At 47.3% G+C, this 142934-nt stretch overlaps 2 protein-coding genes and 1 pseudogene across 4 annotated transcripts; 2 read left to right on the top strand and 1 right to left on the bottom strand.

Moving 5' to 3' along the window:
* Window positions 1-20339: 20339 nt before the first annotated feature.
* Rnf185 (ring finger protein 185) lies at window positions 20340-59488 on the top strand. The gene is made up of 7 exons (XM_075944064.1): window positions 20340-20512; window positions 42429-42649; window positions 45530-45548; window positions 47988-48100; window positions 49513-49567; window positions 54875-54992; window positions 57287-59488. Exons 2-7 carry the CDS (start codon window positions 42474-42476, stop codon window positions 57382-57384), a joined length of 579 nt encoding a protein of 192 aa, XP_075800179.1. The 5' UTR covers window positions 20340-20512; window positions 42429-42473; the 3' UTR covers window positions 57385-59488.
* LOC142832644 (small nuclear ribonucleoprotein Sm D2-like) lies at window positions 38402-39188 on the bottom strand (annotated as a pseudogene).
* A 9299-nt stretch (window positions 59489-68787) lies between the features above and the next one.
* Limk2 (LIM domain kinase 2) lies at window positions 68788-142482 on the top strand. 3 transcript variants are annotated; one of them, XM_075944062.1, is made up of 17 exons: window positions 108367-108905; window positions 119980-120115; window positions 121496-121605; window positions 122144-122332; window positions 124419-124524; window positions 124855-125051; window positions 128200-128386; window positions 128964-128977; window positions 129417-129420; window positions 132840-132926; window positions 134573-134704; window positions 134908-134964; window positions 137045-137110; window positions 138066-138240; window positions 138817-138872; window positions 139481-139638; window positions 140905-142482. In XM_075944062.1, the coding sequence occupies exons 1-17, from the start codon at window positions 108853-108855 to the stop codon at window positions 141047-141049; spliced, it is 1872 nt and encodes a 623-aa protein (XP_075800177.1). In that variant the 5' UTR covers window positions 108367-108852; the 3' UTR covers window positions 141050-142482. The 3 variants fall into 3 exon arrangements, with proteins under 3 accessions (XP_075800175.1, XP_075800176.1, XP_075800177.1); XM_075944060.1 differs by lacking the exons at window positions 108367-108905; window positions 128964-128977; window positions 129417-129420 and adding exons at window positions 68788-69009; window positions 88156-88255 and having other exon boundaries at window positions 140905-142480; XM_075944061.1 differs by lacking the exons at window positions 128964-128977; window positions 129417-129420 and having other exon boundaries at window positions 108355-108905; window positions 140905-142480.
* Window positions 142483-142934: the final 452 nt, after the last annotated feature.

Here is a 142934-nt window from a genome sequence, read left to right as displayed (position 1 = left end):
TTGATTATAAATGTTGCTGGATTAATCCAACATATATATTTTGAAAATGCCTTGACTTCAAAATTTAAGTCAAAATGTATGTTACTTTGGAGAAGAGGTTTTGCTTTTGTTTTCACAGGAAATGAGAAGTTGTGGATTTGTTCTGGGTTAAGAAAAGTCAGGTTTGATCAAGGAAGGCCCCCTGAGAAATCTCCAATAGGAGCAGATAGCCAGATGTCTGAGTTCTAGATCCAGAACAGCCTCAAGACTGCTGCCTGAGATGATCAAGCTGCACAAGATACTCCAGTCAGGACTTGATCATAATTCTAAATTTTCTTTAGGTTCCCATAAGATTATCAGTGCCCCCAATCAGCAAGAAGTAGCCTGGAAAACTACGCCTGCATTCCTAAAATATGTATTATGAATGTTTGTCTTTGTTTAGAGTGTTGATTACAAGTTGTATGGCTAATGGTCAGGAAGAAAGCTAAACAAGGGAGATTCAATTCAGAGTTCTTGTTTTATTTACAGAGGCTGGTAGTCAAAGATGGGTAAGATCTTTTTTACACCTCCCCATCACCCACTCCCACCCCCGGCAATCTAAGACAGGAAGTACATGATGGAATATATGTACCCATGATGAGTAAGTGTAACATGAGGGCTGGGCTCGTTGGGGTTTTTGTCCCGCCCAGTTCCCCAGTCATTTAGGTCCCAAAGAAAATCACACAGAGATATCCATAAGATTATAAACTGATTGGCCCATTAGCTCAGGCTTCTTATTAGCTCTTGTAACTTATATTAACCCATTATTCTTATCTATGTTAGCCACATGGCTCGGTACCTTTCTCAGCGGGGCAGGGTGGTCACATCCTGATTCTTTGGTGATCCGGGGAGGACTGGCAAAGGAGCTTCCTTCTTCCCAGAATTCTCCTGTTCTCATCACCCCGCCTATACTTCCTGTCTGGTTGACCCGCCTATACTTCCTGCCTGGCCAATCAGCGTTTATTTAAAATATGATTGACAGAATACAGACAATTCTCCTACACCAGGTAAGTCTGGAAAGTGGAAGAAGACTTTGAAGCACAGGCTTTATTAAATAATATAAAAAGGAAAGAATTATCAGGCCCCACAGATGCAAGTCTGTTCTGTCATGACTAAAGGTCAGAGAGTTTGAGCTTATTTTATTTTTGCTCTTTCAAAGTTGTTCACAACAGGTGTGGCTACAAACAAGAGATCCTGATCTAGGGTGTGGTTAATTAGTATTTTGAGTATAGAGGTGAATCCGCTCCACCTTGCTATTCCTGCTCCTTCAAAAGAGATTGGCAGGAGGTTCCAGGGAGTAGCTGCCTACATGATACTTGGTCTATTCCTTATATCATGTTAATTAAGTCTGTTTTGCTCCCCCTCCCCTTTTGGACTGAAATATATAAGCATGTGGAAAATAAATGCGGGCAGTTCAGTAATCACTGAATTTCCCTCCTGGCACTGTTCTGTGTTTCTGTCTTTTATTTCTCTCTTATCTCTGTTCCTTTTGCTTAATAATTTTAATCCTCACACTCCTACCCAGGAACGTATGAATTTCATTAAGGCTTGTCCCTGATAAGAGTGTATGGGTTTGGGGGCTGGAGAGATGGCTCAGTGGTTAAGAGCATTGCCTGCTCTTCCAAAGGTCCTGAGTTCAATTCCCAGCAACCACATGGTGGCTCACAACCATCTGCAGTGAAGTCTGGTGCCCTCTGCTGGCCTGCAGACATACACACAGACAGAATATTGTATACATAATAAATAAATATTTAAAAAAAGAGTGTATGGGTTTGGCACTGTGGGTAGATGGTTTCGGCCCTCTTATTTACTTACCTCAGGTCTTGAATGAGTCTACAATCAGAGGCCCTAGGTTTCTTCACAGGCAGGAGAGAGATATTTCAGGGTGACTGGCAGGGTACCAGGATGCCTGTCTTTGGAAGCCTGGCAATATGGACTGCAATTCCCCTTTTTGCTTCCAATGTCTTTGGGTATTGTTTAATCTGGATAGGGATAGCTGAACTGGTTATGTGAACAATTATAGGGACTTGGTGTCGGCCAGTTCCAAGAAGTTGCTTTTCTGCCCACACCCCAAGGAATCTTTGTTGTAAATCTGAGAGATAACCTAACTGTATCTTTTGATTGGGGTCAGGACTTTCAGCTAAGAGATAGTCTTCTGACAGAGAGCAACACACAAAATTTTGCTGGCTAGCTCAAGTCTAACTGCATCTCATTATCAGAGAAGGACTGTGGCTTTCAGCTTATGCAAAAAGTCTCATCTCAGTAGTGGGTAGAGGCAATCACACATGACCAAGAATGAGTGGGTTACTGTCCTCTTTCCAAGGTCTATGGAATGGGTTAGTGGTCCAGGGCTAGCAGGCCATTTTTCATGTTGGTTCTTGTACAATCTTTTGATCAGTCAATTGGCCTAGGGACTTCTTTTTCATTTTTTGTTTGTTTGGTTGGTTTTGGGGTTTTTTTTTTGTTTTGTTTTGTTTTTTGATTTTCGAGGCAGGGTTTCTCCATAGCTTTTGGTTCCTGTCCTGGAACTAGCTCTTGTAGACCAGGCTGGCCTCGAACTCACAGAGATCCACCTGCCTCTGCCTCCCGAGTGCTGGGATTAAAGGTGTGCGCTACCACCGCCTGGCTGGTTTTTGTTTTTTAAGACAAGGTTTCTCTGCAGCTTTCAAGCCTGTCCTGGACCTCATTCTGTAGGTCACGCTGGTCTCGAACTCACAGAGATCTGCCTGTCTCTGTCTCCTGAGTGCTGGGATTAAAGACATGTGTCACCACTGCCTGGGTAGCCTAGGGGCTTCTTAAGGACTAAATATATCATCCCAATGTCTACTAGGAAGCCAGTTGCTTTGCTCCCAATTTGAAATGTTACCCTAGGGCTTAAAGTGTAGGAGCCTTGTGCCCTGTCACTTTTCTGACTGTAGTACTCGCAGGCCTTCTTCTTCCAATAGGGCACTCATTTCCCCATGTCTTTTCTCCTTGCCATAGGTACATTGGTCTTTCTCTAATGGTAGTTTACTTATCTCCTGGCCTCCTTCTTGCCTATTGCACCAGACTGGTTTATTATCTGAGTTTTCTTATAAGGCCACACTATGTCCCTTATACTTCTGACTTGCTTTTGTTTCTGTGTTGTTAAACACCCTTTGAGCTACCTCCAGCAAGTAGGACCTATTCATATCTTCAATCCCTCTAAACTTAATAAATTATAATACCTGGGACTAACTGGGTAACAAAGACAGTGTTGATCACTTGCCTGTTCTCTGGTTCTTCTGGGTCTATGGGCATATAAGTACAGGAAACCTTTAGAAGGTACTCTAGGAACCCAGTGGGACCTCACTTACCTCTGACAGGTTTGTGGGCTTCTGTGCCACTGCTTGGAGCTAAGCCAGTAAACTCTGAGGTAGGTGTCTAGTACTCCTTTACCTTGGTCAGTGTTAAGATCCCAGTGGGGTTGATTGAACATAAATATACCTTTGATGCCGTAAGTGTTACTAGCCAGAGATTCCCCCATACAGAACCAGGACAGCTTTCTTAGCTTCTAACTTTTTGCAGTCCCTTTCTTCTGTCATAAATAGGGTTGCTAGTGGCCATGTCAGAGGAGCAGCCGGTGGCGATTGAGGTCCAGGGTATCAGCCCACTAGGAGACAACCCCCTCGGATGGATAATTCTTGGTTAGGCAGGACCACTGAGATCACAAACCCCAGAATATCTTTTGCTTCTGCTGTGCCTTTACATGTTTGCTGTTTCTGTCTTTCTCTGATGTCTGACATGGTTGAATTGGGATATTTCCCATTGCTTCTAATGTATTTATCTCATGGAAACATCCTGTTCTAATGAGCATCTGTACCTGTGGATTACTATGAAGATGACTTCTTCTTAAACTGTGCTATCTAATTGATAATAAAAATGCTAGCTTATACAGAGTTTTGATGAATAAAAGCAAACACAAGAAAATGTTACAAAGCAGGGGCCTATGAGTTTCACTTAAGGACCTGCCTAGATCATAGCTCAAGTTAATGACTAAGAGAAGCAGCTGAGTCCCAGGAACCAGGCTGGCTCCAATTCCTTTAATCTTAATGCTGAAAGACACGAATGCTGAAAGATACAGTCCCAGGTTTTAGTGTGCATCCTGAGCTGAAACAAAGCATTTTTACCTGTGCTCTGTAGGAATTCAGCGGAATCACTGGACGGGGTAGACATTAGAATGAGCAGCTGCTTTCGGCAGTGTCTTGATCTTGAAGAATCCTTAAGGAAAACAGTGACTGTTTTGCCAAGAGGGTCCTGTGGCCATCCCATTACTTTGATCACAAGACATCTCAGATACACCTGGGGTTCTTGTACTATTGTGTATTGCACACAATGCATAGTAAAGGATTACAGTCATGGAGGAATGGGGTGCTCCTCTTCAGTAAGACATGTAAATTATGGTTAGAAACTGTGGTATGTGCAAACGGAGACTGCTTGTTCCTTTTCCTGTCTCCCAGACCCGAATAATCACACAGAAACTATATTGACTGCAACATTGTTTGGCCAATAGCTTAAGTGTATTCCTAGCTAACTCTTACATCTTAAATGAACTCATTTCTATTATTTTATATTTTACTGCGAGGCTCGTGGTTTGTTACCTCTTGCTTCTTGGGCAGCTACATGGCATCTGCCTCCTTTAGCAGCTATATGGCATCTCTATGACTCTGCCTACTCTCTATATATAGTACTTCCAGCCTGGCTATATTCTGCTAAGCCTTTGACTGAAACAGCTTTATTATTAACCAATGGTAATAAAACATATTCACAGCATACAGAGGGAAATCCCACATCAGGTATGAGGAAATGCTCTATGTACCAATCTATAATATGCCTTTGTAGGGCTGTTCAGGGTCAAGTCTAGTCCAAGCCCAGCCCAGTCCAGTTCAGTCCATCAGAAGAGGCTGGACTTTCCTGCTGTCACATAGACCTTAAAGAATATGGAAGGAAGCCATCAAGAGTGTGTGAGTGTCTTTTCCCCTAACCTCCTCAGAAAGAAAAGTCTGAGCTTGTGCTGACACTGTAGATTCCTTTCAAACCCAGAGCTGTCTGAAGACTGCCCGCCAGGTGGCAATACAGGGTGTCCAGTAACTGTTGGCAATCATCCCAGGTGAGGTATAGTCTCGTCGGGCGGTGGTGGCACGTGCCTTTAATCCCAGCATATGGGAGGCAGAGGCAGATGGATCTCTGTAAGTTTGAGGACAGCCTGGTCTACAGAATGAGTTCCAGGACAATTAGGACTGCTACACAGAGAAAACTTGTCTCAAAAAAAAAAAAGAAGGAAAAAGAAAAGAAAGAAAAGAAAAGAAAAAACAGTCTCTAGAGAGGGATGAGTACCTGAAGCTTCTTAGAAGGTTTCTAGGACTTGCTGTTGTACACATAACACAACTGGGCATAGGGGCTTCTCACTCAGATTCTCTGGCTCAGAGAGAATGAGTCTAGGGGCTTGCCAGAAGGAAAGAATGGCAGAAACTGCTGGGTCTGGGTCAAATCTAGGGAGTCCAGAGAATCAAGATGGTAACTGAGATATCTGCTGGATTCAGATAGGAAGCATAATTGGAGCCACTGCAGGTCTGCAGGGAAGACGTAGATCAGGGCAGGTCTTTGTAGAACAAGAATGGGAGTGGGCCTATGGGACTGAGACCTGGAATGGGGGTCACTTTTGTCCAGGGACATTGGGTGAGAGTATTCTTCCTCCTCTGGGTTGCTCAATATAATTCTTGATGCTTTTCCCCTCTGGGGCTTAGCTACCAGAATTTTGCTATCAACTTTAAGGGAACAAACAGATCCTGAGCCATGGAAGAAATTTTGTAACAGACTTAGCCAAGTATCTATGTAAGGAACTGATCAGGGTGACCAGGATTGCCTGTGATTGCCAGTCATACTGTTCAGGTCATGTGACTATTGTATGTACCTGCAAACAGACATTCAACAGCAAAAGAGGGCCACTCTACAGAGAGTCCAGAGGTGTCCTTTCAAAAGACGGACCCCTTAGTCTATCTCCCTGAAAGTCATGGAATAAACAATTCAAAGGAGTGAGTTGCTTGGAAGCAAAACTGCCCTTGGTTTGATTTACCAGATCTCATTTCATAATGGCAAATAACAGACCAACCAGAAGAGACAGAGACAGACAAAAGAGGAACAAACAATGACAATAATGAGACAAAGTAGGGGTGGCCACCACCCACTCATATGGGTGGGGCAGAAATCTGGTGCATCTCACATGGATTTCAGATCCTGGGCTCCTGTCCAACAGCTCTTATGTGTCCACACAGACGTGTCTTGACCAGACTCACCTCCAGAGGTGACAGAATAGATGACTCTCACTGAAGGAAACTTAGAGATAAGTGTCAGAGGGGCCTAACTGTTCCAAATGCCAAGACTTTCTCTCCAAGAACCCTGGAATAACTCAGGTTGTGCTCTTCCTAGGAGGAAGTCCACAACACCAGGGTCTGTGGCTGGCTCCTGCTGAAACCTGCGGGTGGGTCAAATCGGCAGGAGTCTTGAAAGAATCTCTCTGGGACCTCCAAATGTTGCAAGGTAGAGACTCAAAGTCTGAATTGAGGGTCTGTATTAAGTCACAGCAACTGCCTGAAGAGAAGCACTTCTCCCGGAACAGCCTTGGAAGCATTTACAGGAGCTTTTAAGGGGAAAAAAAATCACAGAAAAACTACATCTTTGTTGGAAGTTGCAGGGGGCATTGAAGCAAGCAGGACATTTAGTAGAAGCCAAGATCATAAAATTATCTGGGGTATTTTTGACTCTGGATTTCTAGAACATGGTTGGGAAATTTCCCATGAGACTTTTCATGGTAGGAGTAGCAAAGGGAGTTGGGGGTCAGTTTCAGATTAAACCAAAGATGGCTCCAGTTGAGACAAGAGGGAGGAACCTTTGACCTGGATCAGTTAAGTGCCTTCGTGTGATGAAGCAAAGACATTGTTTGATTTACTTATCCATCTAACTGTTTTTAGGAGTGCAATAGTATGTGTATGTAAGTGCAGTGCCTTGTGAGGCCAGAGGAGGACATCTGATTCCTTGGGGCTGGAGCTACAGGCAGTTTTGTGTCACCCGACATGGGTGCTGGCAGTCACGCTCTGATCATCTGTGAGAACAAGATGCACCCTTAATCACTGAGTTATCCATCCAGACCTGCCTGGTTTATTTTTGAAGCTAAAGTGATTCCAAACTTCACAGTTCCAATTCCTGGGGACGATTTTAATAACAAGAACATGATGAAATGGAAAATGCTATTTCCTCAGTGTTAAAATTTCAGGAACCTAATTGTTGCTTCCTAGATAAGACCCTGAGAATTACCCATTTTCCAACAAAGAAGGTAGATTTCTTTTCAAACAAAGTCTCACTGTGTAGCCCTGGCTGTCCTGGAACTCACTCTGTAGACCAGGCTGGCCTTCTACTCACAGCGATCCTCCTGATTCTGCCTCCCAAAAGCTGGGATTAAAGGCGTGCAGCACTATGCCCAGCAAAAACGTCAATTCGTGAGTGTTAGCCTGTGGTAGGGCGTTTGCACACCGTGTACTAGACCCTGGGTTCTGTCCACAGCACCACACACACTAGGTTGTACTAGACCCTGGGTTCTGTCCACAGCACCACACACCGTGTACTAGACCCTGGGTTCTGTCCACAGCACCACACACACTAGGTTGTACTAGACCCTGGGTTCTGTCCACAGCACCACACACACTAGGTTGTACTAGACCCTGGGTTCCGTCCACAGCACCACACACCGTGTACTAGACCCTGGGTTCTGTCCACAGCACCACACACACTAGGTTGTACTAGACCCTGGGTTCTGTCCACAGCACCACACACACCGTGTACTAGACCCTGGGTTCTGTCCACAGCACCACACACCGTGTACTAGACCCTGGGTTCTGTCCACAGCACCACACACACTAGGTTGTACTAGACCCTGGGTTCTGTTCACAGCACCACACACACTAGGTTGTACTAGACCCTGGGTTCTGTCCCTAGCACCACACACACCATGTTGACCTCTCTCCTTCAGTCCGCATTAGAAATTCAACGACAATTAACAGGAGTATAAAATTCAGGCTGAATGGGACTGGAGAGGTTAAGAGCACTGGCTGCTCTTCCGGAGAACCCATGTTCAATTCCCAGCTCCCACATAATGACCCACAACTATCTGTTACTGCAGTTTCAGGGGATCCAGCACCATCTTCTGACCTTCGTAGGCACCAGACACACATGTGGTGCATAGATACATACAGGCCAACACTCATATACATAAAATAAAAAATAATCCCAGCACTTGAAAGACAGAGGCAGGTAGATCTCTGTTAGTTCAAAGCCAGCCTGGTCTACAGAGTAAGTTCCAGGGTAGCCAAGGCTATATAGAGAGACTGTCTCAGGGGTAATTAATTGATTAATTAATTACATTTTTAAAAATAAAAATTTCAAGCTGAGATTAAGTCAGTATATTTTCAAACATTTTTCAATATTTTCATAATGGTTATGCTCTGTGATCTTTCTAAAAAGGCAATACTAGCTAAAGCAAGATCTCTCTCTCCCTCCTCCCCTCCCTCCCCTGTTTCCCTCTGTCTCTGTTGTTGATACTGCTTTGTTTGTTCAGAAATTTTGTTTTGTTTTGTTGGGAGAGTGTGGACTTCACCATCCCCCGCCTCACTTTCCTCTGGCTGTGATTACAGGTGTGAGGCACATGCCTGGCTCAAGCAGGCACTTTTAATTTTCAAAGCTGTCATACTTGCGTATAGTGTACCGATTACATTCACCTCCCATACCCTGTCCCACGCCCCGGCACTCCTGCCCACCCTCTTCTTCACAGCTGGACCCCACCACCTTCCAGTCCCTCCTCACTTCTTTCTTCAGACCCCATGTAGACAGTCACCTCTGCTGAGTGTTCATGATTGCCATGTCCATATTATGTAAGAAGATAACAGCCATGCTGTGGTCTCCCCATCCTTTTAGTTCCCACGACACTCATCCTCTCTTTTGCGATGTTTTCTAAGCCTCAGAGCAGGTGATACCGATGTCCTGCTTGGGCCAAGCACTCAGCAGTCACTCTTTCTCAGCACGTTAACTAGGCCTGAGTTCCCACTGTGACCATTGCCCACTGCCAAGAGAGGCTTCGCTGACTGCGGTTAAAGCTGCCCTGTTGTGGGGTATTCACCAGAGACGACTGCTCAGACGCCAGTGTAAGTCAATACAAAGTCTTTATCAGCCAAACAGCAACTACACTGGGTTTTTAGGATTCCATTTTAGGCCCAAGCCTTTCTTAGGGTGAGCTTATAAACACACACACACACACAGACACGCACACACACACACACACAAGCATGTTCTGGATAGACATACTTCAGTTAATAAGAACAGTTAGCCAGAGTTAGAACTATAGAAGCCAAAAAGCAAGATTAGTACATTTAGAGCCTTTCTCAGAACTACAGACGTTGATAGATTAGGTCTTTGTTTTAGTTTTGGAGGTGGTGCTGTCTACTTGCTGAGTTTTACAGCAAGTAAAGGGACTGGATAGCACTTCCATCACGGAGTCAGTTGGGCTAACGTCTGGGGCCTGTAACATTCCCCACTGTCTTAGTGAATGAGTCAAACCATGAACTCCTTCTGTTTTAGTTTAAGGGGCAGGTTCTCACTGTTAATCCAATCAGAATGAGAAAGGCCCAACCAGTGCTGATGGCAGAGTAGTTAGCCAGGGAACCAAGAGAACAGACTGGTGTCAATTATCTCATTTATGTCTTCGTTTTTTTTTTTTTGTTTCATCTTTTTTTCTTTTTGAGTTTCTTTTTCAGCCATGGCAAGATTTTTTTTTAATTATTCCAAATCAATTAGCATAGAAACACCAGGTTTTTTTCTCAAAAATAGTTTCTTCCATATCCTAATTTTTGCCTGGGAATGATTAATTCCATCCCCAGGGTCCCTTCCTGTGACATAGAGACTCTTTCCCCAGGATTTTCCTGTTTCCCAAAGGCCAGAATCTTTTTAAAGAGATTTTTCAGGAAGCCTCAGTTTTTGCAATAGAAACTCCCTTGTTTCTGGCAACTAGAGGGCCCAGTCACGGGGCATGCATAAAATTACAAACTCTGTATTTTTATCTCAAAAGATGAATTCCCTTATATTTCTTTTTTCCATCAAACTAGACGCTTGAAGTGGGCATCAGCAAGTAAAGGTCAAGATGGGATATGGGTCGCTGGTCTGTAGTCACACCAGCTAATACACTCTGTATCTGTCTTCCTCAGTCTCCAGTCCAGGCCTGAGGGTGGCGGGGTTGACCTCCATGTGAATATACGACCCTGTATGTATACCCACAGTGCAAAGCACAACTCTGGAGAAGGCAGAGGGGCAGGGAATGGAAGAGCCCTGGGCCCAATGAAACATTAATTTTAACAGGTCCACAGTCCAGAGACAGTCATTTGGCGGCATCTGTTGCTTCTCTTCTCTTCTCTTCTCTTCTCTTCTCTTCTCTTCTCTTCTCTTCTCTTCTCTTCTGTTCTCTTTTCTTTTTAACCGTTTCCCCTATGTATTGCTTCTGTTTTCTTGACCTGGGTGTGGTGGATCCATGGGGTGTTGTAGCCGCATTTGTCACCATAGGAGTGGAGAGAATCACTTTGTTGGTTCCTTTCCACCTTTCCAGGTTAGTTTCAGTGCCCCCTTGGCTATCCGCGCGACCTGGATGGAATCACTGGATTCAAACAAAGAAAACTGGTGGTGGACTCAGGTCAGCTGGGTCCCTCAGAGAGTTTAATGTGGAGAACTGGGGAGCCTGTAGTGACTTAAGAAAGAAACGGTTAGAGAGTTCAGCCAGCTGCTGATCTCCGAGCCTGGGAATCAGTAGGGGAGGGCTTCCAAATATAATCTCATAGGGGTAAATCCCTCCTATAAGGGATGCAGGGTGCTGAAGCAAAACAGACTATCTATCCTTTATTGAACTCTAATGAGAGTTTTGTTAGAGTTGTTTTGTTTGTTTGTTTGTTTTTGCTTTTTTATGTCCTGTTGTCTTGGTTTGGTTTAGTTTTTGAGACAGCGTTTCTCTGTGTAACAATTCTGCCTGTCCTGGAACTCACTTTGTAGACCAGGTCAGCCTTGAACTTGCAGAGATCTGCCTGCCTCTGCCTCCCAAGTGCTGGGATTAAAGCTGCTAACTGCTGGTCTCTGAGCCTAGGAAGCAGTGAGGAGGTCTTCGATCTAGAGTTAACTTGTTTGCTTTCATTTAGTAAACTAGTAGCAGTGGCCACTGCTCTTGGACAGGTGGGCCATCCTGTGACTACAGGGTTCAATTGTTTGGACAGGTGTTGGAATAAGCTTTTCGTACACTGTGTAAAGATGTGCCTCTGTTTAACCTCACCTGTCTAAGGCACCTTCTGATTGGTTTCATAAAGAGCCGAATGGCCAATAGCTAGGCAGGAGAAGATAGGCGGAACTTCCCGACAGAGATAGGAACTCTGGGTAAGAATCTGAGGCAGGAGATTTGCCAGCCAGACTCAGAAGAGGTTGAATGTACATTTCTGAAGAACAGTAATGAGCCATGTGACAGAATGTAGATTAATATAAACAGGTTAAGTTTTAAATGCTACTTGGGAACAAGCCTAAGCTAAGGCCAAGCTTTCATAACTAATAAAAAATCTTTAAGTCATTATCGAGAACTAATAGTTCAAAGAAAGACCTGTTATGGACAGGTGTGTCATAGGGCATTTTCATGACTCCAAAGTTTGGGTTAAAATCCCTTTCATAATATCTTTTGTTTAGTCTCAGTCACGATTAGGGGCTCTCTGCCCCACTTTGTGCTCCTGCATCTTCACAAATTCTGGTGTCCAGAGGCAACAAAACCCAGCTGTACCTGGGAACTCTTGAACTAGTCTGTGCCTTAGTCTTTGGAGTTGGGCTCTGAAGGATGGCCGCAATCCTACTCAGAGATAGGCTCGTTTTGCCTCCCCTCAGCTGGCAGACAGGACAGGTAGCTTTCTACAAATTGGACTTTCTTAGCCCGCATTCTGTGGCTTAAGGTTTGTAACTCTCGTAGCAGTTCCTCAGGGACCCTTTTATAGCCTGTTTACCCAGGACACCTCTGATGGAAGGACAGGAGGTCAGCACTTAGTGTCTTATTAAACAGGGTTGGCTAATTTTCAAGTCTTTGGGGCAACCTGGTCCATGTAAGTCTCTCTCTCTCTGTAACCTCCCGCTGATCTGTCCATTTAAAAGCATAGACCATGTGGTGGTTTGAATAGGAATGGACCCCATTGCCTCATGTGTTTGAATGATTGGCCCATAGGGAGTGTCACTTTTAGGAAGTGTGGCCTTGTTGGAGGAAGTGTGTCCCTGTGGAGGCAAGCTTTGAGGACTCCTTCTGTTTCCTGTAGATCAAGATGTAGAATTCTCAGCTCCTTCTCCAGCACCATGTTTGCCATGTTTCCCACCATGAAGATAATGGACTAAATCTCTGAAACTATAAGCTAGCCACGATGAAATGTTTTCCTTTATAAGAGTTGCTGTGGTCATGGTGTCTCTTTGCAGCAATAAAACCCTAACTAAGACAGGTGGGTTGACTCACCTCTGCCGATTGGAGACTGAAGAGTGCATCTTTTAGGTAAAGACAGTATACACCTGTTTGTCTGGAAGAATCAGACGCATGAGAATCAGAGGTCCCAGGTTTCTTCACAGGCAGGAGAGGCGTGTTCCAGGATGCCAGGCAGGGCACTAGGATGCCTGTCTCTTTAAGCCAAGCCATATGGACTGCATTTCCCCCTTTTGTTTCCAGAGTCATTGGGTATTGTCTAGACAAAGGTAGCGGAACTGGTTAGTTGAACTATTATAGGAGCTTGGTGTTGGGCCAGCCCTTGGGGGAGGTTTCTTCCGACAGAAGATAAGACACCAAAATTTGCTGGGTAAAATTTGTAAGTCTAACTGCATTTCCTTATCAGAGCAGGTGACAGTGGTTTCCAATTTATGCAATATGTCTTGTCGAAATCAGTTCCCTGTTGTCCAACACCCTCTGATCCACCGCCAGCAACTGGGACCTACTTTATCTTCACAGTTCTAACTTTCATAACTTTATTTTTAATATTTGGGGCCAACTGGTAACAAAGGACATCTTTTTAGCAGTTGTCTCTAAGCTTTCTTAAAAGGACCTAGTGAAATCGTTTAAAGTCTCCCTGGTCAGTGTTGGACAGAGGGAAAACCTGTTCTGTACAGGCTGTGTAGCTTGGCAACAATTCCCCTGCCCAGCCCTAGGGCAGTTCTTCTACAGGGGGAGGGGGATCTTCAGAGAATGGCTGGTTTTTGAGTTTTCCAATTATACAGATTACTGACTAATTACAACATGAAAGAGAAAGGAGGCAACTTTCTCTTTTCCTTTGGGTTTAGCTCAGGAGAACTTCCTCTTCCCTGGGGTTGCTTAGAGCAGGCACAGGCCAGAGAGAATGCTCACCTAGGGAACTATTTCTCCCTCCTTGTATACACTCGGCTTAGATGGCAGGGGACCTGGATAAGTGGCCCAGCTCCTCCTCCCCTTCCACAGGAACCAACCCTGGCCATGAGCAGAAATCAAGCAAGTGTGGTGGCACACACCATTAAATCTCAGCACTCAGGAGGCTGAGGCAGGTGGATCTCTGGGAGTTCGAGGCCTGCCTGGTCTACAGAGCGAGTTCCTGGATAGTCAAAGCTCACAGAGAAACCCTGTCTCAAAAAATCCAAAAAACAAAACAAAACAAAAACAAAAAAACCAAACAAGTGTTCCTGCTCCTGGGGTGGGACAGGTGGGTGACTTGGCAGAGCCCAAAGGATTCAGGTCTCCAACAGGAGGGAGCACAGGTCTTAAATGGAGCAAGGTCGGGGTGGGGTAGTCTCACACCAGAGAAAGCCACTGGTCAATACAAAGAAACAAAACTGACAGAAACATATAGAAAGACACACAGACACATACACAGTAAAAAGGACCAGGGATGGGTACCATACATTCATATATCTGAATGACAGAGGGATCTAGTGATGTTTTACATGGATCCTGGATCAGCAGCTGCACAACCTCTCCTATGTGTCCAAACAGAAGGAGCCTTAACCAGACTAAACATCCAGAAGTGACAGACCAGGTGACTTAATTAGTTTCCTTGTGGGGTGGAGGTGTCAGACCCCTCTGAAGCATTAGGCAGAGATTGATCAAAGGGGGTCCTGGGTACCTGGAACGTCTCAGATTACACACCCCCTAGGAGTCCCCTGACCACATAGTCTTCCTCCTTCCAAGGGACCCTGAGACCCCAGTGTCTCAAGGTCTGGTCTCTGGGGATCTCAGTGAGAAATGTTGTGGTGTATTCACCAGAGAAGATTGATTTTAAGACTGGGTTTAAGCCAATAGAAAGTTTTTAGTAGCTGACTGGGTGGTTAGGATCCTAGTGGAGCCCTAAGCCTTTCTCGGGGTGATCTTTTATGCACAAAAACTATGTTCTGGGTTGACATACTTCAATTAACAAGAACAGTTAGCCAGAAGCAGAATTACCGAAGCCAAAAGGCAAGGTTAGTACATTTAAAGACTTTCCCAGAACTATGAACTTTGATAGATTAGGACTTTGCTTTCATTTTTGGCAGGTGGTGATGTCTGCTTGCTGAGTTTTACATCCTGGATCGCAATTCCATCATGGAGTTAGTTGTGCTAAGATCTGAGGGCCTGCTAAGGTCTGGGGCCCTGTTATAGTACTCATCTATGGCTTGAATACACAGAACACACACATGCACACTCATATGTGATAAATATATAAGAGAACAATTGAACTACATATCCATTTAGCAAAACATTAATAGTAGGTGTTCCCAGAGGACCTTGGACTTTCCTGACCAAAGGCTTTTAGCCAATTCTACCGTGCCAGGCATATACTCCTGTTTCAAGGTTTCCACACTTAAGGACTTTCTCAGAACTGTAAACTTTGATGGGTTAGGACAGTGGTTCTCAACCTTCCTACTGCCGTGACCCTTTAATACAGTCCCTCATGTTCTGGTGACCCCCCCCAAACATAGAATTATTTTTGTTGTTACTTCATAACTGTAATTTTGCTACTGTTGTGAATTGTAATGTAAATATCTGTGTTTTCTGATGATCTTAGGGGTCACGATCCACAGGTTGAGAACTGGATCAGGACTTTGTTCTGGTTTTGGCAGGTTGTGCTGCCTACATGCTGGGCAGCCAGAATGGCATTTCCATCATGGCGTCAGCTGTGCTATGGTCTGCGTGCCCGTTTCACTCTCTTCCAATCAGGATCTTTCACAAGATCCAATCAGGAAGTGATTGGGTATCACCAGGATATCCACGCCACCACTGTCCTGGTAGGCTGTGCCCTGCCGGGCATTGGAGCATGCCAAGTCTACATCTGTATGTGATTGTTGGTGATTTTTCTCCCCTAATACGAAGGGGTGTAGCTATTCTGTGAAATCCTGTACTTGAGCCTGTTTTCAAATCCATGTCATTTCATTTGCAGTGTGGGGTCCTCATCTATGATTCTCTTTCCTCCATCACACCCACTCTCTACTCAGACCCAGTCACTGACAATCCCTTTATTTGTCCCGATACTGTTCATTAAGGCTGTTCTACTGCAATCCTCAGTCCAGGAGACAGTGTAGCCCCACTGGCCTTGGACTCACTTCTCTTGTCTCAGTTTCCCATGTCCTCAGATTATAGCCACCATAGTTTACTCACGTCTGTGTTTGTGTGTGTGTTTGTATTATATGAGTGTGTGTTCATGTGGGTGTGGTGGCGTGTACACTAGAACATGTGTTCATGTAACCAGAGGTTAACCTCAGGTTTCTTCAGAAGACATTCATCTTATTATTTTTTTTAAAGATTTATTTATTATATTCATGCATAGAGTATTCTGCCTGCATATATGCCTGCAGGCCAGAAGAGGGCACCAGATATCATTTCAGATGGTTGTGAGCCACCATGTGGTTGCTGGGAATTGAACTCAGAACCTCTGGAAGAGCAGTCCATGATCTTAACCTCTGAGCCACCTCTCCACCTTTTTATTTTTAATTAGGGGAATCAAGATGACTTTTAGCAGTTCTCTCCTTCCACCATGAGTTCCAGACATCAAATTCAGTTCTTCAGGTTGTTTAGCAAATGCTTTTGCTGGTTGCACCATCTCACCAGCTCTTATTCTCAGTGAGAGCACACCAGCTAGCCAGAAACCCCCAGAGATCAGCCTTTCTTTGCTTCCTTAGTGCTGGTATTACAAGCAAGAGCCACTATCCTTGGCTTTTTACATGGCTGCTGAAGGCTGAAGTCACTATTGATGAGGCATTTCCTTGGCCCCTTTATTTGCTTCTCTGTTTGACTAAAAATTAATGGATTCTCTTGCTGGTCTCTGGCCACTGGAAAGTAAGCTGTTCTGTTCCACAATACCCTTCCTGCCTCTGAACAGACTGGAACCTCCGAAACAAAAATTAGGAGATTTACTGTCCTACTGGGAGGAAAAGAAGATGTAACCGATGTGTCAACCACAGAGCCGGAGCGAGAAGGGACTATCCTGAAGCAGGGGATCGTGGTAGGAAAGAAGAGGGTGCTGGAGAGACAGCTCAGTGGGTAAGAGCACTGTCAGCTCTCCCTGAAAGCTTGGGTTCAACTCCCAGCACCTACTCTACAGCTCACAACCCCTGTAACTCTAGTTCCAGGAATCGGATGCCCTCTTCTGGCCTCCATGGGAACTGCATGTAAGTGATGCACAGATAAACATGCAGGCAAACACCCATACCCATAAAATAAGATAAAATTTTTGGTGTTTTGCTTTGTTTTTCAACAGGGTTTCACTGTGTAGTCCTGGCTGTCCCAGAACTCAATCTGTGACCATGATGGCCTGGAACTAAGAGACCTGTCTGCCTCTGCCTCCCAAGTGCTGGGATTAAAGGTGTGCACCACAACTGCTTGGGATAAGATAAATTTTGAGAGAAAGAAAGAAATAGGAAGAACAAACTGCCTTAGCTGCCAGCAATGTATTGAAGCAGACCTTTGCCATGGCATAGTCAGGAGTGTATGTGGGGGTGAGAACAGACTTGTCTCTGAACAAAACAATGGCCACCATTGTTCACATGTGCTAGGAATCTGGACGAATGACAACATTCAAATGAGGCATGGGGGAAATCCCCAACAAGTCAGCCGATGCAGGGAGAGACCCACTCTCCCTGCTGTTTTGACTGTTGAGACACAAGGTGTTTCATGGAGAAGGTGTCTACACTATGGTAGTGCTCTAATGGCAGCTGGGATGAGACAGCTCCCTGTGCAGCTGAGAAGATCACATCCCCTCCATGAGACCTCCTGGCCAAATGGGCAGTGGGAGGAGAAAATAAACCACCATACGGAAGTGAAGCTAGAGCTGGCGGCTGCAAGAATGGTCCAGGACACTAGCTTGACAGAAGTGCAGAAGCCTGAGCTGCAGATTTCTGCTCATGTCATGACTTCATGTCATAAAACGCTGATCGGGAACAGGCTCAGAGTCAGATTCTAAAATAGAACAAAAGGTCGCCTCCTTGGTATGCTCTGAGACAGGACATCTGAGGGCCAGGCCACTGCTGGCCTCATACTGGGAGCAAATGGGCCACGTACTTCAAGATTAATGCACTAAAACACGCGTTACTCAGTAGGGGGAGTCCAGGAGCCAGGCTCTAGCAGCTGGACTATCAACAGAGCGTAAGCATCTCAGCACAGCCCCAAGAAATAGCGGGCTTCGGTACTCTCGCTACCTGGAGTACTTCAGTGATTAGGATGACCAGAGGTTCCCTGAAGACTTCGGAGGAGTTTGAGCATCTCTACCAAGCCAGTCCCCTGTGCCCTAGGGTCTTTGTCTAGCACAGCTATCCAGGGACAAGCAGGCGTTCTCAGATCCTGTCTGGACTCAGCATGTTACACTGTTCTGAGATTAAGGGCTCCCACAATAATGTGACAGGAGAGAAAGAACAACAGCAAAAGCTACGTCAAGACTAACCTGGGAAGGAAGCCTGTGTGTAGACAAAGGCCCAAAGCCCTTCCTTCCTGTGGCATCGTGAACAGAGCCTGAAGGAAACAAAGCCCTTAAGAGACAAGCAGGGGGAGTGGTCTGTAAGAGCCCTGCACTCCAGACGCTTCTTAGGTTCTCTGCTCAGCGCATTAGACTGCTTCCATTCTTAGGGGTGTTTTTCTTCCTTCCTTCCTTATTCTTTTTTAAAATTTATATATATATATATATATATATATATATATATATATATATAGTATGACTGCTCTATCAGCATGTATGCCTGCATGCCAGAAGAAGGCATCAGATACCATTATAGAAGATTGTGAGCTGTACCATGTGATTGTGGGGAACTAAACTCAGGACTTCTGGAAGAGCAGCCTGTGTTCTTAATCTCGGAACCATCTCTCCTAACCTCTGAACCATCTCTCCAGACCGGTTTTTCTCTCTTAATTTTTTTTAATGTTATGTGTATGGGTGTTTTGGCTGTAAGCATATCTAGGCACCAAATTCATGGAGCATCTAGAGATACCAGAAGAGAGCACCAGAGCCCCTGAAACTGAAGTTGGAGAAGGTTAGGAGCAGTATGGCTGCTGGGAATCAACCCTGTGTTTTCTGGTCCAGTGCTCTTAACAGCTGAGCCATCTCTCCACCTCCAGTTTTCCCCTTTCTTCCCTTTTTTTCCTTTTTTCTTCTTTTCTTTTTCCTTTGGAGTGGGGGTTGAGACAGGGTTTCCCTGTATAGTCCTGGCTGTCTTGGAGCTAGTGCTGTAGACCAGGCTGACCTTGAATTCTGCCTCTTGAGTGCTGGGATTAAAGGCAGGTGCCACAACTGCCAGGCCAGTTTTCCTCTTTCTCGATAAGCTCCATTATTCTATTCCAAGCCTAGTCTAAAAGACACGACTTTCCCCCATTTTCTGGCAGCTGCTCGGATTTTCAGTTGTACTGCTTTTCTCCCAGACTCTAACAAAACTGCCCCTGCACTTTCTGTGAGTCTACTCCTAAATTCTTTTATTAATGAGACTACCCCCCCCCCAAAAAAAAGAATTGTAGTTTTCCCAAGAACAAAACGAGAGGAGTATTCTGGTAGTTTCCTTAGGTCCTCCACAGGTGGAGCTACAGCTAGAGACTGACAAGGGAGGAACTCTGGGAACGTGCAGTCTCAGCCGTCAGGTGGAGTTCGGGCTCTCAAGACGCCAAGCAGAAGCTGAAAACCGTCCAGTGCAGGATACTTCAAGGTCGGTGTGCCAGCCCCACCTCAGCTTGCACTTGTGGAAGGTACTGCTCCTGCTTGTCCAAGGCCAGGATGGAGGTCCCATCCTGTTTCCTGAATGAGGTGCCTGCTCTCTGCCCACCCTGTGCAGCATCACAGCTTTGGAGGGGCTGCATGGCAGTCACTCATCCACACTGAACACTGCCGCACTGGAATAACAGCTGAAAGTTAAGACCTTGATTTTTCTATTCACTTATTTTTATAGATAATAAGTGTACTTCCCACAATCCCTCATTGGTCACCAGTTCATCTAATTAATTATACTCCTTTTTTTTTCCTTTTGTGGATTTTTCGAGACAGGGTTTCTCCGTAGCTTTTTTTGGTTCCTGTCCTGGAACTAGCTCTTGTAGACCAGGCTGGCCTCGAACTCACAGAGATCCGCCTGCCTCTGCCTCCCGAGTGCTGGGATTAAAGGCATGCGCCACCACCGCCCGGCTTAATTATACTTTTAAAATAAAAAGTTAACATGAATTAATTGTGTCTGTATACAAGGGAAGGTCACAGGACAACTGTGAGTCCCTGGGATTGAACTAGGGTTGACAGGCTTGGCAGCAAGTATCCTTACCCACTGAGCCATCTTGATACAGAAATTTCACAGATTTGGTTAGAAGAGCCTCAAAGGTAGCGCCAGTGTCATTTACACATTCCCATCCGTCACCATCATCCTTACAGTCTAGTACAAGGAGTGGTATCTCTAGAACTGGCTTTTCATCAAGGCAGACCTCCCCCCCCCCCATACTTTTTTGCTACCGTTGTTTAGCAACACAGTTTGCATCCCAAGTTTGCTTCGAAAACAACACTGGAATTCTGGTCCACCACTCGAGTGAATGCTGAGATTACTGCCGGGCACAGACACGTTTTACAGCTGTTGGGACTCGAACCCAAGACCTCAAGAAGGCGAAGCAAGCACTCCACCCACTGAACTCCCTTCTCCTCCCCACGGTCGAGGAAACACTATCCAAAGGCCGGACGTCCTCCGCTTCCGGCCCCAGGGCGGAACTTACGAGCCCCGCATCTGGCCGGAGCTCGGCACTGCACACACCAGCCTTTTCCGGCCGTAACCGGAAGTCGCGCTGACAGAGGCGGCTCCGCGTCAGGTGACTGAAGTCCGGGTGGGAGGGGACGGAGGTTCAATCCTTCCGACTGACGAGTCTCTGAGACTGGCTTGTCCACCGTGGGATCGACAGGGACTGGTGGCGTCGCCGGCGCTCGCTCTGCCGCGGCAGGTACGTGACGAGCTGGGGCGGCGGGCCCGGGAGGCGCGGGACCCCTTCCGGGGCTCAGGGACTGAGGGGCCCGGAGACAGCCTGTCTGAGTCCCGCCGGGTCCCAGAAGGAAGGTCAAGCCGGCGACCTTGGGTACAGATTGGGCAAACTGAGGCCCCGGAAAAGGGAAGGGCCAGCAGCAGCTCCCCTTCCAGACGGGCTCACCCGGACTCCCTGACTCCCTCGGATGCGGGGCTGTCTCCCCCGTAGGGAGAGCTTCGGCCGGGTGGGGAGCTGCGGAGGGTGGTGGACAGATGTGGGGGGAAGCGTGGGAGACCTGGATCCGAGGTCGCCGCCTCCCACACTTGTAAAACCCGCCCGCCCTGAGGTCCGCTGGGGTGCCGCTCCCCAGCCCCGGCCGGACTCCCCCGACAGCTTGTTTCGAATCTGGGTTTGGAACCTAGGAAACCTTCTTTTGAACGTTCTCCTCGGGACTCCTGTGCCCACCGCTGTTTGAAGCCTGGTCATGTGGGGCGCTCTCCCGCTGTGGATGCGAGGTTCGCTGGGAGGCAGCCGGGGCCCGTCCGTCTCTTTGAAACAGCCGTCTAGCTTAGGAGAACCCACCGGAGGAGAGTAACTGGCCGGGGGCGTGGCACACGTAGGTTATGGCAACGAGGACTCCCACCTAAACTTTGGGGCTGAAAGACGTACAACGAGGATTAATAGGTGGGTTTTACGGGAAGACAAATGTGTGCTTACCATTAAGAATTTAACGGAAGAATCTTAAGAAGTGACTACTGACTGGCTGTCTTGTTATGGAAGAAGATATACAGGTTTTAGAGGGAGGGCCCTTCCAACTTGGAAGTCTCTTATTCTAACTTGCCCTCAGAGTGTATGTGACATTTCCTTTGTCATTTGAGATAGGATCTCATGCTGTCTTCAAACTCCTTTTGTAGTTTAGGTTGGTCTTGAACTCCTGATCCTCCTGCCTCAGTCTCAGTGCTGGGATTCCTCATTACTTAGTATTATGCCAGTTGAATTTGAAATTTCTTAGTCTTCCTTTCTTCTCTTGAGCCCTCCTTCTAGCCTACATCTCCTGTAAATCAGACCAGCACACACTTGCCTTATGTAATCTTTTCCGAGTCGTCGAGTTCACCATCCTTCTTTTCAAGGACTTTGGAACCACCCGGTATCTGATGAAGGTGCCGGAAGTGTTTGTTGTATTGAGAAACAGTGATCCATTCCATTGGTTAGTAATTTTTTTTGTTTTGATTTTTTTTTTTTTTTTGGTTTTTCGAGACAGGGTTTCTCAGTAGCTTTGGAGCCTGTCCTGGAACTCCCTTGGTAGACCAGGCTGGCCTCGAACTCACAGAGATCCGCCTGTCTCTGCCTCCCAAGTGCTGGGATTACAGGCGTGCGCCACCACCGCCCGGCTTCTGATTTTGATTTTTTTTAATTCATTTTATTAGGCAGGGCCTCACTATAGCCCACACTTGTGCCTCAGGCTCCCCAGTGCTAGGCTATATCTGACATTAGTAATTTGTTTTCTAAGAATAATTTAGAAAGCCTCTGAACACTGTGAACTAACACTCTGTCTGTCTGTCTCTCTCTCTCTTCCGGAGTATTATGTCGCCCAGGCTGACTTCAGACTCAGGGTCTTGCTGCCTCAGCCTCCAAATGCTAAGATTGCTTATGTTCCCCCCAAGGCTCTACTTGCCAGTGAACTGTGGATCACAGAAAGGAGGACTGGTTGCAGGTGTTTGGGTCAGTCTTCTCCCTAGCTTATAAACTGAGCCTTAATCTTTCCCCCTCTCCTGCTCAGACTGGTCTCAAATTTTGGTGGCCCTCTTGTCCAGGTGCTGAGATGTGTCATTGTACTTGTATGGCTTTAAATCCTTGTGCTTAGAGCTGTGTGTGTGTGTGTGTGTGTGTGTGTGTGTGTGTGCGCGCAAGTACTTCTTTGCTTTCTGATTGATTTATTTACTTACTTACTTATCATCTACTTTTTTATTTTGTACAGAATCTCTGGTTTAAACCTAGAGCTAAGTTGGCTGGCTGGCAAGCTCCCAGGATCTGCCTGTGTCTTTTCCCAGCCCTTAGTGCCAAGGTTACATATATATATATGTTACAGTGCCCAGCTTTCATGTGTGTGCTAGGAATCTGAACTCTGATCCTAATCATTGTGCAGCAGCACTTACCAACCGAGCCATCTCCCTAGTCCAGCTTTTATATTTCTAAAGCATAATCCCAGCACTTGAGGTGAGGTAGGTGGATCTCTGTGAGTACAAAGCCAGTTAATCTTTTGAGTTTCAGGACAGCCAGAACTACATAGTAAAGCCCTGTCTCAAAATGACAAAATCAGTCAACTAAACAAAATACACATATATATGTACACACCCTCCCAGGTATGAAGGGTCATCTCATTATGTTATTGATTTACATTTTCCTCATACTGATAGTATTAAACATATTTGCATGTGCTTACTATCATTTATATACCTTGTAGGGTTTTTACATTTTATTTATTCATTTGTGTCTCTCTGTGTGTATACCTGCATGTGCCACGATGGATGTGTGAAGGTCAGAAGATAACTTGCAGGAATCAGTTTTCTCCTACCATTTGGGTTTGTGGGGATTGAAATAAAGTTCTCAGGCTTGACAGCAAGCACCCTTACCTACTAAGCTCTTGCCAACCCATTCATCTGTACGTCTTATTGGGAGAAATTTCATTCAGTTCCTTTATCCATTCTGTAATTGGATTATTTGTCCACATGTACAATTTTGGTTATAAATATTCAGAGTGTTTAATTAATCTCTGACAGCCCTGGGAGTAACTCAGAATGAGCTTAATGGCACAATGAGAACTTGCCAGTAACTTCCTTATCTGAAGGAAGTTGAATTTAGACATTCTATAGGCTTTTATTTTAATCTTTTGTTATTATTTTTTTTTTCAGTCAGGTTTTCTTTGTTTAACAGTCCTGGCTGATCTGAAACTCATTTTGTAGACCAGGCTGGCCTTGAACTCACAGATCCACCTGCCTCTCCCTCCTAGTGCTAGGATTAAAGGTGTATGCCACCACTGCCCGGTGATTTGGACATTCTAAAGCACAGAGTAAGTTGTCCATTTTAGACTGCTGATTATGCAAAACTTGGCACAGCCCCAATAATTGCTGATCTAAGCAGCCATGTTCCTGTGCAAGGTATACTATTTGTGCCCAGAAAGCACGGCATCATCCAAAATGTGGTAAGAACATGTGGAGACCCTGTGTCTGTCACAGGCAGAGAGGCCAGGGGTGCATGATACTGTGGAGTACTCAGGGTGAATGTAGTCTTAGGGTTCCGGAACTGCTGGCTCACCGTGCTGATTCTGACTCCACAGTCTTTGGCCCTAACCACACCATCATGAATATTAAAACAAACACCCCCGTCGTTTAAATTGTTAAAGATTACTTACTTTGGGAAATTTAGAAAAGTATCCCTCTTACCTGCCTTGTCATCCGTGTATCATCTAAAGAGAACCTTTGCTGCAGTTGGTCTCAGTTCCTTGTTTCTTGTCACTGGGTACAGCGCAGGTGGGTGTGGGTGTGGGGGCGGGCAGAGAGGAAGAGGGAGGGTCAGTGTGCATGCCAAGTGTGCATGTGGACATCAGAGGACAATCTCAAGTGTCAGTCCTCTCCTCAAACACCTTGTTTGAGGCAGAGTTTTTTTTTTTTGTTTTCCACTGTCAGGCTAGGTGACCCATAAATTTTCAGAAATTCTCCTGACTTTGCTTTTTAAGGGCGCTAGGATTATGGGCACTTTCATTACAGTGTCTGGTCTTCCATGATTTCTGGGGAGTCAAACATGTTTACATAGCAAAGACTTTTATCATTTAGCCATCTCCCTGGCTCACCACTGAGTACATTTTTATAGTTGAATCAGTTGCCTTACATAGTTCTTGTATTCCACTTTTTTCCAGTTACCATCATTTGAGATCGGCTCTTATTGGGTTGCCTAGGCTAGTCTCAAACTCCTGACCTCAGTTGGTCCTTCTGCTTCAGTCTCCCAAGTACCTGGGACTACTGGTCCAACCATTAGCAGGTAGCCTGTTAACATCTTAATGTTAACACCATCCGGCTACCCAGTTTGTTTTGTTTTGTTATCATACTAAAATACATAGAATAAAATGACCATGCTAGCCATCTTTAAGAAAATTGATACTGTAGAAGCATCATCGCTGTTTCTCTCCAGAACTTTTCACTTTCCAAGTGGAGCCTGCTTTTGCTGTTTCACCTCAGCTGGATTAGACATTTTGTTTGTGTACACACAGTTGAATGTGGAGCCCTTGACCTCCAGGTGACCGTGGGGGACATACTGAAGCTTCATTTCTGTGGTTACTAATCTGAGCTGGCTGTTCTGTTCTAAGACTAGTTGCCAGGTTGACCCCTGGGTGGTCTTTGTAACACCTGACAAACTAGTTCCCACTCTACCAGCTGTTCCTCAGAAGTACCTGGTGATGTGGGCATGGTGGGTTTGTAAAGAAAGACAGCTCTTTGAATATGAAAGTGGATCCAAGATAGTGGATCCAAGATATGGTGCAGTGTGTGGAAATTTGTTACTGTTACATAAAAGTTAAATTCCGACTTGGCCCTAGACTCCTTGGGGCCAGGGAACAGATCTTGTCAGGCTTATTTTTTATCTTTGAGCCTAGTTGGCGTTTTCTAAATGGCAGTAAGCACAGCTGCTAGAGGAAGCGTTAGGGTGCAAGCGTGATTCGTAAAAGCTGATGTTACAGACTTTCCAAGTGATACCTGGCTTTATGTTGTGTGTGTGTGTGTGTGTGTGTGTGTGTCTGTATGCCTGTGTGCACAGGTGCCTCATGAACACATGCACTTGAAGGCCAGAAGGCAACTTCAGGCACCATCCTCTTCAGGCACCATCCTCTTCAGGCACCATCCTCTTCAGGCACCATCCTCTTCAGGCACCATCCTCATGTGCCATCTACTTTTGTTTTCTTTGAGACAGGGTCTCACTTACCTGTGACTTACCAAGTAGGCAAAGCTGGGGAGCCAGTGTTCCCTGGGATTTGTCTTCCTTTCCTCCGTATGGTATCATGCCCAGCTTGTTGTGTGTGTGTCAGATGAGGGTGGGGTTCTGGGGATTTAACCTGAGTCCTCATACTCACAAAGCAAGCTCTTTACCAACTGATCTGTTCCTCATCCCTGGCTTTATTGTTTATGATCACAGATCCTCTTTGAGAACTATTAGAAACCAAAAAGAGATCATTATTTTGTCAGGTATTTGCTGTTTGGTATTAAACTCTTAGAAAGTTTTCTCCTTAATATCTCCCCTATTTATTCTCCTTTAATAGTTTGGAGTATTTTAGAGGCGTTTAGCTCAACCCCAGGGAAAACCTGAATTAATGATGTTCTACTGACTTGAATGACAGTAGAAGCAAGCACTCCCTTATTTTATGAACTCTTCTTATAGCAAAAAAGAAAGCAGGAGCAGTTATCACTGTTTACAGATGAGGGATACTGGTGAGTGAGAGGCAAAGATAAGCTTCATTTCATGTCCTCTGGCTCTAAATACTTTTTTAAAAATCATGTTTTACTAGAAAGTGATAGTCCTTAACTGGGATCTTTTCCAATCTGGAGAGCTTTTTCCTAGTGCAGCATTGCCCACCTATATTGATTTGAGTTAAAATTGCCAAATTCCTACTCATTTACGTACCTTATTTGATGTCCTCTCCCTGTCAGGTGTGCTGTTGAACTAGCAGTTGGGTCTTATAAGAGTGCACAGCAAACTGCCTAGTTAGTCTACAGTATGACCTCACACGCATGCACATGACACGCACACAATAAACTGCATGGTCAGTCTACCGTATGGATGCACACACGCGCACGTACACACACATCCCAGTCACGAATGCCAACCCAGATAACCTAGACTGTTTTCTGGTTGTATCCATGAAATCCCTGTGGTCTGTCCCCTGTACTCACCCCTTTCTATTTCCAAGTCTGTACCAAGACTGGGAGTGTGGCTAGTGGGAGTACTTGCCTACTTTTGCAAGGCCCTGGCATCCATCCCTAGTACCTCCCACTCCTTCCAAAAAAGTTTAGAGCAACAGTTGAAAAACAAGGAGTGAGTCAGCTCTGTAATACAGTTCTAGGTCTCTAAACAACCACTGCTCCTGTAGGCACTGACTCTCTAAAACTTGAATGGAGTATGTTGACTAGTATTGAGTTGTGCTGGTTGTGTGCTCTTGGGCATCAGCTTTGACACACCATCCACCTTTATGAGGTGCTCCTTAGGTGCCAAACCTTGTGCTGAGTAATGCATCTGGAAGCTGGGACAGACATGAGGAAACACCCAAGCACAAGTCACTGAGGTACCATCTGCTACATGCATGACTTATGGTTGGGAAGCTTTGCTGCTGACTGGCTCTGTGATCAACCAAATGACCTAAACTATTCTGGGTCTAATTTAACATCCCAGGAATACTAACATTGTTGTAGTAGTGTTTGCCTCAAGGCAGGCTGTAAAGATTAAATGAAATAACTCACACAGACAATTTTAGTGTGGAGTTAGTGAAAGTTACAGTAAGAAGTGCAAATGCCCCTGACCTCAACACTTCAGGTAGAAATCTTATTTCTTTGGATCAAACTGTGTCCCATACTGGATTTCTGTCAACGCATGGACAGTTACCCAGTCTGCCTTCAAGGAACAGTGTTCTTTGAGAAAGGGAAATTGTGACTCATTTGGCTGCTTTCGTTGCTCTGTGGGAAGTGTAAACAGTACTGTTCCCTGAACTCAGAGTCCTTACCTGGATGGAGTCCCGTACAGTTTTCTCTGTGACAAGCACAGAGAGGAGATAACTTGTGTAAAGCTACAGAATAAGTGGGAACTAAAATTCGTACTCAGAGCCATCAAAGCTCTGTGGCATGATTTTAATGAAATTGTATTTATTTATTTATTTTTACAATACTAGGGATTGAACACAAGACCTCTCTCTCTAATGCTGTGCAAACTTTCTACCATCGAATTATTCTCCAGCCATTTTTTTTCCTTTCAATTAAAAAAAATGTTTTGGGGCCTGGAGAGATGGCTTGGCAGTTAAGAAAAGCACTTGATCTTGCAGAGAACCTGGGTTTGATTCCCAGAACTTACACGGTGGCTCACAACTCTAGTCCTAGGGGATCCAACACCCTCTTTTGACCTCCTTGGACCCCAGACATACATGTGGTACAAGGACATTGTAGGAGGAAAGGCCTGCTTGTTCGTCCCAGCTGCCAAGCTAGCTTAGCCCTGAAATAACCACACAGAAACCGTATTAATTAAATCAGTGTTTGGCCCATTAGTTCTAATTTCTTATTGGCTAATTTTTACATCTTAATTTAACCCGTTTCCATTAATATGTGTATCACCATGTGGCAGTGGCTTACCGTGTAAAATTCCCAGCATCTATCTATGGTGGATCCATGGCATTTCTCTGACTCTCCCAGCATTCAGTTCTGTCTTCCCCACCTACCTAAGTTCTGCCCTATCAACAGGCCCAAAGCAGTTTCTTTATTAACCAATGAAAGCAACACAAAGACAGAAGGACCTCCTACACCATTTCCCCCTTTCTATTTAAACAAAAGGGAAGGCTTTAACTTTAACATAGTAAAATTACATATAACAAAACAGTTATCAAGCAAGAATTAGTTATAATATTTATATCTACTTTATCTTTTATCATGACTAAGGAAAACTATAACTATAAATTCTTCAACTCCATCAAAAACTCCAGAAGGATATAATATTACCTAAATAAACAGGAAGTGCATTGTAAGCAACTTCCAAAACTCTAGAATTGACAGAGACATCTCGCTGCCTGGACAGTCACTCAAAGTTTTTCTGTACTGTTGGGGCATCCATCTTCAGCCTACAGGCCCATAGTATCCAGGAGACTTTTCCATGAAGCAGGAAATTTTAAAGACAGTTCTGCCTATATTGGCAGTTTGTCAGTCACTTTCTTCTGTGTCCTGCAGAATATCTGGCAGACTCTTTCATGAAGTAGAAACTCCAAAGGATCATTTCACCTTTAGGCAAGTTCAGTGGTCATTTTTCTGCAGCTGTTGCCTGTCCAGTTTAGCAGGTCGGGCAAGAGCAGTTGTTGTAAGGAGAGGGCTGCTTGTTCATCCTGGCCACCTGGCTAGCTTAGCCTTGAAACAACTACACAGAAATTGTATTAATTAAATCACTGCTTGTCCCATTAGCTCTAGCCTCTTATTGGCTAACTCACATTTTGATTTAATACATTTTTATTAATCTTTATATATTGCCACCTGGCAGTGGCTTACCAGCATGATTCTAACCCACTTCCATCTCAGGCAGAGGATCCATGGCATCTCTCTCTGACTCTGCCTCCTTTCTCCCAGCATGCCCTTTAGTTTTCCCTGCCTACTTAAGTTCTGCCCTATCAACAGGCCCAAAGCAGTTTCTTTATTAACCAATGAAAGCAACACAAAGACAAAAGGACCTCCTACACTGGGATGTATGTGCAGACAAAACACTCATGAAATAAATCTTTAACAAAAATGTATGGGTATTGGATTATTTAGGGTTTCTATGATAAAGGACCACAACCAAAAGCAATTTGGGGAGGGAAGGGTTTGTTTCAGCTTTCAACTCTCAGTCACTCCATCACTGGGGGGAGCGAGGCAGGAGCTCAAGCAGGGCAGGAACCAGGAGTTAGGAACTGAAGTAGGGGCCATGGTGGAATACTGCTTACAGGCTTGTCCAGCCTGCTTTCTTACGCCATCCAGGACCACCTGCCCAGGAGTAGCACTGCCCCCAGTAGGTGGGTCACCCCACACCAATCATTATTCAAGAAATGTCCCACAAACTTGACTACAGGCCAATCTAGTTAGGGACGTCTTTTAAATTGAGGTTCTCTCTCTCTCTCTCTGGTCTTTTGAGACACGTTTTCTCTGTGTAGCCCTTACCTTCCTGGAACTCTCTCTGGAGACCAGACTGGGACTAAAGGAGGTGGGAAGAGGGTGTTGGATCCCCTGGAATTGGAGTTACAGATGGCTGTTAGCTGCTGTATGGGTACTGGTATCTAGACCCAAGTTCTCTTGAAGAGCAACCAGTGCTCTTAGCCACTGAGCCATCTCTCCAGCCCCTTTTTTCACCTTTATTGTTTGTTTGCTTCTTTGTTTTTCAAGACAAGGTTTCTGTGTGTAGCCCTGGCTGTCCTAGAACTCACTCTGTAGACCAGGCTGGCCTCAAACCCACAAAGATTCACCTGCCTCTGCCTCTTGAGTCCTGAGATTAAAGACATGCGTCACCACTGCCTAGCTCACTCTTTTTTTTGAAACAGAGCCTCACCGAGAGAAACACCATTTGAATTGATAATATTGGAAGAAAATATGAAAAGGCTGTCCCTGGAATTCCCCTATCAACTTTGACTTGTACTTGGAAAATTGATGTGTTTCTTGTGTCTGCCATAGTACATGGACCAATATAGGTCCTGATAACTAATTAGTGAAGGAAACAGTGAATTTTACTTTAAACCTTTCTAAACTAAAAAGTACTCTACTTTCCATTTGAAAGTATGCATTCTCTTTTGAAAACCAAAGCCTTAATATTGTCAAGGACTTGCATATTTATCAGGAATACAGACTAGTACATTATTTCTAGAGGGTGTTTGTTAAAATGACACACACACCCTTTGGCTCTAGTTCTACTGCTAAGGTTTGCCCTAAAGACATGATCTAGTTCTGTTGGTCTCCAGATCAGACAACAGGGTGATTGAGCTCCAGGGCTGGGAGAGTCTTTTCTTTTTGAGCATCTGAAGGTATTAGCAATACATAATTAAGGGACTGGAACACTAGCTGCTTTTCCAGAGGACCTGAGTTCAATTCCCAGCACTCACATGCTGGCTAACAACCATCTGTAACTTCAGTTCCAGAGGGATCTGGCTCCCTCTTGTGGTCTCTTCGGACACTGCCTCTTCATGGTGCACAGACACACAAACAAAACAACCACATATAAAATAAAATATTTTTTAAAAAATGAAAACTAAATAAAAATTGAAAATGAGCTAACTCTGGTAACACAGACCTGTGATCCTAGCTACTGGGGAAATGGAGTGAGGACGATCTCAAGTTTAAGGTCTGTCTGGGCTACAGAGTGAGTTCAAGATCAGTCTGTAAAATTTAGACTGACTCTGTCTCAGAAAATAAAATAACTGTGTGCATGGTAGCCTAAGTCTGTAGTTCCAGCATTTGGGAGAAACTCACAAAGAGCTCTAGGACAATACAGGTTATAAAGAGACTCTGTCTCTCAAGAGTGAACTAAATGTTAAAAAGGATAAGTTTATGTGAGAGTGGTAGAGCACTTTCTTGGTGTGTGAGGCCCTAGGTTTATTCCCGATATGACGGGTGTGTGTGTGTGTGTGTGTGTGTGATGTGCTAAAATGTCACCAGATGTAGTAGCTCATGCCTTTAATCCTAGCAAGCAGATCTCTATGAGAGATCTATGTCATGAGTTCCAGGACAGCCAGAGATGAATAGTGAGGCCTGTCTCAAAAATAACAACAACAAAAACCTAAAATTTCTAAGAAAAGTGTACTAAAACTCATTAACAATTTCATGTGAATGAATCTTAGTCTGCTTGTTTTCCTTCTTGTCCTCTGTTGAAATATAAAGGTATAGGATTTTGAACAAATTCCTTATTTTTGAATATGTGGACTGTCAAGATGGATCAGTGGGTAAAGGTGCCTGCTGCCAAGCCTGATGACCTGTATTCAATCCTCAGATCCCATATGATGGAAGGAGAAAATACTGACCTACACAAGTCACTTGTGGCAGGTATACACACACCCAAAATATAATAAAACATTTAAATATAGTATTTATTGTGGGCAAAGCAGAAAGTACAAGTGGGGAGGGGAGTGGACTACAACCCTGTGGCTGTCATGATCACTCAGCTGGTAAAGGCGTCTGTCACCAAGCCTGATGACCTGAGTCCTATCCCCAGCATCCATATGGTGAAAGAACTGACTCCTAAAAGTTGTCTTCTGACTTCCCCGCCTGCCATTGCATGGACTCGCTTACATACGTAATAAATAAAAGTAATTTTTAAAAAATTTAATTGGCTGTGGTGGTGCACTTCTTTCATTCTAGCCTCATTGGGAGGCAGAGGTAGGTGGGTCTCTGAGTTCAAGACCTTGTTTCAATTTTTTTTGAGATTTTATTTTTATTTTATGTGTATGAATATTTTCCTAAATGTATGTATGTCTGTGCACCACGTGTGTGCAATGCCTTCAGAGGCCAGGGAAAAAAGCACTGGGTCTCTTGTGTGCTGGTACATGAACCTGGGTCCTCTGACCTCTAGCCTCCCCCCGCAAAAATTTTTAAGCTTAAGAATTTTGACCATAATTCTTCTTTTCAGAATTATTCATAAATATTTTACATTTTTTCCTTACATGGTTTTTACCTCTTGTAGTCATATATAGAATATGTTCAACTTTATATACAAGGTTCTTTGGGATTTTATTTTGAGACAGGGTCTCATGTAGGAAGCATCTGGGCTCAAACTTTGTAGTTGAAACTAATCTTGGAAAAAAAATTTATAATGCTTCCACCTTCTAGGAGCTGTAAGGTTACAGGTATATGGCACCGTGTTTGACTTTGTATACAGTTTTGTTTTATGAGAAACAGTTTTGTCCAGTCTGGCTTCAAACTCATGCTCCTGCCTCCCAAGTGCTGATCTCATAGGCTTGCACTTTCTCATCATCTCTTTGTATACAGTTTTGTATATTGCTTTTTCACTTAACGTTATGTCATGTAGGTAAAATTCTCATATAAGTAAAGTCTCTGTGGAAGTATAATATAATCTCTGTGCAACAAACTGGGATAATATAAGGAAGGGCTGGGAGTTCAACTCAGTGACTAAGTACTTTTTTCCACATGTAAGGCCCTAGCTTAGGTCAGTGACCCTGGGTGAAGCCCAGTGTTACATAATAAGATAGTGTGTGTATGTGTTCGTGGATTGTGCAGGCTTCTGTGCTTGCATATAGAGGCCAGAGAACAACCTTGGGTGCCATTCTTAGGAATACTGTCTCCTCCTGAAAGCCTCAGGGATTCTTCTACTTTGACGTTCTTGGTGCAGGGATTATATGTGTGTAATACCATTATACCCAGCATTTTTATGTGGTCTTCAGGAATAAAACTAAAGTCCTTATATTTGTGAAACAAATACTCTATCAATTGAGATATCTGTCCCATACACCCCTCACCTCCATTTAAAAAGAAAAAAAGTATGGTGGGCTGACTGTCTCTGGTGGCACATGTTTATATCCTAGTACTCAAGAGACAAGGGCAGGAGCTTCACTGCAAGTTCCAGATCAGCCAGGGTGACATAGCAAGACCTTATCTCAAACAAAGCAAAATAAAATAAAAGATAATATAATAGTGTTGCGTCACATAGTATAATCTATGTTTACCCAAATCCACCATTTGGATGTAGATGTCAGTCTACTTAGCTAAGGAGTTGGAGTGAGCCGGATAGGGAGAGCATCATTAAAATCATAGGGCATTTTGGGAGGTTGGATGGGGGATTCAGGTTATGGACCCAAGTTTGGAATATGAGCAAGCAGGCCAAGGCTGAAGGGCTCTGGGTAATCTACAGACTTCCTCCCTGCTCTTTCCTAGCTTTTGCTGCCTTCTTTACCATTCCCTGGGCTCCTCTACACTGAATTTGGCAAAGTGAATTGTCCACCTGTCTGTTGTACTGTGTCTGTATCCTCTGCCCTTACACACTCTGTACACCTGTGAATGCCAAGCAGACTGGGCGTCTTGTTGGTTTACTTGTCATTGTCACCCTTAGACTGAAACTTTTATCTCTGTATACTGAATGCCTAGCAAATAATGAGGTCTTTTAAAATAAATCTGAGAAGGTAGGGGAGGTTACAAGGTACCAAAGACTAGGACCAGTGCAGTCCCCAAAAAAGGAAGCCATCCACTCAGACTTCTCTCTCCTCCTGGACCTAAGATCATTCATGTCTTTGGTCCTGTATTTAGGGTTAGGTCTCTTGAGGGATAGCCTTGGGACTTAAACACCACTTAGACTCTTAGATTTTTACAGCTGGTTAATGTGTGTCCCAGGTTCCACTCAACCTACTTATTTCTTCCCACTACAGCCTTCCGTGAGTGTGACGTAGACATTCTTGGAATGTGAGTCTCATCTGTCTCCATGTCAGCAACCTAAGCATCAATATAGTCAGGCTCAGACCTCACAGGAAGCTCCCATGTGAACAAGTACATGCCACAGGACAAGCCTTTTGCTGGGAGCTTGCCCAGATTTGTAATTTTCATAATGAAGATTGGTGTCTTTTTGATATCTCTGTACACCTTGGCCTGGAATTTTTAGGGTTAAAAAGGGGTATAGATACAGCTCAATAAAAACATTAAAAAAAAAGGGGGGTATAGGAGCTGGAATATAGTCAGTTGTAGAGTACTTGCCTGGCATGCCTAAGACCTGGGTTTTGTCCTCAGAAACTGTGGGGGTGGGACATTAAAAAGAAACACATAGCCGGGCAGTGGTGGCACTTGGGAGGCAGAGGCAGACTGATCCCTGAGTACAAGGCCAACCTAGTCTTTAGACTGAATTCCAGGACAGAACTACACAGAGAAACCCTGTCTTGGGATTGGGGGGGCAGGGAAGGAACCCATAAGACAGCTGATGAATTCCAAAATGCCTACAGTTTCCAGAGCCTAAGAACTGAGCACAAGAATAGGAGTCAGTTCATTGATGAATGCTGTAAGGAGAGTCAACTCTGTTTTTGTTTTTGTTTTTCGAGACAGGGGTTTCTCTGTGTAGCTTTATAGCCTAATTGGGGAGGTTTATTTTGCTTACATTTCCATATCACAGTTCATCATCAAAGTTAAGTCAAGGCAGGAACCTGGAGGCAGGAACTAGAAGCAGAGACCATGGAGCTTGCTCTATTAAAGGTAGAGATTGTTCGAGTAAAGGCTACTACCACTACCTGGGGTCTGCCTGCTTTCTCATAGGACCCAGGACCTCCTGCTTAGGGGTGGCACCAGCCACCAATGGTGACTTGACCTATACACATTCATCACTAATTAAGAAAATGCCCTGCAGGCTTGCCCACAGCCTATAATGAAGGCACTTTCTCAATTTAGGTTCTCTCTAATTAGATGACTCTAGCTTTTACCAAATTAACACAAAAATAGCAAGCACAGAGGTGCTGGTTTTTTGTTTTATTTTTTTTTTTTTGGAAAAATAACACAACTCAGGTGATTTTTGATGGAGTCCTTATTAAGGATTCTTATGCCTTTTAGCTCTTCTGCTAAACTCCAGAGCCTCAACTTGGTACTGCTCTTCTTTGTGAAGCTTCCACGTGGTAGCAGCAATCTGGCATGTAGTTGGCAGTGAAGAATTGTTAGCTGCATGCATGGGTGGATGGATGATGAATTTGCTCTGTATTTCATTCAGAAAGCCAAAAGTTATAGCAGGAGTTTGAGGACAACAAAGAATGTGCATTTCATCTCATAAAGCTATGTGTTTATGAGGTAGCATATAAGAAGATAGTTGACACCAGGCTGGTCTCCATAGTAAGTTCCAGGCCAACCAGTGTTGACAGAGGTTTCAGTCCCAAAGAAGCACAGAGAGATCTACATTAATTATAACCTGGTTGGCCTATTAGCTTGGTCTTCTTATTAACTCTTACATCTTAAATTATCCCATAATTCTTGTCTGTGTTAGCCACGTGGCTTGGTACCTTTTATCAGTAAGGCATTCTCATCTTGCTTCCTCTGTGTATGGGTGACAACGGTAGACTGAGTCTTTCCTGTTCCCAGAATTCTCCTGTTCTGGTTGCTCTGCCTATACTTCCTGCCTGGCTACTGGCCAATCAGCATTTTATTCAACAAGTACAAGAGATAAATATTTACAGGGTACAAGACCATTGTCCCACAGCAAACCAGGACTACAAAATGAGATCCTGTCTCAAAGAATGTAGAGTGGTGGGGCTGGAGAGTTGAGTGGTTAAGAGGATTGACCTCTCTTCCAGAGGATCGGATCTAGGTTTGATTCCTTACCACGCAAATGGCAATTCATGCTCTCTTCTGTCCTGTGTAGGCAGGTACCAGGCATACATGTGTGCACAGATATACATGAAAGGCACAATAATCACATGCATAAAATAAAATTTAAATGTAGAGTGGGGCTGGAGAGATGGCTACATAGTTATGAGTACTTGCTGTTCTTTCCTGAAAACCCAGGTTCGGTTCCCAACATCTATACTTATTGTTTATAAGAATGCAGAGTGTGCTCATAATTGTGTTGGAAAATCTGAATTTGGCACTGGATGGTGGCCTGGCCCTAGGCAAGTTCTTTAACCTCCCTGACTTGATGTTTTTAACTGTAAAATGGAGTAAGGATCAGAAGCAGTAATAGATTTACAGCTGGAATATGCTTCAGGTGAAGAGTAATGAATGGCTGGGTACAATGGCACATGCCTTTAGTCCCAGCACAGAGGCAGTTGAAGTAGGAGGATCACTTAAGCTCAGAAGTTCAAGACCAGCCCCAGTGAGGTTGCTGTGTTGGTGAGGTCAAAGTGTGTAGGTTCTGTAGGGACCAAGATTGATTTTATAAGCTCAGCAATGCCTAGGCCCTGTTTCCTTCTTAGTTGATCTGCTGACTAGCCAAAGAGAACCTGCATTATCTGGCCACTGACCCAATCCTACAGGACCCTTGAGTCTGTGGCCACATTCTTTTGTTCTGTGGGTGCTCGGTAGATAGCCCCAAAAGAATGCTATCAAAAGGAGGTAGAGGAGAGGGTTTGGAGATGAGTATGTGACTTTGGAACCCAGAATTGCAGAGGGGTTTGTAAGCAACCAGCCTGGCAGTTGACCAGAACCAGTCATGCATGCTTGCATCCACTCACTCAACAGTTATCTGAGTGTCTACTAGGATGAGACCCAGGGAAGGGCATTAGAATAAGAGTGATGTGATTTGTTTAGAGTTGGCATGTATCGGTATCTGACCTGCTACATGGCTGCTACACCCTGCAAACTCTGAACTGACCTGTTGCTGTCTCCTGACTATTCCCACCCGAACATCTATCTTTACCTGTTTTTCCCGTATACCTGTGAGCAGTAGATTAAGCCATGAAGAACCTTGTTGGATCCTGGTGTCCATCCTAAGTGGTACATATGTGGCATTAGCCACTCCCACTTTGTTTCCTCTTCCAGATCACTCATCTTGGTAGATTACTTGGTACTTACTTTTCAGGGGACAAAAGAAATTAATTTATTTATTGAGATAAGATCTTTTTAACCCTCAATTAATAACCTAAAGTTTACCTCAAATTTATTGTGTAGCCAAGAATGACCTTAAACTTCTGATCTAGCTGTCTCTACCTTCCAAGTTCTGAGATTATAGGTGTGTGCCACTATGCCTGATTTTGCTGGAAATCAACCAAGTGTTTCATGTATCTAGGCAGACACTCTGCCAACTGGGCTACACCCCAGCTCTAGAGAAAAGAAATTTAAACCATAGCAAGTCAGTAGTATAGTCAGATCTTGAATTTAGAGCTTTTCAGGATCGGGGAAGTGTTGACATTATGGGTACTGCTATATTGGTCTGATTTCAAAAGTAATGTATTAAAAATATGATACAGCTGGGCATTGTGGCACACACCTTTAATCTCAGGCCTCAGGAAGCAGAGGCAGGTGGATCTCTCTAAGTTCAAGACCAGCCTTGTCTACAGAGCTAGTTCCAGGACATCCAGGACTACACAACAAAACCCTGTCTTGGAAAAAAAATGAAAATAAAGATTAAAAAAATTTTAAAGACACTTCCTAAAATTTATAATTTATGCAACAAACGTAATATACACACATTCACTCTCTTTTATAAAAGTTATTTTAAAAGTAATAATAGGCTTGTTATAAAGCCTTAAAATAGAATAAGAATATAAAAGTTCAAAGTTCCTAATCCTCATAATACCAGAAGTAATTAATAGATCAGTATTGCCTTCTAGACATTGTGTGTGTGTGTGTGTGTGTGTGTGTGTTTGCATGTATAAATTTTAACTCAAAAGAAGTTTATAAATATACATACCTTTTGGCAACTTTTTAAATTTTTTCTTTTATTATGAAAAGTTTCAAAATATACATAAAAATAAAATGCTACATAATCCTAACACATCCTTTCTTTTCTCTTAGGTGGGGGAGTTTTGAGACAGGGTTTCTCTGTGTAGTCCTGGCTGTCCTGGAACTTGCTCTGTAGACCAGGCTGGCCTTGAACTAACAGATATCCGCCTGCCTTTGTCTCCCAAGTGCTGGGATTTAAGGCATGCACTACCACCACCCAGCATATCATTTATTTCTAAGAGCCAACTTATTTGTTCTTGTTTCATCTTTTATCACCACCACCGTGTGTGTGTGTGTGTGTGTGTGTGTGTGTGTGTGTGTGTGTGTGTGTATACCTATATACACATTGCAGATGTGTGGAGGCTAGTGTTGAATGTCAGGTGCCTTCCTCAGTCATTGTCCACTTCATTTTTTTGAGGTAAAGTCTCTCACTGAACCTGGAACACACAGATTCAGTTAGACTGGTCTGGTCCGTGAGCTCTAGGAATCTGTCTCCATACATGCCCCTAGCTCTGGGGTTACTGACATGCACCATCCCACCTGGCTTTCTCTCTCTCTCTCTCTCTCTCTCTCTCTCTCTCTCTCTCTCTCTCTCTCTCTCTCTCTCTCTGTCTGTCTCTTCCTCCCTCCCTCCCTCCCTCCCTCCCTCCCTCCCTCCCTTCCTTTCTTTTCTTTTTCCAACAAAAAAACACAGAGTTTTATTTCCATGCCATTGGGAAGGGCTGGGAGCAGGCTCCCACAGAGGAAAGAGACCCCTACTCTACTTGCCTGCGGTGAGCAGGTTCCACAGCACCAGGATGACTGAGTCCCCATGCAGGAACATCTTGGAGATTTAGCCGTCCTTGTTGACAGGCTTGAACTTCTTCTTGCCCTTGCTGCTCTTGGGGACCTCAGTCCACATCTCCTTCATATTCTTCAGCACCATGTTGAAGTGCCTGTCAAAGGCCTCACCTGTCCGAGGAACTTCTTGTTGTTACAACAGTTAATGAGCACATGCATGTTGTTCTTGACTGACTGTGGGCTCCAAGAGGGGGCCTGTGTTGAATTCTTCCTTCCCTCGCTTCTGCAGCTCCTCTGCGGTCATCTCATGTAGTAATAGGAGCGGCGAGGCTGCGTCCCCAGCACCTCGGCCGCCTGGCTAGTTTATGCCCCGAAATAACAACACACAAACTGTGTTCATTTAAACACTGCTTGGCCCATTTCTATCTAGCCTCTTCTAGGCTAATTCTCATATTCCGAGCAACCCATCTCTTACTTGTGTAGCATCAGTCTTACCGGGAAGATTCTAGCGTACGTCCATCCTGGGTCGGAGCTTCATCATGTGCGTCTGCCCAGGAGAGGGGAGCATGACATCTCTCTGAGGCGTCTGCCCCCGAGAGGAGAGCTGTCGAGTCTGAGCTCACTTCCTCTTCCTCCCAGCATTCTGTTCTGTTTTCTCCACCCACCTGTGTTCTAACCTATGAGGGCCAGCCAAGCAGTTTCTTTATTTTTTTAACCAATGACCTTCCTCCATGAATCTCACTCTTGGGTTTATTGAGGAGACTCATGGTGGAGGTTTTGCCTGCAGACCACTCCCATGGTTGCTCCAGTCTCTGGAGTAGAGCGAGAGGAGGCTTTTTATGTGAGTGTTGGGGACCCAAGCTTAGGTCTTCAAATTTGAGCAAGACTTTATTGACTGAACTATCTCCCCAGCCTCATTTTTGGAATATTATAAAGTAAATCCCAAATATCCTATTCTTTAATAAATATTTTGTATGTATCTCTAGCAGATGGTGTGTGTGTATATTGTGTGTGTGTGTGTGTGTGTGTGTGTGTGTGTGTGTGTGTGTGTATGCATATATATTTGCATGTTCTTCCTCAGGAGCTGCCTTAGTTTTTGGCTAAGGGTTTCTCATAGGTTGGCCCAGAGTTGGCCTGATTAGGCTAGGTTGGCTGGCTAGCAAGCCCCACGAATCCCTTCCAGCATTGGGATTACAGTCGTATCTCCTTATACCTGACGATTTTAGGTGGGTTCTATGGATCAAACTTGGGCATTAGTGCTTGCATAGCAAACACTTTACTGACTGAGAAATCTCTCCAGGCCAGATGGTAATTTTTTTTAAAGTTACATAGTGCAGCCATACCCAACAAAATTAACAGTAATTCTGCCAAGAAAAACAAAACAGATGAGCATTTGTTTGAGACACAAAATGGAACAAGCAGTCCATTCTTCAGACCTTAGGCATATTCCCAGCTAAGCCTTTGGATCAGGCTAGACAGGCACCCCAGACGGTAGCTGACCTTGGAACATTGTTAACCTCTGCTGAACTGCTCAGAAACTGAAACTGTATTCAGTCGATTTTTTCTTTTTTAATTTTAAACTACACTTGCTTGTTTATTGTATATGGTGTACATGTGTGGAGACCATGAAGTCAGAGGCCAGCTTGCTGGAGTTGGTTTACCATGTAGGTCCAGGGATCAAACTCAGGTTGTCAGGCTTAGCAGCAAGTGCCTTTACCACCTGAGTGGTAAATCAGTTTCAAGACATACTTCCTGAAAAGCAATGAAATCTCTGATCCTTTAGCAGTTTAAAGATACAATTTTCTAAGACCTCAGAATACTTTTTTTTTCTTTTCCCCCCGAGACAGGGTTTCTCTGTGTAGAGGTTCTAGCTGTCCTAGAACTCGCTTTGTAGACCAGGCTGGCCTCGAATTCACAGAAATCCACCAGTCTCCGCCTCCTGGGTGCTAGGATTAAAAGTATGCCACCACCACCTGACCTCAGAACACACTTTTAAGACTGCTTAAATATATTTTTCCTGGGTTATAGTCCTAATTAGTGGACTGAGTGTTGCGGTCATACCTTTAATCCCAGCACTCAGGAGGCAGGAATCCCTGTGAGTTCCAGGTCAGTCTGGGCTACACAGAGAGGCCCTTCTCAAAAGCAAAACCATTTCTTTGTTTGTTAACTTGGCTGATTTTTTTTCTCAGTTGACAATTTCCTAAATGTCCAGAGTATTAACTGAGTATAACTGTGTCACCATACCCAGCTAATTCTTAATTTTAAAAGATTTTTTTTTCCAAACAAGGAGGTGATTGGGTAGATGGCTTAGTGGTTAAGAGCACTTGTTGCTCTTGCACAGAACCTGGGTTCTGTTCCCAGCACCCATATGGTAGCTCACAACCATCCATAACACCAGTTCCAGGGGCTCTAGTTTCTTCTTCTGACCTCCTTGGGCAACAGGTGCACATGTGGCACACATAAATACCTGCAGACAAAACAGTCATACACATAAAATGAAATAAATCTCAAAAAGATTTTTTTTCAACAAAGAAACACTGAGGTTTGGGGATATTTATAGCTCAGTGGTGGAGTGCTTAGTGTCTAGCAAGCATGTGTGAGGGCCTACATTTATTCCCCAGTATACCACACATGCACACACACAGTTATAAAAGAGGAGGAAGCTTTCCACCATGGAGAAGGTCTTGAAACTGAAGCTAACAAGACACTGCTACTGTCAGCAGCCAGCTGCCCTTCTGGGACATCATGTAAAATGATGTAACTGAGTGAAAAAGTGGTGGAGAGCCGGCCTCTTTCCTGCTCAAGTCGCTAAGCTGCTGCTGTAGTGAGAGGTGTTCATGAGCCCTAAGCTCTAAGTCTGCCCTGGGAAGAAGCAGTAGAAAGAAGGCTTCTTGGTCAGAGAAAACCAGCTTTGGGGATTTTATCTTTTCTTACTTTGGAAGCTGAAATCAAGGTGGTCTTCAGGTACCCTGTGGTGAGTTCTCATTTTACATATGAGAAAAGCATAGCAGGATAAAGTGTAGTTCCTAGCAAGCTGGAGGCTGGACTGATTCTAAGCTTCAGTTCTCTGAGCATGGTATTTCCTGCTTCTAATTTCTGAGATAATGAGAGCAACCAGATGAGGCTCCTGACAGGTTCTTAATGTGCTCTCAAAGTCCCTGGGTATCCCTTGTATGGATCTCATTGTCTTTCCTTGTTTTTTGTTTTTTTTTTTATTTGGAATTGGTCAACTGTGATATGTTTCCTTGGGCTATTGGTGACCAGCCTTATCTATAGCAATGTGGTGGTTTGAATACAAATAGTGTGCCATGAATCCTAGTCTCAAACCCACCTTAGTCAGCTGGCCAGATAATTTAGTCTGCTGTTTCCTGAAGTGATCAGGATTGCCCAGATCATGGATTTGCCAGATGACCTTGGGTGGTATGGGATAGATAACTTTTCCTTCACTGATACAACTACCTCTTTAAGGGTGTTGATAAATCTAGACAAAATACGGTAAGTGGTATTCCATCTGGCAGGAAGTATCAGAGACCATCATCTGGCTGCTCCAAGCTTCCTAATCTTCGACAGTCACAGGAATTTCTTTATTCTGCCATATACCAATTACAGTCTTGAGTAGAGTCTGTTCTCCTAGTCAATATAAAAGTTGTCCAAAATTAAAGGATAGCTTGACAGTTCAACTTAATGTTTAGCGGAGCATATATTTATCGACTGGTATGGTTAATACAGAATATAAATATAAATGGGGGAGCTTTGTTGAGAACCTTTTAGAGGCTGCTCAGTATTTTTCTGTTTGTGTTTTATGAGATGTGTTTTGGGCCATGTTTATGAGCAACTCATGAGAAAGGCATAGCCCCACAGATACTGTCCCTGCAGCCCTCTGGGAAATCTGCTACCAAATTCAATCGTAATTATTGTGTGGAGCTGAAAGAAGATGGAAACATTGACATGGACATTGTAGGAAGTGGGCTGTGGCAATGAACAATCAAGTACTTTCTGCCTTCCAGGATTGTCTGAAGAATCTTCACGGAAATCTTTGCTGGCAGTCAGCGATGGCGAGTAAGGGGCCCTCGGCCTCTGCATCCACTGAGAATTCCAGTGCAGGGGGGCCCAGTGGCAGCAGCAATGGCACTGGTGAGAGTGGAGGGCAGGATAGTACCTTCGAGTGCAACATATGCCTGGATACAGCCAAGGACGCTGTCATCAGCCTGTGTGGCCACCTCTTCTGGTGAGTTCCCTCCTTTCATCTCTGTGGACACCCTACCAAGTCCTAGGCAGATGTCTCACTATGTACAGAAGATGTTTGGAGCAGATGTCTCACTCATACTGAGCCCTGATACACTCAGACCCAAGGGACAAGAAGCCTCAGTTTTCATCCCATCTCTACTGCTGAAGTTCTGGGTAACCTAGGGCAAATCCTGTTCCCATCCTAGTTGTCTGCCTATCTCTCCAGCAGTAACCCCATTTAGTGAGCATTACTGCCGCTTGCTGTGATGCGCCTGTAGACAGCATTGCATAGTGGTTTTGAGCAAGGACTGTGTTCCCGTCTTCTGTCTTGACTCTGCCACTTCCCTAAGGGGTGACCTTAGACAGGGTGCTTTCATGCACTCTGCCTCATTTTACAGGCTTATTTATGAATATTGAGTGAGTGAACCAAAACTAGTAAACATGTTAAAAGAGCACATAGCGTGTGTGCTATGATTGTAATTGTTCTATATATAATATGTATGTTGTGAAATGAAGCAGCAAGGTCTATGTCCTTCTGGTTTCCATGCTTAAAGAAATCCCTGCTGTCTCTGAGAACTTCGGTGAATGTTGAGAAGTGGTTGTTTTTTCTACTGAGATGTTGAGCTAGACTTTGAAGCCTATGGAGAAGCCTTGAAAGCTGAGGGGAAATAATGGTAAATAAGATGAAGGGTATGTGCCGTTCCTAGATGTGGATCTGTGCACTGTTGGGTCTTCTGAGTCCCTGAGCTATCGTCCTCCTCTCAGCAGAACCCTGGATGGGGATTGGAGATGTTAGGAAATAAGAATGGCTGTGGAGGGCTCAACCAGATTACCAAACCTAGAGGTATAGAGCGGTTTAATGTTTTTGTGCAAGAAAATGGTGACAAAAGTTTAAATTCTCAGCAATATAAAAGGTAAACTTATTGGTGAGTTAGTAAAATGGAGCAGAGGTTTTTCTTTTTTGTTTTAAATTTTTTGTTTTGACTTAATTGTTTTTATAGATAGACCAAAATGACAGAATTAAGAGGCAGAGTACCATTAAAAAGAACAGATTTGAAGAAGCAATTTCACCCAGACTGTAGTGTCTTCTCTGCGCATCAGGGGTTCTCTTTTCTGTAAAGTAGGAATGGTTTTATCTCCTGGTGATCATCCAATGACAAAATAAAAATCAGCTCAGCCACTCTCTTGACACACAGTAGTTGCTTCATAAATGGGAGAAATCTTCATCGTTAGTTTTGTTTGTTTGGGTTTTGAGACAGAGTTGACAGGTAAACCAGACTGACCTTGAAATTCTAGCCCTCTCTTTGCCTCTGGAATCGCACCTTTAGTACAGCCTAAGCTTTGCTCTTCTCCTCATAATACTAAAGGGAGCTCTAATGGAGCCCTGCTCTGATTTGTAGAGGCTCGTGTCACCATAAGCTCAGTGTTGGGTTCAGATTAAGTCACAGTTTTTATTCATCTAGAAAAGGCACATGATGTGTGAGACACACCATGGCTGCCACATAGTAAGTTGTAGTAGATACTTGTTGACTTACTTTATTAATAAGAAAAGAAATACTAAAAATCTGGAATTGAGTAATTGTTCCTCAATATTATAATGTCATTTTTTTTTTATGTAGTGCTAGGTATTGAAAAGGCAGTAGAGAGTTTGTAGTCCTAATGTAAGTTACATGTTCGGCACCTTGGCTTCCTCCTTTTAAAAAGTGAGATACTAGAACCAGGGATATGGTACACATCTGTAATCCTAGCGCCCTGAAGAGAGCTGAGGAAGTGACTCGGTGGTTAAGAACACAAGATGCTCTTCCAGCAGACCCAAGTTTGATTCTCAGAAGCCACATGATAGCTAACAACCATTTGTTACTTCAGTTCCAGGGGAATAACCTATGGCTTCTGTGGTTTCTGGTATACACATGTAGTCCACAAACATGCATGTAAGCAAACACTCATACACATAAAAATAAAATCAAGTAAACCTAGTACCCTGAAGTCGGCAGCAGAGGATCATGACTCTGAAGCCAGTCTGGGCTACATGGTGAGACCCTGCATTTAAATAAATAAAATAAATAAATAAAAAGCAATGTTAGGCAGCAGCTCTGTAAGATGGAGGTAGTGACCCTTTTTTCTGAGTAGCCTCTCCATCCTTTCCATTTCAAAGATGCTTTGAATAGGCCTGGACTTTAAACAGCTTCCTGCCAGAAACACAGTTTGTTAAAATGGATATGAAATAACAGAGAATCCATATACCACTTATGAGCAGAGGAGGCTGTGAACCCGCTGACATTGGTGCAAATTGCGAGTGTGCGTGTGTGTTCATATTGTTGTTGCTTTAACTGTGCCTGCAGAGACTACCTGGCTTTTATTGGATTTCTTCAGAGCCTGTAATCTCTCCAAGACTAACCCGTGGGTAAATTGTGCCTGGATTGTCTGGGCCAAGGGAGTCAGCTTTTGTAGTGATGTTTGAGCTAGAGACTGGAGTCTTAACTCTTTACTCTCTCATTTTTTTCCTGTGAGTTTAGCCTTTTCTTATCTGTTTTGTTCTTTTCATTTTGTTTTTGTTTTAAGACAGAATCTCCTATAGCCTAGGCTGTACCCATTCTTACTAAGTAGCAGATGATGACCTTGAACTCCTGATCCTTCCTTATCCCTACCTTCTACGAGCTGGAATTACAGATGTATGCCTCTATATCCAGTTTAGCCTTCCCTTCCTTTTTCTATCTGTGATGCCAGGAATCCCTGTGAAGAAGGCTCACTGGGGTTACAGCACCCCAGGCACCCCATTCTGATGTCTTCCCTACTCATGGAGTGTTTTTGCTAATGAAAGCATTTTTCTCCTTCTTCCTGCTTCCCTTCCTGATGATTGGCTGCCCTGGGGACTCTCTAGTTGGCCGTGTTTGCATCAGGTAAGATGTACTTCATTTTACTTTGTCTTTCATCAGCTATAGTTGCACAAGACATCCCTCGTCTCAAGGGACTACTGCCAGAAGCTGCAATCTCCCTTGCTTCTGGGCTCAGTTGCCCTTTTTATACACCTGCCCACTGACAGGTATTTGATGTAATAAGAAGTCATTTCATACCTGATTCTGCCAACAATAGAATAACCCTTATGGCCTTGGCTGACTGCCACTTTCTGTGTCTCAATGGCTCATTTGAAAATAGGTTGAGTTTGATAATGTTAGAGCCTTTTTGTTTGTTTGTTTTGAAACCACCTGTGTCCCAAACTTACTGAGGATAACCTTGAAATCTTCCTGCCTCAGAGGGCTGAAATTAGGTGCGCACCACAGTGCCCACTTCACATGGTGCTGGGAACCCAGGATGTCTTGATCTGCTAACTAAGCCACATCCTCAGTTATTAGATTATTTTTAGTTTCTGAATTTATATATTTATTTATAAAGGATAACTTCTAAAAGATAACTTCTGGCCTGGAGAGACAGCTCAGTGGTTGGGAATGTTTGCTGCTCTTGCAGAGACTCAATTTCATTTCCCAGTATCTGTAACTCCAGCTTCAGGGGCTCCAGCACCTCTATGGTATACACACACACACTCTTGCACACATACCAGCACATACATACTGAGATAAAAATAAATTTTGAAGAAGTAGAAAGGTAACTCCTTTCATATCAGTATACCTCACTTTCCTGAAAAATCTTGAAATCATTGAGAAGAGGTAAATGTTTTGGTAACCATAGATAGCTTTTGCAGAAGAGGAAAGTTTGTCTCCTTTGTTTTAATTTATTATGAAAACCTGTTAGTGTTCACTAAGAACTGGATTTGGCATTGGCAACTGGATATGAACAATCACAGCCAGATATCTATCTCCATGGGTGTCAGAAGTTCAGCAGCACACTCCTTGGTGGCTTAGAGGGTGTAGATGGTGGACAGGGACTTGACTGATCCTCATAGGTAGAAAAAGGGGGGAACTAGGGATGAGCATTCTGACCTAAACCAATCTGAAAGAATAAACGTGGCAGAACATGTGGCATGAGTTCTGAGAGACCATCAACAGGTGGGAATGTAGTATATAAAATCATGAGATGCTGTTATTTCCGTATCCCTGAGTCTTTGGCTCATATTCATATGGTGAACTTTATATCTCCATGTCTAGAGGTGCAGTTTATGTCCTAAAATAATATTGAGGAGCTGGGACATAATTCATCCATGGTGTGTATACTCATTATGTGCAAGGCTCTGAGTTTAATCCCTAGTGCTAAAAGTAAGTAAAGATTGGGAAAATATGCATGAGAAACCATCCAGTGCCCAGAAAGAGATCACTAGTTAGGTGTGGTGACATACTCCTATATCCCAGGCCTTGGAAGCTAAAGGCGTGATGGTAAGAATTCAGTATCAACTTCAAATGAATGAGACTCTGCCTTAAAAAAAAGGGAAAACACAAGTATAACATTTTAAAATAATCTTTTGTTCCTTTTTAAGAAAATAAAATACAACCAGGCGGTGGTGGCGCACGCCTTTAATCCCAGCACTTGGGAGGCAGAGGCAGGCGGATCTCTGTGAGTTCGAGACCAGCCTGGTCTACAAGAGCTAGTTCCAGGACAGGCTCCAAAGCTACAGAGAAACCCTGTCTCGAAAAAAAAAAAGAAAGAAAAGAAAAGAAAATGCAAATGTTTTAGTGTAAAACATTGATAAAGTTTAGATAATAAGCGGAATCTATCTAATACTAAGCGACCCAGAAGTGGTAACACATCCATGTGCTGATGTCAGGTTACACCATCGGGGAAAGGCTGTAAGATGAGAAATTGGAGCTGGAGAGGTGGCTCAGGAGGTAGAGCACTTACTGCTTTTCCCGAGAGCCAAGTGCAGTTCCTAGTTCCCATACTCTCAGCCACCTGGAATTCCAGCTTCAGCTTCCTCCTCAGGCCTCCAAGGGCACACATATTTATTTGCACATACCCCTGGCCTCCGCTGACATGTACATAATTAAAAATGGGGTAATATTTTTTAAGAAAAATGAGAAATCACAGAAAGAAAAACAAGGTAATGACAATATGATTGATCCTGAATGTAAGCTCTGTTCACCCCAGGAGCCTGCCTGAAGACCTCAGGCTTGCAGCTCCTCCTTCTGCACTACTCACAGTCCAGAGAGTAAGAGACAGAGAAGGAGCTTGTTTAGTTACTGGTATTTAAAGGCAGTTTTGGTTTTAATCCCAGTAAGAATTTTTCAATACTAGGAACAGAAATCAGAACTTTGGTTCCTGAAGTTTCCCAACTCAGGCTACTCCAGCTGGTGTTTCCCATTTTCGGACTCTGGCTCCATGTTCCCACACTGTACTAACTGAAGACGGGACAGCTTTGGACCATTCTTGCATTTTTCTCTCACTTGCAGTGGTTGGAGACTAGACCTAATAGACAAGTGTGTCCAGTTTGCAAAGCTGGAATCAGCCGAGACAAGGTCATCCCACTCTATGGCAGGGGCAGCACCGGGCAGCAGGATCCCAGGTAAAGACTTGATTGATACCTACTTCCTACTTGGACATGAATTCACATCCATTTAGCACTCTAACCCTTGGCTGCTTGATTTTGAGGCATTTCGGTCAAGAGGAAAGTCACATGGGAACAATGGGGCTTGAGAGAGGAGAGGAGCCAGTGTTCGGTAGCTGCTCAGTGTCATCTCCAGTAGGTACCCAGTTAGCGGGTAGCCTGCAGTGTTTGAGACATCGTAACAGCAAGTGTGCAGAGTATTGTGAAAGCGCTCCCTCCCTGGGAAACAGGAACCTGACTAAAGAGTGGGGTTGCAGCACCGGTGAATGTGAATCTGGGGAGACAGGGACCAGGAAGTCTGGATGACTTTTGGGGGTGGCCCTTTTGATCTGGCATCTATACCTTTTCAGAAGACTATCTTAATTTTTCTAGCACTTCTCCCGACTCCCATCTCCTGTCCACGAGACATCCTGAACTTCTCTTAAAGGGCTGTCCTATTACGTTTGTCACGCTTGGATTTGCTGTGTCTTCTATGCTCTCTGCTCCTACCTACTCAAACTACCACCCGACTTCCTGCAGCCTTTTCTTGATTCCTGCCCATATTTTAGGAAAGCCCTCAAGTTCTCTCCTTCAAGTGATCTTCTCCATATGAGTTGCCCTCACCTGTATTCCTGCCTCACACACTAATGCTCCCCCATTATGTTGTGTTGATTGTATCTCAAGGTGGGATCTGTCACCTGTTAGCATTGGTTGCATCCTGCCTCGTGCCTACTTGTGCCATAAACTCTCAGTCAAGCTATTTAGATGAGAGTCTGCAAACTAGAGGCAAAAGTAAGATAGCGTGAGGTACTAGCCCAAGAGTAACAGAGGCCAAACAGAAGTTAATAGAGGCAGATCAGAAAGACCTTGAACCCTAACCCTCTCAGCTGACAATCTACCTTTTGTTTTAGTCTAGCTTGGGATCTCTGGCACCCATGAGCTCATATCAAGCAATCCCAGGGAAGGCAACTGGCCATTTTTTCATAACCATCCTTGGGTCAAGATCTCTGTTGCAAGGATAGGTTGTGTAAACTGGTGGCTCTCTCAGAACAAGCTGGTTTTCCTGGTTTGAGGTAGAATGGAGTTAAGCCAGCATTTGCTTAAGCCAGAGCAGTTTTTTGTGTGTTTATTTGGTTGGTTTTTTGAGACAGGGTTTCTGTGTTACTCTGGCTGTCCTGGAACTCTGTAAACCAGGCTGGCCTTAAACTCAAAGCCTGCCTTCTGTCTACTGTCTACTGAGTACTGGGATTACAGACTGTGCCACTACCGCCTGGCCCAACAGTTTTATTTGTTGAAACAAGAGAGCCACCCAAACCCTGTGGGTCAGTCTTCACAGAGAGCAGCTCACAATATTTTGTGATGGCCTTACTTTGTACAATTTTTTTTTTCAGAGAGAAGACTCCTCCTCGTCCTCAAGGCCAGAGGCCGGAGCCCGAAAATAGAGGGGTGAGGACCATTCTAGGAGAAGCTTCCAGAAGTGTGCTTGTGGCTTTTGAAACTTTCCTGTTGACCTTGCAGTTTTTCTTCTTCTTTTAAAACATTGAGAAAGGTTGTAGAGGAAAATTTATAAAGTACAGGAAGACAAGCAGGGGGAAATCCTAGAACCACTCATCCAGAGAGAGCCACTGGGAGAGAGAGAGAGAGAGAGAGAGAGAGAGAGAGAGAGAGAGAGAGAGAGAGAGAGAGAGAGAGAGATTATTAATTTATACATGTATTTATTGATTGTACATTTACATATTTATTTCATAGGTATTTTTAAATTTAACTTTTACTGTATTATTTGCGTGTATCTGGTGGGGGTCATATGTATAGAGGTGAGAGGACAACTTTGGGTAATTGATTCCCTCCTTCAGTCATGAGCCCTGGAGATGGAACTTAGATTATCAGGCAAGCCCCTTTACCACTAGATTGTCTTATCAGCCTATTTCTTGGCTTTTTGAGGTAGGGTTTCACTGTGTAGCCGAGGCTCACCTGAGCGCATGATATTCCTGCCTCCGTCTCCCAGTGCTAGTGTTATAGACATAGGCCACTGTGCCTGACATACTTTTATTGTTTTTTTGTTGTTTTTTGCTTTTTTTAATATATATACATACTTCAGTTATTTCTTTATTTATTTTTATTTTATGTGCAGGTGTTTTGCCTACATGTACATCTATGTGAAGGTGCCAGATTCTCTGGAACTGGAATTACAGTCAGTTGTGAGCTGCCATGTGGGTGCTGGGAATTGAACCCAAGTCCTCTGGAAGAAAAGACAGTGCTCTTAACCACTGAGCCATCTCTCCAGCCCCGATTTTTTGATTTTTTACAATATGTGGCTCTTATTTTGTAATTCTTAAAATTTCATCTATTCTACAGATACTACGTACCTTAATGTGCTCTGGTCACAATTTTGGCAGTGGTAATTTATCAACAAAACTTGCAAGTGATCTCTGCCCTCATGAAATGTACCCATGAGAATTGGAATTTCAGCAGTGCAGTTTAAAATGTTACTGAGACCCATAGCAACAACATTTGACAGCTGATGTATAGACCTAATGTAATGGCATGCATTGTATTATGGGACACTTACCTGCTACCTCTGCTATCTTAAACATGCTCAAATGAAATTACAAAGTTTTATACAGAACCACCATTATTTTATTATGGTAAGTTCATAGAATTACTGGCTCAAAATATGTACACATTTAAATAAAATGTTAGTCTTTTTTTCAAACAGTAGTTTCTTGTTAAAATATTAATGAGGCCTGGGAATGTAGCTTATGGCCAGGAGCATAGTAGCAGCTAGGCAGGCAGGGCACTGGGCAATACCTTTGAGCTCACATCCTTACCTATAAGCAGGGAAGCAGAGAGAGCTAACTGGAAATGCCTTAAGTCTTTTGAAACCTCAAAGTCCACCCCAAGTGACACACCTCTTCCAACAATACTACACCTCCTGATCCTTTACAAACAGTTCCACCAACTAGGGACCAAACCATTGAAATATGAACCTATGGGGGCCATTCTCATTCAGACCACTACAGCTACCTAGTGAGTTCATGACTAGTCAGGGCTATATGAAACTGTCTTAGAAAATCAATTAAAAAACCATGGAGCCACCTCTCCAACCCCTAGCCCAGTCTTTCTATTTTTGAGAAAGCATCTCCATATATAGCCATATACAGCTGGCCTTGAACTCAGCCTTTCAAGTGCTTGGGTTATAGATATATGCCACCCTCAGTTTCTTTTTTAATGCTGGTTTTTTTTAATTTTCTTTTATCTTATTTTGTACTTTTTGAGGCAGAGTCTCACATATCTCAGACAGTTCTAGAACTTGATATGTAATAGAGAATAACCTTGAATTTGTGATTCCCTCTGCCTGCACTTCTCCAATGCTAGGGTCAAACCCAGAGCTTGGTGTATGCTAGGCAGCTCTATTCATCCGGACTATTCTTCTAACCCTCTGGGTCCCCTTTATTAAAGGCTGCCATCTACCAGTGGGGTGTGTGTGTGTGTGTGTGTGTGTGTGTGTGTGTGTGTGTGTGTGTGTGTGTAGGAATGTTCTGGATATTAAATCAAGGTGTTAAGTATGCTAGGTAACACTGTACCACTGAGCTATATCACTACCCTTCCACTGAATTTTGATTCAGTATAATTTCAGTTCATTATTGAAGGGCCTTAGAATTGCTCACAGATTTCGCTGTTTAAATAATACTATGATAATCTTTATACACATCCTTTTTCAGTTGAGTTGGTGCATTTCTTCTTGCTCTCTCTTTTTTCTTTCTTTTTTTTAATTTTTATTTATTTAATTTTTTTTTTTTTGAGACAGGGTTTTTCTGTGTAGCCCTGGCTGTTCCGAAACTCGCTCTGTAGCCCAGGCTGACTTCAAACTCAGAGATCCACCTGCCTCTGCCTCCCAAGTTCTGGAATTAAAGGTGTGCATCACCACCACCTGACTTCACTGGTACATTTCTTTAGGAATCCCAGTATTATAAGGTCAAGGTCTAATGGAAATTGAGGGTCTTTTCTCCTATATTAAGAGTTTTGCTGGGCTGGAGAGATGGCTCAGTGGTTAAGAGCATTGCCTGTTCTTCCAAAGGTCATGAGTTCAATTCCCAGCAACCACATGGTGGCTCACAACCATCTGTAATGAGGTTTGGTGCCTTCTTCTGGCCTGCAGACATACACACAGACAGAATATTGTATACATAATAAATAAATAAATAAATATAAAAAAAAGAGTTTTCCTGGGTGGTGGTAGTGTTACCTTTAATCCCAGAACTTGGGAGGCAGAGATAGCAGATTTCTGAGTTTGAGGCCTTCCTCGTCAACATAATGAATTCTAGGACAGCCAGGATTACACAGAGAAACCTTGTCTCGAAAAAACTTTAGAAACAATAGTTTTGTATGCATGATCTCATTTAAGCCTCATAAACTTTCCATATAAAGGGGATAACTGAGGGACAGATATATGTAGTGTGCCTGTTTAGGGGCACAGAGCCAAAACCCGACCTGGGTGCTACCGATGTCCCTGCTCTCCACTGCTAGATAGCAGCCCTTTGCGTTCTCAGGCTCTGCTTGCTCTAACAGCATTTGCAGCCAACAGAAATCAGAGACTTTAGCCCTGATGGCCGAAGGCAGACCTCTAGTGTCATAAGCACCTGCAGCTGCTAGTAGTCTAGTCTGTCTGTCTGTCTTTCTTTCTTTCTTTCTTTCTTTCTTTCTTTCTTTCTTTCTTTCTTTCTTTCTTTCTTTCTTTCTTTCTTTTAGATCTCTTTTAAGCCCTGTCGTTCCTAGCTAGAGCTCATTGTGTAGTTCAGGCTGGCCTTGAACTCACAGAGAATCCTGCTGCCTCTGCCTCCCAAATGCTGAGATTAAAGGTGTGTGCCACAATGTCTGCTCCCCAATTCCAGTCTTTCTATTATTTCATCATTTGTTCTAAAGAGCTCACCAACGGTATAGAGGAAGGAAAAGAATTTGTAAATTGTGCACAGTGATAAAGTTGGCTCTGTGGGTAAAGGTTCTTGTTATGCAAGCTCAGTGCAGTGACCTTTGTTCAGTCCCCGGAAATCACATAAATTAAAAGAGAGAGAGAGAACTGACTCCACAGAGTGTCCTCTGACAACTCATGTGCACCATGACACATAGGAACACTATACACAATAGCACATTTTTTAAAGTTTGAATTTTTAGATCAAACTGGCATACTTAGTCTTCTGTAAAATGCTAATGCAAGAATTAAACATAAGCTACTGCCCTTGGAGGTACTCATCTGTAATTCCAGCACTCAGAATGCTGAGGCAGGAGCATTGCAGATGTTAGGCCCGCCCAAGCAACCTGTGAGATCCTGTCAGAGTAGGGAGAAGGGAAGGGAGAGGTTGGATTTGTGTGTGCTGTGCCAGGAGTCCTTGCACTCAGACAGAGGCACCACTTACTAGCAGAGCTGTTGGTATTCTACTGAGTCCATCCTTGGAAAAGACCATATGTGATAAATGTGTTTGGGGAAGAAACCAAGGCTCATATACAAACTGCTGACAGTGGCTATTTAGGAAGATCTCTGACTTACTTTCTTATGACAAGTACATATTCTTCTCTCTCCCCCCCCATCCCCATTTCCCATGAGCTAGGACCACAATACCACACCCAGGTTTCTACATTAATTAGAAAAACTTAAATTGTTCTAAATGTTTAATATTTTGTGACATGAAAAATTTCTTTATTTTGTATTTTGTTTCTGGTTTTTTTTTTTTTAATGGAGGGGATCTTGTTATATAGACCATGCTGAAAAGGAACTAATTATCCAACTACTATCCCTTAGCTTAGAATAATTTTTTAAGACAAGGTCCTGTCATGTATCCCAGACTGGCTTTGAACTCAGTATGTAGCTGAGGATGACCTGAACTTCTGATCCTCCTATGCCTACTTCGTGAGTGCTATGATTATAGGTGTGTGCCACCAAGCCTGACTTAAGCAATGCTTTGGATCAAACCCAGTGCTTCACAATCAGCTACATCCACAGCCCCTGCAGGCTTCAGGGGAAATACTTACCCATATCTTGACAACACACTTATATTGTCATGTGTGGGTGTTTAAGCAGTTTGACAGTTTAAGTCATAAGAAGGTTTTCTGTTGCCAGGCGGTGGTAGTGTACACCTTTAATCCCAGCACTCTGAGTTCGAGGCCAGCCTGGTCTACAGAGTGAGTTCCAGGACAGGCTCTAAAGCTACAGAGAAACCCTGTCTCAAAAAAACCAAAAAAGAGGTTTTCTGTCTTGATTCATAAATGAGCACCAGGGTCCTTAAAGAACATATTACAATATTTTGTTTGACTGATACTATTGACCAATTAGAGCTTTGTCTTTTTTGTTATATGACTTACAGTATGTAGTTTGTGATGCTCCTTTGCATTTGGGTGTGGGACTAATTGCAATAGTGTATTATAAATAGCATGTAGGAAATTTTACTGGAACCCTGGAAAATGGTCTAGATCTGTATAAATGATCTAAACATGCTGACCACAGTGGGTTTCACATCTGATCAGAGTGAGCCCTTTTTGCACCATATAGCTCCTTAAATCGAAGCTAAGAGTAGAAGGTCAGAGGTGACTCTAGAGTTCCTTTACTTTGGGGCCTGGGTAGGAGGAAGAGCTGAGGCCCTGTTTGTGGCAGAGAAATAAGAAGAAACATGGGTACCACATGTACTATGATGTAAGACATTGTTCGAGAAATGTGGGATGAATCTGATTATTTTTCTTAATTGCCTTTCTTCTCCAAAGGGATTTCAAGGATTTGGATTTGGAGATGGTGGCTTTCAGATGTCTTTTGGAATCGGAGCATTTCCATTTGGGATATTTGCCACAGCATTTAACATAAATGACGGACGGCCTCCTCCAGGTAAGCCCCATTTCTTTAAGAAAAGAAAATCAGGAACATATCGTGCTTGAAAACCCCTTGGAATGCAGCAGTATAAAAGTTACAGATAATTGTCAGTACATGCAATCAGACTTTCCAAAATCCCTCAGATTCTTTGCAGATTGCCAAACTCATCTAGTGGTCGTTACAATCTGCATTCCAGATACTTATACAGTTAGCTGCTTTATAGATCAGAAAATTCTCAGTAATGATTCCAAGACACAGCCCATGACCATTACACTGAAAATTCTAAACGATACCTAAAATGAAAAGCTTAATTCTACACATATGGAGTAGTGCCCAGTATTTTGTGGGGTTGCATGCCATTCCCTCAAAGTTGGTTGCTCTGATAAACCCATGCAGGCAGACAACCAAGAGATTCATCACCTACTATGTCCAAGGAATCAGATGAAGCAGGGAACAGCTCTGATAATTTCTGAGTAGGTGATCATATTCAGATCACCCCCGCCTCCCTCTCCCTCTCCTCCTCTCCTTTTCCCTCTCCCTCTCTCTCTCACCCTCTCTCCCTCTCCTCCTCCCCTCCCCCTCCCTCTCTCGTTGACCCTTTGGGGCCAAGAAGAAGTGAAATGTTAGGGCAGCCTGTTCCCTGACGTCTCTGCCCAGCTTCTCTCAGGACACAAAATGGGACTGATTCCAAACTTCAGAGCTTTGGGGACTGTGTTTATATCTGTCACCTGCTGCATTTCTCCCTTTAGCCACTTGTCTATAGCAGCTGTATCCAGAGTACAGCAAGGTAGCAAGGTGTGTGCTTGACTGACTCCATTACACTCTAATGCCTAAGCCACCACCCATGTCATGGAGCCTATGAAAGATAACATGGTCAGCTGAGCCCTGCTTATAGTCAGAGCCTTCTGGGCCCTGAATTCATTATGAGGAACAGAAGTAACTAGTGTAGCTCTGATCAGGAGCTTATACTCTGAATATGATCACCTACTCAGAAATTATCAGAGCTGTTCCCTGCTTCATCTGATTCCTTGGACATAGTAGGTGATGAATCTCTTGGTTGCCTGCCTGCATGGGTATATCAGAGCAACCAACTTTGAGGGAATGGCATGCAACCCCACAAAATACTGGGCACTACTCCATATCTTATCTGCCTGGAATGTCTCTCTGCTGTTCACACATTGTTTTCTCAGAGGAAGGGGACTGCAAAGGGAAGGGTGTGATTTGCCTTAAAGGAAAGGCAGATCCTTATAGCAGCAACAGGAACTTCCGACTAGCTTGATGCTTTCCAGCCTGGTCCAGCATGCAGACTGGATCTCCCCCAGTTCATTTCCAGCTAGGCTGGGCTCTGGATCACAGTTTTTCTTCGTCATGGTTGATAGGATTTGCACAGTCTAGATGTGAATTGTCACCTTCCTTCCTCTACTAGCAGAGGTTCTTACTCAGTCTCCCTCTACCTTGAATTATGATTTCTGGGCCCTGGTTCTCTTCTGGAAAAAGCAGGCACACAGACAGACGGTGAGCATCTGGAACAGTGTGCAGAGAGGCAGGAGAGTGCCACTGCTCATGTGTGAGCCCTTATGGTCTCAGGAGGCCCATACTCTGCTTCTGCTGCTGCTTTTTAAATGAGATCTATGAGGTAGTACCATGCAGTGGCAGCATAGCGAAGACAGGCAGGAGGATCTCTGTTTCCTGCAGGAGTTCCTGATAGTCCACTGACTGGCTCACTGCATGTTCAGGACAGCTTTGTGGAGAACACTGGAGGTCATGGTCACTTGTGTTTGTTTGGCTCCTATTATTCCAAGTTTGGGAGTCTTTTTTATTGTAGGATTCTGCTTTTATAAGGAAACAGAGATTTATCCTCTCCAGTTCTGCCCCCAATGGGCACTGTGGTGATATTTTGTTTGTAATCTAACAAATAAAGCTTGTCTGAAGATCATAGTGCAGGGCTAAGCCACTAGTTAGCCATAGAGCCCAGGCAGTGGTGTCTCACACCTTTAATCCCAGCACTAAGAAGGTGGAGACAAGAAGGGATATGACTGGGCGGAGAGAGGAATATAAGGCAGGAAGAGACAAGAACTCAGTGGCCATCTGAAATCCAGTCTGAGGATCTGTAGAGACGGGATCGCCCCTTCAGTCTGAGCATTGGTAGAGGTAAAAGGTCTCTCTAGTGGCTGCACTGCTTCTCTGATCTCTCAGCTTTCACCCCGAATATCTGACTCTGGGTTTTTATTAACAATACCAATTAGAATTCATGCTACAAGGCAGTATGAGCATCCTTCTGACAAAGTCTCTTCCTCTTGTTTCTCTAGCTGTCCCTGGGACACCCCAGTACGTGGATGAACAGTTTCTGTCACGCCTCTTCCTGTTTGTAGCCCTAGTGATCATGTTCTGGCTCCTGATCGCCTAATACAGGACCCTGTTTGCATCTACAGCAGCACCTCTGGACTGGTGATGTGCTACACCCACTTCTGGTGTTTGACTTGCTTAATCCCGACCCCTGGAATCAAGGGTCAGAAACACATCAAGGAGTCTTGCTTCTCCATTAGAGCTTTGGAACTCAAAAGTTGACGAGGAATCCCCAGTTCCACCGCTGCTGTAGACACCCTCCTATAACCTCAGGTCTTTTGTTGAATCACCTCTCAGAGGTGACAATGTGAAGTCCTGTTCCAGCCTTCTCAGCAGGTCCCAGCTCCATACAGGGAAGAGATGGGAAGAAAGAAACAGTTTTTTCACCAGAACTTTATATTACAGAAATGAAGGGATGAACCAAATGGTATTTATGAAAACTTACTTTCATCATTTTAAATGCCCTTGGTGGTAAGTGACCTCCACTCCCTCTACTGTGAGACTCTGGTCCAGACACCAGTGCTGCTCTGTCTGCCCTCCTGCCCTCCCCTTCCTCAGCAAAGACATAAGAATTACTGCCCCAAGAAGGCCATAAATGCAGCAGCAGAAGCTGAAGATGCTATGTGACTTTGCCAGAGATTCTGGTCTTTGATTGGCCCTGGGTCTCATGCAGTGTCTTGGCTCTGGAAAGCAGCTTGAATGACCTCCTGGTTTCCTGGTTAGATTGTCCCTGGTGTCACTTGGCTCAGATTTCCCATCAGCTTCCTCCTCTAGACTACTGCTGAATTTGAACCAACTACTCTGCTTCAGAGCTTTGATGCAGGCACAGCAGGACGAGTAGCCCTGCCCCTTGGCTGTAGAAGCCTGAGTAGTCCTCTCTCAGAACTTGCCCAGAGAAACTGGAGGCTTTCCTCAGGTCAGCCCAGCTGCACATAGAACTACCATCCTCAGAAGCCATTGTCCTTTTTAAAAGAGTCTGGGACATTGATTCCACCTGTGGTCCTGATGTTTGTATAGCTTGATGGATTTACCTGAAAACTCTTTGAATGTGTGCTGAGTCCAGAGGCACATGAGGCTTCTGAGCAAGCCTCCCCTGGTGATATGTAAAAGCAAAGGACCACAGTGGTACAGTGTGGTCTTCCTTCTTCATTCTTCCCACACATTGATTTGTTCTTGAAATTCATAAGATGCTTCCTCTGAACCTGATTCTTGGAATGTGGTACCAGGCAGGAGAATAGTTTGCCTGCTCAGACCGTTCTTGCTCTGCCTGTGAGGCTTCATCTTAGAAACATCTCTTCTTGGAGACCTCAGCAGGGCAGCAAAATGAACTTCTTTTGTTCACTTTTCCAGCACCATTGCCCTAGCAATAACCAGAAACTGGGCTTTTGCCTTGCCTGGTGATTTTTCTAGATAGGCTCTCTACTATCTATGGAATCCTAGATAATAGATTGAGGATGGTGAAAGAGCCCTCCTCCTCCCTGCACGGTCCCCACCTGCCAATGCCAGTGTTAGTATCAAAATGGATACAGTATGAAGTATTGAGTAGGAGGGTGGTTTGGCAAATCCAGCTGATAACAATAAGCCACCAATTTTATAGTTTGCTGACAGATTTAAAATATGCTTTGTCACTTGGGAATCCCCAGTCACAGGGGCGCCTGGAGTGTCTCTGTTCTAGAGAGAATTGATAGGAGCCCTCAGTGTAGTGTAGCCTTAAGTAGTAGAGGGAAAACTTAAACCAATGAACACAAGAGAAATGAAAGAAGAGTTTTAGTAGTGGAGTGAATCATTTGGAATCTGGTAAAATGGAATGAACCCAGTGTGTACTCACCTAAGGTATCCCAGGGCACGCCAGTAGCAAAGCTGTGATGATGAGCTGTGTATCCTTTGTGAACAGGGTTACACACCTGCCAGCGGCTGAGGCAGGACAGCCAACTTGGGAGTTCCCTCTCCTTTGTAGGCTATCCCTCTGAAGGCTCACCACTCGTCCTATGGCCAAGGCAGCTTCCCCTTCTAAGTTTGTGTGTCCTTCAGCCTCCACCTTCCTGCCACCCCATGGACAAGGACAGTCAGAAAATGGGAACATATAAGGCAGCATACATTGACCAGCCACTGATTTTCACTGTTGTGAAAGTGATTTGATTTAGAATTAAATGGTTTTACATTGCTGTGAGTGTGGACTTTGTGTTTTGGGATGTTAGTGACTGGGAGTGGGCACACTGGTTTGGCCCCTGGAAAGTTTGTGTCTTCAGACCATTGATAAGGAATGAATAATAAAGTGAACTAGAGGTCTAGCTGCCTGTGGCAGACGGCCCCAGTCCTGACAAATGCATGGAATTCCTAAGTCTGCAAGCACCAAGCTGCCATGATGAAGCTTAGCTTGTGCCTTGCCTTGAGTGTCCCATGTAGAGAAATCACAGGTTACTCAGTATTAAAATGTCTCCCTGTGTTAAGGTATAGAGCAGAAAGGCCCTTAAGCCAATCCCTCTCTCTGGAGCAGGGAGTGTGCCCTCCTTGAGATTGCTCACTAATGTATTACAGTATGAAAGAGAGATTGATAAGGTTATGAATTTGTCTCAGCTTCAGGCCCCAAAACACCAAAGCTACAGGTCATACCCTCTAAAAGAAGTGCATTTTTTATTCCTCTTAGGCTTTGACCTAACAAGGGTCAATTTGACCAATGCCAGAATATAACAGGAGAATGCAGAGGTAAGGAAACCAGAAAACGCCTGTTGGCACAAGCCAACCATTCAGGAGACCGAGGCAGGAGGATAAAAGTCTGATGAGGTCTTGAGCTGGTGAGATGGCTCTGCCTGGTAAAGGTTTTCACCACCAAGCCTGACAACTTGCGCTTGATCTCTGGGACCCTTAGGGTGGCTGAAAAGAGAACCAACTCCCAAGAGTTGTCCTGTGACCTCCACCCACCCTGTCACATCATAACACAATAAAAAGTTAATGGTGCATGCTTCAATCTCAGCACTCAAGAGGCAGAGGCAGGTGGATCTCTCTGAGTTCAAGGCCAGCCTGGTCTACAGAGCAAGTTCAGGCTCTAAACTGCACAGAGAAACCCTATATCAAAAAACAAACAAAAATAAGGTTTAATTTTTTTAAAAAAAGCAAAAAACAAGGCTAGAGATACAGCTCAATGATAGAGCACTTTATATCAGCGAAGCCTGGGTTCAATCCCAAATACCTTCAAAAACAAAACAAAAACATAAATGAACCCCTAGAACTCATAAGCCGGTAATAACAGAATTTTGTTTTTCAGAGACCCAGGCCAGGCCCCAGCTGATCTGTGATCTGTAGCCCTAGCACAATCCCTGAGCACCCCAGCTCTGAACCCAAAGCCAATGAAAGAAATACACCCTGGATTTGGGATCTGAGCCAGTGAAAGAAACACTTTACCCCTGAACCCAGAGCCAGAGAAAAATATCCTGAGTCTGAAACCAGAGCCAAAGGAACACACTTTGCCCCTAGAATCAGAGCCTGTTAAAGAAATTCACTCTAGCCCTAAAATCGGAATCAAAAAGCTCAAAAGGACCAGAGAAAGGAACACACTTTGCCTGAAATCAGAGCCATCTCTGCCCCTGACAGAAAACCAAACCAACCAATCCCTGAGTAGAGAAGTAGTAACCGCTAGAGGTGTGACTCCCCATAGATCTTAAGCTTAGGGAAGTAGTAACCCCTAGCCTAGAGACTACCATGGCCCCCCCCCCCACCTTAGCCCAGAAGGGCAGCCAATCCCAAGCCTGTAGACTTGGAATTCCCCTCACTCCATGGGGGGCAGCCAATCACAAGCTTGTAGGCTTGGAATTCCCACAAGCCTTCCTCTCTATAAAAACCCCTTTCCTGCCCTGCTCAGGGTCTCTCCTGCTCTGCTCCTGTTGCTGCCATCACTGCTGCCTTTCTGGAAGGACTGAGGGACCCAAGTTACCTCACAATAAAGACTCTTTGCTCTTGTAATGGATTCGATCTCATGCTAGTAATTTGGGAATCCTGACAGTTTTCATTGGGGAACAAAATGTACAAAATAGTGGCTAGAGATATGGCTTAGTATGCACAAGAATCCATGTTTGGATCCATAGCACTCTTGTACAAAGTTTGATGTGGTGCAGTTCTAATCCTACTGCTAGGGAGGCAGAGACAGGAGGATCGCTGGAGCTACCAAAGATGAGTGAGAGCAATAATCGAAGACCCCCTCCTCCTACATTGACTGTAGTGGCATTTCATTTATATTTTAATAAATAAAGCTCGCCTGAAGATCAGAAAGTAAAACAGCATCACTGGTCAACCTTGCAGACCAGGCAGTGGTAACACACACCTTTAGTCCCAGTAGTCACACTAGTTGCCATAGAAAATGGGCAGTGCATGCCTCTTGTCCCAGCTCTAGAGAGATTATAAAACAGGAGAAGGCAGCTCTCAGACACAGTCTCATTCTGAAATTCTTGGAGACAGGATTGCCATTTCAGACTGAGGTGGAGGTAGGAGCCAGTGGCTGGCTATTTTGCTTTTCAGATCTTCAGGTTGAACCCCAATATCTGTTGCTGAGTTTTTATTAATCATCCTTCTTTTAGTGCCCAACATGGGGCATGAATTTACAAAAAGACATTTGCCCGAGGCTTTTTAGCCAACAGCCCAGGCCAGAGGAATTAGAACCAAAACCTGGCCACCTGGGTTCAGGAGAAAAACTAGTGCTCACAACTCCCATCCACCCTGACTTAGCTTCCACATAAAGATGGCAAATACACAGAGAATCTTGATACTGTATGTTATTATATTGTCTTTGAATTGTTTGACTGCTGAGGAAGGAGCAACAGCTGCTGAAAGACATTTGATTATAAATGCTGCTGGATTGGGGAAGGGGATTTACTCAGTGGTGAAGCACTTGACTAGAAAGCACAAAGCCCTGGGTTCAGTCCTCAACTTTGGTGGGGGGCAGGGAGACAAAAAATGCTGCTAGATTAATCCAATCTATATATTTTGAAAATGCCTTGACTTCAAAATGTAAGTCAAAAGATATTACTTTGGAGAAGTTTTGTATTTTTTTCCACAGGAAATGAGAGGCTGTGGATTCATTCTGCATTAAGAAAAATAAGGTTTGATCAAGGAAGACCCCCCCTGAAAAATCTCCGATAGGAGCTGGTGGCCCAGATGGTTCAACGGTTCAGAGCACCTCTGTTGCTGTTTCCTCTGAGTTCTACATCCAGAACAGTTTCAAGACTGCTAGCTGAGATGATCCAGTCTCATAGAATACTCCAATCAGGACTTGACTAAAATTTCTTTGGGTCCCCATAAGATCATCAGTGCCCCCAATCAGCAGCAAGTAAACTAGAAAACTACATCCACATTCCGAAAAAATGGATTATGGATGTTTGTCTTTGTTTAGAGGATTGGTTGCAAATTGTCATGGACAATGGTCAGGAGAAAAGCTAAAGAAAGGAAATTAGATTCAAGGTTTTTGTTTTGAAAAGAAAAAAGAATACAGATAGGATAGGATAAAAGGGTAGATTATTGAATCTAAAAGGAGGATATAGATAAGATAAAAGGTAGATTATTGAATCTAAAAAACAGCTACTAGTTTTGAATGTTTTACATTGGATTGAACTTTTGTGTATTGTATACAAATTTTGTATATTGATACAAATTTGAGATTTGTTAAAACATACTGTACTACATTTCTACTCTTATTCAAGGTATTATACCTATACAGTTCATTTAACAATATAATGCAAAGTTCTAGTTCTTGAAAATTATTATTACCATCTTTTAGGATAATAAGGAAATAAAGGTTAGTAGTTAATCACCTAGTATAATTGAACTTGTAGTCACATTGGGTATGTTTTCAAGGTCAAACAAAGATATATTTTAGATAGACAGGTCCTCTTCTAACACTTCAGAAATCTACAGAATATGGCATTTAAAGTGCTTTAATAACCTAGGATCTTTTTTATGACAATGAGACATGTCTGCTCCTGGCAGCACCAATCTACTTCAGAGAAGATAATCTGCATCGAAGAAACACCACTTGGAGTTTACTTTCTTTGTGTCAAAAGCAAGCCACTAGGCAAGAAAATGCCCCTGCCTCAACTGACTGCTGACAGTAAGCTGTCCTAATTAGACAAGCAGGACACAAAAGCTATGGAGCTTGTCCTGGAACTCACTCTGTAGACCAGGCTGGCCTCGAACTCACAGAGATCCTCCTGTCTCTGCCTCCCCAAGTGCTGAGATTAAAGGCATATGCCACCACCGCCCAGCTTGCTTGTTTATTTTGTAACATGACTTTGAAGCAGGGTTAGAGAAACACAGTAGGAAAGGAAAACTCTCTGAAATGGTAGCTTCTTGTTTTCAGAAGATTCTTCGAGAAGAAAATGCAGGAAGGCACAGGGCTGGGTGGGTGTCTAGAGAGAACCAATAGGGGAAAGGGGAAGACCCAGCGCCCCTGTGAAATACCTAAGCCGGTGTTCATCTTTAGTCCATCCTGAATGTATAAAGTTGTTACTTTAATCTTCTGCTTCAATTCTTTGCTCACAATAGGGAGTCCATTGCATTTCCTCTATATTCCCCAACCTGGCCCTGAAGTACTAGGTTCAAGCTATCCTTCTGCCTCAGCTTCCCAAGTGTCTGGGACCACAGATATGAAGTCACCAAGACCAATTTGAAGTAGTTGTAAGGGCCAAGTCTTCAAGAGTCTAGAGACTTCATTGTGATTCAGCCCATACTAACTAACCAAGTAGAGTTAGCTAAATAAGCTGACGAGGTGAGTGCTTTCTAGAAACTTAGTAGAGCCTTCCTGCTCTCCAAACCTTCCTCGTTATTCTCAGATGGTGTGAGAATGGTTTGGGGGTTCACATTGGAATGCTGCCTTCTAGGTTTGTCATCCTTCAGATAGGTATTTTCTTCCTTTACATTTTTTTTCTCTGAATTACCTGGACTTTCCTGGAGGAACTTGAGGGAGTTGGCCACACCTGCTCTCTGTGATACAAGACTGGAGATACTGAGAAAGTGACTGAGTGAGAAAGAGGGAGAGGGAAGGACAGATGTGGGTGCTGGATTGTGGAGGAGAAGGACGAAGAAGAAAGCCAGGGATTGTTGGCTCTAAGACTTCCCATTCCTCTGTGGCTGGAAAAATACAGCAGAACCCCTCCATATGCAGGATGAGTAGAATCCGGTTTCCTCTCTGCTAGTCATGAAGAGGCCTGTGGATTCTTTCATTTTAAGTCAGTACACAATCTAGTGTTTCCTAAAAATCACATATTTCCTCAGACGGAAACCCACAGCCTGGGAGGGTTCCCAGGAGGGAAGGGCACTAGGTCATACAGAGGCGCCACAGAAGACACATCTAGCTAGCAGCCACTTCTATTAAAACGTCAAGGTAGGAAGACAGAGAACTGTGCTGTCTACCCAAGTGGTGAAACCAGAGGCAGCTGGTGGGAGAGTTGAAGGCCGGATTGGTTTCCTTGGGTCCCATTCCTATCCTTTTCCCGATCCTCTAGACACCTTTCCCGTTCCCATTTACTTAAATCTGATTGAGGAAAGTAGCAATGGTCTAAGACCCAAGATGAGAGAATTAAATCGGAAGACATTAAGGAGGGAGCAACTGACATGGCCAAGAGAAACCCAGTCTCCGAACCCAGGAAGGGCAAGTGCTGCCTGTGTGCTGCCCTGCCTTGCATTGCCCATTGATTGATTGATTGATTGATTGATTGATTGGCTCACTGACTGTTTTGGTTTTTTTTTTATTTTTTCTTTCTTTTTTTGTTTTTTGTTTGTTTGTTTTGTTTTGTTTTTTGAGACAGGGTTTCTCTGCAACTTTGGAGCCTGTCCTGGAACTAGCTCTTGTAGACCAGGCTGGCCTCGAACTCACAGAGATCCACCTGCCTCTGTCTCCCAAGTGCTGGGATTACAGGCGTGTGCCACCATCACCTTGTGTGTCCTGGGAATCAAACCTGGGTCCTCAGGCGCTTATTATCAGCATTTAAAGAAGTTTTATAAAAGAGCAGGAAGTTGTGCTTGTTTTGAACAGTTTGGAGGCTGGGGATGCAGTTTGGAGACAGGGTTTCTCTGTGTGGTCCCAGTTGTCCTGGAACTTGCTGTGTAGTCCAGAATGGCCTCAAACTCAGGAATTAAAGGCATGCATTACCACTCCCAGCTAATATTTTTTATTTATGTGTGTGAGTGTTTTTGCCTGCATGTATGTATGTGAACCACATGTGAACCTGATACCCATGGAGGCATTGGTTTCCCTGGAACTGGGCTTACAGATGGTTTTGAGCTGCCCCATGGGTGCCAGAAACAGAGCCTAGATCCCCTGCAAGAGCAGCCACTGCTCTTAACCACTGAACCATCTCTCTAGCCCGTCCTTTTTTCTTTCCTTCTTTTTTTCTTTCTTTCTTTTTTTCTTTCTTTCTTTCTTTATTATTTTATGTGCATTCACATTTTGCTTGTGTGTATGTCTCTGTGAGGGTGACAGATCCCCTGTAACTGGAATTATAGGCAGTGTGAGCCTGCATGTGGTTGCTGGGAATTGAATTCAGGATTTCTGGAAGAGCAGCCAGTAGTACTCTTAACTACTGAGCCATCTCTTGAGCACCTCCCCCCCAACCCATCGCTTTTTAAGATTTATTTTTGTATGACTGCCTATCTGCATGTATGCCATTATGCCAGAAGAGGGCATCAGATCCCACTATAGATGGTTGTGAGCCACCTACCATGTGGTTTCTGAGACTTGAACTCAGGACCTCTGAAAGAGCAGCCAGTGCTCTTAACTGCTGAGCCATCTCTCAAGGCCCCTTCCTTTTTTCTTTTTTTTTTCTTTTTTTAATTGATTTTTACTGAACTCTACATTTTTCTCTGCTCCCCTCCCTGCCTCTCCCCTCCCTACTTCAACCCTCCCCCAAGGTCCCCATGTTCCCAATTTACTCAGGAGATCTGTCTTTTTCTACTTTCTACTTCCCATGTAGATTAGATCTATGTAAGTCTCTCTTAGTGTCCGCATTGTTGTCTAAGTTCTCTGGGATTGTAGTTTGTAGGCTGGCTTTCTTTGCTTTATGTTCAAAAACTACCTATGACTGAGTACATGTGATAATTATCTTTCTGGGTCTGGGTTACCTCACTCAAAACAATGTTTTCTAGCTCCATCCATTTTCCTGCAAAATTTAAGATGTCATTATTTTTTTCTGCTGTGTAGTACTCCATTGTGTAAATATACCACATTTTCCTTATCCATTCTTCGATCTAGGGGCATTTAGGTTGTTTCCAGTTTCTGGCTATGACAAACAAAGCTGCTATGAACATAGTTGAGCACATGTCCTTGTGGCATGATTGAGCCTCCTTTGGATATATACACAAAAGTGGTATTATTGGGTCTTGAGGAAGGTTGTTTTCTAATTTTCTGGGAAATCTCCACACTGACATCCAAAGGGGTTGTACCAGCTTGCATTCCCACCAGCAATGCAGAAGTGTTCCCTTTTCCCCACAACCTCTCCAGCCTAAGTTGTCATCAGTGTTTTTGATTTTGGCCATTCTTACAGGTGTAAGATGGAATCTCAGAGTTGTTTTGATTTGCATTTCTCTGATGACTAAGGATGTTGAACATTTCCTTAAGTGTCTTTCAGCCATTTTAGATTCCTCTGTTGAGAGTTCTCTGTTTAGGTCGGTACTCCATTTTTTTTTATTTGATTATGTGATCTTTTGGTGACCAATTTCTTGAGTTCTTTGTATATTTTGGAGATCAGACCTCTGTCTGATGTGGGATTAGTGAACATCTTTTCCCATTCTGTAGGCTGTTGTTTTGTCTTGTTGACCGTGTCGTTTGCTTTACAGAGGCTTTTCAGTTTCAGGAGGTCCCATTAATTAATTGTTTCTCTCAGTGTCTGTGCTGCTGGGGTTATATTTAGGAAGTGGTTCCCTGTGCCAATGCGTTTAAGTGTACTTCCCACTTTCTCTTCTATAAGGTTCAGTGTGGCTGGCTTTATGTTGAGGTCTTTGATCCATTTGGACTTGAGTTTTGTGCATGGTGATAGATATGGATCTATTTTTATTCTTCTGCATGTTGATATCCAATTATGCCAGCACCATTTGTTAAATATGCTTTATTTTTTCCATTTGATATTTTTTGCTTCTTTATCAAAGATCAGGTGTTCGAAGATGCGTGGATTGATATCTGGGTCTTCTCTTCGGTTCCATTGGTCCTCCTGTATGATTTTATGCCAGTACCAGACTGTTTTCAGTACTGTGGCTCTGTAGTAGAGTTTGAAGTCAGGGATTGTGATGCCTCCAGAAGTTCTTTTATTGCACAGGATTGTTTTGGCTATCCTGAGTTTTTTGCTTTTCCAAATGAAGTTAGTACCGTCCTTTCGAGGTCTTTGAAGAATTTTGCTGGGATTTTGCTGGGCATTGTGTTGAATCTGTCTTCCTTTTTTCTTTTTTTTTTTCTACAGATTTATTTATTATGTATACAATGTTTTGTCTGCATGTGTGCCTACATGCCAGAAGAGGGCACCAGATCTCATTACAGATGGTTGTGAGCCACCATGTGGTTGCTGGGAATTGAACTCAGGACCTCTGGAAGGAAAGTCAGTGCTCTTAACCTCTGAGCCATCTCTCCAGCCCTCCTTTTTTCTTATAAGGTCTTTTGTTTCCTGTGCTGGCCGACTACTTGGTATGAAGTTGAGGATGAACTTGAACTTTGGTCTTCCCACCTCCAGCTGGCATCACAAGTTAGCTGCTTCATGGTGCTCAGAATCAAACCCAGGTGTTTATTAGGCCAGTATTCTCTCAACTGCGCCCCAGATCCAGTGGCCAGACCTGTCTTCCTTATTCTTTGTCCCAGAATAAGATAGCTATGTTATAGCATCTATATTGCTTTGGGTTTTAGAAACAACCTAAAGATGATTTAAAGCAAGTATATCCCAGCAATCTAGAAGCTGAGTGTTGAAGTTCAAGTTCAGACTGGCTACATACTAAGACAAAAACAAAAAATAAAATAAAATAAAGCATATGAGGATTATGCATAGATTACAGGCAAAGCGTATGCTATTTACTACAAGACTTAACTATTCAGGGGTTTTATATGGGTGGTGAGAGTCCTGGACTCAAGAAACTCAGAATAGACTGTATTTACTTAGTCTCCATAAGCACCTGCTCTTGGAGACTTCACTTCCACAGTAATTACCTTTGATATGCAAAAGTGGTTTCTCTTAGCTGGGAGCTTCTCCGTGTTCACACTGCTCATTACAAACTCGGGGTCAAAAGACCTGAGATTCCCATCCACGCTCTGCACCTGATGAATAGAACCATTTTCAAGCAGTGTAGAAGGGAAACTGGGCTACACTGAGCGCTGAGGGTCTTCTGTGTTGCGACCCCCAGCCTATAATAATCAATCCGAACGCTTTTAGGGGACGGCACTCGCTAAGGGGCGCCAGAGACGCGGCGGATCTCGTGCGGGAGGCGGGGCAAGTGTCGGGGCGGGAACCTGAGTGGGCGGGGCTTCAGGGCGGGGCGTCGGCAGGCGGGTCCCGGTGCCAGGTGCGGTTTGGTCCTCCCCGGGCGCCGTAGGCGGTGCATCCTTCTTGCAGCAAAGGCAAAGACAACCTCCTCTCTAAACCGCAAGCGGGCGCGGACCTGAGCTGCTGCTACCGGCTGGTCCTTCCCCTGGTGTCCGCGCCCGGAACCATGGCGGCGCTGGCGGGTAAGAAAGGGCCACGCCGTCCTGCCCACCGCTGGCGGGTTTCTGGCTGGCTTGATCCTCTTGGGTCCTGGCAGGGTGGGAGGACCGAACTCGCTCGGGACTTAGAGGTCCTGGGACTCTGGAATTAGAGTGGGTTGTCCTGCAGACTGAGGGCTCCTAGTGGCCTGCGCGTGGGGAGCTTCTCACGAGGTGGGTCCCTGGGACTGCAGTCGGGGCAGGTCTCCAGGTTACGGAAGCCGACGGCAGAGAGTCTCTGTGATGGGCGAGTCTGGAATGGGAAGTACAGGGTCTTCTAGGGTTCAGGATGTGAGATTCCGAGTTATTCTGGGTCCTGGGTTTTCTGTAGATCCAAAGTTCTTAAAGGTGTCTTTGGAGCCAAAGATTTTTGGAGAGTCCTGGAAATAGGAGTATAGAGCTTAAGATGTGGACTGTGGAGAAGAGAGCGAACCCTTCTCCCGAGGCGCAAAGCTCGCCACATCATGTGGAGAAGTTTCAAGTCTTCTCAGAGGACTTGTTGAGTCCTCAGTGGTCTCGAAAGCCAGCGGGGCACCCTGAGAGGAAGGGTTGTGGGAAGGCAATTTCAGAATTGGTTTGGCTGGGTCTGAAGCCCTTTCACGCATCACCTTGCAGCTTCCTGCCCTGCGGCACCAGGAGCCTTTTGCCGCCTGTTTCCTAGCCACCTGTGTTGAGTGGTTCAATTTCTGGGTCTACCAGTGTCGACTTTCAAAAGCTTTCCAGAAAGGCCAAAGGAGAATTTTAGGAGTGGGGGAGGGACTGGATAGTTGCCTCCACTTCCTGGCTTTCGGGCCTGTGGACAGTCACTTCCTCCATCCTGAATTCAAGGCCTGGGCCGCCAGTGGGTCACTTCCTCTCTATGGGAGCATGGGATTTTTGTTTTCATTGGTGATAATATGCTCTGGAGAAAGAAAGAACAGGGCGGAAATGCCTCTGTCTTGCCCTTTAGTTATTTTTTTCCCTGCCTGGTTGTGGTGTTGCACACCTGTAATCCCAGCACTAGGAGAATTGCTTGGTCTGCGTGTGGAGTGCTAACTAGATCAGTCTGGAATACAGAATAAGACCCTGTCTCTAAATAAATAACTCATTTTTAAAAAAATGAGGCCTGTCGTTAGTAACACATGCCTTTAATTCCAGCAGTCGAGGGGCAGAGGCAGGCAGATCTCTGTGAGTTTAAGGCCAGCCTGGTCTACATAGTGAATTCCAGGACAGCCAGAGCTACACAGTGAAACCATGTCTCTCTCTATAAAAAACAAAACAAAGCAAAAATGAGTTGGGGATTGGGAGTTGCAGTTCAGTTGGTGGAACACAGGACTTCATCCCCAGCACTGCCTAGACGTTTACAGGATGCACGCCTGCAGTCCCAGTGCTCAGGAGGATCAGAAGTTCAAGGTCATCCACTGCTTTGCCGGGACTGTGAGGCCAGCCTGGGCTAAACAAGAGATCCTGTGTTTGTGTTTATGAGGCTGGAGAAATGGCTCAGAGGTTAAGGTGTGTGCTGCTCGTGTAGAGGGCCAGAGCTTGGCTCCTGACATCCGGCTGCTTCTCAATTCTGCTACCCTGGAGGACCAAACACCTTCTGCCCTCTACAGTGCCTGCACTCCCATGGCGTGTATCCACACAGAGCGCACACAGAAATAAAATCGGTCCCTTAATTTACAGATGTGTTCTTCAGCTCAACTGACTTTCAGTGACTTCTTTTTATTTATTTGTTTTATTTTTTTGAGGCAAGGTTTCTCCTTGCAGCCCTGGCTGTCCTAGCATCTGTCTGCCTCTGCCTCCTGAGTGATGGGATCAAAGGTGTGCACCTTGGTGACTTCTTCTAACCGCTGTAGAGTCTCAACTTTGATCTTTGATTCTCAGAAATTTGTGAAAGAATTTAGTCATTTTTGATTTGTGTGTGGTTCTAAGGATGCGTCCAGGGCCCGGTGCGAGCTAGCTGAGCACTCTGCCCCTGAGCTACATCCTCAGCACCGTTTAAACCTCCCTGCATTTTAACTGAAGCATTCTTTTATGTGCATGCCTGCATGTGCACACATGTGCCTCTTGCATGCCTGGTGCCTGCAGAGGCCAGAAGATCCTCTCGGACTGGAGTTACTGATGGGTGTAAGCACCGTGTGGGTGCTGGGTATTGAACTCTGGTCTCCGCAAGAGCATCTAGTGCTGTCGCTATTTTTCTGTTCAGGACAGCAGCCCATTGTTACGTTGCTTAGGTTGGTTCTCCCTCAGTCTCCTGGGCACTGCACCCGCTGAAGTGGCAGGCAGGCTTTGTTTGTTTTTTAATAGGGGAGGGGATGGAACCTGAGGTCTTGCACGTGCTAGACAATGACTCTACTATTGGGCTCTATCCTCAGCCCTGAGAGTGGCTTTACTTTTTTTTATCTTTGTTAAGGAGACTTTGGGCCTGAAGTACCTTGTTCACAGGCTATGACTCTGTTTTGCGGTCTCAGCTTAGTGTTTCATCTTTTCTGCATCACAAGCCACAGAATAAGGTTGTCCAGCGAGTCTGAGAAGGAAGTGGGGCCTGGAACTTTACTTGTTCCTTCTGTTCAGATACATTCTCGGACACTTCGCATTCCTGTGTAACAGGAGAATCAACGACAAGGAAATCAAATATTTACCAAGTGCCTGTGAAGTCTTTGGAACTGGGCTAGGCCAAGTTTTACCTCTTACAAATTTTAACAGATGCCAGAGCCAGGAACGACATTTGAGACTATGTGCCGTCTCCTCGTTTTACATCTGAAGAAACTGAGGCTCCAGGAGGAAAACAGGCTTGTCCAGGGTCGGCCAGGACATAGGGAGACATCTGTAGGCAGCAACCTACAGACCCTTAGAAAATACCCGTGGAGTAGCCGAGGGGGCAGCTCAGTTGGTGAGGTGCTGCAAGCATCAGGATCCCGGTTTGATCCCCAACCCCGTTTAAATAGCCAGATGTGGTGCTCATATATAAGCCTGGTGCTGGGGAGGCGGAGACAGGTGGACCCCTAGCTGGACTGGTTAGCCCCAGGTCCCGGTGAGAGGCTTTGTCTCAAAGAAACAAGATGTCTGGGACTGCTCAGATGGCTGTCAAGCCTGAAGACCTGAGTTTGGTCACCAGAAGCCTAGCTAATTTCTGTAAGTTGTATTCGTATTTGGTGGTGTGCACATCCTTACCCCTCATAAATAAATAAAACAAAAACCAGAGTGAGTGGTTCCAGGGTAATAACATGCAAGGCTGACCCCATGTATACTCACACAATGCCCATGCACCCTAACGCATGGACGTGCACCCATGTTCGCGTGCACACACTGAAGTAGCTGTGGATGTGAATAATCCGTGGTTTGTGGCTTTTGAGAAACTTGATGCCTGGTTGGGGTAATTAAGAAGATGGAAATCCAGATGCATTGCTGCAAAGCCTCTGTGTGATAATGGAATGTCAGAAGTTGTGTTCGCATGTTTAGCCGTGAGTGGCAAAGCAGGAGGCAGGATAGGACAAGCCCCTTCCTCTGTGGAGTGTGTGCTGATGGCAGCTAGACATTAAAACCTGAGTGCGTCATCAGGACAGGTGCTCTGAAAGTCAGAGGGGCGAGGAGCAATGGGCGGTCAGCAGGTGTGCTCGCAACCGTGAGAGTGGAAATACGGCAGTGTGCTGAATGGCTGCCAGCCTTGGTCGGGCATGGGACCAGGGACACTGTGTGTGGGGGAGTGGTGTGTGCGTGCATGTTTGTGTGTGTGCGTGTGTGTGTGAGTGTGTATGCGTGTGTGTATGTGTACTGAGTGGCCGCCAGCCTTGGTCAGGGATGGGACCAGGGACACTATGCGTGTGGAGGAGTGGTGTCTGTATATGTGTGCATGCATGTGTGTGTGTGTGCACGTGTGCACGTGTGTGTATGCATGCATGCGTGTGTGTTGGGAACTGATCACAAGTGCTAGGCACCAATGTTCCCAATGAGCTGTGCCTTTAGTCCCAGAGAATACTTCTTGAAGGCAACATCTGAGAAATAGTAGATGGTTTTTGTTGTCGTTTGTTTTAATGTGAGAGGAATGAGAACATAACAGTGAAGAAACCATAGAGTGACCTTCAATCTTCAGAACGAATGGGAGTTGGGGAGACCGTGAAGCAGGAGGCTGGGGTTGGCAACTGTGGAGTGTTTAGTACCAGGCTAGGGACTGTGGAGTTTTCCAACCCACAGCCGACACTCTGGGGTTAGGATCATAGACGTCATGACATGGGCACAGGATGCCAGTCTGCAGGTGGGTACAGTGACCTCTGACCGGTAGGAGGTGCCTCATGGCATCGGTAGGGCAAGGTGACTTGGGTGGCCCTCGATGTGCGGTGAAGACACCAGGGTCGGACCTAAGATAATCACAAGATATTTAACCTCACTAAAACCCATCATGTTTAGGATGCTGAATTGGGGCCTCCCCATCCATGATGGGTTTTTTGTGTTTTCTGGTGATTATAAAATCCATCATGGGGGCTGGAGAGATGGCTCAGTGGTTAAGAGCACTGACTGCTCTTCCAGAGGACCCAGGTTCAATTCCCAGCACCCACATGGCAGCTCACAACTGTCTGAAGATCAGTTCCAGGGGATCTGACACTTCACACCAATGCACATAAAATAAGGTTAAATAAACCATAAAAATATTTAAAAAAAATAAAACCCATCATGTTTAGGTGCTGATTGGGGCCTCCACATCCATGATATGTTTTTTTTTGTGTTTTCTGGTGATTACCATGCCAGGGCTGGCTCTGGTCAATGAGCCCTGGAGGAGGTCTTTTGAGACATATTAGGGAAGGATGGGGACTGCCTCTATGTATCCTGTCACTTTGATACTTCAGTGAGACTGTAGCAGTCACAGGTCTTCCTGTGGTTACACTTATGTAGCAGTGGGAGTCACATCCTTTATCAGTTTACAGCTGCTAACAGCTGGAACAGGAGACCTCACCTACCTCCCTTAGCACATTCCTTGAACTTCACCCTGGGATTCTATTTGATGAGGTCTTTCCTCCTCTAATCCGATGGATCAGAAAAGAAAGTCTAAAATACCTTTAATCCCAGCACTCCAGAGGCAGGTGGATCTCTGAGTTCGAGGCCAGCCTGGTCTACAGAGTGAGTTCCAGGACAACCAGGGCTACCCAGAGAAACCCTGGCTTTAAATAAATAAATAAATGAAAGGAAGTCTAAACTCTAACCAACACCATAGGTTTGGAGTCTGATGGTGTGGTCCTGACCTCTGATTGGCTAATCCATACTTGACTAGTGCTTAGGATGCTGCAGATTGGTGAGGACTCAAAGCAGTTCTGTCATCGACAATAGGTAGGGAACTGCTGAATGAGAAACCGTGAATTAAGTAACTGGGGTTCTCTGATAAGAGGTCCGTTGTGGGGCTCCCCAGATAAGAAAACGCCTGCTCACAGCAAATGAAGTCGGAGTCTGACAGTCAGCCAGAGGAGCCTTCGCCCCACTGGTCTGCAGTGCCAACTGTTACTGTGCACAGTTCACCTTGTCCCCAGAACCTGACTTATCTCTGACTTATCCACACGTCCTTGTCCTTCACCCAGGGAGCACTCACCAGGCCCTGCGTGTTTGTGGCCTGCTCTGTGCCTTGCACATCGGCACCTAGAACAAATTTGCAGGACTTGTTTTGAAAACTTTGGATTTGGGGAGGCAGTCCACTCAGCCCTTTCTCTGGCTAACCTCTGGACATGCTTGCAGGAAGGAGGGGAAGAAGCTCACAGACAGGCCCAGCTTAGAGCCGGGCACCCAAGAGATGTTCACACGGCCATTACTACTTCTAGTCTTCCGTAAGGTTAATCCTGAAAGGTGGTGGTGACTTTATTTAGCCTCCTTAAAAATGAGCAAAGGGACGCTGGACGATGTTAGCACATGCTTTTAACCCCAGCACTCTGGAGTCAGAGGCAGGCAGATCTCTGTGAGTTCAAGGCCAACCTGGTCTAATACTGAGTTCCAGGACAGCCGAGGCTACATAGTGAGACCCTGTCTCGGAAAAGAGAGAGAGAATAAAGGAAGGAAGGAAGGAAGGAAGGAAGGAAGGAAGGAAGGAAGGAAGGAAGGAAGGAAGAGAAGGAAGGAAGGAAAAAAGAAAAACCTAAGTGAGCAAGGAGGCTGGAGAGGTGGCTCAATAGTTAAGAGCACTTGCTGCTCTTGTAGAGGACCCAAGTTCTGTTCCTAGCATCCACATGGCCACTCACAATCATTTGTAACTCCAGTTCCAGGGGATCCTGCACCCTCTTTTGGCTTCTGCACTCACTAGGCACACACATGGTGCACTTAACATGTATTTGGGCATATACACCTAAAATGAAAATAAATAAATAAATAAACAAACAAACAAATAAATAAATAAATAATACTTCTTTAAAATGGGGAGAGAAGTTAATACGGTGGTTCCCATCTGTGATCCCAGTACCTGGGAGGTGCAGGTAGGAGGACCAACCCTGGCCACATAGCCTGGGCTACATGAGACCTTTTCTCAAACCAAAAACAAGCAAATGAAAATTAGGAGAGAGGCTCAGAGAAGGTAAATAATTTGTTCAAGGACATAGAGGCAGTAATGGAGCCAGGTTTTAAATCCAGGTTTTTATTTGGTTTTGTGTGTGTGTAGGTGTGCACCACTTGTAGCCGCCAGAAGAGGGCATCAGATCCCTTGGAACTATAGCTGTAGGAAATTGTGAACCACCACATGGATGCTGGGAATCAAGCCTGAGTCCTCTGGGCGATCTCCGGCCCTGATTACACTGATGTTTTTTTGATGGGGGTGGTGTTGTCGATGACTCGTGTGGCGTGTGTGGAGGTCAGAGGACAGCTTGTGGGAGTCAGCTCTGCCCTTCTACCATGTGACTGCAGAGATCAAACTCGGGTGGTCAGGCTTAGCAGCAAGCACCTTTTCTGGCTGAGCCGTCTTGCTGGCCCTTTTCTCTTTTAGTCTAAATGTTACGTGCATGGGGCTGGAGAGGTAGCTCAGTGGTTAAGAGCACTTGTGGCTCTTCCAGAGGACCCAGGTTCAAATCCCAGCACCTATGTGATGGTTTACAGTCATCAGTAGGTTCCGTGCCAGAGGGATCCAATGCCTTCTGACCTTCGTGGGCATCAGACACACATGTGACACACACACATGCACATAAATAAATCTTTAAAAATTTTCATGTGTATATGTGCATGTCTGTGCTGTATACATGTGGGTGCCCGTGGAGACCAGAAGATGTTGGACCCGTGGAGCTGGAGTTAACAGGCAAGTGAGCTACCTGAACTGGGTGCTGAGAACCAAACTCGAATCTTCTGGAAGACCTGCAAGTGCTTTTAACCACTAAACCACCAGTTGAGCCCTGGAGTCCAGCTCTTAGCTCCAGTTCTTCCTGACCCTCACAGATAGACTGAAAAGAGAAAGAAGATAACAACACCAAGAAAGACACCTCCAAGTCCCCTGTCCGTGTCAGTACTCCAACCTGGAAGTGAGAGGCCGGGTGTGGTGTCACAGGCTCTCTGGGCTGGAAGGAGATATCAGAGCCTTGTACAGAAAAGAACCCAAGGTCTAGAGAAACCCAGGCGCCCCTTTAAAGTCCGTCTATCTTGTATAGTGAGACCCTCTCTGTGGTGACACTTGGTGAGGAAGAAAAGATTTGGGATGCCGGGAGAATATCGGAAGATGGTAATTGTTGCTCCCGGGCCTGTTGGGAGCTACATCATCATTAAATGGAATCTTTCTTCTTTGGCTGTTCCCCAGAACTGCTGCCCTGCCTACCCTTCAGCTTTGTCCCAGGACAGGTGGGGTTTCTACACTTGATCTGCCCCTTTCCAAAGGGGTCCAGCAGTTACCAGACCTGTTTCACGCTGCCCTGAATTGGCTGCATTTTGTTCCTGGTTCTCACTGTCAGGTGGAACATGAGACAATTCAAAGGGTTTTGTTTTGTCTTCAAACGCGAGTCTGGGCTTTGTACATGTTCGTTCAGGCATCAGGGTCTCTTCCTGCATGTGGATTTCTCACCACCCTGAAGCCTTGGGTCCAATCTGAAGAGACTGTGTTTAGTTTTGAGCCAAGGCTAAGTGGGGACTCTGGGCTAGGGCACCCCACCAAGCCCTCCCACTGAACGACTGTGGTCTGAGCAAGTCTCACATTGCCTGAGGCTCCTCAGGGTAATAAAAACCGCAACTGGCCTGGTGGTCTTGGGCTAAGGGTTGGGGTTCCTGTGGGACCAGCTTTTGGGAGCTCTGTGATGGCAGCTCCCCTTTCCTCCAAGTCCGTGTGTCTTTTAGAAAAATTAAATGATTCGGTTAGGTTATTTTAAAGGTTCTCTTCTCTAAGTCTGCCATGCTGCATGCCAGTATTCTGAGCTACTTGAGAAGCTGAAGCAGGGGGTCATGAGTTCTAGGCCAGCCTAGACAATGTAGCGAGACCTTGTGTCTAAGTTAGGGACGAAGCCCTTCCGCCCTCAGCCATTCCGCTGCCCTAGGGTCTGTCTGTCTAGAGTCACAGATTGTTTGAGTCACAGTACCGATTAAATAGGAAGTCCTGAAGGTGGGAATCCTTATAGTAAGCCATTTGCTACTGTTCTCAGCATTAATCTTCCCTCGTTCCGTTTTGTTTCCTTAGAGATGGGGTTTCTCTGTGTAGCCTTGGCTGTCCTGAATTTACGCTGTAGGCCAGGTTGCCTCAAGCTCAGAGATCTGCCTGCCTCCTGAGTTCTGGGATTAAAGGCGCATACCTGGTTGCTTCTTTTTTGTTGTTGTTTTGTTGTGTTCTGTTTTTGAGACAGGGTTTCTCTGATTGTCCACAAACTCACAGAGATACCGAGATCTCTGCCTGCCTTTGCCTCCCAGGAGGAGGCAGGTAGATCTCTTTCGAGGGCGACCAGGTCTCCCTGGGGAGTTCTGGCACACCCTGGGCTACAGATTGAGCCCCTGTCTTGTGCTCTTTTCTCCGTCTCTCTCGATCTCGTTTTTTAAATGTATTTTATGTGCATGTGTCTGTGTACTACATGTGTCCCTAATGCTTGTGGAAGCAAGAAGAGGGTGTCAGATCCCCTGGAACTGGAGTTAGAGATGGCTGCGGACCATCATGTGGGTACTAGGATTTACAGGACTCCCCAAGACTTCATACTATTATGTTGTTCTTGTAGTTCCTGAACTAAAGGTTGCAAAAGAATCGGGATTGTTGGTTTGCGGGATTCTAAGGGGCCAAGAAGTTCTTTGCAGTAGGACACTGGAAGAAGGGAGGGAGGGAGGGTATATTTGGGTATGTATATCTTTCTACCTAATACCATTTATAGGAAAAGCAGTGTGTGTGGGGGTGTGTGCTCGCACGCACACGCGTCTGTATGCCAGCCTATGAAGGCCACAGTGCAGTGTTGTTTTGAGGTCGGGTCTTGTTGCTATGGTTGTGCTGCACATGTGAGCTTCTTGTCTCTCCCTGGAGTCCTGGGGTTTCCAAGTGTGTCGCAGGATTACACTCAGACTCAGGTTGTCAGGATGCACAGCAGGTGTTTGCCTGCTGAGCCATCTCCATCTCCAGTGGTGTAACTGAGAAACAAACCAAGGCCAGGTTCATTCACAGGAGACTTTTCCATAGGTCCCGTGAACCAGAATACCACTTCAGTGGTTGCCTCGCTGACCTTTGGAGTTCCACGTTGGTAATTTTATAGGTGGCAATTACATCCAACCTTCCAGATGGATTTGCTGCCAAAATATTGTCCGTTCTGTGCCAGACCTATGCTAGGCCCTGGATGAAAGAGGACCAAGGTACACAGTTTGCCCCTTAGAGTTGCGAGTAAGGGGTTAAGAGAGGCAGAATTTGCACTGCTAGCTGTAATGAAAGAATAGGTTGTGTCGGTGAGTGCAGACAGATGAAACTCGCCATGCCTTTGGAAGTGCCAAGAAAGACATTTAATGAAGAAGGCATGCTGAACAGAGATGGCAGTTCACAGTGTGAACAGTGGAGAAGGCGTGCTGATCAGAGACAGTAGCTTACGGTGTGAACAGAGGAGAAGGCGTGCTGATCAGAGATGGCAGTTCACAGTGTGAACAGTGGAGAAGGCGTGCTGATCAGAGACAGTAGCTTACGGTGTGAACAGAGGAGAAGGCGTGCTGATCAGAGACAGTAGCTTATGGTGTGAACAGTGGAGAAGGCGTGCTGATCAGAGACAGTAGCTTATGGTGTGAACAGTGGAGAAGGCGTGCTGATCAGAGACAGTAGCTTACGGTGTGAACAGTGGAGAAGGCGTGCTGATCAGAGACAGTAGCTTACGGTGTGAACAGTGGAGAAGGCGTGCTGATCAGAGACAGTAGCTTACAGTGTGAACAGTGGAGAAGGCGTGCTGATCAGAGACAGTAGCTTACGGTGTGAACAGTGGAGAAGGCGTGCTGAACAGAGACAGTAGCTTACGCTGTGAACAGTGGAGAAGGCGTGCTGATCAGAGACAGTAGCTTATGGTGTAAATAGTGGAGAAGGTGTGCTGATCAGAGACAGTAGCTTATGGTGTGAACAGTGGAGAAGGCGTGCTGATCAGAGACAGTAGCTTACGGTGTGAACAGAGGAGAAGGCGTGCTGATCAGAGACAGTAGCTTACGGTGTGAACAGAAGAGAAGGTTGCTGAACAGATGGCAGCTTACGGTGTGAACAGTGAGCGCAAGGGTGTGAACATGGGACAGGAATGCAGACCATCTTGTAACGAGGCTCCCCTTTGTAAAGAGCAATGGGACATATAGGTTCTTTGTGGTCACTTTGTGAAAGCCTCCCCCATTTTGAGACTTGAGCTCAGTATTCTGGATTGGGTTCCAAGTCCCTGTGTAGTTAAGAATAACCTTGAACTTCTGACTCTCTTGGCTCCAGTCAAGGTTACAGGCTACAACATTCCAGGCATCTGCTTATGTGGGGCTTGAACCTAGGGCTTTGCGGTGCTTGGCAAGCACTGTGTCAGTTGAACTATGTACAGCCCGAGCCCCCATTCCCTCCTTACAGAAATGTTTATCAGAGGACTGTACAGGTCAAGACCTAGGCTTGGTTGGCTCCCGAGTCCTGGAAGTCAGCAGAGGCCAACTTTAACACTGAATTTTTGTGTCACCCCCTTCCATCTCTAGCATTATCCCCCCCATACCAGTTAATTTATATTTCCTCAGAGCTCAGTTTAGAAATTACTTCTTCAAGGAATCCTCTTTTTCCCTGCTCCTGTTTTCCCAGTTCTGAATTCACTACGCCTCCATGCCACTGCCCCAGTTATAAACACAATTAGGCTGTTTGAGGGTTGCGCTCTAAACACAGGCTGGAGGCGTAGCTGGCATGGAATAAATATGTCCTCAAATAATGGCCTGAAGGGCATCCATTGAATTTAACAATAAATGGTCACTTGGTGAGGCAGTTTCAGAGAAATGATGGGTGGATGGTGGATGGCAGTGGACTGTGAAGAAATCGGAAAGTGAGGCATTGAGTGCCTACCGGTAAGGTGTAGAGAGCTTTTTCCTAGCCTGTGAGAGGGAGAAGCGGGAATGGCTGCCACTGCCGTTTCTATTAGGAAAGACTTGCTTATTTAAATGACAATGGAAAGGAGCGGGTGTGGGGTGGGAGGGAGGCAATAACTGAAAGAATGTATCTTCACAGAGTGGTGTAGGGATCCAGAACAGAGGGCCCTGTCAGACAGCCCAGCTCTTGTCCTGAGTCTGACCTAGAACTAAGATAGCCCAGAGTGTGGGTGAGCCAGCAGCTACCGTACAGTAGACTCTCAAAGGGTAGAGACAGGAAAGGACCTGACACTGTGTCTGGGGAAGGAGGGCATTAGGGGTGAACACTGAGCAGGCACTGACCTAAGAGTCTCCTGTGTGTGTTTGAGGTCTCTCAGGACTGGAGGAAATAGGGCACGCTCACGAGAGAAGCAGTACATAGAAAGCCTAGGTGCCCTGAGTTTTGGGAACAGACGTTATTCATTCAGAACCAAGGTGTTGTTGAATTGTTCAGTAGGTGGGTAGTCAGGTTAAATCCTATTTCTCCTGGATTATAGAGGAAGTACGAGCTGTAGGAGGTAGGAGGATCAGGAGTTCAAGGTTACCCTCAGGTACATAATGTATTCTATTACATTAGGCTTCAGAGTAATGACATTTGTAGGGAAGATGAGATGGGCATCTCCTGAACGAATCCTAAAAGGATTTTTTTGTTTGTTTTTTTTTTGTTTGTTTTTCAAAACAGAATCTCTTTATAGCCCTGGCTGTCCTGGAACTTGTTCTGTAGACCAGGCTGATCTCAAACTCATAAAGATCCTCCTGCTTCTGCCTCCTGAGTGCTGGAATTAAAGGTGTGCATCACCACTGCCCGGCCCCTTAGAAATTTTTTTAATAGATTTATTTGTGTGTGTGCTTGTACTCTGCGATCAATTAAATGTGTTGGGGAGGGGGGCAAGGAGGCCAGAGGAGGGTGTTGGAGCCCCTGAGCTGGAGTTACAGGTAGCAGGGGTGAGCAGCCTGTTGTGGACGCTGGGAAGCATTAACTGTTTCAAGCAGGCTGTTGTGGGCGCTGGGAAGCATTAACTGTTTCAAGCAGGCTGTTGTGGGCGCTGGGAAGCATTAACTGTTTCAAGCAGCCTGTTGAGCCCTGAGAGATTGACTTGGCTGTGGCCCATTTCCATTCCTGGAACCCGTAGTGGAAGGACAGAACTACTCCCAAAAGTTGTCCTCTGACCTTCACATACATACTGCAGCACACGCATATCACCCCCGCCCTTCACACACATGCATGCGCACACACATCACACACACAGTAAACGTTGTATATACATGTAAGCCCCTCTCGCTCGAGTGGGAGTGTGGCTTAGTCATAGGGCACTTCTCTAGCATTCCTGAGACCCTGGGTTTGATCCTCAACGCAAGCACACCACAGATCCCCTCTTCCTCACTGATTCATCTTCTTGTTCAGTGTCTGACCTGGTCTGGGCCTAGTTTAAATGAGTAAAGTAAAAACCTTTTATTTTGGGGGCTGGAGAGATGGCTCAGTGGTTAAGGGTGCTGGCTGCACTTCTGGAGGACCCAGGTTCAATTCCCAGCACCCACATGGCAGCTCATAACTGTTATGTTAAAAATAAAATGCCGCTGTTCCCTAAGGGGTGCAGCGGCAGAAACTCTGCAGGTCCCCGAGTGGCGGCAGTGGGCAGCAGGCAATGAGACCACACTGCAGCCCCCCTCTCCAAGCAGTGGGTAGGCAGTGGGTCGGCAGCGGGTCCCAAGACCACGTGGTGGGTGAGAGACCGAGACGATAGGCATGCCAAAGCTACCTCTTTGGGAAAGAGACAGAAAGGAAGAACTCAGGCTGCGGATAGGAAGATCTGCCTGCCTCAGCAGTGAGGGGGGATGGGGGAATCGGCAGGGATTGTCTCTTAAAGGATCAGGACAGACCATTACATTCCCATCTCTTTTTTATAATTAAAAGGCGGGAGGTTAGGTACAACAGGTTAAAGGAATTGGGGCCGTGGATTCTCAAGACTGCTTCTTGCTTATTTGTGGGTGTCATCTTTGGGGGGAACCTGAGAAGGCAGGGTAGCTGGTCTCTTTGCTCCTGTCTGGTGTTTGTGGTATAGAAATGTCTGGTGTCTCTTACACCTGTTTAAGGTATTGGCAGAACAGAGGACAAAGTTAAGTTTTGGGGGAAAAAAATTTAGGACCAGGGAATTGAGAGGGGTGTATCTGACCTGTTTAAGGTGGATCCTTCAATTCAGCTCCCTGGAACTCATAAGAACTTTTTGAGATTGTGAAAATTTAAACAGCAGCATACTTATATCAGAATGACTGTGACAGATATTTTTTGCATAATGGAAAGTATCTTTAAGACTATGAAATTCAGTATGAGAGAGAATTTTGATAGTGTGCACTTGTCCACACACTTGCAGGTACCTGCCTTAATAACTTGTATTTGTATTTTGCTGAAATTTGTTTTGTGAGGTTGTCAGGGAGGAGAGACTCAGGCTGGAAGTTGAAGATGAGCTTGCCTGGATGGGGGGAGTGGGCGTGGTTTGTCTCTTAAAGGGACAGGACAGACCATTACAATAATTGCCTATAATTCCACTTTCAGTGGATCCAGCACCCTCACACAGATATGCATGCAGACAAAACACTGATGCTCATAAAATAAAAATAAATAAATTTTAAAAGGTTTTACTTTTTTTGTTTGTTTGTTTTGAGACAGGGTTTCTCTTTAGCTTTGGAGCCTGTCCTGGAACTAGCTCTGTAGACCAGGCTGGCCTCGAACTCACAGAGATCCACCTGCCTCTGCCTCCCGAGTACTGGGATTAAAGGTGTGCGCCACCACCGCCCAGCTACTTTGTAGTTTTGAAGAAAAACAATGTATATACACTGAGTACTACTATTTTGACACAACATGCATCACATCTAGATGCATATACATTGTATACACACACATACACATACTAATAAATAATAAGGCCTTTTTAGTATATTCCTTTAATCCCAGTATCCAGGAAGCAGATAGAGGAAGATCTCTAAGTTCTAGGTCATCCCAGTCTACATATCAAGTTCCAGGCCAGCCAGGGCTACATACAGAGACCCCGTCTTAAAAAAAAAAAATTAAAAGAAGGGAAAAAAACAATCAGATTCAGGAAGAATGGTTTATAAACTGATCTGATATGACACAGGACTGCAATCCTGGCTGATGGGAAGAGTGAGGCAGGTAGATGGGCTACCTCAGGTCCTCTTGTGCTACAGAATGAGTTGGAGACCACTGTGGACATTGTCATAAGATTCTGTCTAAAAAGAGAAGGGCTAAGCTGGGGTGTGTGTGTGTGTGTGTGTGTGTGTGTGTGTGTGTGGCAGGAGAGGGGTTGCATGCCTTTAATCCCAGCACTCAAGAGGCAGAGGCACACAGATCTTTCTGAGTTTGAGGCCAGCCTGGTCCACAGACTGAGTTCCAAGGACAGCTTGGGCTATTACACAGAGAAACCCTGTCTCAAAAAACCAAAGAGAGGGAGAGAGAGATGGGCTAGTAAGGTATCAGCAGTGGAGTGTTTGCTTAGTATGAACAAACAGGGCCTTGGAACAAATCCCAGGAGCACAGAAAGAGAAAGGAGAATGATTGATGTCCCACCTTGAGGAAGGAGTGGAGAGGGGCAAGTTCCAAATCCTGAGCACTCCTTTAATTTCCCTCTGGGGTACAAAGAAGACAGCCCATACCCTGGCTGCCCCCGGAGTGCTGAGCCGTCCTGATATCCCTGGAGCCTTGCTTTGTCTATTCATGGCCCCTGTGCCTGTGGCAGTCTGGAGTTACCCAGACAGAACAAAGCTGCATACAGAGTGCACAAGGGGGTCTTGTAACAACTTTGCCCCTGTTTCTAGGGTTGACTTAGGTACCACGGCTTGATTTCAGCTGCCTATTTTATTCCATCCCAAGAGTACTGTGTTTTGTTTGGGTTTCCTCTGTTTTGGAGGATCATGGACCAGCCTGTGCAGATCTTAACCCGCACAGCCCTGCAACATCCTCTCTCCATCCTTGGAAATCTCCAGTTTTCAAGGCTCGGCTCAAGGCTCCAATTCCTCTACAGAGACTTTTCTGCCCCTCATTTGAAGGAACAGTATTAATGTGGTGGAAAAGAGGGAGTAGAGGCCAGACCTCTGCTTAAATGTTGTTTTACTTCTCATGCACACACACACATACACAAATGTGCACACACAGCCCTCAGCATCAGTTCTCATGCATACACACACACACACACACACACACATACACAAATTGCACACACAGCCCTCAGCATCAGTTCTCATGCACACACACACACATACACAAATGTACACACACAGCCCTCAGCATCAGTTCTCATGCACACACACACATACACACACATACACAAATGTGCACACACAGCCCTCAGCATCAGTTCTCACGCATACACACACACACACATACACAAATTGCACACACAGCCCTCAGCATCAGTTCTCATGCACACACACACACACACACACACATACACAAATTGCACACACAGCCCTCAGCATCAGTTCTCATGCATACACACACACACACACACATACACAAATTGCACACACAGCCCTCAGCATCAGTTCTCATGCACACACACACACATACACAAATGTACACACACAGCCCTCAGCATCAGTTCTCATGCACACACACACATACACACACACATACACAAATGTGCACACACAGCCCTCAGCATCAGTTCTCATGCACACACACACACACACACACATACACAAATGTGCACACACAGCCCTCAGCATCAGTTCTCATGCACACACACACACACACACATACACAAATGTACACACACAGCCCTCAGCATCAGTTCTCATGCACACACACACACATACACAAATGTACACACACAGCCCTCAGCATCAGTTCTCATGCACACACACACACACACACATACACAAATGTACACACACAGCCCTCAGCATCAGTTCTCACGCATACATACACACACACATACACAAATTGCACACACAGCCCTCAGCATCAGTTCTCACGCACACACACACACACATACACAAATTGCACACACAGCCCTCAGCATCAGTTCTCATGCACACACACACACACACATACACAAATTGCACACACAGCCCTCAGCATCAGTTCTCATGCATACACACACACACACACACACATACACAAATGTGCACACACAGCCCTCAGCATCAGTTCTCACGCATACACACACACATACACAAATTGCACACACAGCCCTCAGCATCAGTTCTCACGCATACACACACACATACACAAATGTGTACACACAGCCCTCAGCATCAGTTCTCACGCATACACACACACATACACAAATGTGCACACACAGCCCTCAGCATCAGTTCTCATGCACACACACACACACACACACATACACAAATGTGCACACACAGCCCTCAGCATCAGTTCTCACGCATACACACACACACACATACACAAATGTGCACACACAGCCCTCAGCATCAGTTCTCACGCATACACACACACATACACAAATGTGCACACACAGCCCTCAGCATCAGTTCTCACGCATACACACACACACACATACACAAATTGCACACACAGCCCTCAGCATCAGTTCTCACGCACACACACACATACACACACACACATACACAAATGTGCACACACAGCCCTCAGCATCAGTTCTCATGCACACACACACACACACACACATACACAAATTGCACACACAGCCCTCAGCATCAGTTCTCACGCATACACACACACATACACAAATATGCACACACAGCCCTCAGCATCAGTTCTCATGCACACACACACACACACATACACAAATGTGCACACACAGCCCTCAGCATCAGTTCTCATGCACACACACACATACACAAATGTGCACACACAGCCCTCAGCATCAGTTCTCATGCACACACACACACATACACAAATGTGCACACACAGCCCTCAGCATCAGTCTCCCATCCATCCGTTAAGAATGCAGCTTGTTTGAGAAGAATAAAACCCAATTGGCTCTGTGAAATCAGCAGTACCTCTTGGTATACAGGAGACGGGAAACATGCATTGGCTGTTTGTTCTGTCACCAAACTAAGAGAACTCTACCTCTGAAAGGCTCTACCTTTGAAGCAAAACACGGACAGGTGCTTCTTCTCCAGTGGACTTGCTCTCTAAGCAGCGAGGCAGTGTCCATCCGCCGTGGTGTTGCTTAAATGAGTGAGCTCCTGGACCAGGTGATGGAGGTGGGAGACAGTAAAGACAATAGCTTGTGTGAGCCAGAACAGAGCGGTTCTGGGTACAGCTGGGGACAGTCATAGGAAGGAGCTGGGGAGGGACTCTTTCACTTCTACTGATAGAAGCAAAGGCTACAGCTCTAGGGGGAAAGTGCTGGGTTTTGTTGTTGGTTGGTAGACTTAGGTCTTAGGTTTGGAATTTTTATTTTGGTTTGGTTTCTTGTTTTTTACATTTCTTTGTGTGTGGAGAGGATGCGTGTGCCGTGGTGAAGGCCAGAGGACAGCTTAAGGGAGTAGCCCTCTCCTGCTGTGTGGGTCACGGGGATCAAACTCAGGTCATCAACTTGGTGACAAGTGCCTTTACCGCTGAGCTGTCTCGCCAGCACCAGCCCGAGTTTAGTCGTAGTTTTTGTGTAGCCCAGGCAGGCCCTCATGCTCAAAGTCCTGTTTGCACTGAAATTAGAGGCATGTACTATGACACCTACCTATAAAAGGCTGGTTTTATATTAGTTAAAAATAGAAATAGGGCCAGATGTGGTGGCACACGCCTTTAATCCCAGCACTCAGGAGGCAGAGGCAGGTGGATGTCCTTGAGTTTGAGCCTAACTTGATCTACATATTGAGTTCTAGGTCAGCCAAGGCTATCTAGAGAAACCCTGTTTTGAAGAGAAAAATAATGGAGTTAGAGATAGAAACAGTCAGTCATTTTAACTGACATTTTAATTTATTGTGTGTGCACATGATTTCAGGAGCACAGAAGAGACCACCATGATCGGAAAGGACCTCCGCCCACACAGGAGGACAGGCAGCTCCCTTTTTATTGTAACCGGAGCGACTAGTTTTAAATGGATTGCAGCAAACGACAGCGGGATGGGGCCGGCTGCCACAGTCACTTAGTTCCAAGAATGCTGCAGGGCCTTAGGACAAACAAGACTTTAACCAGATGGGCATTAAAACATTTGCAGAAAAGTTTTACAAGGTGGAGACGATAAAAAAGGTTTGAGTTCCTTGTCATACAAGTTTTACCATGTTTGATAGAGAAGACTAATATTTAATGTTTCTTACACACACTGTGGCATGTGTGTGACAGAGGACAACTCGCAGGAGCAGGTTCTCCGTCCCCCATGTGGGTGCCAGGTCACCAGGCTGGATGCCTTTACTCGCTGGTCTGTCTCAGTGGCCCAATCAGAGCCATTGTTTTTTTTTTTTTTTTTTTTTTTTTTTTGGTTGAGATTACTTTTGAAGTCAGAAATTCCCTTCCCTGAGGCCAGGCAAGTGTTTAGCAGCGGTCTTGTGGAGGGGTGGACCAAGCATGGATAGAGCCTGATTCCTTCAGCCGGAGCTTCTGTTAACTCGATCTTATTCCACATGACTGAGATTCCAGTCCTTTGCTTCCTGCTACTTAGGGACTGACTGTCTTGGTTTTGTGTTCAGGTGAGGAAGCCTGGAGGTGCCGGGGCTGTGGGGGCTATGTTCCTCTGAGCCAGAGACTGTACAGGACGACCAGTGAAGCCTGGCACAGCTCCTGCTTCCGGTAAGTACTTCCGCCCTCCTCCCCTCACCGCCGTCCTGTGGCCCTGCACTGTTTTCACGTTTGGAAAAAGACAGTTTTCTGGCCCGAGAACTTTAATCTCAGTTGGGCATTAGGGGCAGGGAGAGGATTGCGCCAAGGAGGAACACCCCTGGGGCCAGATTAAAGTGCAGGAGCCACAGGTGAGTCGAGGACAGCTAGAGGAAGGGGGGCTGTTCTAGGGTTTCTCCAACGCCCTCACCTTAGGGTGTGGGAGCAGACCAGAGAGAGTGACTGTCCCCATGGCCACACCACTGGCTATGAGGTGCCTCGTGAGTGTCATCTCTGTCCCGCAGGATGCCTCCCTGTGGCCCTCCTTTGTGTGACTTTTTTTATTACTTCCAGATTATTATTGAAGCTGCTCAGTTTCTTAATAATGACAGTGTCAGGGCAGGGGAGAAGGTACTTGCCACCAAGTTCCATGCTCCGGCCCTTGTGGTGGGACAGCTCTGAGCAGTGGTCCTCTGACCTCACATGCACACCATGGCCTGTGCACCTGCGTTTAGACACATGCACACCAACCAGACAGACAGACAAATAGATGTTTTTAAATATTACAGGCTCCAAAGCCACGTTTGTTCCTGCTTTCTGGGGCTCAGTTATCTGGAACTAGAGATGTTCCTAGGGACCCCAGTATGCAGTGTTTAGTAGACACCCACTGAACACTGATCTCCTTTCAGGGGGAGGAGCCTTGTTTTTGCAGACAACAGTTCTAGCCCACAGTCATTCTGAACTGGTGGATGAGGTACTGTCCCCTCCAGAGGCGGGGTGAGAGTGTGTCGCCCCTAGGCTCGTGTCCTGAGAAGGAAATGGATGTTGACAAGAGACCACGTGCTGTGTATTCTGGCTGCCCACACAGCTCTCTGTGCAAAGCTGGTGTCAAATAATTTAAGGGTCCTTTAAGCCCTTGCCTCTCTCCACCCTCCAGGTTCAAGGTGGGGGATGGCCTGGAGCGATTTGACCACCAAAGGGCTGGAGATGGACCAGTGTTTTCCTGTTCTTTAGGTCCAACCCAGACTTCTCGTTTTGTTCACGGTTCTCATTGCCTTAGCTCCTCCTCCCTCTGCTCCTGGGGAAGTGGATTCTGCCTTTTCTGTGCTATGTTATACGCTAGAGGCAGAGGTTAGCAGAGCCTTAAGGGGCCTGTAGGAAAAGCCTTTGGCTAGTTAGTTCTTTCATTTCAGAGCTGAGGCCAGCCTTGCTTTGGCCTCTGACCCACACAATTGCATTTGTCCCTGTCCACATTCCTATCGATATTGTTTTCTGTTCGGATCAGCAGAGCATGGTAGAACAAGCTAGTGCTTGTTGTTCCTTCCTTCCTTCCTTCCTTTCGTTCGTTCGTTCTTTCTTTTGCCTCGGCTGTCCTAGAACTTGCTCTGTAGACCAGGCTGGCCTCTCACTAAACATGTGCTAGCTCTTGTTATTTCAGATGGCTAGAAGAGGCTACCTGTTAAATCTGTAGCCTCTTCACACTGAAGATGAAGACCGCTCAGGGTTGCTGGGCCGTGGACGACAAGGGCTGGAACCCTTTGAAGTTTTGATCAGATGTTTGCTTGTGAGGGTGTGAGGAGAACTATACAGGCGGGGTGGCGTGCATGTCATTCCAGCTCTCAGAAAACTAAGATGGAGGATTCTGAGTTTGAGCGAGTCTGGGCTACAAAGCAATACCCTTACCTTAAAAAGACAAAAGGTAAATCTTGTTAGCACGCAGATGACCACATAAGGCTGCAGGCTCTGGAGTGGGACGGCAAAGCTCTCAGAGCCTTTCAAGGTGTCCTGTTGCCTTAGATAAGACCATTACTCAGCTCTCAGGCTCGTTGCGGGTAATCGATACTCTAAATTACTCTGCAGATAATTTGCCCATAAAAAAACACCTTAATAACTAGTAGCTGTCGCTTTCTGTTCTTGGCCCTTTGTCGGAGTTTCTGGAGGGTGGCTTTGAACTGCTGTGGTGCAAAGATCACCGGGTGGGGGTGGAGGATGGGGACTGGTGGGGGTGGGGACCGTGGGGGGCAGGTGGGGACTGGGGGGGTAGGGGAGCTGGCAGGTGGGGACTGGTACGGGTGGGGACCGTGGGGGAGGTGTGGAGGGGCTGGTAGGTGGGGACTGGTGGGGGTGGGGACTGAGGGGAGGTGTGGGGGGGCTGGTAGGTGGGGACTGGTGGGGTGGGGGTGGGGACTTGGGTCGTGGCGGGTGGCAGGCAGAGCATCTGCTCCTGTTGATGACTGCTTTGCCTTGAAGATAGCTCTGTAATGGACTCTTCTGAAGGAGACCGGCTCTCACCGGGAGCTTTCTCATGGTAGAAGTGGGATGCCCTCCCGCAGAGTATGCTCATACGCCCCCGGGAGGGTTGCTGTCTTTTAGATCCAGTTTTACTTTTGCCCAAATCAGAGAAAGCTCCTCAGGCCTAGGAATGAGCATTTTTTGACCTCAGGGGCAAACTGGGCTAAGGGGAATGTGGGGCTAAGGGGTTTGAACAGTCCTTTACAGTCTTCCTACCCAGCCAGCCCGCCCGCAATCTGGTTTAGAGTATGTGGTGTGGGCCCGCTGGGGCAGGACCTTTCCTTTGTGGCTTTCAGAAAAGTTCATTCTTTATGACTTCCTTCTAGGCTTGCTCTTCCTAGCTGGGCCACAGTTAAAGAAAAGTAAGGGGCATGTGTGTCCCATCCCCCTGCTCCCCATCCCTCACCACCACACACACCTTGTAACTGGGCGAGGCTGGATTGAATGAACAGGTTGTTGGGGTTGCTCCCCCCTCCCCCCTCCCCTCCCTCACTGGGTTCCACCTTGATCTGGAGTGACATCTGGCCACCTCTGAGAGGCTTCCCCTAGGTTCAGGGATGTCCACCTGGTGGGCCTCCTGGAAGTAGCTCAGAGCATTGGCACTTGGCCAGGATCCTTCTGAACTATCAGAGACATGGCTGACCAGCCCTGCCCTTGTTCCTTTTCCCTTTTAAACTGTGAGCGCCTCTGACCTGCTTTTCTTTGAAGAATGCCACTGAGTCTAAATCTGGAGCTGTTCTCTCTGAAGCTCCTGGCTTGGGTGCCTCCTGGGGCGAGAGAGGAACCCGAACACACGCTGGCAGCTGAAATTAGCATGTGAACTGTGAATGGTGACCTGGCTGGCCTGCCTGTCTCTCTTGTCCATCTCCCCCTCTTTTTAAGACAGTCTCATGTCCCAGGTTGGCCTTGGACTGGGACTGCAGGTATGGACCACCATGCCTGGCTTATGCTGTGCTGATTGAGCCAGGGTTTCCCGTGTGCCATGCGAGTATTCTACCAACTGACCTACATCTCTAGCCCTTTTAAAATTTTTGAGAGAGCGTTTTGCAGCGTAACCCAGGCTGGCCTCAAAATCCTTCCTGCTTCAGTGTCCTTAGCTTTGGGATTACAGGCATGCCTACCCTACCCGCCTCTTGGTGACTTTGTGGTTGTTCCGTTGTTGGGGATTGAACCCAGGGCCTCGCATACTGCGCAGTGTGCTCTACCACTGAGCTATCTGGAGACGAAGTTGTCCAGTCTATGAGCATCTCGGGCTGGCCTCAAATTTGAGAGCCTCCTGTTTAAGCCTCTGGAGTTCTGGGAACGCATCACCACAAGCTAGCTCTCAGATTTCCGGATTTGCTCTTACCACAGGCGTTCAGCCTTGTAAGCAGGGTCCTGGGAGAAGGAGGAGCGGCTGTTAGTCTTTCATGGCCCTTACTGAATTGCTGTTTTTGGAACTGGTTTCTGGCTGAATTAACAAAAGGAATTCACCACTCCCAGGGCCCTGGAAACGGTCCAGCCTCTTTTCTCAGGATGACAAGCACAGACTGAACTGTGTCTTGTAAGAAGTGTTTGACAAGGCCTGTGCTCTGGGAGGGCTAATGCCACTCTCTGCTCCGCTTGTGACCTTAAAAATGTCAGCGAGGAAATGGCTGAGAATCCGAAGCTGTAGTGGAGCAGATCGCCTGGCAAAGGAGCTTTCTGAACTGCCAGACCATACTCTATGTAGGTGTGGTACCCTGCTTCCAGTTCTAGGAACCACAAATTAGCACCCATGCCAGGCACTGGCTTAGCATTTTACAAGCATTGTATTATTTAATCTTGGAGATAACTCAGTAAATGAATTACTTGTCTTACCTTTGAAAGTGGACAGCTGAGGAGTGTTCGTATGCACCTATAATTCCAGCACCTGAGAGGCTGCCCCGGGGGGCTGTGAGCCTGAGACCAGCTGAGCTGTGCAGTAAGACCTTGTCTTAAATGCAAAAGGCAGAACCAAACCAGGCGCGGTGCCTTCTGCCTGTAATCTGAGCACCGAGGCAAAAGTATCGTGAATTCTTGGCTACCGAGTGAGACCCTGCCTCAAAATGAACAAATCAACAGATGTAAATGCATTTAAATTGCTATTTGCCTCTGTTTAGAGAAGCGAGAGTTATCTGCTAAAGTTGTGCAGCCGGTTAGACACCCACCCATCTGGGATCTGAACCCAGGCATCTGCTGTCATGAACCTTGGCATTGCTGAATTCTGGCTATGTCATTTAACCTCACTTCTGCTTCTGTAAGGGGGAGGGGGGCACACCGCTTGTGTCAGATAACCTTGAAGTCTTCTTGCCCTCCCCAGCGCCAGTTCTACCTGCAGCTAACTCTCTGCCTTGGGCTCCTGGGGCCGCAGGTTGTAGAGCAACTCCGCCCTCTGCTGTTCACTGCTGGTGCTAGCCCCGGCTTCAATTCTGGCTGTGATGACTCAGGAAAGAGATTGTTTATCCAGTTTATCTTTGAGGAAATGAGGCACAGGCAGGTCACCGGAGCTAACTGTTGGATGCTGGCTGGAGCTGAGCCTGCATGACAGAAAGGAAGGAAGAACAGACACCTGACCCCTCTTTGTCCCCCTTGAGTCTCTGGGATGTGGCAGTCTGTGGCCATCAGTGTGCCTTCATCCTGCACTACTCTTTGTGAAGTGAGGAGGCCTGCTGCCACTGTCCGACAGAAGTAAGAGGTGGAAAGAGATAGGGGGACATTTGTGGACATTTGGTAGGCTCTACACTAAGAGCTTTCTCATCTGATACAACACTCACGGTCACCTCCACCTTACACTAAAACAGAAAGGCCTGGGAGGAATAGTTGACACGTGTGTGTGTGTGTGTGTGTGTGTGTGTGTGTGTGTGTGTGTGTGTAACATGGTCTCTGTCTTTCTGGGACTGGCTTAGAATTAGCTACATAGTCCAGGCTGTCCACAACCGCAGCCACACTTCCCAGCTTCCTGGTGCTGGGATTCTCGGTCTAAATCATCACACCCAGCTTTTGGCTTCCATGACATTCCTCATGCCCCCGTTTTCCGCATGCCCAGCCTCTCTGGTAATTGCAGTTTTCTTGTCTTCCCAGGCCTGTGGTGTGACTCCTTAGGTGTGACTCCCCAGGCTGCCTCCTGAACAGCTCTGACTTCCACTGTCCACCGCACACAGACCCTGAGATGAGCTCCTTCTGCCCCGGCCCCTTACTGAGCTCTGACCTCATCTGTCCTACTAGCTGCCTGTTCTTCTTCTGTTTTCAAATGGAATCCTACAGGGCTGCCCAGGCTGTTTTCAAACTCTGTGTTCAAGCAGTCATTGTGCCTCGGCTACCTAAGTAGCTGGGACTCACAGGAAACACCACTGTGGTCCACTTTTGTATGTCTCTTCAGGTATCTTCCAGAAACGCTGGACTCAGCTGGGACTCACCCACTTTAGCCTGGTTCACTGAATGATGGACACCACACTCCATCACCTGCCTAGGTCACAAATGAAAGTCCTTGATACTTCTACTTCCTTGTCCTTCATGACCCAGCCTCTGTCAGTTTTTATTTGTCTTTTTTGTTTTTCAGATTTAGTTAGTTAGTTAGTTTTGAGGTTTGGTCTTATTATATAGCCTGACCGTCCTGGAACTCACTCTGTATACCAGGTTGTTCCTGCCTCCCAAGGGCTGGGATTAAGGGTGTCCGCCACAATGCCTGGCCCAGGGTTTATGTTTATTATTTGTATTTGTGTGGTTGTGTGTGTGTGTTTGTGTGTGTGTGTGAGCATATGTACCACATGGGTGGGGATGCCCTCAGAGGCCAGAAGAAGGCGTTGCATCCCTTGGAGTTGGAGTTAAAGGTGCTTGTGAGACACCTGATGTGGCACTGGGAACTAAACTTGGGTCTTCTGGAAAAGCGGGCAGTGCCCTTAGCTCCTGAGTCATCTCTAGCCTCGGCCTCTCAGCTCTATCTCCAACGTACACTGTTTATGAATGTATTCACTTTATTCTGTCTCTTATTCTCCTGCCCCATCCCAAGCTGTCCGTCTCCCCTCCCACTCTCCCACCTCCCAAGCCACTCATTCTCTCCAGAGCAGCCGAAGTGTGTGGCACACAGAATATCTGAGAGGAGATGCCCTAGCAGTTAAGAGCATAGACCGCTCTTGCAGAGGACCTGAGTTGGGTTGCCAGCACCCATGTCAAGGAGCTCCCAACTTCCTGCACCTCCAGGTGCAGGGGACCTGGCATCCGTGCCCTCCGCAGGCAGCTTACTCACCTGCACATGCTCACCCACACACACAATTAAAACTAAAATAGCCAGGCAGTGGTGGCGCACACATTTAACCCCAGCACTCAGCAGGCAGGGACAGGTGGATCGCTGTGAGTTTGAGGCCAGCCTGGTCTATAGAATGAGTTTCAGGACAGCCAGAGCTTTAATGCAGAGAAAACCTGTCTCAAAAAAAAAAAAAAAGAATAAATCTTGAAAAAAATCTGGGAACTGGAGAGATGGCTTGGAGGTTAAGAACACTTGCAGAGGCCCCTGAGTTCAATCCCAGCACCCACATGACAACTCACAACGGTCTGTAACTCTAGTTCTAGAGTTCTGACACCCTCTGCTGGTCCTCTCTGTGCTGTACACATGTGAATGAATGTACAAATACATTCATTCAGTTGCAACTCTCAGAAACACATTAAAAACAAAACAAACAGAAAAACGGGTTGAGGCTGCCGCTCCGTGGCAGAGTGCTCGCCTGGCATGCACAGGGCTCCCCAGTGTTGAAAAGGATCTGCACATGCTCTGTTCTACTGTCTTCCACAGCGGTGTGTGTCCAGGGCCTCCTGCTTTCTGCACTTGAACCCCCCTGCTTTTCCTGCTGACAACGCTTGTATTGTTCTGTGCCCTGGGCCTGGAATGCCAGCTCCCTCTTTTTGCCTCATTAGCTTCTGCTCATGGGTCAGGTCTGTCCCTGGATGGCTCAGGGACCGATATTCCTCACCCTTGAAGGATACTGCTCAGTTCCCCATCCGAGCTTTCAGTTTCATCTGACGCGTCTCTTGAAGTTTTAGATTTGTGCAATGATTTCCTTTATGGTACCCTGTGACTTCTCATGGAAAGGGACCTCAGGGACTTCTGGGCATTTTGTCCCTCATTGTGTTACCACCGACACATCACTGGTATAGGAAACAAGTCGTTGAAAGAGTTGCCTGAGCTGTGATGTAAGTGCGGCCTTTCCTGCACTTCCGCTTTTCCACATCCTTCCCTTAGCGGGCTGTGGCTGCGGTTCCTGTAAATGGCAGGGAGGAATTGGGCCAGACACTGGGCTCTGGAGAATTGTGAGGTCAGGTAAGAAGATAAGCCTGTCTTCTGCCTTCAGAGGGGCTAGCCTGCAGTGGGGAGCAGTGAAGAGACCCGAGAGCCTGTTCTCCAGCAGCCTTGAGCTGCGTTTGTAGGTACAGCCCAGACAGGAGCAAGTCCTGGGTGCCCGGGATCTCTGGGAAGAATGCAGTAGGGAAAATAAGTCCAGCTGCTCTAATCCACACCAAGTCTAAATTGTCTAGAATGTGCAAACTCTCAGTCCCAACCAGTAGTAAGCTACTTTGTTGCTCGGCAGTGTTACTGTTACCTTTGGGTCAGGGGTAGGGGAGGGTATCTCTAGCTCAGTGGTCGACTATGTACCCAACATGCACAGGGCTTTGAGTTCGGTCCTGAGCACTGCTAAAACAAAATAATTTACCTGCAAAGTACGGCACTAGCAGAAGATACTGCCGAACATAGAGTGGAAACAATGGAATACTTGAATGACGGCTTTGACTTATGCCGTAGCTGGCTTGTGGTGGGAATGGCGAATACATGGCAGTTCTCTAAGAAAATGAAGCTTGTGCCTATGAGCTGAAGCTCAGCCCATGAGAGCAGCAACATGTGGTAAGGCCAGATTCCAGGGGCACATCCTGGCTGTGCCCTGACTGGCTGCGCACTGCAGGTACTTTCTGTGACTTGTTGTCTCTCCTCCTATTTCCAGGTTCCGTGCTCGGACTTCAGTTGTTAATTCATTCCTAACTGGAGATCTAACTTGTGTCCTACCTGCTAGTGTTACAGTGTGGGGGGTGCGCAAGTGAAATAGCGCGTGTGGCGCTAGAAACAGGCCTTGCACATTCCCCTGGTGTGCTTTCTATTGCACCATGGTAGACACCATGACCAAAAGCCACCTGGGTTTATTTCATCTCACGCTTCCACAGTACAGCCCGTCACTGAGGGGAGTCAGGCCCGGAACCTGGATGCAGGAACTGAAGCAGAGCAAGGAGGAGCTCTGCACTCTGGTTTTTTCCCCAGGGCTTGCTCAACCTGCTTTCTTTTATAAGCCAGGACCAGCTGCTGAGAGGTGGCACCACCCACCGTGGATGGAGCCCTCCCACGTCAGTCATTAATGAAGAAAATGCTCCCACAGACTTGTCTACAGGGCAATCTGAGGAAAAGTGTTTTATCAGTTGACACTAAAGATAAGTCCTCTTCAGCTACATAGTAAGTTGGAGGCCGGCCCTGGGGTTGCTATGGCTTGAATCCTAGAACTCTGTCTAGGGCAACAAGGAAATAAAGAAATGACAGACACATGTACTGAAAAGTTGGGGTAGGGTGGACTGGGCTCCCGTGTGTTTATTATATAGGGTTGGACAGAGAGGCACTGTTATTCTATATAGTTGAACAAGGGAGTGGAGTTATTATATACAGATAAACAAGGAGGCAGGTTATTATATCCAGCTAAACAATCAGGGTTATTATATACAGCTGAATGAGGAGGCAGGGTTAGTTACTCTCTGTGGGAGTAGTCTCTGTAGAGGAGCCGACTCCAGGCCGTAAACATCCAGGTAGGGAAAGCTATGGTGGACGTTTTCTGCACACACTGTCAACATTCATACTCGAGGAGAGGGACTTTGCCACCGTTCCGAGCCTCATTGAGGGGATAGGGGACAATGAGGCTTTGCCAATTTCCTGTGGGTCTGAGACTTTGTCCTTGACTGGTTGTCTCAAGTCAACAGCATGTACTGAATCAGGACATCACACTCTCAGGGCTTCATTAGATACATAAGACCCTGCCATAGAAAAAAAAACAAAACAGTAAAACAAACTGGTGATTTAAAAAAAAATGGCCCCCAAAGGGAGTGGCACTATTAAGAGATGTGAGTTTGTTGCAGCAAGTATGGCCTTGTTGGAGGGAGTGTGTCACTGTGGAGGTAGGCTTTGAGGACTCATATATGCCCAATCCATGCCTAGTAAGTCAGCTCACTTCCTGCTGCCAGGACCGAGATGTAGGGCTCTCAACTCCAGCACTCCGTTTGTCCTCATGCCGCCACATCCCGCCATGATAATAAGGGGCTAAACCTCTGAAGATGTAAGCCACCCCACTAAATGTTTTCTTTATAAGAGTTGCATGGTCATGCTGCCTCTACACAGCAGTAGGAACCCTAACTAAGACGCACACAAAAGAAAAATGAGTAACTAAGCGGCCAGCAGCAAGGTAGAAGTGAAAAGGCCGCAAGGCAGAGTCATCGCTGTGCCTGTAAGGGGCTAGGTTCTTTCTATATGGAAACAGAGCTAGTTTGACCAACTCATTACATCTCAGAGGGGAAAAAAAATCTCTGTCCATGCACACAAAACAGCCTTCTGATGCCCAAGTTAGCCACGCAGGCTTTGTTTTGTTTGTTGTTTGTTTGTTTGTTTTTGAGATAGGGTCTCACTCCGTCACTCAGGCTGGTTTTAAGCCCTAAGGCTTGACTCAGTTGATCTTTCTGCCCCAGCTTCCCAATTGACTGGAGCTCTAAGTGTGTGTACTACGATGCCCAGCGATGCCCAGCGTAGGTCTCAGTCCTCCCTGTGCTGATTTCTCTTGTCATTGTATAGGTAGACAGTGGTGTTGGTAAACCGTCACAGTGTCTCCACTTCTCTGGGGTACGTCTGCTGCTCTACCGAAGGGCCCAGTTTAGTTCATTCACCAAGAAGCCAGCTGTAGAGAGGGCTATGGGTGGTTAGCAGCCGGCCTTCCTCTGACTACCATGGCGTCTTTGAGCATTGACCTAATGGGTGTGGAATTGTTTTCTCACCTTAATCCCTTTATCAAATAAGAAACTGAAGCACAGAGAGGGCTAAAGCCTTGATGAGATCACACAGTAAGCTGTTGTTAACCAGGGAAGGATCTTAGGTCTTTTATGGACTCTGCTGCCATTGCCTTAAGATGTGCTGGCATAGCAAAAGATTTCTTCCTCCCAGTGCCCAGGAGAAGAATGTCCATGCGGATGAAGCATTTGACACTGAATGGCCAACAGTTTTGCTGTTGTTTTAGGAGGTTTTTGTTGTTGTTGTTTTTGCTGTTATTTTTGTTAATTTTTTTTTTTTTAAATAGGGGTTGGAGAGATGGTTTAGTGTTAAGATCACTTGTGGCTCTTGCAGAAAGTCTGGTTTCAGTTTCCAGCACCTACAACAGAACCCCCTAACTCCATTTCTGGGGGTTCTGACACACTCTGGACTCCATGAACACCTGCACACACCTGGCACACATAAAATCAAGCAGGCACACACATACCTAAACATATGTATGGGTGCTTTTCCCCTTTGCGTGTCCGTGCATCATGTACATGCCTGGTGCCCGCAGAGGGCATTAGATCTCCCGGTCTAGAGTTACAGACATTTGTGTGCTGGGAATCAAACCCAGATCTGCTGCATCTTAACCACTGAGCATCTCTCTCCAGCCCTTTTCTTGTGATGTTTTTGTTTGTTTTCAATAGTGAGGATCCACTCCAGACTTCATGAGTACTAGGCAGACATTCCACCACTGAGCCACATCCCAGCCCTGAATTTCCCAGTATCATAGAGCAGTGGATGATTATCTACAGGGGCCACCATTTGATTCTAAGTGCTTACAGCCATACAGCTAAATGTCAGTGGTTAAAATAGCCAGGTCCATGGAGATGTGGCCTCAGGACAAAGACTTGAGCTGAGACAGCACCTTGGTGTTTCAGATATTAGAAACAGATATTAGCGGGTCCCTAGCCATTGGGACCCTTCACTTGCTTAAATGCTTCTGATAACTCTTCACTGCCTGTGTGTATGTTTAGTTGCCCAGGGGTCTGGTCTTTAGTGATCTATCGCGGCTCACCATCCCCCCTCTTCAACTACATTGTTGCTAGTGGACAGGCTCAGGGTTATGTTGTTCCTTCAAGCTAGAAGTCTCTTGTCTGCATGGCAATCAGCCTGCTAGGTCAGCTGATCCAGCTTGTCCTCTGGAGGAACCCCACCCCATGTCCATCCCCACCAATCAGAGGAGACTTTTTTCACCCTCCTTGTTAATCTTCCTCATACTTGAGTTATAGCCCTTGCTGTATTTGTTTGTGCACCCAGCCGTAGTCTTCAAGTATAGTTTTCCAAGGGTGGAACCATATCTAATCTACCTTTGTGCCCCGTGGCATTGCACACTGCGTGGCTTCGCACACTGCCTAGAATGGAGCGGTGTCAGTGTTTGCTCTGTGAGTAGTCCCTTGTGAAATGATGTTTCAGAGAGCTTGAATGAAGTCCTTCTCGTGCGCACCCTCATCCTCTCTGCTGTGCAGTACCCCAGGCAAGCTTTTCTCCTGAGATGGACAGTGTAATAAGACCTCTGTCTAGAGCCAGGCAGTGGTAGCCCTCGCCCTTAGTCCCAACACTCGGGAGGCAGAGACAGGCCTGGTCTACAGAGTGAATTCTAGGACAGCCAGTACTACACAGAGAACACCTTGTCTCAAAACAGACAAACAAACGGAAAGACCTCTGTCTATACTATGACTGAGTATTAAACCATCAAAGCCCCCTCCCCTTTGCTGCCATAGCAATCCACTCTGCTGTTTCTCTTTCACCCCCACAAAATGTTAGAACCGCCCCCCTTCTCTCTCTGAGTCATGCTAGAGAGGTGCTACCAAGTTTTCTCTCTTTGGGATGGGGCAGGAATTTGAGACAGGGTCTCTCTGCATAGCCTTGGCTGTCATGGAATTCACTATGTAGATTCGACTGGCCTCAAACTCACAGAAATCCTCCTGTCTTTGTCTCCTGAATGCAAGGCATGTGCCACAGCACAATTCTCCTGTCTTCACTCTCCTCACGATGACCAAACAGCTTCGGCATCCCATGTCAGACTTAAATTAGGGTTTTTTTTTCCTTCTGTGTCTCTGTCGTCATCATCTGGCTCCGCCTTCTTGACAGTGCTCTGAAACACGTGATTGGCTCAGAGGTCTACCTCCCACCTCCTCCGTGACTGACTCTTGTAGACGTGACAACGGGTTTTGAAGTTAACAGTACGCATTTGTTTGAGCTTACATGTATGTGCACGTATGTGTTGCTGGAGGTGGAACCCAAGGCCTTCTGCATACTAGAAAAGCTCTATCACTGAGTCACTTCTGCAACTCCAGTTGGAACAGGATGGCCATGTGTCCTAAGCTCCTCTTCCATACAGTGTCTTTGCAAAAAGAGGGTGATAGTTGCCATGGAGTTTCAAATGAGTAATAGCAGCACGAGGAAGGCAAAAGTTCCCAGTAAGTCGAGGCTTAAGCAACCCTAACCCTGACAGTGAGCAAGCAGCCTTCAGCATAAAATGAGCATCTCTCTGTACATTCACGTTTGCAGCGAGGGAGCGACAGTTATTCTGTCTACATCCAGGGTTAGCGTGGCAGGGAGACGAAATCAAGTGAAGTGCTTGGAAAGAAGAAAGCTGTGTCCTCGGCTTTCGGTGTGTACCACAACTACTGTCTTCCCCCAGCCTCAGAAACTGTGGTGCTGTGTACTGGGCACTGCCGGGGATAGCGTCATTTTCCTAGCGGGCTCCAGAATTCTCAAGGTGTTCTTTCCTCCACACCTTGAGAAATACCACTGTGATCAAGAAGTAAGCACAGAATAGCTGTTTGTGACAACTTCAGTGTTTGAACCTGGATACTCAAGTTAAATCCCAGCCCTGCCAGTTCTTCTACAGGAGCCTCTCTGACAGGCCATCTCAATTGAAGAAAAGCCTTCATTTCTTCCTGTGTAAAAAGGAGGTGACAGCCCCCAGTGTCGGAATTTAGTGACCGTATGTGCGTGCATACCAAGCTCACCTCTGTGTCTGCCTTGTGGAACTCCGCGTTTCCTAGTGTGAAAACTAAGTACCCTCTACTGGGTGACTATGAGCTCCTGGGCTCAAGCTGCCCTACCAGCCCTGACGAAGGCATCACACTAACCAGCTCTCACGGGAAGAAAGAGCATACAGCTTGGCTTCTGGATGGAAACTAAGTCAAAAGTAGGAACGGCAAATAGAAAAGCCCAAATGTACAGTTGCACCCATTATATGATGTGTGTGATATCAGATGATCCTAATACCCTGAAAGGGGGCAGCTGGAAAGCACATGCAGTGGTGGAGCCCCTGTGGTAGCTCTAGAGAGACCGGAGAAGGGTGGTCATGCCCAGAGTCTAATGGCTGCCCCCTCCATCTCCGTGCCTGTCTGGATGGGGATCTGAGAGGGAAAAACACATACAAGTGGCCCAGTTTGTTTTGTTTTGTTTTAAACAGGGAAAGAGAGATCCTGAAAAAAGTAAGTTTATGATCTTTTCGACACCATACAAGTTCTGGGCAGATGATGGGCAGGTGGCAGTGAACCCCTGGGAGAGGAGCCGATTGCTTAGGCTCCGCAGGAAGTGGATGTTTCTAGTTCCCAGGGGCTTGCTGGCCATGCAGTTCTCTTGGGGTTTCCCAGGGGTTTGTTACCCTTCCATTTTTATCCTCACGGTACAATTGTAGGGAGGGAAAAAACCAGAAAGCAGGACCCAACACATGCAGGCCCTGTTCCCAAATCTTTGACTCGGTCTGTGGAGGAGAAAGGCCTTGAGATTTAAGATCAGCGGGCGCTGCTTCTACCTCAGCCCTGTACTTCAGTCCATGTGAATGTGGTAGATTGCCTGTCGCCGCTGAGCTGGCTTGCCGTGCCCCACCATTGTGAGGGACTAGACTCCTTGGGAACTGAGCATGCCTTGAAGATGTTAGTTATCGTCCACCCTCTGGACTGTAGTCACACCCACATAGAGAGTCTAGAGCCATAGTTACGGAGCACATGGACACGGAACCTTGCTTGTGTGTGGAGGGCTTGGAGACATGTCGAAACCCATGAGGGGAATGAGTGTTCCATTATAGTTGGGTGAAAGAAAAAAAAGACAGCGGCCAGATGAAGGCACAGGAGGCTGTGGGAGGAGCTAGGAGCAGAGGTTTGGGGGTACCTGAGGGAAGCCAGTTGTGGTCAGGGCAGGATATGGTCAAAGCAGCCTATCTGGTGGAGTAGTTAAAGTGACAGCCTCAGGTCCTGGTGTGGTGGTCCTGCCAGGCTTTTCGGTAGGATGACAGCATCAAGGGGGATGGGGTGTGTGTGAGGGATTTGTGCTGAGGAATTCTGTGACGGTGAAGCGGTGTGTGAACGGCAGAAAGCACATGCTCCCTCATCCCTGGTCTTGTCACGCTACTCCAAAAGTGAAACAGATGAGCCTGGAGGGGAGTCCTCTGGTGTCCTGCTGTGGGTTTCTGTTGCTGTGAGGAAACACCATGCCCAGAAAGCAAGTGGGGAAGAAAGGGTTTATCTTCCACTTCTACTTTGTAGTCCATCTCTGAAGGAAGCCAGGGCAGGATCCTGGAGCTGGTGCAGAAGCCATGGAGAATGGTGCTTACCGGCTTGTTGCTCATGGCTTGCTCAGCCTACATTCTTAGACCCAGGACCATCAGCCCAGGGGTGGCACCACCCACAATGGACTGGGCCCTCCCACTAAGGCACTAAGAAAATGCCTTGTAGGCTTGCTTACAGCATTATTTTGTGGGGGCGTGTTTTTGTTTTTTGGGGTTTTTTTGCCTTTCTTTCATTTTTCTTTTCCTTTCTTCTTTGGGTTCGGGTTTGGGTTTTTTTCGAGACAGCGTTTCCATGTGTAATCCTGGCTTGGCTGTCCTGGAACTCACTCAAGGTAGACCAGGCTGGCCTTGAATTCAGAGACTCTTTTTCCTGAGTGCTGGGATTAAAGATGTGCACCACCACACCCCGAGAATGAAGTTAATTTCTTAATTAAAGTTCCCTTCTCTCAGATAACTTTAGCTTGTGTCAAGGTGACATAAAGCTATCGGGGCATGCTGTAAGTGTTCTTTCTAGGTGCTTCCAAAGTCTAGAAAGTAAGCTGGGGGGGGGAAGAGCAGAGACCGGATGGTCTGCTCAGGGGGATGGCTGTGTTTAGCAGCAAGGATAAGAGACAGGTTCCCAGACGGCCATGATACGTGTGCCTGTAGCTACTCAGGAGGCTGAAACAGGAGGATTACAAATTCAAGGACAACCTGACATTCTGAGATCCTGTTTCAAAATTTAAATTTTTCTTTAAAAAAGAAAAGGAGCTATGAATTTATAGCCCAGTGTGCTCAAGTAGTCCCCAGCAAGCAAGCAAGCAAGCAAGCAAGCAAGCAAGCAAGCAAGCAAGCAAGCAGGCAGCAACCTTTTCCTGCTTGGAGTCCTCCACACCAACAGAGGGCCTCGTGCAGCAAACACAGGTCACTGAGTTTTAGCTCGTTTGTCTGAAGCTTTCGTGAAGGCAGAGGATAGGGTGAGTGATCCATTCATTCACCACAGCTCACCAGGATGACCTCTGAAGGCTCTCAGCTCTGAAAACTGTTCTTCAACCTGTATCAAACCCAGGCACCTTGGAGTCTCAGTTGGTTCTGGGCAGTTCGTTTCCAAATCGTGAAATGTACAGGAGATTAGCACCACCTTGCCGTTTTGTCTGAGCTATAACTGCCAGTCCCAGGGTCCTTGCTGTTGCGTTGGGCATCTGTGACTGTTGGGTCCCTCCCAGCTGCTCCTTGGACCTTTCAGAGCAGCTCCCTTTTCTGGACAGAAAGGGAAAGTGTATCCCCCAGTGTGGCTTTCCACCTCCTGGTTCTGAGTGGTTTGGACCCTTTGAGGTTGGCCTGAAGGAATCTCACTATGAGTAGCCAGCATCTGACTAACCAGTGTTCCCTTTATCTGGTGATCAATCCTTTAAAGGCATCTCCTGAAAGCCAGATTTATGGGGGTCAGATAGATTCCAGAGGGGAGGGGTTTCCGCTGCAGCCCAGAGCTTGGGGAGACGGCTGCCGCACTTCCGGGTGAGGGGCACTCACGTGGCACTGAGGAATCCTCTTCTTAGTTCCCCACTATTCCACCCACCATATCCTTTGTGAGGAGAGAGGGAAGAGGAGAAGGCCCGCAGCCTCCAGCCTGCATTCCTAGACACCGACTCACTGCAGCCCGCGGCCACCGGAGCAACAGAGCCCTGGGAAACGTCAAAAGGAGTTATGCTCAGGGGCTCCCTGGCCCTGGCCTCTGTGCCTTGATTTTCTTCCATCTACACTCCGTTCATCAGATGGAAATCAAAGGATAAATTTGATGTTAGCTGCAGATTTAAATAGGGGCTCCCTCCTTGCCTGATTGAATTACAGGGGAGCGTAGTACATCTGGGCTCAAGAGCTTCCAGCCAGCCACCAGCCCTCAGTGTCCTGTGGTACCTCCCTTCCACTCTGCTTCACCCCCGTGGCCCTTGTGTGGCCCCCAGCCAAGATCCTGATTCCTTCGAGACTGGATCAAGAGATTTAATCTCAACTTGAGGTCCAAGGAAAACAGAGAGCCCACCAGCCCCTTATAGGAATGAAAGGATGTTGAAGCTATGTAGAGACCTAACCCAAAGCCTAGACCGGCAGAGGCTTTCTAAAGGCTACGCATCTAGTGCAGAAGTTGAACAGTAGTCTCAATGATATTAACAGCTAGCATTTATCAACTCTTAATGTGTTCCAGACTCAATGCCAAGGGCTTAAGGGGAGTGCATTGTTGCATTCAAACCCAGACAGTCTGGCTCTGGGCCCAGGCTGCACTACCCCAGTCCAGCATGGTGAAGCACAGCCTATCCTGTCTAGCTTAGGTTCAGATCCTGGCTTCCCTTCCTAGTTGTTCAGTTAGATAACCTCAGTGTACCTCAGTTCCTTCCTCTCTAAGGGGGGTGGGGTGGGTACGGCACTACCAAATAGTGGGTTAACCGTCATTCCCAGTGTTGCAAGCAGTTCGAGGTGCAGGCTGCGTGGCCATCCCATGCTCACTCTTCTCCACTGATGAGGTGCAGGCTGCATGCCCCCTCCCCGCTCACTCTCCACCGCTTCTAGAGCTGCAGTGCTGTCTGCAGTGGTAAATGGGCAAACCTGAATTCAGCATCCGCTACAGATGCCAAAACCTTTAATTTTGGAGACAGGGTCTCACTATGCAGCCTGGCTGGCCTGGAACTCTCTATGACAACCAGTCTGGCTTCAAACTCCCAGAGATTCACCTGTCTCTGCTAGAATACCACACTTAGCACTCAGAGCCATTTTTAACCATGTTTCTGCACTGTCTTTGAGTTTTTACTTTTTTTTTGATTTTTCGAGACAGGGTTTCTCCGTAGCTTTTGGTTCCTGTCCTGGAACTAGCTCTTGTAGACCAGGCTGGCCTCGATCTCACAGAAATCCACCTGCTTCTACCTCCTGAGTGCTGGGATTAAAGGCGTGCGCCACCACCACCAGGCTGAGTTTTTACATTTTTAAATGGTTGAGGGGGTAAACAAACAAATAAGAAAGCCATAGACTATTTCACATCACCAGAAAATTATACAAAATTCAAATATCCACAAATAAAGTTTTATTGAAATACAGCTGTATTTATTTGTTTATATTTTACTGAGGATGATGTGTTGTTGAATATTGAGTAGCTAGGACAGGGTCTATATGATCTTTGACCTATTTGACCTCTAACCCCTTACAGAAGAAAGTGTTTTGCCCCCCTCCAGAGGCATTATTCTTACTGGGGTTGAGATCCATCCTCACTATTAACAAGGTGTTTTCAAGCTGGCAATAACCCCTCAGAACTGTGGTTTTGTCATTTGTTCAGTGGGTGTAACATGTATGTAACATGTATGCCTCACAAAGGCTTTTTTGTTTATTTTGTTTTGTTTGTTTTTTGAGACAGGTTTTCTCTGTTTAACAGCCCTGGCTGTCCTGGAACTCACTCTGTAGACCAGGCTGGCCTCAAAACTCAGAGATCCACGTGTCTCTGCCTCCTGGGTGCTGGGATTAAGAAAGGCACGTGCCACCACTGCCAGACTGGGTCATTTTAAAACAGTAGAGAATGTTTGGTGAGCACTTAACCCGGGGCCAAGGACATACTACATGCTCAGTGAACGCTCCTTGCTAGGATACAGACCTAGGCTCTTACCACACAGGCCAGCCAGGCTGCACACCCAGCGGGAGAAATGGAAACGCAGTCCCTTGTCACCTAGGGATCACTTCTGTCCTGGACCTCCCTGTCACCCTTCACAGTAACAGATAGTTGCTGTGTGACTAGGTGTGCGTACCAGGTGGGAAGAGCCTGTGTCCCAGCTCTCCTGTCCATCAAGGCCTGGGTGGCTCCTAGTCCCCTCCAGCAGTCTTCCTTTCCCCTCTGTAGCCCTCTAGACTCGGGGAGAGGAGATCTTCATGTAGGCTCTGGTTTGGTCTGCTCCTATCCCAGATATCTAGGGCTTTCGCTCTCCTGGACGGCGCCTCATATCATCATCTCTTCCACCTGTCCATTCTCCGGTGGGAGAAGCATAGTAACACTGGACACAAGCCTACTTTACTTTCTGTCGCTGTGGTAAATACCAGGACCAAAAGCAGCTTGGGGAGGGAAGGGTTTATTTCAGCTTACACTTCCAGGTCAGAGCCCTTCCTTGAGGGGTCAGGAGAGGCGCTCAAGGCAGGAGCCTGGAGTACAAATCTTGAGGAAAGCTACTTCCTACTTGCTCTTTTCATTTTCTGCTAGCTTTATTTATTTTTTATTTTATTTTTATTTTATTTTTTTACGACAAGGTCTTGCTGTAGGTGATGACACACACCTTTATTCCCAGCACGCAGAAGGCAGAGGCAGGTGGATCTCCGAGTTCAAAGACCAGCCTGGTCTACAGAGCGAGTTCCTGGACATCCAGAGCTACAGGAACCCTGTTTTCGAAAACAAAACAAACAACAAAAAGACAGACGCTTTCTCCGGGTTAAAAGTGTGGGCAACTGTACCTGGCCCTCTGCTAGCTTTCTTACACTTTCTAGACTCACCTGCTGGGCCCTCCCACATCAATCATCAATCAAGACAGTTCCTCAGGGACAGGGCCACAGACCAGTCTGATTGAGGTAATTCTTAAGTTGAGGTTTCCCTTGTACAGACGGTGGAAGAAACACCACTGTTTACTGGGATCGATACGTGACTTATGGGAACGAAGCTGGGTGTCCCAGCCTCACCACTGAATGGCTTTCGGCCAGCAGCAAGTCACCTAATCTCTGGCCACTTCACTTTCCTATAATATAAAGTGGGGATGATTCCATCTCAGAGAATGCCTACCCTGGGCCCTGTTTCCTTGTCCAGCAGCACAGCCCTGCCCCAGAGTGGAAGTGACCAGCTCCCTTGAGGCTGTCCCCAGACCAAGCCAGAGGGAGTAGGTGGATGGGAGTCCCCACACCAGGACAGAACCAGTCCAGAGCTGAAGATGTTTCTAGGGAGCGGCCTCCCTTCCTGGAGAGACCCCCACCTCCCGTGGGTGTCTCTCTGCCGATGCTGGCTGACGTGCTTTTCACGTCTCGGCCGAGTCAGTCCCGCAGGCAGCTCTTCAGGCTGGGGACATTCGGACTCGGATGTGTTGGCCCTCCCGCGCTGTCCCGCCCTGAGCTGTGCGGTGGACGCGCGGCTACCTCCAGTTATTGTCTACCGCGCTTGCCTGCAGCCTCGCTCCCGCCCGGGCTCCACCCCTCACTGCGAGCTCTGTTTCCTAAGAGCTGCTCCAACCACACACCTCGGTTCTGCCCGAGCCCCTCCTCTTCCTCCCTCCCTCATTCGGGGTGGGTGGGACTGAAGGCCGGGACTAACTTGACAGCAGCATCTCATTTTTAGCTAATCACCGGCCCCTTCCCCAGAATGCCTGAGTGTCCACAGCCTCTGAAGAGAGGTGCTTCTCCCGCAGCCCCGAGGAGGCACGGGGCTCCCGAGCACTAGGGAGGAGAAGCACCACCCTTGTGCCCCTGCGGGAATCTGCCAGGGAGCCAGGGGCCTAGAGTCCTCTCTCCTGCTGCTCCGGAGGCAGAGGTGAGCACCGGGCGGCCGGCTCCAACCAGAGGTGCCGGGAACCCCGCCTGTCATGGTGGCCGTCTGCAGCCAGCCTGAGGCACTCCCAGACGGGGTTGCAGCTGAGCCTGTTTATCTGGTGTGGGAAGAAGATGGGGAGTTACTTGTCTGTCCCGGCTTACTTCACCTCCAGAGACCCCTTTAGGTGAGTTGCTCTCCAAGTCCTCCTCCTCATCCCCTCTCCCGGCCCCTACTCCTGAGGGGAAGGCTGATGTCTTCCTTGTTCTCCTGACTTCACTTGTGCCTGGTTTTGCCAGAAGAGCTTATACCAGGGCAGAAGCGGCCTGGAAAGGGCACCCCGATGTCCTAAAAACAGGGAGGTGAAGGAAGCGCCCAGGAGCCCGGGCTTGCCTTCCTAACGCACCTTGGTTGTTGCCGTTTCTGGGGAGAACCACAAGTGGGTTGCCTTCTGTAACCCTCACATGTCTTACCTACAGGCCGTACCGCCTGCCCAGGAGTTAGTCCCAACAAGCAGGATGGGCAGGTTTTGCCAAACTGAAAGCTGGCAAGGCCTGGGTGTAAGTAGCCTGGTACACAGTAGGCACTGTGTATGTGTTCTCTTAATAGCAAGCATATTTGCCCTGGCCATGAATGGTCTCTTAGCTCCCATGAGTGAAGTTTCTGGGTCAGCCCCCAGGTCTGAGTATCCGCAGGGGCTCTCTGTGGGCCCTTCACGAGGAGGCGTGAAACTTTCTTCCCCTGACCTGTCTGTCTTTGCTCTTTGCCCCACCCCACCTTCCAGAGAAACTCCCCAGGGGGTTTCTGGCCCTCTGGGTCCCTTCTGAATGGAGCCATTCCTGCCTGGGGTGGGGCTTGTTTTTATTCTTTGGGAGAAACCTGTTTTTCTGAGGGCTGCCTCCCCTCCACCAGTAGTCCTGCCTAACTTTTTCTTCCAGCTTCCCCAGCCCAGCTTGGTGACCAGATCTCACTCCTAGGATAGTAATCTGTGGCTGTCCCTGGGCAGAAGAGCTGCTACCACGAGGTTTCAGTGAATGACTAGGCCCTTGTAGAGTGCTGGGAAGCAGAGACAGAGGGACTGGTCTCAGTGACACAGCAACCATCCTGCTAGGCACTTCAGGCTTTTGTCTGTCAAGCCTGAAAAGAGACTGTGTAGCCCCATTTTACTGATGAACCTCCCAGACTCAACAGCAGCAAAATGCAAGGCTTGCTTTGGTTTTGGAGTTTCTCGACCTTGGGGGTTAGGGGGCTGCAGCTGCCTCTGTCCTCATCTCCCTCACACACCTGCTCTCAGGTTCACTTTCCCCTCAGCAGAGCAGAAAAGGGATGTTTTTGCCAGGTTTATTGAGGTCTTAGTTTTGTTTTTTTCTGAATTGTGGAAAGAAGTTGCTCTGAGTTTAGGAGGTGGATTTTACCTTGCAGAATCCAAATGCCAAGTGGTGTAGTAGCCATTTGTTCTGGTCCTTGTTCCTCTAAGTCCTGGAAAGGAATCTTGGGGGAAGGGTTGTTCCTTTGGCGACCAGGAACACTGTGCCCTTTTAATCTGTGTGGTCATGAGCTTCTCTGGAGCTGGAGCAGGTAATGAACTTCTGAGAGCTGGGTCCCCAGGGCCTCCCAGGTCCAACAGTCCTTTGTCTTGTTCTACACCAGCCTCTGGGAAACCTGATGACCTCACCTCCATTCCCCAGGCTCTGTTTGCCCAGCTGGAATCAAAAGGGCACTGGCTTGCAGTGGACCCTCAGTCCTCTCCACATTCCTGAAGCTACTGCTGAAGGGGGGCAGCACGAGGCTTTGTGCCCCAGGGGAGGGACCGCCTGAACTCTCTGCTTTCCAAGCTTTCGGGCTAAATCACTACCTGGTCATAAAGCTGCCTCCCACCAGCCCCCTCCTTCCTACGTGTGCTCCTCTGTGACCAAGTGCCGGTCCCCTCCCGAGGCCTGTTTGTTCCTACACAGAAGGCAGGGATGAGACTTCCTGGGCTCCTGAACCAGAGCCCTTCCTGGATTGTGTCAAACAAGTTAAGTCCTTGACCCTCAGGCCTCCGGAGGAGTAAAGTCCTGGAGTTCTGGGCTGTGGTTGCAAGGAAGGTGACGCAACCAGATTCCATGGGACGTGATCAGGCGTGACCATGTGATGGGAAGGAAGGGTGTCATCCCTGTACCCTGTACACCCCCCGGCCTGGCAGTCCTCACTAGCAGAGAGTACATGGTCTTCCTTGTCTGCCCCAGGTAAGGAAACACCTCAGACTGTCCGCTTACAGAAGATGTAAATTAGGGAGTGGTCTTTTTGTGTAGTGCCGGTGAGGCCACAGCCTTACACATTTATCAGTGGGAGCTCTTGCCACTGAGTTATGTTCCTCAGTCGGAAGAGTGATGGGTGCCCTCTTCACCCCATCTTTGAAGAAATTCCCTAGTGTAGAATTTTCCTTAATGTCCAACATTGCTTTAATGAGCTTGCTTCCTACATTATCTCTTGAAGAAAACAAACACAGCTTTGCATTATAAATTAGCAACCCATGTTTAAAAAGAAAACTTACTCAACATAGTAATAAGCTTTGGCAGCCTCCCTTCAGCCTTCTGAGACTTTCTTATCTGAAGAAGCAAAGGGCTTGGATCAGGTAAATGGTTCCTAACTGTAACTTGTTTGGCTACTCAGGCATGCAGACTTTCCCCTCCCGGGCAGAGGAAGCCTTCTGTGAAGCTGCACACTTTATTTGAACCACCAGCCTCCTGGCTTTACAGTTCACGCCATGGTTGAGCAGAAACTTGGTGTATGTCGGGTGGATTCTGTAAAAACGGAATAACAACTTTAGTCCACACGAGGCGCCGTGTATTTGCACCTATTTCAATCCATAGGGTCTTTGGGGAGAAGCACCAGAGGGGGTGTGGCGGTGGATCCATGCCCCTGTTCATATCTACCCTGGTGGGCCCTGGAGGACAATTGGCACCCCTACTTCGTGGTACCCTCCGGTTATGTAGCTTCTTTTTCTCCTCCTTAGCCTAGTCCACACTCAGAGACAAGAGGCTGACAGCAGCAGCCAGAGCTACTTCTTGAGAGATGAGAGCATCCAGCTCCGCCGTCCCCAGGACATGGGAGGGCCTGTGCTTTAATTTGTGTAAACCCACCCAAGTGATGGCTCTTCAGTTCCCTCACACCACGGGCTTGAGAGCTTACCTGTAAACATCGGTCTGGTTTGGATGTGTGTGAAGGTGGGGCCTGTATCACTTGGCTTCTCTCAGCACTTACCTGGTCGGTTGGTCCTTAGGTGTTGTAGATGCACAGTAATGAGGCCCTGATTGCTAAGACTCCACGAAATTCATTCCAGCACCTCCCCTTTCTCCCGGAAGCCTGCTTAATTCTAGGTGAACAGATCTGTATTCCCTGGGCGTGGAGGGAAGAGGGTCCATCTCCATTGCCCTTACTGTTCTCAAATTGGAGAAGGAAGGAAATGGAAGACTTCCTGGGCAGCTGCTGTGAGTGCCCCTTGGGGGTTTTTCACCTGATGTCATTTTCACAGCTCCTCGAGAGTCATTGAGCAGCTGGCTTCAGTGAAAGGTGGCGATTACCTGGGAAAGTCTCAGCTGGTCACTGACGCCTTCTCTGTAGAGTCAGGGCGGAGGGAAGTAGCGCCCTGTTCTCATTCACCCTGTCTGTCTGCCCAGCCTTTCAAAGGCTCCCCTTAGGTTCAGCTCCTGTCCCTGGCCTCCTGTGTGTCTCTCTGAGGTTTTTAACTCTGCATACCTGGTTCCTCAGGAGCCCTGGTTTTTCTGACCCACCATTACTGCCTCCTAGCTGGGTGCTTTGGGGTCTGAGCCAGAGAAGACTGACTTGTTGAAGCTCTCACAAATTGAAAGCTGGGGGCGGGGAGGAAAGGCATGGCTTATGAGACTCGGAGGTGGGACAGACATCTTTGCGTGGTGCCCCCTTTCCACGGTGTATTTTGGAGTCTGTGACAGACATTACCACTGGAGAACAGAACAGTGGGTCCATGAATGAAGAGAATGGATGTTCCCAGTTACACTGGCTAAGCTAAGGGGGAAACAGCATGAAGGGCTAGCATCAACTTGGGCTGTCACGGTTCCAGTCTTCCAGTTACTGGAGACAGGAATCCTGAAGCCTGGCAGTTTAGACATGCCGTGTCTGAGGTAAGCTGCGGCGGAGATGGTCACAGCTCCGTCACCTGGGTGTTGATCAACTAATAGCAGGTATAGTTAATAGCTCAGCTAGCGCTCTGAAGTCTCCAGTGGCCTGAGAGTCCCGTCGAGTTCCTTGTCAAGAGCAGAGCTTAAGGGACCTGAAGCCAGTTCTGTCAGCTCGCCGTCCTGTACTTCAGGCACCTGTGCAGTATCTGGCCGTACTCTACAAAGACATTCCATGACACACAACGTGCGTTGGCGATGTCGTTCTCCAGCCAGGTGTGCTTCCCAGGAGGCTGGTGTGGCTGCTACTGCGTGCCTACACTTGTTTCTCTGCCTGTTCCCTTGCCTGGCAAGAGCTACTTGCAGTGAACAAAAGCAGGATACTGGCAGTAGAAAGGAGGGTGTGTTCTGGTGCTCCCATACCCTGAGGTGGCGCACATACCATTGTGAGGGTGTAACAGAGCCCAGGCCTGCAGTCGGGTACAAATATGCCTGCACCAGCTTTTCACTACAGCAGACTGGAAAGGGACAGGTCTGATGACTTGGGACCTTAGTACTCCCGCGTTAGCTCATGGTTACTCCTGACACATGGTTCCTGCACCATTTTCAGCTTGAAAACATTTGCTGAAGGCCTACTCTGCCTAGCCCATGGCCTGGATACTGAGTGTACCAAGAGGGACTAGGACCCTGTCTCTCCTCTCAAGGACTTTACAGTCTGATGAAAGAGAAGGCCGCTTACACAAGAGTGTGAAGTCAGGAGTGGGAAGACGAGAAGCCCTTGCTTCTAGTGCTGGCTTTCCTGCTAGGTGCCTCCCAGTCACTCAGAACCATTTACCCTCACAGCCACTCTGAGTGCCTGAGACCATCTTACCATTTCACAGATGAGAAAGGGGATAACCCAGATCAGGTAGGTGGCAGGTGGTGTTTCTGAGATAAGAGACCTCAAGTAGCTCCTTGGACACTTCTAGGAGACACATTTTCACAATCAAACTTCCTGTTCCTGGCTGGGTAGCGGTGGCACATGCCTTTAGTCCCTGCACTCAAGAGGAAGAGGCAGGGGGATCTCTGAGTTTGAGGTCAGCCTGGTCTACAGAGTGAGGTCCAGGACAGCCAGGACTAATCAGAGAAACTGTTTCAAAACACCAAAATCAAAACAAACAAAAAAACCCAACTTCCTGTTCTCTAGATCAGTCTTTCAGTCTTTCTGTTCCCTTTTGCACAGTGCTCCCTGAGCCCAGGTAGATCCATCGGCTGGGAGAGCGCTCCAGAACCCTGCGCTTTGATCAGTTGTTTTATGTAAGAGTCTCTGTCCTGCTAGACCTTGGAGAAGGATCCTGACGTTGGTTGTTAATTACATCTGGCTAACAAAGCTTCTAAGAAAGCCAGGCATGGTGATGAATGCCTTTACTGTCAGTACTTGAAGATGGACATCTCTGCGTTCCAAGGAAGCTAGGGCTACATAGTCAGACCCTGTCTCAAACACAGCCCTCTAAGGGAACTTGTCCAAGCTGGGTATAGTGGGAGGTAAAGCAGGAGGATTGCTGTGAGCTCAGGACTATCTTGGGTTACAGAGTGAACATCTATCGCAGAACAAACAAACAAACAAAAAAAAAACAATAACAAGGCCAGGTATGGTAGCATACATTTAACCCCAGCACTCAGGAGCCGGACACAGGAGGTTCTCTGAGTTGGAAGCCAGCCAGTTGGAAGCTATATAGTAAGTTTCAGGATAACCAGGAGTACACAGAAAGACTCAAAAATAAATAAATAAATAAAAGTTGTACAAAGCTGCCTAACTAGTGCAATGACATGAGCTGTCACCTCTAACTTCAGTGAACATTTGTTTTGTCCCTGCTGCGCTGGGCCTTTTATATAAGCTATCTGTGCGTTTATACACATATATGCCTGTTGTCGCATTCATCTCCACAGCGGTCTGTTCACAGGCGAGGAACTGAGCAGAAAGGTAAAGTATCTTACCCAGGCACAGTCAGTAAGTGGCAGGCCTAGGAGCCCTACCAAGGGGCTACAGCAGGTAGCCAGTGTAGGGGAGGCAGAGCGTTTGCCACTTACGGTAGGCAGTCTGTCCTCACAGTGTAGGTGCCTACAATCCCAGCTACTTGAGAGGCTTAGGCAGAAAGATCTCTTGAGTCCAAGACCAGGCTGGGCAATATAGTAAGACCCATCTCAATAAAAGAGAGTCTAACTGAAAGGAAGGAGGTACATTGACTGGGAGGCTCAGGAAGGAGATGGAGGTGCCAGTGCAGACACAGGTTGAGGAACACTGAACGGACTGAACTAGCCCACTAGGTGACAGCTATTACTCTTAAGGCTAAGAAAATTAACAAATTTCACCAGACGTGGTGGCGCCCACCTTTGATCCTAGCACTCAAGAGCCGAGGCCAGAGTTCAAGGCCAGCCTGGTCCACAGAGAGAGTTCCAGGACAGCCAGAACTACATAGTGAGACTCTACCTGCCTGTCCTGGAACCACTTGGCTGCTGACAGCCATCTATAACCCCTTCCAGGAGATCTGATACCTTCTCATTTCACAGGTACTAGGTACCCAGACACACATCAAGGCAAACACTCATACACAAATTGTTACAAAGCAGGGGGCTGCTTGTTCGTCTCGGCTGCCCGGCTAGCTTAGCCCCAAAATAACCACACAGAAATTGTATTCATTAAAACACTTCTTGGGGGCTGGAGAGATGGCTCAGTGGTTAAGAGCATTGCCTGCTCTTCCAAAGGTCCTGAGTTCAGTTCCCGGCAACCACATGGTGGCTCACAACGGTCTGTAATGAGGTCTGGTGCCCTCTTCTGGCCTGCAGACATATACACAGACAGAATATTGTATATATAATAAATAAATAAATATTTAAAAAAATAAAACACTTCTTGGCTCATTAGCTCTAACTTCTTATTGGCTAACTCTTATATTTTCATTTAACCCATTTCTGTTCATCTGTATCTTGCCACATGTCTGTGGCTTACCGGGTAAAATTCTAACCGGCGTCTGTCTCAGGCAGAGGATCCATGGCTTCTCCCTGACTTTACTTTCTTCTTCCCAGAAATAAATCCTGTCTTTTCTGCCTACCTAAGTTCTGCCCTATTAGGCCAAGGCAGTTTCTTTATTCGTTAACCAAGACAAGCAACACACAGAGGGGATTCCCACATCACCTCCCCTTTTCTGTTTAGATAAAAAGTAGACTTTACATAAAATTAATAAATCTGTATAAATGTGCCGGGCGGTAGTGGCGCACGCCTTTAATCCCAGCACTCGGGAGGCAGAGGCAGGTGGATCTCTGTGAGTTCGAGACCAGCCTGGTCTACAAGAGCTAGTTCCAGGACAGGCTCCAAAACTACAGAGAAACCCTGTCTCGAAAAACCAAAAAAATAAATAAATAAAAAATAAATCTGTATAAATGTGTATAATAGATGTGCCAAAATATTTAAATGAAAAAAATGGTACAATAAACTATGAAAAAGCCTTAAGTTGTCAAGAAAAGAAAAGAACAACTCAGGCTAATTACAATACTAAAAATTGTGGCTGGGCATTAGTGGCACATGCCAATGATCCCAGCACTCAGGAGGCAGAGGCAGGCAGATCTCTGAGTTTGAGGCCAGCCTGGTCTACAGAACAAGTTCCAGTATAGCTAGGGTTACACAGAGAAAAATAGCGTGTGTGTGCGCGCATAATCTATTCTGAAATTTACAACTCCAGTGAAATGGGCTTTTTTTTCAAGTCTTGCCAAGTAGTTGAGGCCAGTTTAGCCAACAGTAAGAAATAATAGAAGTTTCTCAAGAAAGGAGAGAAAAAGAGAAAATATTAATGACAATAGTCAAGGCCTAGTGGCGGCTAGCTTATTGCAGGGAACTAGAGGCAGAAGAATTAGGAGTCTGCCCTGGGGCTGCACTGTGCTTTTGTGGCCTACCTGGGATACCTGTGATCCTGTCTCAAAAAAGGAAGGAAGATTTATTTTTTTAAAAAAAGACTCCTAGGACCTCACTATGTGGCTGCCCTAGGACTCAAACATAGGTCTCAGACTCAGATCCTCCTGCCTCAGCCTCCTAAGTGCTGGGATTAAAGGAATGCTCTACCATCCCCTGATGGGAGCCATAAGGCTGACTCCGTGGATAAAGGCCCCCTGACCCGGAGCACAAGTCAAGGGAGGAGACAACCAGCTCCACAGAGCTCTCCTGAACAGCGTATGTGTGAGCACACACGTATATATGAACACAATAAACGGTTGTAAGTGCTGTCCCTGCTGAGCTGGTGTGACAGTTGATAGTGTAGTCTGACCCCTCACAAAGCCACAGTAGGAAGTGAGGAATCTGCTTGAATATACAATGTATATTTGTATGAACATTTTCAAAAATGACAAGGTCTCACTGTGTCCTTAGAACTCCCTATGTAGACCAGGCTGGCCTCTATTGCAGAGACCCGCCTGCCTCTGCCTCCTGAGTGCTGGGATTAAAGACATGTGCCAAACAAGCCTGGCTCAAAAATATTTTGTCAAATGTGTATGGCATACGTGTTCATAATCTCGGTACTCAGGAGGTGGAGATGAACAGATCAGAAGTCCAAGGTTCTCTTCGGTTAGCTCGGCTACATGAGACCCAGTGTCGAACAACAACAAAAAGCCTCTGATCTGCCTCCCCTGTATTAACTTTTTATAAAAGTTAGAACTCTTTACCTCTGGCAGCCATTCTTCCTCACTGTCCTGCACACTCTGTTGCTGTGAAAAGGCACACTTCCTCCAACAAGGACACACCTCCTAATCCTTTTCATCCTTCCAGTCAGCCCCACTCTCTTGACTAAGCATTCAAATATATGAGCCTGTGGGGCCAGTCTTACCCAGATCACCAAGCTCATATGCTGAATTTGTGGGATGAGGTGGTTTGTTTTTTTTTTAAAGAGGTTTGTTTATTTATTTATTTGTTATGTATGCAATATTCTGTCTGTGTATATGTCTACAGGCCAGAAGAGGGCACCAGACCTCATTACAGATGGTTGTAAGCCACCATGTGGTTGCCGGGAATTGAACTCAGGACCTTTGGAAGAGCAAGCAATGCTCTTAACCATTTGAGCCATCTCTCCAGCCCGAGGTGGTTTTTGTTTTGTTTTTGAGACAGGTTTTCTTTGTATCGCGGGGTGAGTGCTGGGATTAAAGGTGCACCACTCTCACCAGCCAGCCTGATGAAGTGTTTGTTTTAATTTGTTTGTTTGTTTTGGATTTTGTTTAATTGGGACCGCACAGATGGCTCAGTGGTTAAAAGCACTTGTTGCTCTTGCAGAGGGACCCGGGTTCAGTTCCCAGCCCCTCTGTGATGCTCTCAAGCATTCTTGACTGCAGTTCTAGAGGATCTGATGTCTTAGGCATTGTGCATGACTTGGTAGACATATATACATGCAGACGAAACATCCACTCAAAAGAAACTGAGTCTTTTTTAAGATTTTATTAATTTTAATTATTTTGGTTTAATGTATATGTATCAGGCCCCCCAAAAAACCTAAGAATAAATGGCTAACTGTGGTGCCTGTTGGCATGCCAAAGCACACTGGCCTCCAGGCTCATTCGGTGTCACAACAACCTCTTTTTAGCTCTTTTCTCCCACCATCTACCCTAACCTTCTACTGCTCCTGAACTTCCCTGTGCTGGCTCCTCATTCCCTGATAACCCTGCTATTTATTAAGGCTGTGCTTCTCTCTCTCTCTCTCTGTCTCTCTCTCTCTCTCTCTCTCTCTCTCTCTCTCTCGCTCGCTCGCTCGCTCGCTCTTCCTCTCTTGGCCCCTCCCTCCTTCCCTCCTAGTCTCCCCTGTCCACAATCTCTTGATCTCCCCATCTCCCTCCTCTTATGGCCCCATCCATTCTGCTAGCCATATTCAGTTTACTACTTTGACTGTCTGCTCTGGACCCTTCCAATGCCTCTGGTTGTAGTTTCCCTCATATCTACAATAAAAACTTTCCCCTCAACCATGCCCTGGAGCCATGGTGTCTTTGGTTTATAGCGTGTCTCAGTGAGTAGGTATGTGTGTGAGTGCAGGTGGCGCTCTCAGAGGCCAGAGGTGTTTGGACCCCCACTATGAAGATGTGAGCAATTGGGAACCAGTGAGGAGTGCTGGGAACACACTCTGGCTCTTTGCTGTGACGCTGTCAGTGAGTGCTGAGCCTGGTGACAGACTTCTTCATGCTGAGCTTTCTTCTCCCCCCTCCTTTTTCTCTCCTCAGGAAACACCGCCATAGCCAGCAGTGGTGATGGATGGTGGTGGCTTGAATCCCAGCATTCAGGAGTCAGAGGCAGGCAGATCTCTGAGTTCAAGGCCAGCCTGGTCGACAGAGCTGTTACACAGAGAAACATTGTCTTGGGGGGGGGGAGCACCATCATACTGTGACTTTTGAAGATGCGTTGGTTGAAATTTTGTTGATCATTGAAACATCTATCTAGAGTAAAGGTTCTTTTTTTAACATTTTTTAAAATGATCTATTCTTATTTTATGTGCATTGGTGTTGCCTGCATGTATATCCATATGAGGGTGTCAGATCCCCTGGGAGTAGAGTTACAGACAGTTGTGAGCTCCATTCAGGTGCTGGGAATTGAACCCAGGTCCTCTGGAAAAGCAACCAGTGCTCTTAACTGCTGAACCATCTCTCCAGCTCTGAAAGGTTGTTTGTTTGTTTGTTTGTTTGTTTGTTTGTTTGTTTGTTGAGACAGGGTGTCTCTGTGTAGCCTTGGTTGTCCTGGATCTTGTTCTGTAAACCAGGCTGGCCTCAAACTCAGAGGTCCACCACTCGGCAGTGAGGTTGTAAACTGGGGCTGTGCATGAACTTGAGGGCTACCCACACACCCCACACATACGTTATATGTGCATTTTTCTAGGGGAGGATTCTTTGGTCTTCGCAGCTTCTCTCAGGGCTCCGGCGCCTGTTGCATCTGCTCACAGGAGCAGGCGACTCAACACAGCGGGATCTGGAGCCATGTTCGCTCTGGAGCAGTTTCCCTTGGGAGGACACTAAGCTGTAGCTCCTTCCATCCTGTCTCTGGAAGAAGAGAGGCGTGCCCCCATTTCGCCGTTAAGCTGGGAGCCAAGGGGCCACCTGTGGGCTTGTCTTCTGTCCCGGCAGGTGTTCAGAATGCCAGGAATCCCTCACCAACTGGTACTACGAGAAGGATGGGAGGCTCTACTGCCACAAGGACTACTGGGCCAAGTTTGGAGAATTCTGCCACGGCTGCTCCCTGCTGATGACAGGGCCTGCCATGGTGAGTGAGCCCCTGCCCCTCCACCCCCACCCCAGTCCAGAGCCCAACAGTAATCCTTCCCAGTTCCCCATGGTCAGTCACGGTTGGTCTTTTCATTAGCTAGGGCCCGTCCTTTATCATCCACTCAGCTATAGGTGTCTGCTGAGCCCTTCTTAAAAGACAGGTCTGGCCTTCCTCTGTCCTGCGAGGGCCAGAGGACCTTCTGTGATGGCTGTGCTTGGCTCACAGCGAGTGAGTTTAGGTGGTGAGCAGAGGCCAACGCACGAGCAGTGTAGCGGCTCCTAGGACGTAGCAGACACCGCTGGAGCAGCTCATCAAATCAGAGCTCACAGACACCAGCAGATGACTGCGACCCAGAGGCTCCTCGGAGAGTCCAAGGCAGAACAGAGCGTCCCCTCAGCTTCCAAGTAAAGAACAAATGACAGAAAGGTGACATCGAGTCGGGTGTGTGAAACATCCAGCAGACACTGGAAGCAGTCAGCATTCCTGATTGAGCTTTCTTCCCAAAGATGAGCATCCCAGGGAACTTCCAAGTTCTCTGTAAAAATTCTTCTGCATTTTATAGCATGAACTAACAGCAGTAGCCTCTGTTGAGTGATTTCACCTTCTGCTCTCAGGACAGTGTTTTTCTTCTTGGGTTGTGCTGCCAATCTCTTCCTACCCTCTCAGAGCAAGAGGGTTAAGCCCGCTTCCAGACAAGGGATCTGGGAAGACACTTAGAGACAAATATTCTTAGGTCTGAAATGGGAGCGGGCAGCCCCACTTCCAGAGCCAGGATCTTGGGGCGCTCAAACCACACATGACAACATAGCAGTGTAATGTCTATCATACTCCTAGAGACTTTACAGTGCATTGTTGGGAGTGGGAAGGTAGAGAAGAGGGAAAAAGCACAGTGTAGCGAGATGAAGCCTTAAAGGACAGGGTGACAGGTTGGGAAGAGGATGTATCTAGGTCCTGATCAGGAAACTGGATGGTGGGAACCAGAATGGGCTGGCTGAGAGAGGTTCTGCTGCCTATAGCTACTCTATACAGTGAAGTTCATGCATAGACAGACCTGAAAGCCCTGTGTCGGAGGGATAGTGAGCCTTGGCAGTAGGAGTGATTACCTTGGGGGACATGTTCTCGTGACTGAGGCCAACGGTTTTTTGTGGTGTCAGAAACAGCAGGAGATAGCCTGTCACTTCTACAGAAACTCTAGGGCAGGGACTGACAGCTTGGGTGTTGACTGGGATCTGCAAGTCCTTACTTGTAAAGAATTGATCTTGGTGGCTGCAGTCAGCACAGCCCTGATGCAGGCCGCTCACCCACCACTAATTCCATCCACTCTAACAAAAGTGATAGCTCACCTCTTCCTTTTGCGCTCTTCCCATCTGCTCACAGGTGGCTGGGGAGTTTAAATACCACCCAGAGTGCTTTGCCTGCATGAGCTGCAAGGTGATCATTGAAGATGGGGATGCGTATGCCTTGGTGCAGCATGCTACGCTATACTGGTAAGATGTCCCTGTGTGTCCTCGCCAGTAATAGCAGCCAGGGAAGTGGGACAGGAGCGCAGGAGCAGTAGGGTGAAGGCAGCTGGAGTGGTATCCTAGGAGGACTGCTAGATAGCATCACTGCTCTCCATCCTGACCTGTTCCAGGACGTCACTCTGTCCTGTAATCCTTCCAGAGGGAGAAAATGGGTAGAAGATGCCCTCTTAGGAGCAGCCTCCTATTAGAGAAAAGGCCCTAGAGTTCACCCATATCCCTCTGTCCAACTATCTTGGTTAACAAAAGAAGTTTGCTTGGGCCCAGAGAGGGGACAAGAGTCTAGGACAAGGTTCTTACTGTGAGTCAGGCAGAGCAAGAAAACCCAGCCCATCTCATCTCCAGGCCAGGGTTCCTCCCAGTATTCTCTCTGCCGCTGTCTTGGCTTGCCACCCAGTCCTAGCCTCCTCAAGCCATCAAGACTTGTTGCATGTGACACAGTGCCTGCTGGGGGCTTCCAGGTTGGTCGGAAGGATTTCAGCTCCCTCTGTGCTCCTCTCTCCAGTGGGAAGTGCCACAATGATGTGGTGCTGGCACCCATGTTCGAAAGGCTGTCCACGGAGTCTGTCCAGGACCAGCTGCCCTATTCGGTCACACTCATCTCCATGCCGGCCACCACCGAGTGCAGACGTGGCTTCTCCGTGTCCGTGGAAAGTGCCTCTTCTAACTATGCCACCACCGTGCAAGTAAAAGAGTGAGTGTTTGGGAGCCTTGCAGCAGAGGCTCATGGTACGAGTCCACAGGTAGTCCTCACAGGGCTCAGAACTTATGGAGTCTCCTCCATTCTCACCTCCACCTTGCTCCTGACCTTGGTGCTTCATGTTTCTTCTGCCCAAGTTGCTTTCTACCAGATTCTTAAGGCTGCCTTCTCAGCCTTCAGGTGTCAGGTTTCAGATCATGTTTGCTCCTTGAAATCATCAGGCTTGATTAATGCATATCAGCTTGATTGTCATCTGTCCTCCCTACTTGTGGTGGTTTGAATAAGATTGGCCCCCATAGGCTCATATATTTGAATGTTTAGGGAGTGGCTAATGGAGATGTGTCCTTGTTGGAAGGAATGTTGTAACATGAGGTCCTGCTAGTTGGGGTTTCTGTCCTGCCCAGTTCCCACAGCCGGTAAATCCCCAAAGAAAATCACACAGAGGTCTACATAAGTTATAAACTGATTGGCCCATTAGCTCAGGCTTCTTATCAACTCTTGTAACTTATATTAACCCATTATTCTTAGCTGTGTTATCCACATGGCTCAGTACCTTTTTCAGCAGGGCAGGTCACATCCTGCTTCTTCAGTGTCTAGACAGGACTGGAGGGAAGAGCTTCCTTCTTCCCAGAATACTCCTGTTCTCGTTGCCCCACCTCTACTTCCTGTCTGGTTGTCCCGCCTATACTTCCTGCCTGCCTACTGGCCAATCAGAGTTTATTTAAAACATAATTGACAGAATACAGAATTGTCCCGCACTAGAATGTGTCATTGGGGGTGGGCTTTGAGGTTTCAGAAACTCAAGCCAGACCCAGTGTCAGTCTCTCTTCCTGCTGCCTGCTGATCCAAATGTAGAACTTTGACTTCTCTCTAGCGCAGTTCTGCCTGTGAGCTGCCATGCCTCCTATCATGATAATAATGGACTAAACCTCAATCTGTAAGCCAGCCCCACTGATTTCCTTTAGAAGAGTTGATGTGGTCGTGGTGTCTCTTCACAGCGATAGAACCCTAACTGAGAGACCACTCCAACATAAACTCCAGAAAGGAACTTGCTTTGTTTGGCTCGTTCAGTACTGTGTTCAAGGGCCCGCCATTAGTAGGAAGTCATCCGTTATTGTCTTACTGGTTGCATATTTGAATGGAGGATGAAGAAAATAAAAGTCCATGACCTCAAAGAGGGTAAGATCCTTCCCTGGGTCTTGTCCAAAGATCAGAGGAGAGACTACGTCTATGGAATACCTGGCTTCATTTTTTCTGTGGGTCTGTGTAGAAGCAGGGCATCATGGCAGGGAGCGTGGTAAAACTTCCCACCTCATGGTGGCTGATGGCAGAGCATCATGGCAGCAGGGAGTGTGGTAAAACTACTCACCTCATGATGACTAAGAGAGAAAGGGAGCCCTATCAATATTGACTGTGAGGCTGGGTCTTACAGTATAGGTGGGTAATTACTAGGGTTAAGAAGTCAGGAGAAGATGAGATCTGTTCTGTAGCTTCAGTAGATAAAAAAAGGAGGAAATTGTTTGGGGTAGAGGGAGACCAATTATCTCCAGAGGTAGGTGTTTGGGACTGTTTAGTATAAGTTGATAGAGTAGCCCAAGTGGCTGTTAGTCATGGCAGACCTTGACTGTGATGGCCCAGCAGGTCCGTGAAGGACTTTAAGCAGCAAGATAACCCAGGTGGATTGACATTTGGAAGATCACTGGTGTGGAGGCTGGAGAAGAGAGAGGAAAGGCCTAGAGGTGTAGAGCAGAGGTTCCTCCAGTGATCCAGGAGAGAGATGCTGGTAACTATGGTGACGGAGAGAAGGCAGGATTCTCAGAAGTGGGTGGGGGTTGGGGGGAAGAAAGGAGGGATTTGAGGGAACTCCAAATGGGGACAATGTCCAGGCTTCTGGCTTAGGCCAATAGGTAAGGACAGTTCCCTTCATTGAGAAGAAAGCATTCTGAGATGGGCACTGTGTTTTCATGTGGGTGGCCTTAAGAGTTGTGACATAATGGGCCTTGGTGAGATTTCCCTGTACAAGCGGTCAGGTGAGTTCTCAGAATGCTTTTATCCTGCCTTAATTCCTGTCTGTCTTCAGGGTCAACCGGATGCACATCAGTCCCAACAACCGCAATGCCATCCACCCTGGGGACCGCATCCTGGAGATCAATGGGACCCCTGTCCGCACTCTGCGTGTAGAGGAGGTACAGTGTGTGTCCAGTGTGTGTTGTGGGGAAGGCACACAGAACAGGCTCCCAGAAGACCTGGCTGCGGACCATCTTAGCATTGAGCCTGTGACAACTATACTGACCTTCTGGATCAACCTAACATTTCCAGGGCAGTAGAGATGGGCTGAGAGGTGGCGAGGTAACAAAATGCCAGACAGAGGGCACTGAATGACCTCTAGTGGCTAGAGGCCACCGCTAACCAAACTGAGCATTGGCTACACTGTGCTTAGACCGTTTGTGGGGACAGTAGGTAGCCTGGGGTAGGACAGGTTGTGGAGATGAACCTTACACTGCTGTTGGCCACAGGTGGAAGATGCGATTAACCAGACAAGCCAGACGCTTCAACTGCTGATCGAGCATGACCCTGTCCCCCAGCGCCTGGACCAGCTGCGGCTAGATACCCGGCTTTCTCCCCACATGCAGAGTACTGGACACTCTCACACGCTCGGCACCCTGGACACCAAGGAGAATCAGGAGGGGACACTGAGGAGACGCTCCCTGAGGTGCTCCTGCTGTCCTACCTGTCTTGTTTATCGTCTGTCTCTCAGAGGCTATGTTGGCCTTTGGAGGGCAGCAGCCTTAGGGAACCTCGGACCAGAGACAGGATCTGAGACTTGTACAAGTTTTAAAAAAGCATTGCTCTCATCCATAATCTCAGCACTCAGGAAGCTGAGGCAGGAGGACCACCATGAGTTCAAGGCCAGCCTGGACTATAGTGTAAAATGCTGTCTCAAAGAGGACCAGGCTGCGGCTGGGTTCAGACTACTTGCTAAGCAGACAGGAGAACTTAGATCCTAGGACCCGTGTAAAAAGCCGTGCATAGCTGCACACGCCATGACATGTTCCTGAAACCCCAGCACCGCTGGGAGTAGAGACAGGAGGATTAATGGACTTGCTGGCCGCCAGTTTAGCTCCAGGTTCAGGGAGAGATCTCCCAAGGGAATAAGGTGGAAAGTGAGAGAGAACATGTGATATCCTCCGCTGAGCTCTGCATGAGTGCACACACACACACACACACACACACACACACACACACACACACACACATTCACAAATGTGCTCTTTCCCTCTGACACATGCACAGGTGTACACACACCAAAGCAGAGGATCCGACTCTATCCATTAAACTCAAGCCATTTGGGCAGTGGTGGTGCGTGCTTTTAATCCCAGCCCTTGGGAGGCAGAAGCAGGCAGATCTACATGCATTCAAGGCCAGCCTGGTCTACAAAGCAAGTTCCAGGACAGCCAAGAGTACACAAAGAAACTCTTGTCTCAAAAAACCAAAAAAATTTTAAAAAAGCTCAAGCTAGACAGGAAATTATAATGCCAAAAACCTTTACAATCCAACGTGGGGGAAATGGGGGGCTCATCTCATATATATATATATATATATATATATGTATGTATGTATGTATGTATGTATGTATGTATGTATGTATATGTATATATGTATATGAAAGAGATGAACAAATACCAGGCAGTGGTGGTACACACCTTTAATCCCAGTACTTGGGAGGCAGAGGCAGGCAGATCTCTGAGTTTGAGGCCAGCCTGGTCTACAGAGCAAGTTCTAAGACAGCCAGGCTACACAGAAAATCCTGTCTTGGGGAAAAAAAAGAGAGAGAAGAGAGATGAACAAATAGGGAAGGGCAGTATTGTTGGGGTTGTTTCAGTTTGTTTTTTTGTTGTTTTAAAATTTTACTTTTGAGCCGGGCGGTGGTGGCGCACGCCTTTAATCCCAGCACTTGGGAGGCAGAGGCAGGCGGATCTCTGTGAGTTCGAGACCAGCCTGGTCTACAGAGCTAGTTCCAGGACAGGCTCCAAAACCACAGAGAAACCCTGTCTCGAAAAATTAAAAAAAAAAAAAAAAAAAAAAAAAAAAAAAAAAAAAAAAAAAAAAAAAAATTTTACTTTTATTTCATGTGTATTCATGTGTTGTCTGCATGTGAAGGTATCGGATCCCCTGGAACTAGAGTTACAGGCAGTTCTGAGCTGCCATGTTCGTACTGGGAATTGGACCTTGGTCTTCTAGAAGAATAGCCAACGCTCCTAACCGCTGAGCCATCTCTCCAGCCTCCCCCCTTTCTGAGACAAGATCTTTTGTTTTTCTTTTGTTTATTTTATTTTGTTTGTTTGTTTGTTTTCTTGAGACAGGGTTTCACTGTAGCTTTGGAGTCTGTCCTAGAACTAGCTCTTCTAGACCAGGCTGGTCTGGAACTCACAGAGATCTGCCTGCCTCTGCCACCCAAGTGCTGGGATTAAAGGCATGTGCCACCACCGCCCAGCCAAGACAAGATCTTAATATGTAGCCCTGGCTAACCTGGAACTCTAGAGACCAGACTAGCCTCGAACTCAGAGAGATCTGCCTGTCTCTGCCTCCTGAGGACTAGGTCAAAAGCACTGCTGTGCTGTCAAACATAGGTGTTTTAAGACTTGGGGACAAACACCCCCACACCTAAAGCTGGCAAAGCCCATGGAGGGCAACAGTTATCTTGTATGTGAGCCCCATGGAGGTGACTTAGAGGACCAGAGTCAGAAGTGCCATGTTCTCAGGCAGAAATACCCATAACGTTCTCTTACGTTTTACCCTGTTTCTCCATTTGTGATGAGGTTGCAATAAAGGTGACTGTCTTTTTGGTTCTGTAAGAGTTAAATGTAGCAAAGGAGACAAGGTACAGATCCAGGTCTGCACTCCATAAATGTGACGTACCATTAGAGTAACTAGGAACCAGATCCTTTCTCCACCCCCTGCTCAGATGAGCTGAATCAGTCAGGTCCCTGTCGTCTGGCTTCTGTCGGAAACACGACCTCTCCCCAGATCACCCTGACAGCCGCTTGGCCTTGGCCAGCATGACTGAGGAGAGGCAAAGCAGCAGGGCAGAGGGCAGGAAAGGGTGAGGAGTGCAGTGGCTGGAGAGCTGCCCAGAGAAGCCTCGTGCAGGAACAAGCAGCTCCCTTGCGTTCGCCGTAGGCATGGAAAGCATGAGGCAGCACAGCGAAGAGCAGGGGCAAGAAAGCTGGCAGCACAGGATGGTGTCGGCCCTCAGTAAGATGAAGAACCAGTCACCAGCCGTTGCTGTAACTGACTGCTTTTGCAAATGTAAATACGGTGGCTTTATCGCCGTAAAAATCATGTTTATTATCTTAAAATGTAAGCAGTACAGGCAGATACAGATTTATTCAAAATTTGATCTAAAATGCATTTGTCCCTTTTGTAGATGGAGCTTTCCATCACTGTATGGTACCTTGAATCAAGCAGGAATGGATTGCTATCTACAGTGCTGTTGTGTCCGGAGTATCATAAGCTAGTAGACTATAGTTAATCATCTATGTGAAGTTCCTTGTCCATACACACACAAATGCACAGCGCTGCACTTCGCAGTGCTAGGTCTGAAATCCAGGGCTGCATACATGCGAGGTGGGTAATTCACCACTGAGATATAGCTCTAGTCTCCAGATTTCCCATTTTGAATGTATTTTTACTATGATTAATACTGTCTGTAGTTCCCAAATAGCATATCTGTCTGATATAAGAGTTCCCTTTCCCCAGGGAACCACAACTACAGACACCGGAGTGACCAGGTATACCTCAGTGTCTCCCTGTTGCGGTGTCTTGCTGAGTCTCTACAGCCTGCCTTTGCCCATCCTTAGGCGCAGTAACAGCATCTCCAAGTCTCCTGGCCCCAGCTCTCCCAAGGAGCCCCTGCTCCTCAGCCGTGACATCAGCCGCTCCGAATCCCTGCGCTGTTCCAGCAGCTACTCACAGCAGATCTTCCGGCCCTGCGACCTGCTCCACGGGGAGGTCCTGGGCAAGGGCTTCTTCGGGCAGGCCATCAAGGTGAGCACAGCCTCTGGACTCCGCCGCCGCCGCCGCCACCTTCCTTTTCCTTTTCTTTGTTTTGTTGTGTGTGTGATGTCTGTGTGAGCCCATGCGGGTGCTGTAGTGCCGTGGCACACGTAGGGAGGCCAGAGGGCACTGCGGCAGGTCTGTCCTCTCCTTCCACCTTCACCTGTGTTCTGGGGCTGCAGCTCTGGTCGTCAGGCTTATACAGCAAGTTCCTTTGCCTGCCGAGCCACCTTGCTAGGCCTCTCACACTTTTTTCAGCGAATCTACCTTACAGTGCCACACTGCGACCCTGTAGGACACTCGGCCTTCCTGGCTGTGAGTGATGGTATCTGAAGTAGCCTTTCTGTCCCCGCACAGCCACCGAAGAGCAGCACTGCTGCTCTAGTGAGCTTGGGCTCTGGAAACCCAGGTTAGGATGCAGGTCCCTAGCCCTCACCAGTCTGTAAGGGTGTGTGTGTCAGGTGCCCACAGGCCCCAGGGCGGGGCATGCCACCAAGTAAAGGCTCCTACCACCCTGGTGAACTCAGGAACTAACCTTTCTCTCTTTCTCTCCTCCTCCTCTGCTGAGAGCTGGGAGGGGGGGTCAGGTAAGCCGAGTATCTCAGCTTTCCAGGTAGCCAGACTGGAAGGCTCACCTCGGACCCACCCGGCCCCCTGGTGCATGCCTGTGGCACTGACCCCCTGCCCCTAGTCTGTTCGTCCAGGGGACTCACTTCTGTGCCGGATGAGCAAAACTCCTGCTTGGCTTGGCAGTGTGCCCCCTCTTCCCCGGTTTCCTCTTCTGGAGTCCTGGCTTTCCTCTGTGCATGCCTGGCATCTAGGGGAGAAGACACATGTCCTTCCTGAGTCCCCCCATCCCCTGCTTTGTCCTCTACACATGAACTCTGGGCAATCTGCTGTGGCTTAGTATGTCCTCCAAGGAATGGGAGTGCACCACAACGATTTCCTTTGCTTTCCCCCCCCTTTTTCTTCGTTTTTCCCCTGGTGCTGGAGGTCAGACCCTGGACCTTGAGCATGCCAGCCAAGTTCTCTGCCACCGAGCCTCCCTTGGCCCACAGACGTTCACAGTCCCCCCAGAACTGCCTCCCTTGGCCCACAGACGCTCACAGTCCCCCAGAACTGCCTCCCTTGGCCCACAGACGTTCACAGTCCCCCCAGAACTGCCTCCCTTGGCCCACAGACGCTCACAGTCCCCCCAGAACTGCCTCCCTTGGCCCACAGACGCTCACAGTCCCCCCAGAACTGCCTCCCTTGGCCCACAGACGCTCACAGTCCCCCCAGAACTGCCTCCCTTGGCCCACAGACGCTCACAGTCCCCCCAGAACTGCCTCCCTTGGCCCACAGACGCTCACAGTCCCCCCAGAACTGCCTCCCTTGGCCCACAGACGTTCACAGTCCCCCCAGAACTGCCTCCCTTGGCCCACAGACGTTCACAGTCCCCCAGAACTGCCTCCCTTGGCCCACAGACGTTCACAGTCCCCCAGAACTGCCTCCCTTGGCCCACAGACGCTCACAGTCCCCCAGAACTGCCTCCCTTGGCCCACAGACGCTCACAGTCCCCCAGAACTGCCTCCCTTGGCCCACAGACGCTCACAGTCCCCCAGAACTGCCTCCCTTGGCCCACAGACGCTCACAGTCCCCCAGAACTGCCTCCCTTGGCCCACAGACGTTCACAGTCCCCCAGAACTGCCTCCCTTGGCCCACAGACGTTCACAGTCCCCCCAGAACTGCCTCCCTTGGCCCACAGACGTTCACAGTCCCCCCAGAACTGCCTCCCTTGGCCCACAGACGTTCACAGTCCCCCAGAACTGCCTCCCTTGGCCCACAGACGCTCACAGTCCCCCAGAACTGCCTCCCTTGGCCCACAGACGCTCACAGTCCCCCAGAACTGCCTCCCTTGGCCCACAGACGTTCACAGTCCCCCCAGAACTGCCTCCCTTGGCCCACAGACGCTCACAGTCCCCCAGAACTGCCTCCCTTGGCCCACAGACGTTCACAGTCCCCCCAGAACTGCCTCCCTTGGCCCACAGACGCTCACAGTCCCCCCAGAACTGCCTCCCTTGGCCCACAGACGCTCACAGTCCCCCAGAACTGCCTCCCTTGGCCCACAGACGCTCACAGTCCCCCCAGAACTGCCTCCCTTGGCCCACAGACGTTCACAGTCCCCCAGAACTGCCTCCCTTGGCCCACAGACGTTCACAGTCCCCCCAGAACTGCCTCCCTTGGCCCACAGACGCTCACAGTCCCCCAGAACCGCCTCCCTTGGCCCACAGACGCTCACAGTCCCCCCAGAACTGCCTCCCTTGGCCCACAGACGTTCACAGTCCCCCCAGAACTGCCTCCCTTGGCCCACAGACGTTCACAGTCCCCCCAGAACTGCCTCCCTTGGCCCACAGACGTTCACAGTCCCCCCAGAACTGCCTCCCTTGGCCCACAGACGTTCACAGTCCCCCCAGAACTGCCTCCCTTGGCCCACAGACGTTCACAGTCCCCCCAGAACTGCCTCCCTTGGCCCACAGACGCTCACAGTCACCCCAGAACTGCCTCCCTTGGCCCACAGACGTTCACAGTCCCCCAGAACTGCCTCCCTTGGCCCACAGACGTTCACAGTCCCCCAGAACTGCCTCCCTTGGCCCACAGACGTTCACAGTCCCCCAGAACTGCCTCCCTTGGCCCACAGACGCTCACAGTCCCCCAGAACTGCCTCCCTTGGCCCACAGACGCTCACAGTCCCCCAGAACTGCCTCCCTTGGCCCACAGACGTTCACAGTCCCCCCAGAACTGCCTCCCTTGGCCCACAGACGCTCACAGTCCCCCCAGAACTGCCTCCCTTGGCCCACAGACGTTCACAGTCCCCCAGAACTGCCTCCCTTGGCCCACAGATGCTCACAGTCCCCCAGAACTGCCTCCCTTGGCCCACAGACGCTCACAGTCCCCCAGAACTGCCTCCCTTGGCCCACAGACGTTCACAGTCCCCCAGAACTGCCTCCCTTGGCCCACAGACGCTCACAGTCCCCCCAGAACTGCCTCCCTTGGCCCACAGACGTTCACAGTCCCCCAGAACTGCCTCCCTTGGCCCACAGACGCTCACAGTCCCCCCAGAACTGCCTCCCTTGGCCCACAGACGCTCACAGTCCCCCAGAACTGCCTCCCTTGGCCCACAGACGCTCACAGTCCCCCAGAACTGCCTCCCTTGGCCCACAGACGTTCACAGTCCCCCCAGAACTGCCTCCCTTGGCCCACAGACGTTCACAGTCCCCCCAGAACTGCCTCCCTTGGCCCACAGACGTTCACAGTCCCCCCAGAACTGCCTCCCTTGGCCCACAGACGCTCACAGTCCCCCCAGAACTGCCTCCCTTGGCCCACAGACGTTCACAGTCCCCCCAGAACTGCCTCCCTTGGCCCACAGACGTTCACAGTCCCCCCAGAACTGCCTCCCTTGGCCCACAGACGTTCACAGTCCCCCCAGAACTGCCTCCCTTGGCCCACAGACGTTCACAGTCCCCCCAGAACTGCCTCCCTTGGCCCACAGACGCTCACAGTCCCCCCAGAACTGCCTCCCTTGGCCCACAGACGTTCACAGTCCACCCAGAACTGCCTCCCTTGGCCCACAGACGCTCACAGTCCCCCCAGAACTGCCTCCCTTGGCCCACAGACGTTCACAGTCCCCCCAGAACTGCCTCCCTTGGCCCACAGACGTTCACAGTCCCCCCAGAACTGCCTCCCTTGGCCCACAGACGCTCACAGTCCCCCCAGAACTGCCTCCCTTGGCCCACAGACGTTCACAGTCCCCCCAGAACTGCCTCCCTTGGCCCACAGACGCTCACAGTCCCCCCAGAACTGCCTCCCTTGGCCCACAGACGTTCACAGTCCCCCCAGAACTGCCTCCCTTGGCCCACAGACGCTCACAGTCCCCCCAGAACTGCCTCCCTTGGCCCACAGACGTTCACAGTCCCCCAGAACTGCCTCCCTTGGCCCACAGACGCTCACAGTCCCCCAGAACTGCCTCCCTTGGCCCACAGACGCTCACAGTCCCCCAGAACTGCCTCCCTTGGCCCACAGACGCTCACAGTCCCCCCAGAACTGCCTCCCTTGGCCCACAGACGTTCACAGTCCCCCCAGAACTGCCTCCCTTGGCCCACAGACGTTCACAGTCCCCCCAGAACTGCCTCCCTTGGCCCACAGACGTTCACAGTCCCCCAGAACTGCCTCCCTTGGCCCACAGACGCTCACAGTCCCCCAGAACTGCCTCCCTTGGCCCACAGACGCTCACAGTCCCCCAGAACTGCCTCCCTTGGCCCACAGACGCTCACAGTCCCCCCAGAACTGCCTCCCTTGGCCCACAGACGTTCACAGTCCCCCAGAACTGCCTCCCTTGGCCCACAGACGTTCACAGTCCCCCCAGAACTGGTCTCGGCACTGTTAACACATGCCCTTCCTGTAGGTGACTCACAAAGCCACAGGCAAAGTGATGGTCATGAAGGAGTTAATCCGTTGTGATGAGGAAACACAGAAGACTTTCCTGACTGAGGTAAGAAAAGGGGTTGGACTTTCCATCAGACTTATACTTGTAGCTACTTGAGGGGCTGAAGCAAGAGGCTCCTGCGAGCCCCGAACTGGCCAGATGTGGCGTCATGAGACCCTATTCAGAAAAGAAAGCGAGATGTAAGTGTGGGAAGTTTGCTGCCTCTGTTGCAAAAGGGAGAAACCTACAAATACACTTTTGTTTTTGTTTTCCCCAAAAGAAAACTTGGCTGCAGACCTAGTGGCCCAGCCCTGCCACTCCAGCTGCCCAGGGGCTGAGGCAGGAGGATTGGAAGTGCCTGGCTAGCCTGAGCAACATAATGAGATTGTCTCAAAACAGAAAATATAAGTGGGGAGGGGCTGGAGAGATGATGGCTCAGTGGTTAGGAGCACTTGTGTGCACGGAGGACCCAGGTTCTGTTCTCAGCACCCACATGGTGGCTCACAACCATCCATAACTCCAGTTCCAGGGATCTGAGGCCCACACTGACCTTCTCTAGCACTAGGCACACACGTGGTACACATACATACATGAAGGCAAAACACTCATACACATATGTTCTAAATAAATAAGGGTTGGGCTAGGGATAACTCAGTAAGAGTGCCAGCAGAACAGCACAAGGCTCTGGGTTCCATTAAGAGACAGAGGAGGAGGGGGGGACAAAGAGCAGGGGCGGAGTCGGGGGAGAATGAAGAGAAAAAGAGATTTACCTTCAACCACTACTTTATTTCTTTAAAGAACTGAAAGTTGCTTTTGTCTCACTCTTTCTTTTATTACTACTTTTTTATGTGTATGGATGTTTTGTCTGCATATATATATATATATATATATATATATATATATATATATACCAGAAGAGGGCGTCAGATCCCACGGGACTAGAGTTATAGACAGTGAGTGTTAGGGATTGAACTGGGGTCTTCTGTACAAGCAGCCAGGCTCTTAAACTCTGAGCCATCTCCCCAGCCCTCGACCATTGTTTTAAAGTGTGAGGGGAGATCTAGGTGTGATAATGCACACTTTTAGCCCAGCATCCTTAAAAGCAGGCAGATCTCTGAGTTCAAGGCCAGCCTTGCCTACATAATGAGCCCCAAGCCAGTGGCAGACAGATCTCTGTGAGTTCGAGGCCAGCCTGATCTACAGAGTTAGTTCCAGGACAGCCAGAGCAATGCAAAGAAACCCTGTCTCAAAAAACAAAAAACAAACAAACAAAGAATAATAAATAAATAACTAAATGAGAAAGAAGGGAAGGAGGAAAATGACCGAGGGGAATGTCCCTTCTAAAGGAGTGCCTCTGTTCAGTGAACACTCACTAAAGACGGTACAAGCCAATGGAAGGATGCGATTCAGGTGGTGGGGGTGATTGAACACATCAGTTAATACACATGCTGTTATGATCCCCACCAAACACCCTGAAGTGGGACTCTAGGGAACAGATACCCCATCCTATGACCATCTAGTTTATACTGCCCCTCCCACCTTAGGTAGCTGCAGCTGGGTCCACCAGTGGTCCGGGTCACCACAGGCCTTGGTCTCATTCTTGGGCCCTCCTCCCCTAGCTCCCCAGAGCACTCCTAGAAAAGCAAGGCAGTGGGTGGACCCGTGAGGCTTTCCCACCTGTGTGATGCTCTGCCCCTCCCCGCCCCCCCCAGGTGAAAGTGATGCGAAGCCTAGACCACCCTAACGTGCTCAAGTTCATTGGCGTTCTGTACAAGGACAAGAAGCTAAACCTGCTGACTGAGTACATCGAGGGGGGCACACTGAAGGACTTTCTGCGCAACGTGGTGAGCACACGGCCCCATAGTCACGAAGAGTCTTGGCGGGTTACCAGAGGGACACCGGTGCCCATTACCCAGGGACCTTGCTTTGCCCTCAAAGGAGTATACTGGGAGGGACTGAAAGGTTTCTGTGGCACACATGCTGACCCATGGAGCCCAGACCATGAGCTGGAGAGGACACCTCTTACAGACATTCTCCTACCCTGCAGGACCCGTTCCCCTGGCAACAGAAGGTCAGGTTTGCCAAAGGCATCTCCTCTGGAATGGTGAGTCCTACCACCAGCCTTGCCCGTGGGTAGAGTGAGATGCAGGGATCGCAGACTGCTCTGGAAGCCAGATACCCACTGTGTGGGATGCAGCATTCAGCAGCTATTCATTGAGTTTCTTTCAATGCCAAGGAAATTCTGGCCAGCTACTGCCTTTCAGCCAGCAATCTAATTCTCAAAGGATTCCAAATCTCTTTAATGGCAAACAAGGCATGAACAAGGCAAATCATAGCACAGGGTACCCTGACCTTGCTGCCAAAGAGCTGTTGGGGTGCGAAGGGTCCTTGAGTAAACACAGGACCTCACTGCCTAGAAAATAGGAAGTGGAGGAGGAAGAAACAAGTTCTGGATGAATTCTGAAGAGTCAGAGTACATTAAGGTTTCTAGAGACAAAGAGGCCCCAAGTTTTAGTAATGACAGCAGCAGACCGGGAAGAGAGAAGGGTGAATGGGGTGGATTATGGGCTTGAGTCTAGCAGTCCTCGCAGCTGACGAGTCCTGATGGAATGAGCACTTCCACAAGGCAGGCACTGTGCGGGGGCCAGCACCCAGGAAGCCTATTCCTCCCGTAACCTTTGTGGAGTAGAAAGGGTCAGGGTTGGGATCCTGGGCTTGTCAGTGACCCCTCCACACCTGAGGTTTTAGCATTGCTCCTCACATGGGGGTTCACACAGTATCAGTCTGGAAGAGAAGGCTGGAGGCAGTAAGGAGCCATGTGTATCAGCTACTAAGGATTCTAGATTTATAGATCATCAGGAAGACCGGGGAGGGGGGTGTTGTGAACAGAACTGGGCTTTCGCCAAGGTGTTAGGGTGGCGTTGAGGAAGCCTTAAGCAGAGAGAATAGGTTAGAGGCAATGGAAACATTTCAGGTTTGTGTAATTAAGGTAATGGCAGTGGGGAGGCAGGGTGGGGTCAGAATGGAGAGACTGGCTGGCAGTGAGGGAACGGTTGTAAGGCTAGCAGTCAGGTAGCCTCATGGCCCCTAGAATGGTGCTGCCACTTACCAAGCAGTGATGGTCAGGGACAGGATCGGGAAAGCTGCAGTTGTTGCCTGTCAGCAGAACATCCCAGCATGCCTTGGGCAGGAATTTGGAGGTGGTCACCTAGTTATCCGAAGAGAAGAGGCGGCTAGAGCTCTGTGACGGAGAGGTATAGAGACAAGCAGTGTGGTCAGCACATGAGCAGATGGCTTTATGCTGGGCATTTGTGGCGCACGCCTTTAATCCCAGCACTCGGGAGGCAGAGGCAGGTGGATCTCTGTGAGTTCGAAGCCAGCCTGGTCTACAAGAGCTAGTTCCAGGTCAGCCAGGGCTACACAGAGAAACCCTGTCTCGAAAAACTTTTAAATAAAAGATAACTTTGAAAGGACTGACCCTGAGGAGGCTGGAAGAGAAACTCAAACACACAAGGGGTGTCAGGGGGAGCATGGAGAGGAATAGACAGCCTTTGGGGGGGGTGCAGGCAGCCAGGGCATGTAGTACAGCTATAGACCTCTGTGGGCCTGGGAACAGTAAGACAGTCTACAGGGGCTTAGGGAAGGGGGCAGTGTACCTTCCACACTGGCAGGAGAGAGAGAAAGAAAAAAGTTTCTAAGAGTGACAATGTCTAGCAAAACTAGCTTAGAACAATTTGGACAGGAAGAGGGAGGGGACTAAAGTCCAGACAGACAGACGGATGGAGTCTCAGGGGAGGTGAGTCAGGAGGCCATTTCTTCCCCATCACAGACAGGAAAGCTCCAAAGGGGCTGAAGCCAGACACTGGAGGAGGAGGAAGGAGCAGTGTGTCTGAGGGCGCTCCCTTTAGGCTGCCTCAGTCTAAGTAAAAAGGATGGGAGCTCAGGCCAGGAGAGTTGGAGACTGTAGGGAAAACCTGGGCAGGAGCTGGCTGCTCTCTGCTGGTGTGGGGACCCAAGCATGGCTTGGGGGTGGGGATGAGAAGCTGAACAAGCTTCCAGGGACACTAGGGTGGCTGGGGTTGAGGGAAGGGAAGCTGGGCAGGCCTGGCCTGGGAAAACGGGCTCGTTGGCCACAGTCCAGAGCCGGGGTCTGTCTGGCTCCATGGCTCCTGCTTCTGTTGCAGGCGTATTTGCACTCCATGTGCATCATCCACCGGGATCTGAACTCACACAACTGCCTCATCAAGTTGGTACGTCCCCGTTCCTGCCCGAGCTGTGGACACACCACCTAGGGGCTTCTGCCTCAGTTTTCTGGAAGCTCTCTGATGTGTGCATACATGCAGGAACAATCTCTCTCTCTCTTTCTCTCTCTCTCTCTCTCTATGCTCTCTCTCTCTCTTTCTCTCTCTCTCTCTCTCTCTCTCTCTCTCTCTCTCTCTCTCTCTTACATACACACACACACACACACACACACACACGGTAGCAGTCCTTGAAATCATTTTATTAGAAAGGATCAGCTTGCTTATCTGGCAGACAGAAAGCTCTGGGCTCAACCCCTTACACTAATTTAGTGTGTCAGATTTGGTGGGGATAGGGGTTGTATTTCTTGTCTGTGTGTATGTAGAGCTCTAGCCCACTGCCGGGTCTTGTCTTGTAACAGGCCCCTAAAACAGTTGCTAACCCCATTCTACCGCACTGACACCTGCGGGATCTGAGGCTGCAGTGTGGCCAGTTTGAGGCCAGCCTTCCTCCCTCAGCCCTCAGGTAGTTGTTCCCATGTTGTTTCTCCTGCTGAGTTCCCTCTGAACCAACATAAAATAATCTTACCCCTTTTTTCACAACTACTCCACAGCTCTCCCCGGTCCTTTGCCTGACCTTTTCTCTTAACCTATTCTGGCAACCACAAGTCATTTTTAAGAACAAGACAAAATCCTGATCCACCTGAATGCACTCCGAAGGCTCCCAGAATGTCACCTGTCCAGGGCTCCTCCCTCTTTAGCCTGGAATCTGCTGTGGCCAGATATCAGACTTCCAGGAAAAGACCCACAAAGGCCCAACCACTCCCTCTCTGTAGAGCTTTCTGTGTGACCCTCCTTTGCTATGTAGCCACTCCCCTTGTCAGTGGCCTTTCTGGCCTATGCCCACACCCCAGGGACAGGCCAGAGAATGTTCTGCCAAGTTCTTACCTGGCCCTTGTTTGGTCAGGACAAGACTGTGGTGGTAGCAGACTTCGGGCTGTCACGTCTTATAGTGGAAGAGAGGAAAAGGCCCCCAGTAGAGAAGGCCGCCTCCAAGAAACGCACCTTACGAAAGAGTGACCGCAAGAAGCGCTACACTGTGGTGGGAAACCCCTACTGGATGGCCCCCGAGATGCTGAATGGTGAGTTCTGGTGGGAAATTGAGGGCCATAAGCTGGGGAAGCCTGCTAAGGACAGACACTCAGTAGGGGATGGGGTTTCTTTTAAGCCTTGGCCAAACCAGACCTAATAAATTCCTTCTTTCCAGACTCAGCTGTGGCAACATGCCATCCTGGGCATCAGGTGAAACCTGACTAGCTTTTGTCTCCAAAGGGTAGCTAAGTGCCAGGTCATTTGGTGCTCCACATCAAGAACTGAAGTGTAGTGCCCCCTGGTGGATGCTGGCCTGCATTCTTGAAAAGCAGTGGGGTTGCCAGACTTTGGAAACTGCTGGAAACAGCCTTTCCGTGGCTCACAGCCAGAGCCTGGATGAACCTGAACCTGGGTGCAGTTCTTTCTGCCATACAGCTGCATCCTGAGGAATGTGTTACAAGCCCCCAGGCAGGCCACCCGAGACCGTAAAGATGGTTTCCAAGCGATGCCCATCTCGGGATGCCTTTATGGTGTTCTAGCCCTAGTTCTTGGCTGTGGCTTGGCTTGACCCAGTACAGAGCAGGTAAGAGACCTGACCTTAAGCCTGTTTTCTTCTCTTCCTCAAGGCAAGAGCTACGACGAGACGGTGGATGTCTTCTCTTTTGGGATCGTTCTCTGTGAGGTGAGCCCCGGCTCAGAGGCCCTGCCTGCCTCGGATCTGAGCTCTCCTGGAAGTGAACAGTTTGCCACAAAATCAGCAGTTAGGCTGCAGCATAGCTCAGTATCTCTCCAAGCACTTGGTCAAGCAGTCACATCAGACAGCTTTTGTGACTCCTACAAAGTTATGAGTGGGAGAGGAGGGTCAAACAATGGTGGAACAATGAAAGTTTCTTACCCGTCACTTCCTTCAGGAGATGGCGATAGAATAGCTGTCAGTACAGAAAACTAAGCTGCTGCTAACGGACTTCAGACATTGATCAGACCCAGCCCCTCACCCTGTAGAGCCTTGCCCTGGTAGAGGACATAGCTACAAAGGGACATGGACAGGGTGGGGTAAATGGAAGCTTCTAGCTTTCGGGTACTAGTTACCAGCATTGCTTCTGCTACAGGGAGGCTTCTTCTAAACCCTCCTCATTAGCCAGACTCCTAGTGCATGGAGAGGTTGGGATTAGCAAGACGAAGAGAGATGGGGGCACGAGGCTGCCCTCTAGCGTAGGTTTTTGCTACTTCTCCTGCCATGTGTCTGCGGCCTCTGTAGACCCTCCTGACCAGCTGTCTTCTCGCCTGCAGATCATTGGGCAGGTGTACGCTGATCCTGACTGCCTGCCCCGCACACTGGACTTTGGCCTCAATGTAAAGCTTTTCTGGGAGAAGTTTGTCCCAACAGACTGCCCCCCAGCCTTCTTCCCCCTGGCTGCTATCTGCTGCAAACTGGAGCCTGAGAGCAGGTTGGTGGCTCTCCTTCCTCCCAACATACAGTCCCGAGGTCCCGAGGTGCTCGCTTCAGTGATCCCACGCCCTTCCCTGGCACAAGCAGTGGCAGAAACCTTGAGCTCGAGGGTAAACTGCTAACCACTGAAGCCACTTGATAGCTCTGACATGCCACATTAGGGGAAAGATGGAGCGAGTTCCAGGACAGCCAGAGCTACAGTGAGGCGCTATCTAAAGGGGGAGAGGGCGAGGATATCACCCTGTACAGCACTTGGCTAGAATGTCCAGGGCCCTGGGTTCTATCCCCAGTACCACATAGGCAGGTGCACACCTAGCACACGTGAAGAGGAGGTACCTAGAGAAGGACCATGAGACCTGTACATAAAGCACCTAACTGAATAATAAAAATAGACTTAGAAGCTGCCTAAGTTACTTTTCAGTTGCCACGACAAAACACCATGACCAAGGCAACTTATAAAAGAAAGCACTTGGCTGGGTTTTTGCTGATGGTTTCAGAGTCCACGTCATCATGGAGGGGATTGTGGCAGCAGGCAGGTAGACCTATGGCACTAGAGCATTATCTGATCCACAGCAGGGTCTGGCTTGGGCTTTTGAAACCTCAAAGCCCTGTGACACACCACCTGCCCCAGCAAGGCCACACGTCCTAATCCTTCCAGAACAGTTCATCAGACATGAGCCTGTGTGAGCTCACTGTAACCACCACAGGAGCCAAGGATGCAGCTTGGTGATAGAGCTCTTCCAATCCCTGACACATGTTCTTTTTGGGGTCCTCACAATCTTTCTGTTTGCAGATTTGTTTTTGAGACCATGTCTCATGTTGCCCACGTTGGTTCAAATTAGATATATAATTGAAAATGACCTTGAACCTCCAGCTCTCTTGCCTCTACCTCCTCCATGCTAGGACTATCATGCCCCGTTAATATGCTAAGAATTGAACTCGGGGCTTTGTGGATGGTAGGTAAGCACCATACCAGCTGGGCCACATCACCAGCACCGAAATGTTCGTTTAGTAAGTGCAAAAGTCCAATCTAACCATTGATTGTCGCCTCTACTCAGAAGACATGAAAGGGCTTCTTTTCCCTGTGGATGTTTTTGTCCTAGGCCAGGACCTCTAGCCTGGCTAGACGTCTCATAGCGTTACCTTTTATATTTACAGCAAGAGGTTAAAGGGCTCATAGACCCAGGAAACAGCTGAGAGCCAGCCCTGTGTCCTCCCCTCCGTGCTCACAGGCTCCCTCTCTCGTCATCCCTTTTCTTTGTAGACCGGCATTCTCAAAGCTGGAGGACTCCTTTGAGGCACTGTCTCTGTACTTGGGAGAGCTAGCCATCCCACTGCCCGCAGAGCTGGAAGAACTGGACCACACTGTGAGCATGGAGTACGGCCTGACCCGGGACTCGCCACCCTAACCCTGGTCCATCCCCCTGCAGGGGGACATTCCACAGCCAGCATTGCCCCCTCTGCGCCCTGTCCTTGCTAGAAGCAGGACTGTCTAGGCTTCCTGTGGATTGACGGCTTGCTTAGAAGCAGAATAAGCCATCCCTACTACCTCCCCAGGAGGCATGCGGGTGCAGGGAAACAGTTCTCCACAGGTGCTGGGCCTGGTTACTGTCTGTAAATCCAACACTCGCCTGAAAGCTGTGAAGAAGATAAAGAGAGCCTGGATTCTAGACCAGTCTGTTACTAGGGACTACCTGGGACCTTTGCGGCAGTGAGATTCTGGGAGGCTGTAGCTTTACACTAATCAACATGGCCTGGGCCTGCTGGGCAGGATGACAGATGAACTGGCCTGAGGGCTCTGGAGTCTGGTCCAGCAAGGTGCAGAACTTCAAGCAGTAGTTTGAGTGACAACCGAGAGCCTTCAAAGCATGCCAAGTGGCAGCAGTGATTCCTCCTCCACTCCAGGCCCTGCCCTCTGGAGCAGGTTCTCAAGAGTCTCTTAGTATGTGGCAAAACCCACAGGATCCAGAAAAAGGACTGGTTCTGCTCACCGGCCCAGGACCACATCAGTGTGTGGGAGTTTCCACTTCAACGTCCTGTCTCAACAAGCAGCCACTCACAAAAGCACCAAAGAAGCTGGGGCTGGAGAGAAGGAGGTCCTGCCCTTTAAAAAGCCCCATATCCTGGCTGGTGGGCTCAGTCCGATGCTAGATGGGTTCTGGAGGCCATGTGGTCTGTCTCAGACTTTGGGTCTAAGCAGGGAAAGGGGAGGCCCGTCAATTTCTTGGCATCCTTGTGGCAGCTACTGCACATCTCTAGCATGTCCACTCCAGGCAGCAACTTGGGACAGGAACTGGTGGCTGTTGAGTCCCAAAGCTGAGATACGAAGAGAGTTCTCTGAGCTAGGCCCTCTTGATTCTACCTCCCTTGTTGTGGGCCCAGCTCTTGCTTCCTGAGCCACACTCCAGGGCCACGGGCATTGGAAACCCTCAGGGTACCTTCTACCCCTGGCTGCCAGGTATCCAGGGACTCTCCAGCTCACACCGTATTTGACAAATTGGGAGTGGGTTTGGTTATAAATACAATGTGTGGTGGGTTGTACTGGTAAGGGGATCTGGAGAGTGGTTGCTGTTATTAGTTTTTCTCTATTGGGTGACATGTGAAATACTGTACATAGACAAGATGAACTGTGGGGTGGGAAGTCATCTTTGGTCACTTTACTTACTGTGTGGACTGTCCTTGTGTGTGGAGTTTGCAAACTTGCTGTAGGGGAGTCCTGAACTCCCAGCATGGTTCAGCATCCTGCAACTGGTTACGCTTGAACTGTCCCCAGCAAGTGTGGGAGTGGTGGGCCTGATCTGGGCCGTGAAGCAGACTAAATAAATTAAGCGGTTAACATAGCGAAGGCGCTGAGAGTGGAAAAGTAACTCAGGGCCTGGAGGAGTTGGAGATAGTAAGCCCTTAAAAGCAGTTACTGTTTTTGCAGAAGACCAAGGTTTGGTTCCCAGCACCCACATGATGGGTGTTTTGGGGGCACTCCAGTTTTAGGGGCACTCAGCACCTCTTCTCATATCTGTGAGCTCCTGCACACATGCAGTGCACATATATATTCCCAGGTACAGATACACATATCAAATTTTGTTTAAAAAATTTTAAAGAAACATTCGTCTGCCCACCTCCAGATCCAAGCCACATAAGTGCTCACATCAGGGAATTCTCAGTCTCAAGTTGAGTCCCCTCCCCTGGACAGCAAACCTTCCGAGGTCATGCACATTCACTTGAGGTAGCCTTCTCTGTGGAGCAGGTCAGTGGCCTCATTTTAGTCCCACCACAGAGCTATTAGGCCAGGCTCTG

Source organism: Microtus pennsylvanicus, chromosome 12 (genome assembly GCF_037038515.1).
Source record: "Microtus pennsylvanicus isolate mMicPen1 chromosome 12, mMicPen1.hap1, whole genome shotgun sequence".
NCBI lineage: Eukaryota > Metazoa > Chordata > Mammalia > Rodentia > Cricetidae > Microtus > Microtus pennsylvanicus.
The sequence above is the reverse complement of the archived record's forward strand: the minus strand, read 5'-3'. Positions and strand labels throughout refer to the sequence as shown.

Coding starts and splice junctions, on each gene's coding strand:
- Rnf185 (XM_075944064.1), top strand. CDS start 42,474: ATGGCGAGTAAGGGGCCCTCGGCCTCTGCATCCACTGAGAATTCCAGT. Junction 48,101..49,512: donor ACCGGGCAGCAGGATCCCAG/GTAAAGACTTGA, acceptor TTTTTTTTTCAG/AGAGAAGACTCCTCCTCGTC. Junction 54,993..57,286: donor TGACGGACGGCCTCCTCCAG/GTAAGCCCCATT, acceptor TTGTTTCTCTAG/CTGTCCCTGGGACACCCCAG.
- Limk2 (XM_075944060.1), top strand. Junction 128,387..132,839: donor TCTTCGGGCAGGCCATCAAG/GTGAGCACAGCC, acceptor CCCTTCCTGTAG/GTGACTCACAAAGCCACAGG. Junction 139,639..140,904: donor AAACTGGAGCCTGAGAGCAG/GTTGGTGGCTCT, acceptor TTTTCTTTGTAG/ACCGGCATTCTCAAAGCTGG.